This window comes from Medicago truncatula, chromosome 6 (assembly GCF_003473485.1).
Source record: "Medicago truncatula cultivar Jemalong A17 chromosome 6, MtrunA17r5.0-ANR, whole genome shotgun sequence".
In the NCBI taxonomy this organism is placed as follows: Eukaryota; Viridiplantae; Streptophyta; class Magnoliopsida; order Fabales; family Fabaceae; genus Medicago; species Medicago truncatula.
Window position 1 is genome coordinate 5342176 of NC_053047.1, and position 120530 is coordinate 5462705.

Consider the following 120530-nt stretch of genomic DNA (forward strand, 5'->3'; position numbering starts at 1 on the left):
GTTTTAAAAAAAATACGATGAGCGAGAGAGGGGTGAGTGTACGAGCGCGAACTGGCTGGGAATTCCGGCAGCCACCATGCCGGTTTCCTTCGTCGGCGAAGCGCTCTGGGGGGAAGGGCCAGTCGCCAGGGAGGCAGAAACGGGGAGGGATCAGGCAGAAACAGAAAGCGGAAAGCACTTGGACCGGTTCAGGACGGACGGAACGGACAGCGGCAGGGCAACGGACAGGGTGGACTGGTTTCGTCGGAACGCAGAGGGTTCCAGAAGGACAGGTTTGGTTATCGCAGCAGGGATGGCAGAATGGAAGGATCACGGTTCTTTCATCCTAGGGCTAGGGTTTTGCATGGGACTATTCGCGGAAGGTCGAGGTCGTTACGTTACGGTCGTCCATTCTCTTGTTCCAGAGAAGAGGTGCCTCGACATCGATTCCACAACGATTTTTCGGATTGGCAATGGTTTATTAGAGGTGGTGCTTTGCGTAACAATGGAAACAATGGCATTGTCTCTCTGGTAACGGCGGTGTTCTACATTACAAATTTCCCGAATCGTCTCTTGTTTGTTGATTTGAAGAAAGGTTTGGAGGTATGTGGCATTTTATCGGATGTTTATCTTTCTCGTTTCCGCAATTTTCAAGGCCAGCGATTTGGTTTTGCCAAATTTTTGAAGGTTCGTGATGTTAATAAATTGAAAAAGGCCCTTAACAATGTTTTCTTTGGGGACCTTAGATTGTTTGCGAATGAGGCAAAATATGATCGGTTTGTTGATGCTTGTGAGGGTTGTGTTGGAGGAGAGGAGCGAGATGGTGTTAAGAGGGTTGAGGGAGAAAAAAGTAAGGAGGCCAAGGGAGAAAAAAATAAAGGTGTTATGGTGGGAAAAAAATCGAGGGAGTTGGAGGGTGGTAAGGTTGAGTTAAGGGTTAGCCGGAAGTTGGCTCTAGAGAAGGTTAAGGTGGCAGCCATCCGTTGTGAGTTAGAGAGGGAGAAGGAGAGGGTGATTAAGGTTGGGGAGGTGGAGTGCGGGGGGAAGTTGCCGGAGTTGAGGAAGGAGGAAGGTGCGAAGGTGGAGTCCCTTCCGACGAAGGAGGTTGCTAAACCGAATTCTTGTGAGGTGGAGGGGAAGGATTCAGGTTGTGCTAATATTGGCTCCGAGGTAATTCGAGCTTTTTTTACCGTATCATGATGATGTTTTGTGGGCTAACAGATGTATTTTGGCCAAGATTAAGGATGGTACGTCATTCACCGTAATTAAACAATCCCTTTTAGATGCTGGTTTTTCTGATTTCAAATTAATCTCTTTGGGTGGTGATAATGTTGTGTTGCACCCGTGTGTCGAAGGAGATTGTATGACTTTATTTAAATCCGCGTCTGAGCTGATTAGGAATTTTTTGTGATTGTCGTCCTTGGTCGAAAGATGCAAGTGTAATTTATGAGTGTGGTGCCTGGGTGCGGTGTTATGGTGTTCCTTTACATGCTTGGAATGATAATTTCTTTTTAGAGCTAGACTCTTTTCGAGGAAGGCTTCTTAAAATTGATGATGATACTCTGAATAAAGACCGTTTGGATTTTGCACGTTTCTTGATAGCAACTACTGAATTGAAAGAGTTAAATTTTGTTGTTAATTTTCTGATTGATGGGCGGGAGTACCCAATTCGGTTTATTGAGGATTTGGAGTTTGGGTTTGCTGATGATGCTTGTTTAGCTGACTATGAAGATGATAACAACTCCCAATGTTCAGGGCCGGCTTGCTTGCAAGAAGAGGAGCCGATTGTCGATGCGTTAGTTCAACAAATGCATGATGATTGGTTACGCAAGTCTAATGAGGTTAAGGTAGGAAATAGCGACATGGAGATTTCTAAATCTGTTAATGTGAAGGATGATTGCTTTGTTGCTAAGAAGATGTTGTGTTCTCCTCTTACCTCTTTGATTAATGTCGAGAAAGATTCTGTGAAGGTCGATGATCATATTAGTAAGCCGAGTAAGAAGGGTAGGGTACCTAGAAGGCACAAAGTGGTACCATCATTGATTGGGTTGAAAAAGGTTGCTCGTCTAGCAGAAACTAATAGGTGTGCTTTGATTAGGTCCCTGAAAAAATATAAAGGTTCTAAAAGAAAATTGAGGAAGAATGTTTCTTCTAAATCTTCTTCCAGTACATCTTCTTGTAACAAAAATGGTGTATCTCTGTCAGCGGGTACAGGTTCTTCAGATGATTCCAAAGATTGGAAGAATTTGGTAGTACTTCATGGGGATGCAAAGGGGATGGAGGATGACGTGGTAGAAGTGGCAAAGTCGATCGGTGTACGGTGTAATAATAGTTTTCAGGCACTATCTAGAGGAAGTGTGCGTGGAGGGTGTGTTGTTGGTGGGGAGGCGAGGGGGTTGGAGGTAAGGAAGGAGACGGAGGTTTAGGGTGTGTGGGGTCGGTGTGGAGTATTTTGGTGTGGGAGTTTGTTATGAAGATTATTTCTTTTAATATTAGGGGTCTAGGGGCGGTTGAGAAGAGGAGGGAGATCCGGAGGTTGGTGTCAGAGAGAAAACCGGCGGTGTTATCTATTCAAGAGTCGAAGTTGGCGGTGGTGGATGAGTTTTTGTGTCGTTCCTTATGGGGGATCGATTTGATGGCTTACTCCTTTAAAGCTTCAGTCGGTGCTTCGGGAGGTATTATTACGATGTGGGATCCTTCTGTGTTGGATGTCTGGTTGTCAGTTAATATTGATAATTGTTTGATTGTTAAAGGTTCTTTTGTTGCAAATAATGAGGTGTTCTGTTTGGCGAATGTTTATGCTCCTTGTGACAGTAGGGGGCATCAGGTGTTGTGGGATTCTTTGTCTAATTTGTTTCCATTACATGGAGAAGCGGCTTGGTGTGTTCTTGGTGATTTTAATGATGTTCGTTCTAGTGCTGAAAGACGAGGTCGTGTAAAGAATTATGCTTATGCCGATTACATTCCTTTCAATCAGTTTATTGACGGTAATTGTCTTATTGATTCACCGTTAGTTGGTCGCAACTTTACTTGGTATCGGGGAGATGGTGTGACTATGAGTCGTCTTGACCGTTTTCTTTTATCGGAGGCTTGGATTTCATTGTTTCCTAATTGTATCCAAGTTGCCCTTCCTAGAAGTTTATCAGATCATTGTCCTATTATTCTAACCATGGATGAGGAAAATTGGGGGCCTAAACCCCTTCGCATGTTAAAGTGTTGGGCAGATATTCCTGGCTATGGTGACTTTGTTAAAGAAAAATGGCAGTCTTATCAAGTGCAAGGGTGGAGTGGTTTCATTCTGAAAGAGAAACTTAAATATTTGAAAGCTAGTTTATGGAGTTGGCACTTGAATCACACTTGTAACATTGATAGTAAGATTAAGGGTGCTAAGGATCGGTTGGCGGTTTTGGATGCTATGGGGGAGACTAGCACGTTGGGGGCTCAAAGGTGGAAGAGATACACTTGTTAGCGGTTGACATTATGGCTTTTTCTAATATCCAGGCTAGTATGCATTGGCAAAAATCAAGAGTTAATTGGTTGAAGGAAGGTGATGCTAATTCTAAGTTTTTCCATGGTATTATGTCTTCACGGAGGAGATCTAATTCTTTGATTTCTTTGTCTCGTGATGGTGTCACTATTGAAGGTGTGGAACCTGTGCGCCAAACGGTATTTCATCATTTTCAAAATCATTTTAAGAGGTCTCAACATGAGCGTCCGGACATTGGAGGTTTGTTATTCAACTCTTTATCATCAGTGGAGGGGGCTGATCTTATTAAGCCCTTTTTATTAGAAGAAATTAAGGCAGCAGTGTGGGATTGTGATAGCTTTAAATGTCCCGGACCAGATGGTGTTAACTTGGGTTTTTTCAAAGACTTTTGGGAGGTTTTGAAGATTGATGTGCTGATTTTTTTTGCGGAGTTTCATCGCAATGGACCAAAGGCCTTAATTCCACTTTTATTGCTTTAATTCCTAAGGTGGAATCCCCACAGCGTGTGGCTGACTTTAGGCCAATATCTTTGGTGAGTAGTGTGTACAAAATTTTATCAAAGGTATTGGCTAATCGTTTGAGAAGGGTGATAGGTAATGTGGTGTCTGATACTCAGTCTGCGTTTATTAAGGGTAGACAAATTCTTGATGGTATTTTGATTGCAAATGAATTAGTCGATGATGCTAAGGTTAAAAAAAAATAGTTACTCATGTTTAAGGTGGATTTTGAAAAAGCTTATGATTCTGTTGATTGGGGTTATATTGATGAGGTTATGATTAAGATGAATTTTTTGTGTGTTTAGCGGTCTTGGATTATGGAGTGTATAACAACGGCAACGGCATCTGTGTTAGTTAATGGGTGCCCGACTAATGAGTTTATCCTTGAAAGGGGCCTCCGTCAAGGGGATCCGCTTTCTCCGTTTTTGTTCCTATTAGCTGCAGAAGGTTTAAATGTGATGATGTCTGCATTGGTATCTAGTGGGTTGTTCACTCCTTATGCTGTCGGGGAGCCAGCTAATGTGCTGGTGTCTCACTTGCAGTTTGCAGATGATACTTTATTAGTCGGAGTTAAGTCTTGGGCAAATGTCCGTGCTTTGAAGGCTGTTCTGGTGTTATTTGAATCTATATCCGGGTTGAAGGTTAATTTCCATAAGAGTATGCTTTTTGGCGTGAATGTAAATGAGTCTTGGCTTCATGAGGCGGTCGTGGTTATGCAATGTAAACACAGACGGATTCCGTTTCTTTATTTAGGTTTGTCTATTGGTGGGGACCCTCGTAAACTTCAATTTTGGCAGCCCCTCGTAGGGAGGATCCGTAATCGGTTATCTGCGTGGAAATGTAAAAATTTATCAATGGGTGGTCGGTTGATTTTGCTTAAGTCTGTTCTGTCGTCCATTCCGGTTTATTTTCTTTCCTTTTTCAAAGCTCCCTCAGGTATCATTTCTACTCTTGATTCTTTATTTATTAATTTCTTTTGGGGTGGTAGTGAGGATGTGAGGAAATTGTCTTGGATCAAATGGGATACTGTGTGCTTGAAAAGGGAGAATGGCGGTTTGGGGGTGAAGCGGTTGAAGGAATTTAATATTTCGTTATTGGGAAAATGGGTGTGGAGAGTGTTGGAGGATGGGGAGAGTCTGTGGAAGGCGGTGTTAAGTGCGAAGTATGGTGAGGTTGGTGGGAAGGTGCGGTTTTGTGAGGGGGTGGGATCGATTTGGTGACGTCATATAAACCAAATTCGATCAGGTGTGAGGTTGATGGATTCTAGGTGGTTGGTGGACAATATTGTGCGGAAGGTGGGAGATGGGAGTCACACTCTTTTTTGGGAGGATGCGTGGTTGGAAGAGGTCCCGTTAGCTGTGTCTTTTCCTAGGCTTTTTGAGTTGTCTATTTATAAATTATCTACGGTGAGGGAGATGTTTATGTTAGGTTGGGGGGCTGAAGGGGGTGCGTGGCGGTGGAGGCGAAGATTATTTGCGTGGGAGGAAGGTTTGGTGGGGGAGTGTGTGGGGCGGTTGGCTAATGTTGCTTTGCAGGTTGATGTCTCTGATAGGTGGGTGTGGAAACTTCACTCATCAAAATGCTATTCGGTGCAATCGGCCTACTCGTTTTTGACGGAGGTGGATTCTAACATTGTTGAAGATTTCAATCAATTTTTATGGTTGAAAGCGGCTCCGTTGAAGGTTAACATTTTTGTTTGGCGCTTATTTCTGAATAGACTTGCAACAAAAGATAATTTGCGTAAAAGAAATGTAATAGATCCCACTCTTATGGCTTGCGTGACTTTGTGTGGTAAGGAAGAGGAAAGGAATCACTTGTTTTTTAATTGTGATCATTATGGGCGTCTTTGGCTTTTAATTTCTCAGTGGCTTGGTATAGTTACAACTCTGAATGGTAATTTATACTCTCATGCTACTCAATTTTGTGCTCTTGGAGGTTTCTCAAAAAAGTCTAGGACAGGATTTACAGTTATATGGATTTCTGTTTTATTCGTCATTTGGAAAGATAGAAACAGGAGAATTTTTCAGAATCACTCTGATCATCTTGAAGCTCTTCTTGAAAGGATTAAACTTCAAACGTTTTGGTGGCTGAAAGCGAATTACATTTTGTTCGATTTTGACTACCCATTTTGGAGGAACAATCCTTTACTTTGTATTCAGGCTATGATGTAATGTCTGTTTCTGTTTCTGTTTCTTTGGCTGTCTAACGCCTGCTGATTTGTAATTAACATTTTCCAGCTCTCTTAGGCATACCTTGTGCTTGAGGAGCCAGTTGTTTCTTTAATATAATTTTCTTAGTTTCTTCAAAAAAAAACTCTTTTTGTATTTCCAAAGGGTATGATCCACTGTACCAAGTGATAGTATTTCTTTAGTGGAAATTATGATATCCACCAACTACCAACAAACAATACGACGACTTTAAGTTCACGTGTAGGACGACTGAGTCACTACTTTTTTAGTGGAGCACATGGATTAAGGTGTCCCTCAGCTAGCCAATGTTGAAACTAAAGAATACAACCTTTAATTAAAGACACATCTGCTTGCTTCTCGATCTACATTATTATTTTCAATAATTGTTCTGAAATCGATCTCTGAATTGGTTTCCTAAAATCGTTGAATAATGATCATTATATGTTTTGCTCTCACCATTTCATTCATTCTTTACTGCCATTTTCTCATCCAACAAATGGTGAAGGAAAACGACTCCAAAACCATTGGAGATAGTCTATCACCCAACAATCCTACCTCAGATCATTATTTTTCCTCCGGTATGTTTCTCTCCAGTTTCCTACAATGTTGACATCTACATCATTATTTTTAACATTCAATTCTCACTCATTTTTTGTTTTTTTAAGTTTTGAAAAAATCTCTATTTTTTACTTATGTCATATGAGTTTGAAATAATTTCTATTTTTGAGTAAATTTCTAAAAACATCTATTTTTAGAAATATATTGAAAAATCCTTTTTTATTAATCTATAACAAACAGGAATATTGAATATTGATTCTCTCTTTTCTTTTATTTTTATTATAGTGTTTGAGCTGATTCCTGATCTGGAATTAGAATCAGAACCAAAACGGCTGTTCCTAAACTTCAGCGAGGAAGATGCTCTTTCTTCCTTCACTTCACATCTCCTTGCTGCTCTTCAAAAGTTTCGAATTACAGTTTTTACATACGATAATGTGCTTCAAAGAGGAGATCACATTTCAACATCATTATCAAGTGCAATCGGAGAGTCTAAAATTTTTATAATTGTTTTCTCAAAAAATTATGCCAATTCGAGACGGTGTTTGGATGAATTGGAAATAATAGTGAACTGTGGTAGAACCATAGGAGAAGTGGTTGTTCCGGTGTTCTACCATGTAGCCCCTACTGAAGTGCGTTATCAGAAAGGAGAGTTTGGAATATCTTTTCAAAGTTTTTTGAACAAAACTTCAAACAAGGTGGAATTAGAGCTAAGTTGGAGAGCAGCTCTTCGTCGGGCAGCTAGCATAGCAGGGTTTTTAATACTGAATTCCAGGTAATTTCGTTCAACAATTACTATTGTTCAAAAATCTATTCACACCCTCCATGTAGGAGGGGAGGATTCATCACTAAATTTTTGGAGTGACTAAGATAATAAAGTCAAACAATTCTCCCAATGAAATCAACTATAATTTTGATACGCATTCAACTAAAAATTTCTTACTCAAGATTCCTCTCAATTTTGACATATACAAACACGTACGGGTGTATATACATATACATTCTATTCGTGTAGGAATGAAAGTGAGGATATCAAACGCATTGTTGACAGAGTTGTACACTTGTTTAGTTTGAAGCCTTCCTCGTCCACGCCTATGCCTTCCATTTCAACAGGAGAACAATCAATTGAACAAGAAGGTGAATAGATAATTTTATTTTAAGTTTAGTTTGAAGCCACAAATTTATTTTAGACTTATATGCATTTTTGCTTATTTTAAATTTTCATTCATGGTCTGTAGAGTTTACATACATTGATGGACCAATTTTTTAAATAGTGAAAATAAGTACTTTTAAACCTTTATTTTGTTTTTTGAGGGAAAACCTTTATTTTGTTGATTCTCTATTTTTCTTAGTCTTTTTTATTATAGCGTTTAGGCGGTCGAGGCATGGACGGAAACCGATTCTCAGATTGGATCCAACTTCGAATTCCGTGGTTTTGGACCCAAACCCTAATCCAGTTTCGAATCCAGAATCTGATCCAGTTTTAGATCCGGTGGTTTCAGACCCAAAATCAGACCCGGATCCAGAATCAAAACTAAAACCGGAACGAGTAAGGATTCACGACGTGTTCTTAAGTTTCAGAGGGGAGGACACTCGTTCTTCATTCACTTCACATCTCTATGCGGCTCTTAAAAATTTTGGAATTAAGGTTTTTAGAGATGATAATGAGCTTCAAAGAGGAGATTGCATTTCAACATCATTATCACACGCAATTGAACAGTCTCGAATTTCTATAATTGTTTTCTCAAAGAATTATGCTGATTCGCGATGGTGTCTGAATGAATTGGAAAAAATAATGAAGTGTCAAAGAACCATTGGGCAAGTGGTTGTTCCAGTGTTCTACCATGTAGATCCCTCTGAAGTGCGCAATCAGAAAGGTGAGTTTGGAAGGGCGTTTGAAAGTCTTTTGAACAGAATTTTAAACGAGGTGGAATTGGCGCTAAATTGGAAAGAGGCTCTTCGTGTGGCAGCAGGCCTTGCAGGATTTGTAGTTTTAAATTTCAGGTGATTTAAGTCAATCATAACACTGCTAATTGTGCAAACTAAGACACCTTTGTTCCTTTTTAATTGTATTTTCTTTGGTCCAATTTTTTTTTTTTGTAGGAATGAAAGTGACGCAATCAATGACATTGTTGAAAATATTTCACGTTTGCTTGACAAAACAGACTTGTTTATTGCTAATTATCCAGTGGGCGTGGAATCTCGGGTACGAGATGTGATTCAGTTGCTAGACATACAGCGACCCAATGATGTTGTACTACTAGGGATATGGGGTATGGGAGGTATTGGTAAAACCACCTTAGCCAAAGCCATATACAACAGAATTGGTCGCAATTTTGAGGGTAGGAGCTTCCTTGCAAATATTAGGGAAGTGTGGGAGCAAAATGTTGGACCGGTTGACTTACAAAAACAACTTCTCTTTGATATTTGCAAAGAAACGAAGACTAAGATACAAAACATTGAGTCAGGGAAAAGTATACTAAAGGGTAGATTCTTCCATAAAAGAGTACTTCTAATACTTGATGATGTGAATACATTTGAACAACTAAATGCATTGTGTGGAAGTCGTAATTGGCTTGGTTCAGGGAGCAGAATAATCATCACAAGTAGAGATATGAACATACTTAGAGGTAATAGAGTTGACCAAATTTACAAAATGAAAGAAATGGACGGAAGCGAATCAATTGAGCTCTTTAGTTGGCATGCATTCAAGCAAGCGAGTCCAAGAGAAGATTTTGCAGAAATTTCAAGAAATGTAGTTGAGTATTCTGGGGGATTGCCACTAGCTCTGGAAGTCCTTGGATCACATTTGTTTGAATTGGGATTAGCAGAGTGGAAGTGTGTATTAGAAAAAATCAAAAGAATTCCTAATGATCAAGTTCAAAAGAAGTTAAAAATAAGCTATGATGCTTTAAATGATGACACTGAGAAAGAAATATTCCTTGACATAGCTTGTTTTTTTATTGGGATGGACAGGAATGATGTTATACATATATTAAATGGTAGCGAACTTTTTGCAGAAATTGGAGTAAGTGTCCTTGTTGAGCGAAGCCTTGTAACTGTTGATGATAGGAACAGACTTGCAATGCATGATTTGCTAAGAGATATGGGAAGAGAAATCGTTCGTGAGAAGTCACCAAAAGAGCCCGAGGAGCGTAGCAGGTTGTGGTTTAATAATGACGTGCTGGATGTATTATCAGAACAAACTGTAAGAATTCATATACTTATTTTTTGTTCCAGTTTTATAATAATCTAAAGTTTAGTGAAGTAAAACAAACATTTGTGTCGATTGTTAACATTTATATGTTGTGTTGATTATCACAAGAACTTCAAACATTACTGTGGTTGAGATTTGAAAATTAGTTTGGTTGTGAATCGTTTTGTGCTTCCTAGCCTCTAGTGACATAATCAATTTAATGACAAGTTTTTTCTTATCTGTTTTGTATCTTTAATATGTGCATATGTTTTACTTTTTTCCGATCATATTTCATAGGGAACAAAAGCTGTTGAGGGACTAGCTTTGAAATTGCCAACAACAGATGAAAAATGCTTTAGTACCAAAGCATTCAAGAAGATGAAAAAACTCAGACTGCTTCAACTTGCTGGTTTACAACTTGATGGTGATTTTGAATATCTTTCAAGAAATGTGAGATGGCTTTCTTGGAATGCATTTCCTTTAAAATGCATTCCTTCAAGCTTTTATCAGGGGAATTTAGTTTCCATTGAGTTAGTAAACAGCAATGTCAAACATGTGTGGGAAGATCCCCAGGTATTAATTACCACCTAAATCTTCATTATTGTGCAAAATCTTTGATGTAGTTAAAAGAAGTGAAATCATGGGTTCCAATCTTGTATATTTGGTTATATAGGTTTCAAATTTAAATTTCAAACTAATATATCAGGTCAAATGCTTCGACATGACTTTTATTCATTTAAATACAGAAATGATGCCTTGTTTCAATTTTTGCAAAAGTAAATATTTTAATTTTCATTCTCAAGGTTACTGATACATTGTAATTTTTTTATCCTCCATCCCTAAGTTTTCTTTATAATATTTATGTTCTTGCAGAGGCTGGAGAAGCTGAAAATTCTCAATCTTAGTCATTCTCATTATTTGACACAGACCCCAGACTTTTCAAACATGCCTAATCTTGAACAACTAGTAGTCACTGATTGTCCAAAGTTGTCAGAAGTTTCCCATAATATTGGAGATCTGAAAAAAATACTTCTAATAAATTTGGAGAATTGTATTAAGCTTCAAAGCCTTCCAAGAAGTATTTATAAGTTGAAATCACTACAAACTCTTCTTCTTTCTGGGTGTTTACTGATTGACAAATTGGAAGAAGATTTGGAACAGATGGAATCTTTAACCACCTTGGTTGCAAATAACACTGCAATAAAAAGAGTGCCGTTTTCAATTTTAAGGTTAAAAAGCATTGGATTTATCTCTTTGTGCGGATATGAAGGATTTTCATGTGAAGTGTTTCCAGCTATCATTTCGTCTTGGATGTCACCAACAATTAACCTCCCATTTCCATTTCAAACATCTGCTGCCATGTCATCTCTTATTTCTTTACACGTAACAAGTAGTAGTTCGCACGAACTATCATCTTTTTCGAAACAACTTCCAAGGCTTCGAAGTCTTTGCGTGGATTGCAATTCTGAAGATCAACTTTCTCTTGATGCAAAAATAATTTTGGATGCTCTATGTGCTACAAATTCTAAAGAATTGGAATCAACTAAAACTACATCACAAGAATCCAATATGACTACTTCTAAACTAATCCAATATGACAACCCAATGTCCGTTCCAGGATCAAAACATTCCCCGAAGTCTCTTTTAATTCAAATGGGAACGAATTGTCAAGTTGCCAATATTCTGAAAGAGATAATTTTACAGGTTTGGCATACTCTCACTGTCTCCCTCCTCATATATTTGAATTATTTTAGTGGAAGTATATAGCTATGCATGTGTGTATACAATTATTTTTACTATAGTGTAAAACAATTAAAAATCATAATAATAAAATTCTTAACATGTTTATTTTTAATCTGTCTTCCAAATTCCCACAAATTTTGCTATCAGTCATGATGACTGCTCTTTTTACCCTCCCCTATTTGCTCTTTAAGCCTATAAAACAATATTGGGAGACATCCCCTGAAGAGCTTATAAACCCAAAAAAAAAAAAACTTGTTCGGGAGTTTTGACTTTTGGGGACAAAAATGAAAAATTCATCCGTCATTGCTAGTTTACTGACACATGTGGAATAATTGATAACGTGATATTAATACACTTGACAATTAAATTTTGAGACTATCTTTACTTTTCTAGAATATCGATGGCAATGGGAATGGTGGTTGTTTCCTCCCCAGCGATAGTTATCCAAATTGGTTAACTTATAGTTCTGAGGGTTCTTCTTTAACTTTTGAAGTTCCTCATGTGGAAGGGCGTAACTTGAAGACAATGATGTGCATTGTGTATACTTCAACTCTGGATAATGTAACATCTAGTGGCCTTAAAAACATGTTAGTGATAAATTACACAAAGGCCACCATTCAGCTCTATAAGAGTGAGGCGTTATTCTCCTTTGAACATGAAGAGGGGCAAAGGGTAGTATCAAGTATAGAACCTGGTAACAAAGTTGAGGTTGTCTTTGTTTTCGAGAATGATTTCATTGTGAAGAAGACAACAGTTTATCTTGTATATGATTTGAATGCAATTGCTTGTAATGATGAAAATGAACGCCCTGTCAAGAGATTCTCTACTGAAGATGAGCCCACTGATGACTTCAATCAGAAAAGAAAGAAGAAAAGCCGAGTTGAATGAATCAATGAAAGATGGTAAAACAATGCCTGAGCAAATCATTTTTTCTGTCTATTTTGGCTTAAGTTTCTAGATTTTATCCATGGTGAATTTTTTATTCAGAGTGGTGAAAGATTCTAATTTGTTCTGTTACAATTCTTCCATGTCATGTACTATTTAAAAGTCTTTTAACTAAATGGACTCAATAGTTATAGCATTTCAATGTAAACCAAGCTTCTGTAGTCTTTTAGCTTATATGGCTGCAGAGAAGAAACTCTGATTTGAGCAATGAGCATCTTACCACAATCTCAGCATCTTAGTAATCTTGTTGATGAGTCAATAATGAGTCATTTATTAGTGCCTTTTATTTAATATTTGAGTTTATTTTAATTAAATTTAATATGTTTTTATTTCCTTTTAGAACTATTTTACTTCAATTGCAAGTTATTTTATTTTATGAACAAATATTTGAAAGATGGAGTCTTTGGAGCAAAAGAAAGGAGAAATGTTGCTTATTCATGCCAAAAATATGAAGATCTCATACAAAAATATCTTGTGCAATGATTCATGCCAAAAATATGAAGATCTCATGCAAAAATATCTTGTGCAAATAATTTGAAGATCTTGTACAAAAATATAACAAGTGGGTGCCCCTTTTGCCCTTTTGCTGCTTTTGCTTCTTGGACAAAGCTGCCTATTTTAGTATTTCTGACCTAGAGCCCATGGTTTCTTGTGCAACACTTTAGTGATTTAATTCTTGGGGCTCAAGCCAATGTTAGACTATAAATAGAGCAGCCATCTAGTTTGTAAAATCTTTTTTTGTTCTTGGAATAAAAGTTCACCTTTATTTTATTGTTATTTACTTTTATGTTCTTCTTCTCTTCTATGTCTACAATGAACGTGAGTGAGTAGACAATGAACGTGAGTGAGTAGACTCTTCTTGTCTTGGGATTGTTGGATAAGTCTAATGACGTAATCCTAATCAAACCAAGCCTTAAACCCTAATTTTATGTAAACCTATTTTCTAATCTATTTCACCGTTCTTATAATCAATAACAAATATTGATTGATGGATTGAAAGATGAAGTTTATTAGTTGTTATTGATTCATCACAAATATTAAGCGATGGATCGAAAGATGAAGTTTTAATATTGGAACAAGTGAATTTAGACAAGGGTTGCGAAACATGAAAATAGTCTAGCAAACCTTGAGACAATAAAGTTTCGAGCTTCAAGGATTTCAATAGCAATCAACCATGAAAATAGGCGTGATTGCTAGAGAAACACACTCACTGAGACTGAAAGGAGATGTGATAGGCTAAAGAGAAACTTGTCTTTAAAAAGTAGGTCTAACATAAAGTTCTAGGTTTAAAGGTTTGGTTTCTGAAGGATTTGTCACCATGATGAACCAATAATCCCAAGATACCTTTGTATTATTATTGTTATTTTCCGAACTTTTCAACTAAAACTCTTTTCTAATCATTGTTGAAAGTTAATTGAATTCATAACTCCCAGTCAAAATGATACTCATTTATTACTACTTCGTTAAAACTGTGCACTTGCGGTTTTATCTCATCACTTGCTCAAGCTCATTTCCTTTGCTTAAACATCCTGGCAAATTTCTCTCGACAAGATTTTATCATTTAAAGTGGATAGTCTCGGTTGTTGATTGAGTCTTACTTCACACAAAACGTGGTAAGCAGTTGTTTTTTATGACAAATGCTATCGTCGTTAGTATTATGTCGAGGGTAAGGATCAAACCACACTCAACTCTTTAAATCTCCAAATTAAACTACCGAACGAACTAACTTTATATTCCAAAATGTGTATTCCAAAAATATGTTCAGCAGTTAGACCGAAACATTTCTCTTTTATCCAATGACAAATAATTTTTTGAAGCCATGGGAGTATTGACCATTTTGAACCAAGACTATTTTTCCTCGCTCTTCCTACTAAAAGAAACCATGTGTTTGTTAGTACACTTTCGGAGAATATAAATTGTTGGGGAGTGCCCTATCAGACAACACAAAATTTTGTAACCAAAAAAAAAAAAAAAGACAACACAAAATTTGTGATTTCTTTTGGATGTGGGCATTTAAACTCAGGTAGGAGAATGGAAAAATTTGTTTCTATTTGAGCTGCATAGCAGTTGAAGGTAAATATCTTAATGGAAAAATTAATAGTAAAATATTAAAGCTAACTATTAAATTTATATATGCATGTAGTTTTCCCAAATTCCAAAATTAATAGTTAGTTTTAATATTTAACTATTAATTGTTTGTTTTTAAGAAAAAAATAATATAAATTTTTAAGTTTGGGGGGCATTTTGCACATATATAAGTACAAAACTTCAGGTGGGTATTTGCAAAACGTCATGTTCACTTACAGAAAAATTTGACGGAGGGGGTAAATTGACTAACGTTGTGAAATTTCAGGGGGGTAATTGAAATTTTGTTAATTTCAGGGGAGTAATTGATGAAACTTACAATTTTAAAGGGGAAATTGACTATTTACTCGTTGTTTTGAATGTGGATTGTAGTGTCTTTTTTAGCGTTGGTACAGAGGGTTTGGAATTCTCATTCCTGATCATCATGGTGACTTTGTGCGTGGTTAATATTGTAGTAGTGGCAGCTCGTCTATTATTCACACCAAGACTTTGTTTGGTCCTCTTTCATGGGCTCCAATTATGTTGAGACTTTGGTTATAGGAAGGTTGCTTGTTTCTTAGGCTTTGTTTGCGAGTTTTGAGGAGAAGGAAAGGAAAGGCTAAGGAGGGGAAGGGAAGGAAAGGGAGGGAAGGGAGTGAGGAGGGAAAACCTTCCCCTTGTTTGGGAGTTAAAAAGCCAGTAAGGAAAGGAGATGGAGGGCTTATGTTATAATTTTACTATTTTACCCTTTTTCCTCTTAAAATCAATACATTGTTATACTTCGTAACTTAACTTCTAATTTATTCGAAACAACTTATCTCATGAAAAACAAATTATTACGATCTATTTTTAAAAAACAACTTATTTATATATAAAAAAAATAATAAAAAAAAAAACTTATTGCAATCACTTTTTAAAAACAACTTATTTATACAAAACAACTTATTACGACCTCTTTCTAAAAACCTGCTTATCTTATGAAAAACAAATTATTACGATCTTTTTTTAAAAAACAACTTATTCAAAACAGCTTATTTATACAAAACAGCTTATTATGACCTCTTTTCAAAAAAACAACTTATTCAAAACAGCTTAATACGATCTCTTTTTCAAAAACAATTTATCCAAAACATCTTATGTATACAAAACAGCTTATTACGACCTCTTTTCAAAAAACAACTTATTCAAAACAGCTTATTTATACAAAATACCTTATTACAATCTCTTTTTCAAAAACAACTTATTCAAAACAGCTTATTTATGCAAAACAGCTTAATACGATCTCTTTTTCAAAACCAACTTATTCAAAATAGCTTATTACGACCTCATTTTCAAAAACCGTTTATTCAAAACAACTTATTTATACAAAACAGCTTATTACGACCTCATTTTCAAAAATCGCTTATTGAAAACAACTTATTTATACAAAACAGCTTAATATGACCTCATTTTCAAAAACAGCTTATTCAAAACAACTTGTTTATGCAAAACAGCTTATTACGACTTCATTTTCAAAAACAGCTAATTCAAAACACCTTATTTATGCAAAACAGCTTAATACAATCTCTTTTTCAAAAACAGCTTATTCAAAACAGCTTATTTATACAAAACAGCTTATTACGACTTCATTTTCAAAAACTGCTTATTCAAAACAACTTATTTATATAAAACAGCTTATTACGACCTCATTTTCAAAAACCGCTTATTCAAAACAACTTATTTATACAAAACAGCTTATTATGACGTCTTTTTCAAAAACAGCTTATTTATGCAAAACAGCTTAATACGAACTCTTTCAAAAACAGCTTATTCAAAACATCTTATTTATACAAAACAGCTTAATACGATCTCTTTTTCAAAAACAGCTTATTCAAAACAGCTTATTTATATAAAACAACTTATTACGACCTCATTTTCAAAAACCGCTTATTCAAAACAGTTTATTACGACCTCATTTTCAAAAATCGCTTATTCAAAACTGCTTATTACAACCTCATTTTCAAAAACCTATTATTCAAAACAACTTATTACGCTCTTTTCAAAAAATAACTTATTCAAAACAGCTTATTTATGCAAAACCGCTTATTACGATCTCTTTTTTAAAAACAACTTATTTATGCAAAACAACTTATTACGACCTCTTTTTCAAAAACAACTTATTCACAACAACTTATTTATCCGAAACTGTTTTGTATAAATAAGTTGTTTTTTGAAAAGAGGTGGTAATAAGTTGTTTTGCATAAATAAGCTGTTTTGAATAAGCTGTTTTTTGAAAAGAGGTGATAATAATTTGTTTTGGATAAATAAGCTGTTTTGAATAAGTTGTTTTTGAAAAATAGATTGTATTAAGCGATTTTTGACTAAGCGGTTTTTGAAAATGAGGGCGTAATAAGCAATTTTGAATAAATAAGTTGTTTAGAATAAGCAATTTTTTGAAAAAGAGGCAGTAATAAGCTGTTTTGTATAAATAAGTTGTTCTGAATAAGTGATTTTTGAAAATGAGGTTTTAATGAGTTGTTTTTTTATAAATAAGCGGTTTTTGAAAATGAGGTCGTATTAAGTTGTTTTGTATAAATAATCGGCTTTGAAAAAACTGTTTTGTATAAATAAGCTGTTTTTGAAAATGAGGTCATATTAAGCTGTTTTGTATAAATAAGTTGTTTTTCAAAAAGAGGTCGTAATAAGCTGTTTTGTATAAATAAGTTGTTTTGTATAAATAAACTCTAATGGTTTTTTAAATTAATTTTAGCCAATGATATCAGTTTTTTCATGTCAATATATTTAATACATGGTTATTAATAATAAAACACATTAACTTATTTCTATTTTGGTTAGTTTAGGTACATTAAACTTTTTTATTTAAAAGATTATTTGTCTTGATTTGTTTCTATTATTTCTGTTTGTTGACTTTCTTTCCAATATGACTTGATTGTTCTTAAAAAAAAAAATTACCAACGAAAAAGAAAAAAAAATATAGATTGATGAATTTGTTGACGCAAACTTTCGCAACGGATAGCACTTGTGTACCATAATGGTATATACCATTGTCCAATTAGAATGTGTCATGTGATACGCCCTTTAAAAAAATATATCAAATAAAACATCTATAAAGTAACATTGGTAGGTGGCAGACTCTAACTGACCAATAATATATACCATTAGTACCTTAATGGTACACAAGTGGTATCCCTTTCGCTACACTAAAATTTTGCTATAACTTGATATTTTCCACATTCACAACTTTTTGTTCATCATAACTCACTCTTATATTCATCATTGATAACTCACTCTTTTTTTTGTTGTTCCTAAAATCTCATCACATTATCATTATTGATTAATCCTCATCTTTATGCTAGGGTAAAGTCGCCACATGTTCTAAAAACACATACTGCTTTATATAATTATTATCACTTGATAAATGAAGCACAAATGTAAATGTTAAAAATAAGATATATAAAACAAATTTGTGTTTGCAAAAATTTACAAAGTAAAATAGTCCAACATAGTGTAATCATGATTCATGAGCACTCACATATGCCTCTGGTCATAGTGAGTACACCAAACACTATTGGAGTCAATATATTCGTTGTCTATATATATATATATATATATATATATATATATAAAACATTGTTGGACTTAAATTTTTGTAACATTAGCATCTCACTCCTAACCTCTCGCTCTCCTCGAGCTCAAACAAAAAAATAATAAAATAATTATTAATATTTAAATTAGGTTTAAATATGGAAATGGTCCCTGCAAATATCTGGCATTTTGATTTTAGTCCCTATAAAAATATTTTTTTGGTTTTGGTCCTTGGTATTTTGTTTTAATCCTTGTAAAATCATTTCATATTGAAATTAGTCCCTATAATATTCATTTTAGTCCTCATTTTGAGGGACTAAAATCAAATATTCTACATATTACAAGGACCGAATCCAATATGAATCAATTTTACAAGGACTAAAACAAAATACTAATGACCAAAACCAAATTTTTTATATTTGCAGGGACTAAAATCAAAAAAATATTTTTATAGAGACTAAAACCAAAATGTCAGATATTTGCAGGGACTATTTTCATATTTAAGCCTTTAAATTATAGAAAATGGTTAGGAGAAATACCGAGCAAAGTTACTAAAAACTTTGGTTTAATTGTTAAAAAAGACTACTCTTTCTCTATCATTTTAATTTTATTTATTACTTTTGGTTGCATATCTATAACCTTTACCCATCACTACACACTACCTTCGCTAACACATGAAAAAAAAATAGTGAACTCATATTTGTGAAATAAAATTTCACCAGATGAGAATTGGTTAATCGTACGAGAAAGAGACACTTTCAACATCTTACTTGTTGTCTTTTGAGGCAAATTTCAAATTTCAAAAGACCATTTATTTATGAAAAAGAATCTTGAAGAAGTCAAATATACATGAAGGAATTATCATTATTGAAGGGATTATCATATAGGATTATAAACCGGACACAACTTAACATTATCCGGTAAATACAACTTCTTTTGGACCAACTTACACCGAATAATTAGGAAATGCACAAAAAAAAATGGTGGGTTCAAAATCAAATCCATTAAGCTACTAATTTCAACTAAAAATACACTATTAAAAAAATTAAAAACAATATACCTAGAAATCATCATACACATGGAAGTTAATAGTCAACTGAGAAAAAGAAAAAAAATCAACCAATCCTAAAATGAAAAACAAAACAATTGACTGGAAGTGTAATTTCCGATTAAGAATATATGTTACTGAGTAATATTCTCCTTCCTCTAAGGTGTCGATTTTATTTAAATTGATAGTGTAAAAAAGGTATAGATAACGAAAAATAATCGAAAGAGATAAGAACACATGAGCACGAATACCTTTTTAAAAAATAAAAAATAAATCAACATAAAAAAAAGTAAATATGACAACTAAATATATATATAGAAAGTAAATATGAAAAGTTTTTTGAATTTTCACTTGAATACTTATTAATTCTTTTTAATAACATCGATGAGAGAAATTATTACGCGAACACAAAGATTTGGGTGCCTCGTTTTTTTAAATATCACACACAAATAAAGAAGAAAAATAATAGAAAAACAATAATTAAAGAATCATTAGTTTTTAAATGTGTTGTGAATTCCGGTCTTAAAGTCACACCAATACAAACTATGATGTGTGGAGTAAAGAAAAGTAGTAACCAATATTAAAGTGAGCACAAGCAATAATCAATAATAGCACCTAGATCTAATCTAGGAATCAAAGAGAAAAGCACAAACCACAAACAAAAGATAAAAGGAGAGAAGAGAGAAACAAACACACCAAAGATTGTTCACCCAGTTCGGTTCAAACTTGACCTACTCTGGAGGAGAGATTGATCTCTCCAATCCACTATCAATGAGTTCTTACAAAGAGATACAAAAGGGTTACAAGAAATTAGCTTTGACAAGTTCACAAAGAACAACCCTAATTTCTACCATTTTCCCAATCTCACCAATGAACAAGACACTCAATGATTTTCACTCACCAAGGTGTTTACAATGTTTCCCAACCCGAGAGAACTCTAATCAAAGACCCTAAACCCTAAAGTTGCCTCCTTTGATTTCCCAAGTTTCTCTCTCTTCAAGCTCACCTTCAAAATCTGCAAATAACACTTATATAGCAATCTTCAGCGTCGAAATCGTGTCACGTTTTTCCCCAATCGTGCCACGATTGATGCGTACGACCCAAGGTACGACCAACCTTATCCTAAAAATCTTGCCCAGCAAGCCAAAAATCGTGTCACGATTGGACGCCCTGAAAACCAGCTCTCGACATTACCAAAATCGTGTCACGATTTCTCTGCTTCCCAACTTTGCAATTTGAAGACATACACAACATTCTCCACCTTGACTTGAAATTGATGATGATGCCACTTTAACCATCAACCACCAATCTCCCTTTTCTTTTCGCTTGCATCCAACTACACCAAGTTGCTTCACAAGTCTACACCAAACCATCTTCAACCACGGAACGTCTCCCGCTTCCCCGAAGATCACCTTGCTTCTGATCACCATTGGTCTTTTAGGTAATCACACAAGCCACATCATGCATTCTTCAAACCCCGGAATGCCTTCTGTCTCATGAAGAGTTAACATGCTCACAACTGGAGCATAAATACCCAAGGCCTCCATAGTCGTACCATTCCCGGTGTCATCAACTCCACCTTCCAAATGAGTACACACACTATGCTTCCACCTTGTAACTCCACCTCAAAGGTTGATCACGAGTATTGTTCACACCGCCTCTCCAGACTAAAGTTGCCTCCTTTGATTTCCCAAGTTTCTCTCTCTTCAAGCTCACCTTCAAAATCTGCAAAGAACACTTATATAGCAATCTTCAGCGTCGAAATCGTGTCACATTTTTCCCCAATCGTGCCACGATTGATGCGTACGACCCAAGGTACGACCAACCTTATCTTGAAAATCTTGCCCAGCAAGCCAAAAAATGTGTCACGATTTTCCAAAATCGTGTCACGATTGGACACTCTGAAAACAGCTCTCGACATTACCAAAATCGTGTCACGATTGCAAAATGGTGTCACGATTGCCAAATCGTGTCACGATTTCTCTACTTCCCAACTTTGCAATTTGAAGACATACACAACATTCTCCACCTTGACTTCAAATTGATGATGATGCCACTTTAACCATCATCCACCAATATCCCTTTTCTTTTCCCTTGCATCCAACTACACCAAGTTACTCCACAAGTCTACACCAAACCATCTTCAACCACGGAACGTCTCCCGCTTCCCCGAAGATCACCTTGCATCCGATCACCCTTGGTCTTTTAGGTAATCACACAAGTCACACCATACATTCTTCAAACCTTGGAATGCCTTCCGTCCTCATGAAGAGTTTACATGCTCACAACTAGAGCATAAATACCCAAGGCCTCCATAGTTGTACCATTCCCGGTGTCATCAACTCCACCTTCCAAATGAGTACACACACTATGCTTCCACCTTATAACTCCACCTCTTCACACCGCCTCCCCAGACTAACCATGAGTATTCTTACCACCGCCTCTCCAGGCTGATGTTGAGTGTTTAACGTCTCTCCAGACGAACACCACTCTACAAGGCATCAATACCAAGGTGAGAACCCTCACCTTCATCTTCCTCCCAACAACTCACCACCAAAGCACCTGCATCCCCATACTCCTCGGACACAACTTGCGCGGAGCTCTCGTTGTCCTCCGGACAATCCCTCTTGAGGTGACCCAACTTGTGACACTTAAAGCACTTATACTTGTCCTTGTTACCGCTCTTTGAGCTTCCTCGGTTACCTCTACCTCCACCATTTCCTTTTGAAACACTAAGGCCTTTTCATCCGCTCTCAAGTCCTTAGACTTGGTCAACTCCTTGGTTCTTAAATCCGCTTGAACTTCTTCCAAGGTGATAGTGCCTTCTTTTCCATAGAGCATGGTATCCTTGAAGGATTCAAATGATATCAATAGAGTACACAACAATAGTATAGTCTTGTCTTCGTCCTCAAGTTGCACCTCAATGATCTCCAAATCATCAAGGATTTTGTTGAACTCCGCCAATTGCTCCATCACGGTCTTTGACTCCACCATCTTGAATGAGTAGAGTTGTTGCTTAAGGAATTGCCTATGAGCCAAAGACTTTGTCATATACAACGACTCCAACTTTGACCACATCGATGTCGCGGTTAGTTCCTTCGCGACATCCCTCAAAACTTTGTCCCCGAGGCACAAGACAATGGCACTCCTAGCCTTGTCCACCATCTCGGTCTTCTCCGCTTGTGACACGGTGATCAGTAACCCACCTTCACCCTTCAAAGCTTTCTCACACTTTTGTTGTATCAACACCGCTTGCATCTTCACCTTCCATAACCCAAAATCGTTAATCCCGGTGAACTTCTCAATATCCCACTTTGAACCCATGGTACTCACTAAACCAAATCACTCCTATGCCCCACGGTGGGCGCCATTTGTTGTGAATTCCAGTCTCAAAGTCACACCAATACAAACTATGATGTGTGGAGCAAAGGAAAGTAGTAACCAATATCAAAGTGAGCACAAGCAATAATCAACAATAACAACACCTAGATCTAATCTAGGAATCAAAGAGAAAAGCACAAACCACAAGCAAAAGATAAAAGGAGAGAAGAGAGAAACAAACACACCAAAGATTGTTCACCAGTTCGGTCCAAACTTGACCTACTCTGGAGGAGAGATTGATCTCTCCAATCCACTATCAATGAGTTCTTACAAAGAGATACAAAAGGGTTACAAGAAATTAGCTTTGACAAGTTCGCAAAGAACAACCCTAATTTCTACCTTTTTCCCAATCTCACCAATGAACAAGACACTCAATGATTTTCACTCACCAATGTGTTTACAATGTTTCCCAACCCGAGAGAACTCTAATCAAAGACCCTAAACCCTAAAGTTGCCTCCTTTGATTTCCCAAGTTTCTCTATCTTCAAGCTCACCTTCAAAATCTGCAAAGAACACTTATATAGCAATCTTCAGCGTCGAAATCGTGTAACGTTTTTCCCCAATCGTGCCACGGAAATCGTGACACGATTTTTGGCTTGCTGGGCACGTTTTTCCCCAATCGTGCCACGATTGATGCGTACGACCCAAGGTACGACCAACCTTATCCTGAAAATCTTGCCCAGCAAGCCAAAAATCGTGTCACGATTGGACGCTCTGAAAACAGCTCTCGACATTATGAAAATCGTGTCACGATTACCAAATCGTGTCACGATTTCTCTGCTTCCCATCTTTGCAATTTGAGGACATACACAACAAAATGATTATATGATATGCATCTTCTGTGTGCGACCAAACGAAATGTCTAAATCCTTGTGATCATCCAAGAACTATTTCATCAATGATATATTATAATGATTTGAAAAAAAAAAGGAAGTCTGAAAAGTAGAAGAACAAATACGAGAAAAAATAAATATTATTCATATCCTTTTAACTCATGTCTTAGGTAGAAATTTCAAATCAAAGTTTATTTTGTATTTGTTAAAGTATGAGCCTACTACATGGATCAATATATTATAAAAAGATAGTACAATAACAATGAAAAGAATTCTCTCAAAAAAAAAAAAACAATGAAAAGAATAATAAATTTACACGAAATTTGTAATAAAAAGAGATGTATATTGAAATATGATAGACATTTAAATCTTGCTTATGTTGTTGAAAAAAAATGTTAATTTCATTGTCACTCTAAGGTATTGTTTGGCCAGACTCTTTCTCGATGTAAAAGCTATTTTAAAACAAAGTTAAAATAAAACTCTTTAAGGAAAAAGCTAAAGTTGTTTGATTTCTTTATTTTTTTTTAGTTCTAAAGTTATTTTTAAGTTAAAAGTTGTTTGGCAAAATATTGTACAAAACTTTTAATTTATTAATTTTTTTTGTGGTGTCCAGGGTTCGAACCTGCAACCTTGCATATATTTATACATTGTCTATATCAACTGAGTTAAGCTAAATAATAGTTTGTTTTTTCTTTTCTAATTATATTGTATAACAAATTTTGTTATAAGAATATCATATTTTTGGTGTTATTTAAAAAGATAAGAATTTATATTATATGATAAGAATATCATATTTAGGCTTAAATGTATTTTTCACCCCATATATTTTAAAAGGTTGTGATTTTGACCCCCGTTAAAAAAAAGGATTTTAAGACCCCAAACTTTTGCCCCTCTTTTGAAAGTCTGATTTTGACAAAGTCAGCGCGTATGTGGCAGCTGACTTAGCTGAGTCAGATGCCACGTATGTATTTATTTAATTAAAAATTCAAAAAAAATCCACCTCATTATTTATTGAAATTATGCAATGTTTAAAAAAAAAAATTAAACAATATTAAACTAAAAAAAACACAAAAAAAAGCCTGTCTTCTTCCTCCGCATCATCTCTTCACCGACTTCTTCTTCACCATCCAACATTCAACCTTGAAAATCCTATTTCTCCATCAAAATCAACAATCACAAACGTCTTTAAACATGAAAACCATAACCCAAACACTAGTTAACCATTCTCCCAACACAGGAAACAACATAGAAAACAACACAGATAACAAAATGGATTGAGAAAGGCGAAGAAGAAATTACAAGAGGAACAACATGAAAAAAATTACAAGAAGCAGGAAAAATATTACAAGAAAGAAAGGGAGTTCCCTGTCAGCGAATGGGTGGAAGATGGATCAAAACCCTATCTTCCCTTTTATATAACAATACCAAGAACGCGTTCTTTTTCTGCTTTGCTATCCACACCTTACTTTCTCTTGAACTGTTTCCTCACTGTCGCCGCAACTCCTCTTGACCTTGATCCAATTCGTATTGACCCGAAAGATAATTCACATGTCAAAATCCCCAACAAAGCCTTCTTCCTCTCCAACAGATTTAAAATTTCTTCAAGTTTCCTGAATTTTTATGTTCTCTTTTATTGTCTTGTTCATTTCTCAAATGGGTTGTTCTTAGAATCTTGTTTCTATGTTATTGTTACTTGTTGTCAATTTTGTTACTGCTATGGATTGATTCGGTTAAGAGGGTTACGGATATGGATTCAAGGAAGAGGTGTTGTGCAATGTTTGTTTCAATTTCTGGGTTACGGATATGGATTTGTTTTGAATTTTTAATTAAATAAATACACACATAGCATCTGACTCAGCTAAGTCTAGCTGCCACATATGCGTTGACTTGGTTAAAATCAGACTTTCAAAAGAGGGGCAAAAGTTAGGGGTTTTAAAATTCATTTTTCTAAGGGATCAAAATCGCAACTTTTTAAAACACACTAGATCAAAAATGTATTTAAGCCTAATATTTATGAGCATGACAACAAAACTTTCATAAAAGTGAATTGACGATAAAAAAAAAAAAAAAAGGTATCTTTTTTTGTTTTTGAATACAAGAGCTATTCCAACCACCAACAAAAAGTATCTTTCTTTCATTATTTGTTCAATTGAATCCACACACTTCACCGTTAGTTCATTGATTCTCTTTCATCTAACCCACTCCCCCTTTTATTAATGTTATCATTTCTCACACACACTTATAGCGCAACATAAAATAGTCTTTAATTCATTCACTTTCTCTCATCATCATCTCATCTAATCATTCAGACTATTTCATTATTACTAAAAAAGAATACTAGCTTCCAACTATACATTACCATTGTTCTTCACGGTCGTTGAGATCGTCCATCTCTTGGTTAGTTTTTCATGTTAGTTATACAAAGTCGTTTGAAAAACAGAGAGCATGGAAAACAAAGTTATATGAAATATTAGAGTATGTTGTATGCATGAAATACAAATTTATGAAAATATGATTTTTTTTTAATTGTATTTTCAAACAAACAGTTCAATCGAATCAATCCAATATGAATCAAAATATGATTTTTTTTTTTTTTAAGGAGAAAACTTAGGTACAATTGCACCTAAGGAATTGTACCTAAGTTTTCTCCTTTTTTTAATTGTATTTTCAAACAAACTGTTTAATCGAATCAATCCAATCTGAATCAAACAAGTTAGGTTGGCTCGATTTCTTTTTTAAAAAACAGTAACAACCGAACCAAACCAACTAATTTTTCATTGGTTGTTTTATTAAAAATTTATCTAAACTGAACCGTTACACCCCTACAATATAGAATTCTCTGGTTATTTTTTTTTACAAAAATAAATGATATTCATTCATTCAAATTAATAGAGTACATGATACAACACAATTTTGCTAAAAACAAAAATGATGAATCTACGAACAAACTCACAACATCCATGTTAATAGCATAAAACGGCAAAGTACAAAAGCATACACATATGACTATATTCAAGTCTCCGAAATACCCATGTATCTGGATCTGCAACGTGGACGACACCAAAGTCTTTGATTGGATCTGCACTGCATCGAAGCTACTCTGACGAAACAAGAAAGAGAAACAACGCCGCACAAAGACGACGAACAAACCAACGTCGCACAAAGACGACGAAATCACAAAATGAAAATAAAACATAGTGATTTTGGTTCAAAAACTGACCATAAATCACCCCTCTTCAATAAATGAAGAGATAAAATTAGAGTTTTGACGACTCATAAGAAAAAGGGAAGAGAGAGAATCTAGAACTCTCTTGATTCCATTGGTTTGAAGATAAATATGCAAAGAAATTTGAAAAAGATTTTAATGATAATAAGCATGACCCACACTGCCCACTATCAAATTTTTGTGTCTATTTTTATTTGAGTAAATAGTTAATTTCCCCCCTGAAATTGTAAGTTTCATCAATTACCCTCCTGAAATTAACAAAACTTCAATTACCCCCCTGAAATTTCACAACGTTAGTCAATTTGCCCCCTCCGTCAAATTTTTCTGTTAGTGAACATGACATTTTGCAAATACCCCGCTGAAGTTTTGCACTTATGTGCAAAATGCCCCCCAAACTTAAAAATTTATATTATTTTTTTCTTAAAAACAAACAATTAATAGTTAAATATCAGGGGGTATAAATATCAGGGGGTACAAACAATTAATAGAAAAAAAATAATATAAATTTTTAAGTTTGGGGGGTATTTTGCACATAAGTGCAAAACTTCAGGGGGGTTATTTGCAAAACGTCATTGTTATACCCTGTTTTTGGACCTAAAAATACTGGGCCCAATTTCATTTCAAACTTTGTCAATTATCAAATTTCAACTGCACAGTTCAAATTGTCTCTGCCTCGCAGTATTTTCAATCACAATTTTACCTATGTTTTTCTTGCATAAAACCTTTTGAAATATCTTTACTTGTCTTATAAGTCATTCAAAAGTGTCTCTGGATCATTACATTGCTTTTACCACAGTTTATTTCAAAATTTGCAAGAAAGTCATACAGAAGGGTATTTTGGTCATTTCCTGCAGTGGGACCCATTTTCATCCTTGTGACTGTCTCTGAGTCTTTTCAAATTCATTTTTAACATTTCATCTCAAGTTTGCATCTAAGTCAGTGTCTGAGTCAGTTTAGGTCATTTTTAGCCCTAGGGGCATTTTGGTCATTTCACCCAAAATTTTGGCATAGAGAGGTTACTTTGAAGTACCTCATTTAGGCCATTGGTTCGTTTTAGTCCGTTTGTTGATTTTATTTCAGGTTCACTTTACGTTTGGTCAAAATTACAAATTTTAATTCATTTTATTTTTACTTTGCATTTTAGTCCCTTAATTTTGTTAAAATTGCATTTAAGTCCAAATTGTCCAATTTTTATATTTTTTAGTTCTGTTTTTAAAATTGCAGTCCAGTTCCATATTTTACAAAATTGCAGGGAGGTCCTCAAAGTCCAAAATTACAAGGCAGCGCCCAAATCACAAGTCCAGGATACGTGTCAGCTTTCCATTGGCCAGACAGTACACTTGTCAGCTATAAAAGCAACACAGTGGCAATGAATTTCACACGTTTTCCATTCACCAAGTGCCAACTCATAAACAAAGAGTCACACTCTCTCTCTTGTCAGTTACAAATCAAAACAGAAAAAGCTTCAACATTCATCAATGGCGTAAACCCTAACCGTTTTCCAGAAACCCTAATTTTCATCAGAATCAACATTTTTGCATCAATCCTCAGAGATTCGTGTGAATCTTCATCACCGGATTGAAGATTTTCCTGCAATTCCAAGTGCGAGCTCACATTGAAGCAAGCTCAAGCACTGATCACAGGGTTTCCTCACGTAAATCTAAGAAACATTGAAGCAAGCTCAAGCACGTAATCACAGAGAAGCAGAGAAAGAATCAGAGAAGATGAAGAAGATGAACCGGTAAACCGATTTATTTTCGGTTCAAAAAGCAAGCAGAAGGGTCAAAATCATCAAGAACATTCAAACTTCTTTCCGAAGATTTTCCTCCATTAAAGTTTCAACCAAAACTTCAGGTAAAACTCATTTCCTCTTTTTCAAAAGTAATATCACTGTTAAACCTAAAAATCACGCAAGCAGAATAGATCCAAAGGTTTCCAGAATTCAAAGAAAACCGTAACCGTAAGCACGAAACCTAGATCCATAAGGATCTAAGTTTTGAAAACAAGAACAAGCACCAGAGAAGCAGTAAACAACGAAACGATGTAGATCCGTGAAGATCTAAACCTTTTCTTTCAAAAAAGATCAAAGAAAATCAATTTTCAAAACCGTACGAAATTTTCAGATCTACATCGCATCAAGCTGTGTTTGGGAAAATGATTGCCGGATTCGTGTTTAGGGTTAAAGGACGAATCAAAAGACGTAAAAATCTTTAAGTTCTGGAAATTTTTCACCGGAAACTGCATGAACTCGCCGGAGAAGATGAAGTTTCCGGCGGACCTTCAAGGTCTCCGCCGTAGCTTCATCCTCGCCGGCGGCGAGGTTAGAGAGAGGTGGGAGAAGAGAGAAGAGAGAAGAACTTAGAGAGAGAAAGGAAAGTGGAAAATGATTTAAACCGGTCCCCCTTCACTTTTATAGCCAGTGAACCGGACCGGTCCAGAACCGGTCCATTTCCCCTTTGATTCCTGGCCGTTTGATCTAGGGTTTCAGGATCCTGGATCAATCGTGTGGCTCCTGTGCATCCGGATCTTTTAAGGATTGGGCTTTGGTTTGGGCTTAGTTTTTTTTTACGTTTTTTGTTATTTTCTTGCTATTTGCACTGCCTGTCTTTGCTATCTGCACCTGTTGCTTGCCTACCTTTTTATAGAAAATTCCTAAAAAAATCCTAGTTGCTTCTCAATGTATTTTTGGCATTTTTATGGTGTTTTCTTGCATGTAAAAAATATTAAAATGGCATGAACTAATTTCCATGTGTTTTTTACACTTTTGGTATACTTTTTGCTATGTTTTTGTTCTTGATACTTTGATATGTGTTATGAATAAATGATACCATATCTTATGATGAATATGCCTCTGGACATGTGCTTCTTTTTGCTATTTTGAATATGATTTTATGGATTTCTTGTTTTACAAGTAACAAGTGTTTGTTGTAAAGAATAAAGTGTCAAATTTCTCTATGAATTTGGTGTGATACCTTGCTTGCATGTGTTTCCATTAATTTCATGTCATGGCTTGAAACAAAATTTCTTTCAAAATTGCCATGATGTGATGATTATGGGTTACAAGCACCTTTAGGTATCACATCAAAATTTTTAGGTTTATTGCCACTTTATTACCTTTTCTTTGCCATTTTTATGCATTTCCTTTTGATTATTTCCTACTATTTAGTGCTTTATGATTACTAACCATTTCATCTCATGTGCCATACATTTCATAGCATTCCACCACCCTCTCCACTCTCCACTTTCTTTAGCTTAGCATTTATTTTTATTTTTTTTGCAAATTTTAATTCATTTGGTGATGTAATTTGTTATCATTGGTTTGTAGCTTGGCAAAGGGGCCATAGAATGTACTTAGGCAATTTTTGTAATATGGACTATGGACACTATGACGCACCGGCACGCACACACTCACCTTAGATGTATGCATAGGATTGTATGGTTAGATGAATGCTTAGGTTTAAACACTTAGATAAAAATCAACTTTTTTCCAAAACATGCAAATAATACTTGAAAACCTTTTTGAAAATAAAATGGAGTCAAAACTCCTTATTTCCCCCTTTATTTTCTTAAGTAAAATTTTCAATAAATCTTAATCCTCCTTGGACTTTATTTTTGCAAAATGACTAATTCTACCTCACACTTTCCAAATCTTATGCCCTTGAGGCCTCTCATCTCCTTTCTTCAAAATCTCTTTTCAAACTTAAAATCAACCAACAAAAACAAAAACCATTTTTGAGAATGAACTACGAACGGTTTTGATCCCTTAAAAGGGTACGTAGGCAATGAGTCAAAACTCATCCAAGCCGAAATAAAAATCAAATTCTACTTCTTCTCACCCCCCATTCTTAACTAATCACACCTTCTTTTTTACAAATAAGCAATAAAATTAAAGCGTAGAAATAAACTTAGGAGAGCGGTTCTTATGGAATACCATAATCGCTCCGGGTGCCTAACACCTTCCCGTAGCGAAAACGACCCCCGAATCTAGAACTTTTTAAGGGTTTTTCTCCTTTTACCCTTCCCAAGAAAAAAGAGAGATATCAACGGTCGAAAGGTTCAAGTCCAATTAATGGCTTGGCACCCAAAAACCATGATAACAGTCATGTTCACCAACAAAAAAATTTGACGGAGGGGATAAATTAACTAACGTTGTGAAATTTCAGAGGGGTAATTGAAGTTTTGTTAATTTCAGGAGGATAATTGATGAAACTTACAATTTTCAAAGGGAAAATTCACTATTTACTCATTTTTATTTAAATGACACCATCCATTTATCGAAACAAAAGAATAAACCCGGCTACTCCTTGAGAACATTACACTGACTTCATTTTTCTGCTCCCTTTCTTCGGGTTTTCTCTCTCTCTTTCTTTCTTTGTATCCACACACTTCAATCACTTCACTATTTAGTAATAATTTATCTGTTTCAACAATTAGTTAGTTCATTATTCTCTTTCATCTCAATTCATCCATTCATTCATGTCTTCCTCCAGTAAAGCAATTTCTAAATGGAGAAAAGCAAGTATAGTAATAAGAGCAGTGTTTCGCTTCAAATCTCTTAATTTTGGCAAAAGTCGAAACGAAACAAGGATCCATGATGTGTTCTTAAGTTTTAGAGGAGAGGATACTCGTGCATCATTCACTTCACATCTCTATGCTTCTCTTCAAAATTACGGAATTAAAGTTTTCAGGGACGATGATTCGCTTCAAAGAGGAGATCACATTTCAACATCACTCCTACGAGCAATTGAACAGTCTCGAATGTCTATCATAGTTTTCTCAACAAATTACGCGGATTCACAATGGTGTCTTGATGAGTTGTTGAAAATAATGGAGTGTCACAGAACCATTGGACAAATTGTTCTGCCGGTGTTCTTCGACGTAGATCCATCCGAAGTACGTCGTCAAACCGGTGAATTTGGAAAAGCATTTCAAAATCTTTTGAATAAGATTGAGAAGGAAGAAAATGAGTCCCTAGAATTCAACTTGGGGTTTACTGAGTATCTGGACAGAAAGTGGAGAGCAGCGCTTCGTCAGGCAGCCGGCTTTGCTGGGTTCGTCGTTCTAAACTCAAGGTAAAAAATTCCTTAACTATATATGTGTAGAAAGTAAAATCGCAATCAAAAGATTTTACCAAAACAAAAATAATGCTAAATATATGTTATAAATTATATATAGTCATAAATGACCAATTTAAAGTCCACAAAATATTTAGGCTTTAACGTACTATTCACCCCCTAAGTTTGTAAATGTAGCAATTTTGTGTGATTTTTGTATGAATTCCACAATTTTGTGCGATTTTGATGCGATTTTACTAGGAGTCTGCCTCTTTCGGAATTTTGCTATAGATTTGAGTCGTTGAAGGTGAATAAAGTTGCAAAATCATGAATTTTAGTATTTAAGTCGGGATTTTGACAACAATGGTCGGTCTAAGTAAATATTAATAATATTATTTATTACTAATATTATCATATTATATTTTATATACTGTGGATTAAATTATAAATTTGTTACCTTTTCACAGTAACTTGAGCTTTCAGTATACATTAATTTTTGCATATTTAAATGTATTATGAACTAGAACTGAAGTAATTCTCTAAAAATTCATTTTAGATAGCTAAAGGCGGATTATTGATCTATTAGTTTGCTCATCTATTTAAATTTATATCACAATATTTATTTAAAGATATTAATATGAAATAGACTTTTGCACAGACTATCGGGCCATATCATGCTTTCAAAAGGCTAGAGACTCTAACCTAAAAAATTAGTCTAAGACAGGCCGCATGCCAAACTTAGGCCTTGAAAAAAAATTCAGGCCAGATTTAGGTCTTGCAAAGCATATCTCGCCCTAGCCTATTCCCACCCCTACTTGAAATAAATCATTAAGTTAGTCTTAAACTTTTTTTTTTTTAAAGAAGTTAGAAAACCCTAAAACATAGGTATGTATTTATGTACCTTTTCTTTGGTTTATTTTTTGTAGGAATGAAAGTGAGGCTATTAAGGATATTGTTGAAAATGTTACGCGTAAGCTTGACAAGACAGATTTGTTTATTGCTAATAATCCTGTGGGAGTTGAATCTCGAGTGCAAGATATGATTCAACTGCTGGACCAAGATATAAAACAATCAGATAATGTTCTTCTACTAGGGATGTGGGGTATGGGGGGAGTTGGTAAAACAACCATTGCCAAAGCTATTTACAATAAAATTGGTCGCAATTTTGAAGGTAGAAGCTTCCTTGCAAATATTAGGGAAGTTTGGGAGGAAAATGCTGGAAAAGTGAATTTACAAGAACAACTTCTCTTTGATATATGCAAAGATATGACAACCAAAATACAAAGCATTGAATTCGGAAAACTTGTATTGAAGGATAGACTCTGCCACAAAAGAGTACTAATTTTACTTGATGACGTTAATACATTGGACCAACTGAATGCTTTGTGTGGAAGTCATAAATGGTTTGGTTCGGGGAGTAGAATAATTATCACAACAAGAGATAGACATATACTTTGTGGGAATAGGGTTCATAAAGTATTCAAAATGAAACACATGGATGAAAGTGAATCAATTGAGCTATTAAGTTGGCATGCCTTCAAGCAAGCGAGTCCTACAAAAGATTTTGCTGAAATTTCTAGAAATGTAGTTGATTATTCTGGTGGATTGCCACTAGCTTTGGAAGTCCTTGGGTCATATTTGTTCGACAGAGGGATTACAGAATGGAAAAGTGCATTGGAAAAACTCAAAAGAATTCCTAATAATCAAGTACAGGAGAAGTTAAGAATAAGCTATGATGCTTTAAATGATGATACTGAGAAAGAAATATTCCTTGACATAGCTTGTTTCTTTATTGGAATGGACAGAAATGATGTTACACTTATATTAAATGGATGTGGACTTTTTGCTGAAATTGGAATAAGTATCCTTGTTGAGCGGAGTCTTGTCACTGTTGATGATAATAACAAACTTGGAATGCATGATTTGTTGCGAGATATGGGAAGAGAAATCATTCGTGGGAAATCACCAGAAGAGCTCGAGGAGCGTTGCAGGTTGTGGTTTCATGAGGATGTGCTTCATGTATTATCAGATCAAACTGTAAGAACTTCATATGCTTTATTTGTTGATTTTCACAAGAACTTTGAAAAATTTGTCTGGTTATGAATCGTGTGTCGCTTCCTCATTTATCTGCCTTGTATCTTTATGCTTTGCATGTTTTTCTTTTTGTTTCAAAGGGAACAAAAACGATTAAGGGGCTGGCTTTGAAGTTGCCAAGAGCTAATGAAAAATGTTTTAGTACTAAAGCATTCAAGAAGATGACGAGACTCAGATTGCTTCAACTTGCTGGGGTAAAACTTAATGGAGATTTTAAATATCTTTCGAGAAATCTGAGATGGCTGTCTTGGAATGGATGTTCTTTACCACATATACCTACAAACTTTTATAGAGAACATTTAGTTTCCATCGAGTTAGAGAATAGCCATGTCCAACTTTTGTGGAAAGACGGCCAGGTATAACTTTTGATTTCTTTTTTGGCTCTTCATGAGTTGTGTTGACTTTTCAAATTGTAATGCTATTTTATTACGTTGTACTTTTAAACATTTTTTCGTCTTTATTTCTGCTAGCCTTTCAAATTTTATAAGTACTTCAGTGAGACTATTCGAAATATTCAAGTTGTGAAGCATATTGTTTTCTGTTGTGAAACATTAATTTGTCTAAATTTTGAAGTTAAAAAATGTTTACTTTTCCAAAAATACTCAAGGAATTTGGAGATGATTTTCACTTTGATTCTCTTTTAGATGTTAAATATAATTGTTTTACACTATGTTCCAATGATGTGTTAGCACTTTATTCAAAATCTCAGTTCGTCAATTTGGTGGTTGTGAGAATGAGACTTGTCTACGAATTTAGCAATAGATAATTGGTTGATAGTGTAAAGAGGTTTTACACCAAGTAGGAATTAAAATTAAATATCCAACAGATTATATAATCAAATGAGTGTTAAACTAGTTAGCAATATACCACCCAAATCATGATGTGAATAAACTTTGATATTGTAAAAACTAATTTTGGTATTTGAAAAAATGGCACTGCATTATTTCAAATATTTTACTTACCACATTCAAGGTAAGTGAGACATTGTTATTGCTTCCATTTATTTTTCAAAGAGTCGTCCTTAAGTTTCCTTTTGACATGACTGTTTTTGCAGTGGATGGAAAAGCTGAAAATTCTAAATCTTAGTCATTCTCATTGTCTGACGCGCACCCCTGACTTTACATTCATGCCTAATCTTGAAAAGCTGGTGCTCAAAGATTGTCCAATGTTGTCTGAGATTTCTCCTAGCATTGGAAATCTCAGAGAAATTCTTCTAATAAATTTAGAAGATTGTGTTCGCCTTCAAAGCCTTCCAAGAAACATCTATAAGTTGAAATCTCTGAAAACTCTCATTCTTTCTGGGTGTGTAATGATTGACAAGTTGGAAGAGGACATAGAACAAATGGAATCTTTAACCACTCTGATTGCACATAAAACTGCAATAAAAAGAGTACCCTTTTCAGTGGTAATGTCACAAAGCATTGGATACATCTCTTTGTGCGGCTATGAAGGATTTTCACGTGATGTGTTTCCAGCGATCATTTGGTCTTGGATGTCACCAACAAATAATCTCCCATCCCCATTTCAAACATCTGATATCATGTCATCTCTTGTTCCTTTAGATGTACCACATAGTAATTCCCAGGAACTATCATCGATTTCCCAGTACCTTCCAAATCTTCAAAGGCTTTGGGTGGAGTGCAGCTCAGAACTTCAACTTTCTCATGATGCAGCAATAATTTTAGATGCCTTGTATGCCACAAGTTATAAGGAGTTGGAACCAACTACTGCTACATCCCAAGTATCAAAACATTCCTTAAAATCTCTTTTAATTCAAATTGGAATGAATTGCCAAGCCTCTGATATTCTGAAAGAGATAATTTTACAGGTTTGAACATTCTCTCTCTCTGCCCTATTTTATATGTCTGTGTGTGTATATATCCACTCAAACATTTGAATTTTTTAGTTTATAAGTCTATAACAGCACATGTAATTGTATACAATTCTTTGACATAGGCATAAAATACTTAAAAATCAAAATAATGAAAATTGTCTTCCAAATTTTCACAAAGTTTGCTATTATTCATTGACAGCTTACTTGACACATGTGGAAGAATCATAGTCTTTACAATTTTTTTCAAGATACACTCTCTTATTTTGCTTGCTTTTACATAATAAGATCCTAAATCACTAATCTTTAATTGAAATGCTTGTTTCTTTATAAGCAATTTTTAACAGTGAAATAAATATACTTCCAATTAAATTTTGCAGAATATGGATCTCAATAGGAGTGGTAGTTTTTTGCTTCCTGGTGACAGTTATCCAAAGTGGTTAACCTATAGTTCTGAAGGTTCTTCTGTAACTTTTCAAGTTCCACAAGTGGAAGGGCGTAACCTGAAGACAATTATGTGCATAGTCTATACTTCAACCCCTGGTAATGTAATATCAAGTGGCCTTAAAATCATGTTATTGAAAAATTACACAAAGGCCATCATTCAGCTTTATAAGAGTGAGGTATTAGTGTCATTTGAAGATGAGGAGGGGGAAAGAGTAGTATCAAGTATAGAACCTGGTAACAAAATGGAGGTCGTTTTTGTTTTTGAGAACAGTTTCGTTGTGACGAAGACAGTAGTTTATCTCGTATATGATGAACCAATTGGCAAAAAAATGGAGTTATATCATGTACCAGATTTGAATGACATTACTTGTAGAGGAGCCTGCTGATGACTTCAATAGTTTGAGTAAAATTTGGACAGAACTGTTTTTAACCTTATTGTATCCTGAATGATAGGATATATGGCTGCCAAGAAGAAACTCTGATTTATCAATTTTACCACAACCTCATTCTCAGACTCAATGATTATCTTTCTCAAAGCTCATTTAATTTGCTTAAACATCCTGCAACAACATTTATTTTTAACCAACTTTGTGCGACGAGTTCTTGGCAAATTTCTCTCCATGAGTTTTTATCATTTAAAGTGGATGGTCTCTGTTGTTGGTTGTCTCTTAATTCACACAAGATGTGGTAAGCAGTTATTTTTAATGACAAATGTTATCATTTTTAGTATTATGTTGAGACTTGAAAGCGAGGATCAAACCTCGCTCAACTCTTTAAATCTCCAATTTCAACTACCGAACCAACTTTATATTCCAAATATGTTTTAAGCAGTTAGACCGAGTATTTCTCACTTTTCTCCCGGTGACAAATAAGCTTAATTTCTTTAAGCCTGAAAGAAATTTTGAGCAGACACTATAATTTCCTCGCCCTTGCTACTAAAAGAAACCATGTGTGTGTAGAAGTACACTTACGGGTAATATAAATTGTCAGAAAGGGCCTTTCAGACAACACAAAATTAGTGATTTTTTGGATGTGTACTGATGATGCACTGATTTGTGCCAACTATGGTGGTTTTCTTTGTATGCCAACTACAACAGTTCATAATGAAAAATGCATTTGATGACTTTCAAATAAAAAAATTGATTTGAGTTTAGTCTAAAAACTTTAAGAGATCAAATCAAAACAGAGTCTGGAAGTTGAAGTCAGTCTAAAATTTATATCTTGAGACAGTAAAATAGAACAAAAATAAATAAAAACATGTATGTACTATGAAACCACTTTATATTCTGATCTGAATTCTAGTTCTTAAAAAAAAATCCCATTTCTTCTTCTCAATATTTCCAGAACTAGATCAATCAGAAATTCCAGATGAATACATATAATTTAATCCAATCAAATATGTATGAAAAGCAAATATAAGAGATATATCATATATATTCCTTCAAACTAAAGAAACATGTGTTGAAACATATATTAATCAAATCAATTTTAATAGTTGAATAAGTTCTCATAATCTTTTCCATCTCACATGGAATTATTCACAGCAACAAAAATTCACGGGTAATAAATAATATAAAACTCTAAATAACTAATAGCAATTACATCTTCACATTAAAATTTCATTACACAATCAGTAATCACACACATATAGTTTCTTTACGCGGATATAAGCATTTAAAATCTTTAAAGGGAACAGTGCAAATATTGAACGATGTTTTGCATATAAAATAAAATGTTTTTACATATAAAATAAAAAGTTACTTCCATCAGCTCTTTAATATAAGATAAAATAAGAAATAATAAAAATAATGGTCCTAGTTATAAGAAAATGACAACTTTTAAATTGTAATTATTAATTATTTGAATGACTTTTGTTACCTCTCATTTAATGATTATCTTTTTAATATTAGTGAATGCATTCAATGTTTCATAACTTTCTACAAGAGTATATTTGTAAAAATATTTAAAAAATTACAACAATTAATGATTGCAATGGTTTTGATATTTTTTGGTTTTTCTTATTATAAAAAGGATTAAGTGAGTATTTAATAAAAACACTACGTCAGTTTTGATTTTGAAAGTAGTGATAAGTTTTCAAAATTTTATCGGCAAATAAAATTCACTACTAACGTGATTCAACTATTTAACTGATTTTGTATTTATAAGACATTATATCAATACTTATAATTTTTATTTAATATTTATAAATATTTTTTTATATAACTATCACAATATTACATGATCGTGCGAAAACACATGTCTTTTAATATATATATATATATTTTACAAAGTAGTAATAATAAAATAATATTAGGCTTTAATTATTTGTTTATTAAATTAAAGGAAAGCCCATGAGATCCACGGATACATATAAAAGTAATATTTTATGGCACGTGGAGTTGAACAGATGACTAAACCAATTGATTCGCGACGACCTTAGCTTGACTTCATCCCCTGCTCACTTGTTAGGCTTTTCTTTCTTTCTTTGTTGAATCCCTCGCTTCACTTCGCTTCATCCATTCATCCATTCATGTCTTCTGCAAGAACCGACACAAGGATCCATGACGTGTTCCTAAGTTTTAGAGGCGAAGATACTCGAGGATCGTTCACTTCACATCTCTATGCTTCTCTTCAAAATGCTGGAATTACTGTTTTTAGGGATGATGTTTCTCTTAAAGGAGGAGATCACATTTCAACAACATTATCACACGCAATTGAACAGTCTCGAATTTCTGTTATCATTTTTTCAACAAATTACGCGGAATCGCGATGGTGTCTTGAGGAGTTGGTGAAGATAATGGAGTGTCAGAGAACTATAGGTCAAATTGTTCTTCCATTGTTCTACGGTGTAGATCCATCTCAAGTACGACATCAAATCGGTGACTTTGGAAAAGCCTTTCAAAGTCTCTTGAATAAGATTTCAAAGGTGGAGAAGGACGAAGACGATTCATTGAAATGGAGAGACGCACTTCGTGAGGCAGCTGACCTTGCTGGATTTGTAGTTTTAAATTCCAGGTAATTAAACTTAGGGTTAAATATATTTTTTGTCCCTACAAACATACAAACTTTTTTTCATTTCAGTCCTTCTAAATTTTCCTTCAACTTTTTAGTTTACTTTTGGTCCTTATTTTTAATTTAATTTTTGTATTTTTTCAATAAAATAGTGCAGAAATGTGTAGAATATTGTAAAAACGGTTCTAAAATGAAAAATTATAATTTTTTAACAAAACCGGAATTAAATATGAATTATTAACCATCGAAAATATAAAAAATTAATATTAAATTCATGTTTTGTTAAAAAAATTGAGTAAATAGGCAATTACTCCCCTGAAATTGTAAGTTTCATCAATTACCCTCCTGAAATTAAAAAAACTTCAATTACCCCCCTGAATTTCACAACGTTAATCAATTTACCCCCTCCGTCAAATTTTTCTGTTACTGAACATGACGTTTTGCAAATACCCCTGAAGTCTTGCACTTATGTGCAAAATGCCCCCCAAACTTTAAAATTTATATTATTTTTTTCTTAAAGACAAACAATTAACGATTAAATATTAAAGCTAACTATTAATTTTGAAGTTTGAAAAAACTACATGCATATATACATCAAAATAGGGAAAAATGTGTATTTTTAAAGTGATAATAATGATTATTTCTAATAGACAAATTATTATTTTTAGGGGTTTATAGACAAATTAATAATCAGTATTTTAACTCCTCCAACTCCTTCAGGGGGTAATTGATGAAACTTACAATTTCAGGGGGGTAATTGCCTATTTACTCTTAAAAAATTCTAATTTTTTTGGGAGAGATTATTATAATATTATGAATTTTCTGCAAAATTTTATTCAAAAATATGAATTCTACATACGAGTTTACTCTAAATGAGGGGCCAAAAGTGAAGATGGATAATTTTTGATTGTGCATTATTATACTTTTGATTGTGCATGTAGAGAGAAGACTTGGGAATTTTGTAGTTAGGAGAGTAGATGAGATAAAGATCAGGTGAATTATTAGATCTAGAGATTAGTGAGTTGCATTAAAATATGGTTTTAGATAGAACACCATGACGTCTTTTGATTTCTGCACCCGACCACACTCAATGAGATCAATTTGTCACCCTAATGCATATACATGCATCATGTACCTATATACCTCTATGCATGCATGTTTGTCATATTTAAAAGCACATGTTCTTGGGTTTACTTTTGTAGGAATGAAACTAAAGACATCAAGGATATTACTGAAAAAATTACTCATTTGCTTGACAAGAAAGACATGTTCATTGCTGATAAGCCAGTGGGAATTGATTCTCGAATGCAAGATGTTATTCAACGGCTAGACATCCAACAATCAAATGGTGTAATACTACTTGGGATGTGGGGTATGGGGGGAATCGGAAAAACAACTATTGCAAAAGCAATTTATAATGAAATCGGCCGCAAGTTTGAAGGGAGGAGTTTCCTTGCAAATGTTAGGGAAGTTTGGGAGCAACCTACCAAACAAGTAGATTTACAAGAACAACTTCTATCTGATATCTTCAGAGGAACGACGACCAAGATACAAAGTATTGATTCTGGGAAAATTATATTAAAGGACAGGCTTTGTCATAAAAGAATACTTATTGTACTTGACGATGTGAATGAGTTGGAACAGTTGGATGCTTTGTGTGGAAGTCGTAATTGGTTTGGTTTAGGGAGTAGAATAATTATCACAACCAGAAATATGCATATACTCAGAGGGGATAGAGTTGACGAAATATACTCAAATAAAAAAATGGATGACAGTGAATCACTTGAGCTTTTTATATGGCATGCATTCAAGCAAGTGAGTCCCAAAGCAGAATTTGTTGAAATTTCTAGAAATGCCGTTATGTATTCCGCGGGATTGCCGCTAGCTCTAGAAGTTCTTGGGCGATATTTGTATGAGAGGGATGTAACAGAATGGAAATGTGTACTGGAGAAACTCAAAACAATTCCCAATAATAAAGTACAAAATAAGTTAAAAATAAGCTATGATGGTTTAGACGATAAATCCCAGAAAGCAATATTCCTTGACATAGCTTGTTTCTTTATTGGTAAGGAGCGAAATGATGTTATACATATACTAAATGGCTGTCGATTGTTTGCTGAAGATGGAATAAGAGTCCTTGTTGAGCGTAGCTTAGTATATATTGATGATGATAACAAGCTTGGAATGCATGATTTGTTGCGGGATATGGGAAGAGAAATCATTTGTAATAATCCACCAAAGGATCCTGAGGAGCATAGCAGGTTGTGGCTTCCTGAGGATGTTGATGGTGTATTAGCAAGACAAACTGTAAGAACTTCATATACCTTTATTTTATTCTTTATCTAAAATATGTAAATCTTAAAGAAGAAAAACTAACATATATTCATCTATGATTAAAATCCATTTCTTTTGTTGATTATCACTAGAACATCAATAATTTGGCTATGTACCATTTTGTGCTTCATGGTTTCTGGTTTCTCACAAGGAATCTTAAGATAGGTCTCATCGCAAGATTTTTTTAACTGCCTTGTATCTATTAGTTGTGCATGCTTCAATTTCTGGTCGTATCTATTGCATAGGGAACAAAAGCTATTGAGGGATTGACTTTGAAGTTGCCAAGAGATAGTGCAAAATGTTATAGTACTGTTGCATTTAAGAAGATGAAGAAACTCAGATTGCTTGAACTTGCTGGTGTGCAGCTTGATGGGAATTTTGAACATCTTTCAAGAAATCTGAGATGGCTTTCTTGGAATGGATTTCCGTTATCATGCATACCTACAAACTTTTATCAAGCAAATTTAGTTTCCATCGAGTTAGAAAACAGTAATGTCAAAGATTTGTGGAAAGAGACCCAGGTATTAGGTTTGATTTTATGTTTTTGCATGTCATGAGTTATTTTTACTTTTCAAATTTATGATGAGATTTAAATGAACAGTAGTATGAATTGTGATACTAATATATGAATAGTCCTTTTTTTTTTTCTTTAACAAGTCAAAATAATAAACGAGTAGTCTTGAATTGTAATTCTAATTTAAATAAATCTAATTGTGCAAGAAAGTTTATGTAGTTTTGTGCAAGAACTTTGAATGTAGTTGAAGAATTGGAAAGAAAATACCTCCAATATTGACTATTTGATTAAAGAAACTTAAAATTTAAATTTCAAAACTATGAACTAGTAGTACCTTTGTCCCTAATTATAAGCCTCATCATTTGAAAGGAAAAAAAATTAACGTTTCTTAATATATGTGAGAAATACTAAAGGAGCTTATAAATAGGAAAGGATGTAGTATCATTTTAAATCTTTGAACTACATCAGCAAAATTTTCAGACATGGCTTTCATAATTTTAATGACAATATTATACGAAAACGTCTCCTTGTTTTGAAGTTTTTTTCCGAAAGTAATACTACACACCAATGTATATTGTTGGTATACCCCCTCCGTTTTCAATTATAAGCAAATTGACTATTTAGGTTCATTCAATTAATGATGTATGTGGTCCACAATATGAACCGCATACATCATTAATTGAATGAACATAAAAAGTCAAATTTGCTTATAATTAAAAACGGAGGGAGTAAGAAATAATGATATGCTACATGTCCCAATAACTTTTCTCACGATAACGTAAGTGTAACTAACTGCAGCAGGGTTTTTTTCATTTCCATCTACTCATGTATTCCAACAATTCCAAGATCTATCGCTTATCCTTCATACGTGATACCTTCATGATGTGTTTTTTAGGGATAAATAGCACCACTGTAGAAATAAATAAATACAAATCTAATGTAAATGTCTTACTTTAAGGTTAGTGATACATAGTAGTTGCTTTCGTTTATTATTTAATGCTTATTCCCTATGTCTTCTCTTTTATTTTTGTGTTCTTGCAGAGAATGGAGAAGCTGAAAATTCTTAACCTTAGTCATTGTCATTATCTGACACAAACACCAGACTTTTCAAATTTGCCTAATCTTGAAAAGTTAGTACTCACAGATTGTCCAAGTCTTTCTGAGATTTCTCCTAGCATTGGCCATCTCAATGAAATTCTTCTGATAAATTTGGAAGATTGTATTGGCCTATGTAACCTCCCAAGAAGCATATATAAGTTGAAATCTTTGAAAACTCTCATCCTTACTGGCTGTTTAAAGATTGACAATTTGGAAGATGACTTGGAACATATGGAATCTTTAACCACTCTGCTTGCAAATAACACTGCAATAAAAAGAGTGCCTCTTTCAGTACTGAGATCAAAAAGCATTGGATATATCTCTTTGTGCGGTTATGAAGGATTCTCACACGATTTATTTCCATTTATCATTCAGTCTTGGATGTCACCAACAAATAATCTGATTTCCGCAGATCAAAGATCTTTTGATCCGATGCCATCTTTTGATTCGATGCCATCTTTTGATTGTTTATCTGAATCTTTTATGATTTCGGATGGACATGCGTTGTCATCTTATTTTTCTTTAGAAGAACCAAAGAGTTGTCCAGATGAACTGTCACCTCGTAATGAATATAGATCTTTTACACTTTTGGATAAACTTAGTTCAGATGAAGTTTGTAGTTCACATGAACTGTCTTATTTTTTAGAAGAACCAAAGAGTTGTCCAGATGAACTGTCACCTCGTAATGAATATAGATCTTTTACACTTTTGGATAAACTTAGTTCAGATGAAGTTTGTAGTTCACATGAACTGTCGTCTATTTCCAACCAGCTTTCAGGGCTTCAAAGTCTATGGATAGATTGTAGGTCGGAATTTCAACTTTCTGAAGATGCAAAGATAATTTTGGATGCCTTACATGCCACAAACTCTAAAGAATCCGTACCGACTACAACTACATCACAAGTATCAAATATGACTACTTCTACATTGGTTCAAAGCTGCAGTGAAGTGCACGTTTTAGGATCAAAACATTCCTTCAACTCTCTTTTAATTCAAATGAGAATGAATTGCAAACTCACCAACATTCTCGAAGAGATCATTTTACAGGTTTGAAATGCTCTCTCTATCCCCTTATTTTATGTTTGCTTTGTGTGTATCACATCATATATTTGAATTCTATAGCGTGTGCGTGTCTATATATATATATATATATATATATATATATATATATATATATATATATATATATACACATGCAAGTCTATACAATTATTTTTTATAGGTGACCAATACTTCAGCAATTAAAATAATGGCCAAATTCTAACAAATTTTGCTATCAGTCATTGACAAGCTTACATGACACACATACGAGCGTGTGGGAGAATCATTGCCTCTACATTTTGTCTCTCAAGATATACTCTCTTATTTTGCATTCTTTTACCTAATTGATACTATATCACAAACGTATAATTGAAATACTTGTTTTTTCATAACCAAATTTTTCTGTTAAACCTGATGCATAAGAAATGTGAGTGTTAAGAGCTGAACGAAGATTTATAATTGGAATACTTGTTGAGATGGGAGGGTACAAGGAAAGAATATCCATTTAAACGACATCTTGGTCATGATCATATCTCTATCACTATCTCACTAGTCTCACAGAATAAATGCTTGTGAGATATTTATTTTATTTATCTAAATTTTCTAAAAAGGGTAATTTTTATATTAATAATTTAAGTGATATTGATGAACATTTTCTTGAGATTACAAAGTTTTATCATTGAGTTGACACATTATGGAAAGATAAATTGAAATGGGCTAACTGAATATTTATACTAGTCAAAATTAAAATTTACAAAATGGCTACTGAATACTTTTAGTAGTCATAATTAAAATTTAAGAAATAACTCTTATATGATTGAACTCGCAAATTCAAGAGAATGAAATTGTATTTTATTTAATAAAAAGTGATGAACTTAAGAGCTTTACAATGGTGAAAACAGAAAAATGAAAGAGATAAACCACAGTCAAAGACTCCTAATTCAGAGCATAGGCACTGAATGCCGTCGACACTCTCTTATTCTCCCTGATAAATTAATGTGGTCTCCTTAAATTGTGGTTTAAGCCACTAATTAATTGATCTCCTGAAATTGTGGCTCAAATCACTAATTAATAATTATCCTAAAAGTGTGGGTCAAACCACTAATTTATTATTATTCCTAAGACTCTGGCTCAAGTTACCAAGCTTCCCTAAGCTTCTACCCCTTTCTAGAAATCATACTTGTGTGGGTTGCACTTGCGCCCAATGATTGGTTCATAATACTATTGGACTTTGGTGTCCTATCATTACCTCCTCCTTCAAAATTAACCCTGTCTTCAAGGCTACCATGAAGACCTTGATCCTTCAAAAAAACCAAGTTCTCCACTTATGTTTTCTTTATTTCCTTCTTTCCTTGTGACTTTAATTGGCTGTTGCAGTGCTTTCACGATAGCTCGTTTTTTCCGCCTCGTTTAATTTTCCAATCCTTGAGGATTTGACCTTGCAGCTTCACAACCTCACCCTTCCATTCAAAACAAATTGTCCTCTCATCCCAGTCAAATACCACCTAATTGCCAAGCTTTTCCAACCAAGCCACTCCCAGAAACATATCAAACTCTCCTAATTCCAATTCATATGCATCAACCCCTCAGCAGTGAAATCCTCTAACTGTACCTCTAGATTAGTATGCTTAGCCCACATTGATATTTTCTGACCATCACCCAACCTCACTCTCCTGGCTTAGTATGACCCGACCCTTACACCCAACATCGCTGACACTTGAGGCAAAATCGAAGTTGTGGTTTGCACCAATGTCGACCAAAATCACAATTGGTACTCCCTTCAAACACCCCACTAGTTGTAGTGTTGCAGGTTTGACAACCTTGAGTTTGTTGACCTCCGTCATTTCACACAGCCCCATTGAGTTATAGACAAGTATGTCTTCCTTCTCTCCATCCTTCAACTCAATTGTCATGGTTTCTCCCTCTTCATTAACAGTTCGTCATCACCCAGGATTACGACGCAGAGTTGTTTCTACGTGAATTGAGGGTGCGGGTGGTAGCGCTCCCCACATCGGAAACACAACCCTCGAGCTTTACGATCCATTAATTCTGAACAAGGGAGATGCTTGCACCCAGATTAAAAATTGACCCAGTTTGACCAGTTATGGGTTGATTACTCCCATTTGGCCCAAAAATCATATTTCTTTTACTTGGGCCTAAGTATTGACCCGACCCATTTCCTTCCCTAACGATAAACCCAAAGTTCAACCTGTTTCCTCTTTTCCCCTGTTTGGAGTACTTTCCTCCATCGCTTCGAGGAATCAGAGCCCCTCACAATTCTGTCTCAATGTCCCTTGCCAATTTCATTGTCTGAACCCGTGTGTGAAGATTGATCGTCCTCACCTACAATCGGATCACTGCTTGGAGTCCACTGATTAAATAACCTAGACACCGATCCTCTGGGAACTATCGTACTTGAGAAGAGATATTCTCAAATTTTGATATGTACTCATCCACCGTCTCAGTCTGTTTCAAATCTTTGAGTTCTTCAAAGGGATTGTCGCTTTGTCGTCCCCCATAACGTTCAATCAACGCCTTTTGAACTTCTCCCACATTAAGTCATTCTCTATTTCTCGAAGAATGTTGAACCAATGAATGGTAGCACCCTCCATGTGCAACTTTGTCAAACAAACCTTCACATCATCTTATGTCTCTTGTACTTCAAAGTATGTCTCTGCTAATGTGATCCATCCTACGGGATTGTCACCATCAAACGATGGCAGCTCCACCTTCTTTAGTGCCATAGGATATTCCATCATCATATTTTTTGTTTTGATGCCCAGAATTACTCGAGTGACCTTTTGATGACCGTATCAATTTGGTGAATTCTGTCATCATCGTCTCTCGAAATTCTCCAAAGTTCTCCATCGTGGTAAGTCGTTCTTCCAACACGTCCATTTGATTTGACATTTTTGGTGGCATGAGAAGTTCTTGACTTCACTGGCTCCTGTCTGTTAGTTTCAAATTCAAGTTTCACTTAGTTTTGATTAGTGTTAATCTAATTAAGTTTGTTTAGGTTAACACATGATTAGGAGTTTGTTACAGGTTAGTTAGAAAACTAGCTTGAGTTTGTTATGTTTGTTTAGATAGCTTACTAAGCAAGCAATGTGAATAAGCCTCTTATATAAGGCATGTTGTAATCATTTTTCACAACTAATGAAACTCAATAGATTACAACAATAATCTTCTCCTTCTCTCAATTCTCTCAATTTCTAAACCCTAATTTCATAACCAAAAATCATTGCTTGCATTAGAAGCAAGCATAGCTACGCTATCACTCTCGAGAATTGGGCAGGTCGGACAAATGAAAGAACCGCAAATTCAAGAGAACGAAATTGTATTTCATTTAATGAAAAGTGATGATTTAAGAGCTCTACAATGGTGAAAAGAGAAAAATGAAGGAGATAAACCAGAGTCAAAGACTCCTAATGCACAGTATAGCTCCTACACGAGAGTTGACTCTCCTTATAACTATTTGATAGAAAGGTATGGAATGCCTTCTACACTCTCTTATTCTCCCTTATAAACTAATGTGTAAATTGTGGCTTAAGCCACTAATTAATTGGTCTCCTATAATCGTGGCTCAAATCACTGATTAATTATTCTCCTAAAAGTGTGGGTCAAACCATTAATTAATTATTATTCCTAAGACTCTGGTTCAAGTCACCAAGCTTCCCTCAGCTTCTACCCCTCATGCTTGTGTGGGTTGCGCCCAATGATTGGGTCATAATCCTATTGGATCTTCGTGTCCTAAAATGTGTATGCATCTTCCATGTTAGTTATATATTTGATATACAAGTAATCCTTGGATAAGTTTTGATTTTGGTAGCATGTTGAGTTGCGGTATCCTTTGAATGGACTTTGTTTTTATGAAAAGAAACTATTACACACTTACAGTTTTCAAAATTTTAGAGAGTGGTACAATTTGTTATTACTCATTATCATTATCTCACCCTCACTATTATTTTGGTTAATATGGAATTTTTAAGTGAGACTAATAGTCTGTATAATGAATTGAAGCAAATATTTCTGTGTAACTTCTAAAAAATTGAAAACAAAATTATGATTAATTACTTTATGAGAAAATTTGTATCTTTAGTTGTTGAATAAATGACAGCGTGATATTAATATACCTGTCGATTAAATTTTGAGCTTATATCTGCTTTCACAGAATATGGATGTCAATGGGAGTGATGGTCGTTTTCTCCCCGGTGATAGTTATCCAAATTGGTTAACCTTTAATTCTGAAGGTTCTTCTGTAACTTTTCAAGTCCCTCAAGTGGAAGGGCGTAATTTGATGTCATTGATGTGCATTGTCTATTCTTCAACTCCGGATAACATAACATCAGATAGCCTTATAAATGTATTGGTGATAAATCACACAAAGGCCACCATTCAGCTCTATAAGAGTGAGGCTGTAGTCTCTTTTGAAGATGAGGAGGGGCAGAGGTTAAAATCAAGTATAGAACCTGGTAACAAAGTGGAGGTTGTTTTTGTTTTCAAGAATGATTTCATTGCCAAAAAGACAGCAGCTTATCTCGTATATGATGCACAAAATTTGAATGCCGTTGCTAGTAGATGTGATGAAAATGAACGCCCTGCTAAGAGATTCTCTACTGGAGAGGAGCCCACTGATGACTTCAATCGGAACAGAAAGAAGAAAAATCGAATGGAATGAAAAATGGTAAAACAATGGCTTGGTAAACATCAATTCTTATGGTGCTTTCTTGCAAACATTTGTATTGGCATCAAATGTTTTTCATTTTGGTTGAAGTTTTTTTATTTTATCCATTGTAATTTTTTGTAATCCTAAAGAGAGATAAAAGATTATAACTTATGTTACAATTCTCCATAAAGCTTGTGGAATTTGGGTTGGGACATTTCCCTCTAACCATACCATCAGCTATAGCATTGAAATGTTTTTTAACAATTTGGACAGAACTGTCTTCGACCTTGCTTAGCAAACTTCTGTAGTTTTGAATGATAGGATATAGCTGCTCAAAAGAAACTCTGATTATCTTGCTTGAGCTCATTTCCTTTGCACAAACATCTTGCAACAACATTTATTTTTAACCAACTTGCAGCCATGGGGATATGGTTCAGTTGCCTGATTTCTTAATTTTGGGGTAGACCTGATTGAATTCCTTGACATTGCCAAGGTTTCTGTAGCAGTATATCATGTTTCCAGAAGGATGACATAAATTGTCCGAAAATGCACTTCTAGACTGCAGAAAATTAGTGTTTTTTTTTCCCTTCCGAATTTTACATCCGAACTCATGTTAGGGGGTTGGGAAAGCTTTTCCCAGAGACATTGGATCAAAAACATGTTTGCTTAATACATCATTGTTTCTACCACCACATCAGATTTTTCAGTGGGTGGTGCAGAAACTTTGGCTTGCATATAAGCAAGCCACTCTAGCTGCCAAGTATTCAGATAAATATACTTCGGGGAATAACCCTACTCTCAGTTGTGAAGAGAACCAGGCCAGTTAAGTCATGTGCAATGCATATATATAAATATAATGGTGAAATTCTCTTTCAACAGCCTGCCAACAAAGAGCTTCAACATGACTCCCTTTAATTTCTTACTAGATTGAACCTAATATATTATAGTATGTTCTTGGCAAATTTCACTCCACATGTTTAATTCTGAAACGGGAACATGTGTTCTAGGGATGAACCGATAGAATCTAACTCTTAAACTAGGAATTCTAATGTTTTAAAATATAATCCGATGTATAGAAGAAATTGAGGAATGAGTTATAGATTGGTAGTTTAAGAGAGATAGGGATTTTTGTTAAAAATGTTGATTGCTTTCATAAGAAGCACAAAACCAAGCTTAAATACAAACATAAGGGATAAAAAAGTAAACTTACATACAATAAAAACTTACATACAAACATAGGAGATTTATTGCATACTAGTAACATGAGATTTTTTTCTATGCACATATATAGGGAAAGGAATGTTTGTGTAAATAGGTTGGCTAATTTTGGCGTGACACTTTCCTTTTCCTCTTTAGCTTAATGGTTAGATTTACCGGAATTTCTTAGGATAGAGTACACTAGGAATAGATTGGGTATGCTCAATTTCAGATTTATTACCTTTTCAAAAAGTCATTTGCCTAGTCCACTATTCTTTCTTTTACTATATGATTTTGATTTATATATACTATGTGGTGCTCCTTGCATCACTTTCGGTTAAAAAAAAATATTTAATTGATGAGCAAAACATTATTAAGACTTTTTTCGCCCCAAGAATCGATTATTTCGAGAAGTTCAATCTCACCGTCCATTTGTAAGGAAGTCCATTTAAAGTTTGAACTTAACCCATCAAAATTAACATCAAAGGAAAATCAAACTTGGGACTTTGAGAAGAGTACACTTCAAAGTCTAACATCACTAAGCCGATCCAAATGGGTTAAACATTATTAAGATTTAAGATATCAAATCAAAACAGAGGCTGGAAGTTGAAATTAGTCTAAAATTTATATCTTGAGACAGCAAAGTACAATAAAATTAAATAAAAACATGTATGAACTATGAAACCACTTCAGATACTGATCTGAATTTTAGTTGACAAACAAAAATCACATTTCTTCTTCTCAATATTTCCAGATGGTTACATATAATTTAATTTTGAGCAAAAAACATGATATGCAACAATTAATCAAACATGTATGAGAAAAAACATAAGAGATATTTCTTCAAACTAGAGAAGCATGTGCAGAAGCATATATTAATCCAATTAGCAAAAAGAGTTGAATTATGTTCTCACAATCTTTTCCATCTCACATGGAATTATTCTCATCAATAAAAATTCACAATAATAATATAACACTTTAAATAACTAATAACAATTACATCTTCACATTAAAATTTCATTACACAATCACACACACACACACACACACACACACATATATATATATATATAAACACAAATGGAAACATGTCCAATATTATTCCAATATCTTGAATTAATGAAAAGGAAATCAAGATATAACAATTTTCTTAGCAAACTCTATTATAAGTACCACACCTATTGTTAGGTCCACCTCCATTTTGAGAAGGCAAGCAAGTACGATAGCCTTTCTTTATAGGACACTTAACAGCAGCACCATTGTTGTTACCAGTTCTACCTGTTTGTGTTTGACTCAAATCCAAAAGCATTCTTGCTGCATGAGAACTCATAGAAAATTCTTCTGATTCCAAATCATTGTTGATGAGACAATCCTCTGAGGTACAACCCTTTATCTTCAATGATGTTGTTTTGCTTAGATGTAATAATCGGATCAATATGACAAGGAGCAATAGTGAAACACCTTGTTCATTTTCTTATTTGGAACTGAACTTTTTCTTCACAACTAGGAAAAAAGATTTTTGGTAGTTCAGATGGTAGTGATACCAACGCTCTTTTGTGTGTCTTTTAACGGTCATTCTTTTGTTCGGTTTAAATTAAGGAGGGTCTAAAAGCTTAGAAATGAATACACATGAAGTGGTATAGAATATAAATTGATTTTATCCAATAATAAAGATTGAACGTTGGAGAAAGTGTTGGTAACATTTATATATAGTCCCAACAAATTGTATTATATTTTGAAATAAATTATTGATAAAATAACGAAGGAGTCTTTTTTTATAAAAACTAGCGAAAAGACAAGCACTCGTGACTTGTCTTTCGCTCTTTTTATTGTGCTAACGTTTGAAAATTATAAACGATGTTTTTTTTATAAAATTTTGATTGTAACATTTATGAACGCTCTTTACCATTGTCTAGTACTCTAGTACAATTCTCTTGAAACTTCGTCTCAGTTTTCTTTTTTAAATTGGTTTTTTTTTGTCAACATATTATTCACCGTTGCAAAGTGAAAAGAGTGGTGTTATTTGAAGAATCATTTGTATGATAACTTAGGAGACAATCATAGAGAAAAAAAAGTTATTCACACAAAATCAAAACACCAGAGATATAAAATAATAACATAATATTTCTGAGCAAAAAATAATAACATAAATAAATATGAAGAAATTTTTTTTATCATAAAAGCTGTTGAAAAATAACACGTCACAATCCCTAACGGACCAATAATTTGCGTGGCAACGACGAAGTCCACCGCCAATGTTGACCGAAGACCAATAATTGGTACTTTAGCCAATGTTGATATAGCTGCTTCATTCCCTCCTTCGTCATTATTGCTCATTAAATCTATAAGAAAGGCTTCGCCCTCACCATTTTTTCTTGAGTAAATTTCACTCCCCTCCCCTCCCCTCAAAGATACTTGAATTACACTTCCCTCCCTTCTTAAGTTAAAATATACACTCCCCTCCCCTCTTATTCAAAACATATTAGAAAAAATTTCTCCCCCCTCCCCTAAGAGAAGTTTGAATTACATCCCCCTCCCCTCTTATGTTAAAATCTACATTTTACTCCCTCAATATTCTTTTTTATTATTTATAATAATCTAGCAAAAAATAATAATTTAACACACTTAAAAAATATATTATTGCCGGTCTATTTTAATATAATAAAAAATTGAATACATATTTTTCGCTATTTTTTATTCACAATTTCATTAACATGTAGTTTGAAACTCTATTATAAAACATGAAATAACCCAAAACAAAATTAAAATATGTGAAAAATTACTAAAATCATTAAAACATGATTATTTAAAAGTTAATTTTATACTCTAATTTATAAAATCAATAGCAATACATTTAAATTTAATTATCATGACATTTAAACTATAAAGAAAAGAATTAATTTTTCTTAAATAGTGATTCAAAATTAATATATATATTATAAGAATATTTATTTATGTTCAAATAGATTAAAGTGTAGTGCATATTTAATTATTAAGGGAGGGATTTGTAATTCAAGCATCTTATAAGAGAGGGGAGTATAAATTTTAACATAAAAAAATATTGAGGAAGTAAAGTGTATATTTTAACTTAAGAGGGAAGGGGAGTGTAATTCAAGCATCTTTGAGGGGAGGGGAGTATAATTTACTCTTTTTTCTTCAAACAAGTCCGTTACTTACATATCTCATCAATGTCTAAGTCTTCCTCATCAAATGGTGAATACATTGTGTTATTTTATACATTAATTTAATTTGATGCAACACATTTATTTATTGACTATTTTACTTACTATCACAGTGCTTTCACGTGAGCCAGAAATAGCAAGGATCCATGACGTGTTCTTAAGTTTTAGAGGGAAAGATACTCGTGCTTCCTTCACTTCACATCTGTATGCTGCTCTTCAAAAGGCTGGAATTAAGGTTTTTATAGACGATAATGAGCTTCAAAGAGGATATCACATTTCATCATCATTATCACGAGCAATTGAACAATCTCAAATTTCTATAATTGTTTTTTCAAAAAATTATGCTGATTCGCGATGGTGTTTGAATGAATTGGTGAAAATAATGAATTGTCGTAAAAACATAGGACAAGTGGTTGTGCCAGTGTTCTACCGTGTAGATCCCTCTGAAGTGCGTAATCCGAGAGGAAAGTTTGGAATAGCTTTTCAACGTCTTTTGAAGAAAGTTCCAAAAAAGGAGAAATTGGTGCTAAGTTGGAAAAAGGCTCTTCGTGAGGCAGCAAACATCGCAGGGTTTCCAATAGTGAAGTCCGGGTAATTTCATTCAACAACTACTTCTTTTCAGATTTTCAAGTAGGCCAAAAAGGCCCAGAGTTTCAATGACACCAAGCAACTTGCAGCTTGGTCTTTCTCTTAACTTGTATGGACTAATTTGCTAGTAAGCGATATAATTTAAGGACTAGTGTGACAGTAAATTAGATATCATGTTAACAGAATGGCCAAGTTGTTCAACTTAATTCAAAATTAGGGTCGTTTTTTGCATATTGACAATTGCTTTTGGTAAACATTCCAACTTACACACACTCATACAACTATAGTTTTCTTGTTGAAGCATCCCCTCTACTTGTGACATATATGAGCATGTATTTATATATGAATGTATGAATGTATACATATATACATTTTATTTTTGTAGGAATGAAAGTGAGGATGTCAAAGGTATTGTTGACAACATTTCACATTTGCTTAACAAAACAGACTTGTTTATTGCGAATAATCCAGTGGGAATTGAATCTCGAGTGAAAGATGTGATTCAACAGCTACACATCCAACCAAAGGGGGTTCTGCTAATAGGGATGTGGGGCATGGGGGGGATCGGAAAAACAACAATTGCAAAAGCCATTTACAATAAGACTGGCCGCAATTTTGAAGGCAGGAGCTTCCTCGCAAATATTAGGGAAAATGGAAAGAAAAATGCTGGACTCATGGGTTTACAAGAACAACTTTTATTTGATATCTGCAAAGAAAGAACAATCAAGATACCAAACATTGAGTTAGGAAAAAGCATGTTAAAAGATAAACTCAGCCATACAAGAGTACTTGTTGTACTTGATGATGTGAATACATTAGACCAACTTAATACTTTCTGTGCAAGTCGTGAATGGTTTGGCTCAGGGAGTATAATAATAATCACAACCAGAGATATGCATTTACTTAAAGGGAGAGTTGACAAAATATTCGAAATGCCAATAATGAATGAAAGTGAGTCAATCGAGCTTTTTAGTTGGAATGCATTCAAGCGAGCGTGTCCTACAAAAGATTTTGTTAGAATTTCCAAAAATGTAGTTGAATATTCTGAGGGATTGCCGCTAGCTCTTGAAGTCCTTGGGTCTTATTTGTTTAATAAGACGGAATCAGAGTGGGAACTTGTATTGGAGACACTCAAAAGAATTCCTTATGATCAAGTGCAGAAGAAGTTAAGGATGAGTTATGATGGTTTAAATCATGCTGAGAAAGAAATATTCCTTCACATTGCTTGTTTCTTTGTCGGGATGGACCAAAATGATGTTATACTTTTATTAAATGATTGCGGACTTTCTGCAGAAATTGGAATAAGTGTCCTTGTTGCTCGAAGCCTTGTGACTGTTGATGATAAGAACATGCTTGGAATGCATGGTCAGCTGCGAGATATGGGAAGAGGAATCGTTTGTGAGGAATCACCAAGGAGGCCTGAGAAACGTAGTAGGTTGTGGGATCAGGAGGATGTGATTGATGTATTATCAAGACAAACTGTAAGAACTTTGTATACTTGTTTTTTTAATTATGGAGTTAAAATATCTAAAGCTTAAGAAATGATTGGCAACATTTTTGGTTGTCAGCATCCAATATTTGTTTTGTTGATTATCATGAAATCATCGCAAATTAGTTTGGTTGTGAACTTTTTGTGCTTCATGACTTCTAGCTAGTAACAACTGATTGGTTTCATTAAAAGTTTTACATTCACCTTGTTGTTTTAATTTGCGGATGATTTTGCTTTTTGGTCCATTATATTTCACAGGGAAAAAAAGGTATTTTGGGACTGGCTTTGAAATTGCCTACAACTAATGCAAAATGTTTTAGTACTAAAGCATTTGAAAAGATGAAGAGACTCAGATTTCTTCAACTTGCTGAGGTAAAACTTGATGGAGATTTTGAATATGTTTCGAGAGATCTAACATGGCTGTCATGGAATGGATTAAGCGACATCCCTACAAACTTCTTTCGAGAAAATTTAGTTTCCATCGAGTTAGAGAATAGCAATTTGGAAGTTCTGTGGAAGAAGAGCATGGTATTACTTTTGATTTTAGTTTTTTACACTTCATAAGTTGGAAAAAATGTTTGCATTGTTGACTATTTGATTAAAGAAGCTTTAGAATTGCATTTTATATTTCAAATTTATGAATTCTCAGTAGAATTCTTAGACACAACTTAGTAATTTTCTGCAAGATATATACAGAAATTCATCTTCTTTCAAATATTTTACACTGATATTGGTATTTAAAATAAGGGAAATGTTAACGAGTGCCCCCGGACACTCTCGAGCACTTTAAATAGCAATTTTTTAATTAAAAGTGGTGCATTGAATGCATTGAAAATTGTAACAGTTGACTATTCAAAAGAATAATTACTAATTTTAGAATGCTTACAAAGTGTCCCTGGGACACTCGTTAACAAGACCCTTAAAATAATAATTATGCAAATGTAAATGTTTTACTCGCCGTTATTTCCATTTACTTTTTGAATCCACTTCCCTAAGTTCCTCAATAATATTTTTTTGTTCTTGCAGAGGATGGAGAAGCTAAAAATTCTCAATCTTAGCCATTCGCACTATCTCACACAAAGCCCTGACTTTTCAAACACGCCTAATCTTCAAAAACTAGTACTCAAAGATTGCCCACTGTTGTCTGAGGTTTCACCTAGCATCAGACATCTCAATAAAATTCTTCTGATAAACTTGGAAGACTGCATTAGCCTATGTAGCCTCCCAAAAAGCATCTATAAGTTGAAATCTTTGAAAACTCTCGTTCTTTCTGGTTGTTTAAAGATTGACAAGGTGGAAGAGGACTTCGAGAAAATGGAATCTTTAACCACTCTTCTTGCAAATAACACTTCAATAACAACAATACCCTTATCAATAGTGAGATATTGTAATTACTTCTAGTTATTTTCTTAAAGTTTCTTTGTTAGGTTTCCCTTTGACATTTTTGTTCTTGCAGAGGATGGAAAATCTGAAAAATCTCAATCTTAGTCATTCTCATCGTCTGACAAACATCCCGGACTTTTCATGCTTGCCTAATCTTGAAAAGCTAGTACTCAAAGATTGTCCAATGTTGTCTGAGGTTTCTCCTAGCATTGGACATCTCAATAAAATTCTTCTGATAAATTTGGAAGATTGTATTGGCCTAGGTAACCTCCCAAGAAGCATCTATAAGTTGAAATCTTTGAAAACTCTCATTCTTTCTGGTTGTTTAAAGATTGACAAGCTGGAAGAGGACTTGGAACAGATGGAATCTTTAACCACTCTGCTTGCAAATAATACTTCAATAACAACAGTGCCCTTTTCGGTAGTTAGGTCGAAGAGCATTGGATATATTTCTTTGTGCGGATTTGAAGGATCCTCGCATGATGTGTTTCCATCTATTATTCGGTCTTGGATGTCACCAAGAAATAATATCCATCTATTACCAACATCTATAATTCCCATGGCATTTCCTTCAGATGTACCACACAGTAGTTCTCAGGAACTATCATCGTTTTCCCAGTACCTACCAAGTCTTCGAAGTCTTTGGGTGCAGTTCAGCTCAGAACTTCAACTTTCTCATGAGGCAGCAATAATTTTGGATGCTTTGTATGCCACAAATTATAAGGAGTTGGAACTAACGGCAGTTACATCACAAATATCAAACCATTTCTTGAAGTCTCTTTTAATTCAAATTGGAATGAATTGCGAAGTCACTGATATTCTGAAAGAGATAATTTTACAGGTCTGACATTCTCTCTCTGTCTCCTCTTATATGTCTGTATGTGTATCCCCTCATGCATTTGAATTCTTTAGAGTTTAAGTCTATATCAAAACGTGTATAGGATTATTTGCTATAGGTATAAAATACTTAAAAATCAAAATAATGAAATCCTTAACATATTTATTTTTAAACTGTCGTCCAAATTCGCACAAATTTTGATATCAATCACTGACAGCTTACTTGACACATGGAAGAATTATAGTCTTTACAATTTCTTCAAGATAAACTACATTATTTGCGAGCTTTTATATAATTAATGCTAAATCACTAATCTATAATTGATATGCTTGTTCTGTTATAAGAAAATTTATATCTTTATTTGTCTAATGAATGACAAGGTGGTAATAATATATTTGTCAATCTAATTTTGAGCTTATCTCTACTTTTACAGAAAATAGATGTTGGTGGTTGTTTCCTTCCCGGTGATAGTTATCCAGATTGGTTAACCTTTAATTCTGAAGGTTCTTCTGTAACTTTTGAAGTCCCTCAAGTGGAAGAGCGTCAATTGACGTCATTGATGTGCATTGTCTATACTTCAACCCCAGATAATGTAACATCTAGTGGCCTTAAAAATGTGTTGGTGAAAAATTACACAAAGGCTACCATTCAAATCTATAAGAGTGAGACATTAGTTTCCTTTGAAGATAAGGAGGGGCAGAGGTTAGTATCAAGTATAGAACCCGGAAACAAAGTGGAGATCGTTTTTGTTTTCGAGAATGATTTCACTGTGGAGAAGACAGTAGTATATCTGGTATATGATGCACAAGATTTTAACGTCATTGCTTGTAGAGGTGATGAAAATGAATGCTCTCTAAAGAACTTCTCTACTGAAGACGATCCCGCAGATGACTTCAATCAGAACAGAAAGAAGAAAAATCAAGTAGAATGAATCAATGAAACCAATTCTTATGTTGAATGAAGTTCTAGCCATGCCTTGACCTACAGCATGTTGTAACAATTTGAACAGAACTGTTTTCAACCATGCTTAGCAAACTGATGTATTCCTAAATAATATACAATACATGGATGCCATGAAGAATTTTATCGAACATTTGGTTTTAATCATCTTGCTCGGAAGTGTACTACTATTTGACACAATTTAATGGTTTTTCCTAACGTGGTAAACGGCCATTTTTAATAACAAATGTTAATATTGTTAGTGTTATGTTCCAAAATCTCCAACTTCAACTACTAAACTAACTTTATATTCCTAAATGTGTATTTCAAAAATTTGTTAAGCAACGTATTTCCCATTTTTCTTCCAATGACAAATAAGCTTAATTTCTTGAAGCCTGACAGAAATGGGAGTATTGACAATTATGAGTGGACACTATTTTTTTGAAAATTGCTCTTCTCCAAACAAAAAAGCGTTCACTCCCATACAAACTGACCAAAATGCCCTTCCGCGTGAGTTAATTCACGCTCGGGAAATTGAAGTATAACTTGCGTGAGTTAACTCACGCTGGGTTATAACCTACATGAGTTAACTCACGCTCAGGTAGCAAGTGTGACTTAAGTCACGCTGCGTGTAACACCTGCGTGAATTAACTCATGCGGGGGTATTTTGGGTAGTTCAGTTTGAAAAGAGCGAAACTTGATGGGTGAAGAGCAATTTTCTATTTTTTTTCTTCACCCTCGTCACCAGGTCCGATCCTAACATTTTATTGATCTTAGGTCAAGTTTGCAAAAAGGGCCCTTTATATAGTAGATCATAATTTTTTGTTTGATAAATAGTAAATGAGATATACATTAATCATGGCGATCTCCGTAATACATGTTTTGAAATCTCAACTATATTGCACCTAAAAACATATCGTGTGTCAAACCCAAAAAAAATGGGCGGGACTAACCAAACCCAAGAAAGCTAAGTAAAACGATAGTAGACATACCAAGTTTTATATAAGTTTCATTATCTGATTTGATAATTCAATTGATTTACTATCTCTAAAGTTTCTCAAAGAACTTTATTATCATTCGTCACCATAAATCTATAATAATATGAAAACCTTTTATCATTTTTTTCAATATAATATGATATGTTGTTACTTATCAAAATTCACAATGGGACCAAAATTGATGTCCGAAACATGAAACTTTCATAATAAAAGTCATATTATATTATGAAATCTAAATACAAAATCAAGTTAGCTTCAATCTCAAACACAACAAATCTAAAATTTGAGAATTTAAGAGGATTACACTCCAAAATCTCAAACCTAACACCACTAAATCAATCCAAACGGGCTAACCATTATTAAGATTTAAGATATAAATCAAAACAGAGGCTGGAAGTTGAAGTCAGTTTAAAATTTATATCTTGAGACAGCAAATAGAATAAAATTAAATAAAAACATGAACAAACTACGAAACCACTTCAGAGGGGTACATGTAATTTAATTTTGAGCAAAAATCATGATATATAAAAATTAATCAAACTTCTATAAAATAAAAAAAAATAAAAAAAACATAAGAGATATTCCTTAAAATTAGACATACATGTGCTGAAGCATATATAAATCCAATTAACTTAAAGAGCTGAATAATGTTCTCACAATCTTTTCCATCTCAAATGGAATTATTCACATCAACAAAAATTCACAGATAATAATTAACATATAACTTTAAATAACTAATAACAATACATTTTCACATTAAAATTTGATTACACAATCACATATATATAATAAACACAAATGGAATTAATCATCTTGCTCGGAAGTGTTATGTTCCAAAATCTCCAACTTCAACTACTAAACTAACTTTATATTCCTAAATGTGTATTTCAAAAATTTGTTAAGCAAAGTATTTCCCATTTTTCTTCCAATGAGAAATAAGCTTAATTTCTTGAAGCCTGACAGAAATGGGAGTATTGACAATTATGAGTGGACACTATTTTTTTGAAAATTGCTCTTCTCAAAAAAAAAAAAACGTTCACTCCCATACAAACTGATCAAAATGCCCTTCCGCGTGAGTTAATTCACGCTCGGAAAGCTGAAGTATAACTTGCGTGAGTTAACTCACGCTGGGTTATAACCTACATGCGTTAACTCACGCTCAGGTAGCAAGTGTGACTTAAGTCACGCTACGTGTAACACCTGCGTGAATTAATTCACGCGGGGGTATTTTGGATAGTTCAGTTTGGAAAGAGCGAAACTTAATGGTGAAGAGCAATTTTCTATTTTTTTCTTCACCCTCGTCACCAGGTCCGATCCTAACATTTTATGGATCTTAGGTCAAGTTTGCAAAAAGGGCCCTTTATATAGTAGATCATAATTTTTTGTTTGATAAACAGTGAATGAGATATACATTAATCATTGCGATCTCCGTAATACATGTTTTGAAATCTCAACTATATTGCACCTGAAAACATACCGTGTGTCAAACCCAAAAAAATTGGGTGGGCCTAACCAAACCCAAGAAAGCTAAGTAAAACGAAAGTAGACATACCAAGTTTTATATAAGTTTCATTATCTGATTTGGTAATTCAATTGATTTACTATCTCTAAAATTTCTCAAAGAACTTCATTATCATTCGTCACCATAAATCTATAAATCTATAATAATATGAAATTTTTTTATCATTTTTCAATATAAGATGATATGTTACTTATCAAAATTCACAATGGGATCAAAATTGACGTCCCAAACATGAAACTTTTATGATGAAAGTCATATTATATTATGAAATTTAAATACAAAATCAAGTTAGCTTCAATCTGAAACACAAAAAATCTAAAACTTGAGAATTTAAGAGGATTACACTCCAAAATCTCAAACCTAACACCACTAAACCAATCCAAACGGGTTAACCATTATTAAGATTTAAGATATAAAATCAAAACAGAGGCCGGAAGTTGAAGTCAGTTTAAAATTTATATCTTGAGACAGCAAATAGAATAAAATTAAATAAAAACATGAACAAACTATGAAACCACTTCAGATACTGATCTCAATTCTAGTTGACAAAAAATCACATTTCTTCTTCTCAATATTTCCAGAGGGGTACATATAATTTAATTTTGAGCAAAAATCATGATATACAAAAATTAATCAAACTTCTATAAAAAATAAAAAATAAACATAAGAGATATTCCTTAAAATTAGACAATATGTGCTGAAGCATATATAAATCCAATTAACTTAAAGAGCTGAATAATGTTCTCACAATCTTTTCCATCTCAAATGGAATTATTCACATCAACAAAAATTCACAGATAATAATTTACATATAACTTTAAATAACTAATAACAATTACATATTTTCACATTAAAATTTGATTACACAATCACATATATATAATAAACACAAATGGAAACATGTCCAATATTATTCCAATATCTTGAATTAATGAAAAGGAAATCAAGATATAACAATTTTCTTAGCAAACTCTATTATAAGTACCACACCTATTGTTAGGTCCACCTCCATTTTGAGAAGGCAAGCAAGTACGATAGGCTTGATTTATAGGACACTTAACAGCAGCACCATTGCTGTTACCATTTCTACCTGTTTGTGTTTGACTCAAATCCAAAAGCATTCTTGCTGCATGAGAACTCATAGAAAATTCTTCTGATTCCAAATCATTGTTGATGAGACAATCCTCTGAGGTACAACCCTTTATCTTCAATGATGTTGTTTTGGATAGATGTAATTGGATCAATAAGATAAGGAACAATAGTGAAACACCCTTGTTCATCATTTCCTTCTTTGGAACTCAACTTTTTCTTCTCACCAAGAAAAAAGACTTTTGGTTGTTCACTTGAATAGCACCAACAAGTTGTATTGTATTTGTAATAAAATATTGATAAAATAATGAAAGAACCTTTTTTATATAATTAAAAATATAAATGAGTTGGGTCCGGGAGCTCATCATATCAATAAAGTTTTAAGACACATGGACCACTAACAAAGATACTCTTTCTGTTCTTGTTTATAAGAGATATTTGAGTCAGCAAAAATGAATGTATCTGATCCAATTTTTTAACTAAATATATTAACTTTTGTTAATCAATATTTCTCTTATAAATTAAACCGGAGGAAATACATATATATTCTCCATTAATGTGATTCTCACTTCGATTACAAAATTTTAAATCAAATTATTTGTGAGATTTTAGTTGAATTCTTATTAACCAGAATAATCTATATCGGCATAAGGAAGGAGTCTTCTATATAAATCCAACAATAAGAGTGTATGTTAGGCTGTTAACATTATAGATTTTTTTATGTTTGTATTATTGTGGGGAAAGCATATGCATTGACTTGTCCTATTATCATTAGTCTTCTTTAGAAAAACCTATACCTCATAAAATTTAGTTAAATTATTTTAAGCAATATGAATATAATATGATGAAAAGGAAATGGGTTAGGAAGATATTTTGTATAATGTTTATTTATTATTAATGAGTGGATTGTATGGTTCTTGTGCTCGTTTTGTATAGGAAGGGACTTGATTGGTAGTTGCTCTCACAATGGGATAAGGTTAAGGTGTGGTTCTTCTTGACAACCAATAACTCAATAATTTGGTAGTGTGGCATTTTCAAGGGCTCCTTCCTTTTATACTTTTGGTGGCTTTTGGATTTTCTACTTTTTGCAATTTTACCTGTGTTATCTAGCCTATATTTAAAAAAAATAAAAATATAATGAAAGTATTCTTGTGCACAACACAACAATTTAAATTATAAAACCCCTACAAAAACTAATTTCTAAAAGTATCTGTGACCTAAAAGAGGCGAATAAGTTTCTCATCATGAACTAATGTTTACTTCATAAAAAAATTAATCTTGCAGCGGTACACTGTTACATATATTATTATGTTCTTTTTTTTTCCTTTAGATAGATAGATAAAATGATAAGTTATTAGAAACTCACACGCATAAGTACAAGAGTCGAAGTTTGAACCTCAATCATAACATTAAACCTAACTATTTCGACTTTTTTTCAATTGAATTAATAATTGCGGACTATTGTCGTGATCTTTGAATTAGTATTTGTAGTAATAATAAATTAATAATAATAACATTTTTTAAGGCTTTCTAACAATAACATTATTTTGAATCAAAAAATAAAATAACATTGTACTAAAAAGAAAATAATTTTATTAAGTTGGTCATAAGATTTTTTGTTCTTCAATTGTAGATTCTTGTAAGATTTGAGTTGAATCTTTATCAATTAAATATTATCAACCAATAAAATTCTCAAATCGACAAATGTTAAACTCAAGTTCTTGTAAGATATGAGTTGAATCATTATGAACTAGACCAACTTACCTTAGCACTGACCTACAAACATCGTCGTATTGTATAATGTAAATAATACCATCTTCTCAATATGTATGAATATAAGATCATATATATATATATATATATATATATATATATATATATATATATATATCAACTTCACCAAAAAAAAAGAACATATATATCAATGGTCGACATTAACCATTTCATCATCAACCAATTCAATTCAACTTTTTGTTTATAACTTATGAAAGTAGGTAGTAAGTCACATGTAAGTGTTGCTTTAAAAAAAAAAAAAAAATTAAAGTGTTGCTTTAAACTTTGTCACGCGCTAGAATAAATTTGAAAAATATATACCTGTCTGAATTGTATGGTTATTACTCTTCTCTCATCTGTTTTTGTTCATTTTCGTCAAATAGCCACGCAGATTTATTTTTAGCGCGAGTTAATTCACACGAGTGTATTTTTCAGCTCACGTAAGACGGGAATGAGGAAAAACAGATAGGAGAAGAGCAATTCTCAAATTATATAGACCAGTTCTAGGATTATGGTGTAAGAACCTGATGGGCCTAAATTACTTTCAGTGCAAAACTTTAAGGAATAAAATATTATATACACCCCACACCTAATCATCCAACCCTTTTCTTTAAAAAATTAACAAAAAGAAATCTTATTTAACCCTTTTGAATTTTAACTTATTTCAGATAAACTTATAATTTGAACTTTCATTATGATTTTTTATTTAAAAAATTCGGATGTATTATTTTTCTTTAAAAATATTTTTGGGTCACTATCGGTATTGCGCAATTGTCATTTAATGTATTCATGACCAACTTAAGAATGTTATTTTTTTTAAAAGGAACAATCTTATTATTTCCCATTATGCAAAATATTGTTATTATTAGAGCAATGGTACTCGATTAAATTAATCAAGTGATTGGACTCAAATTGTTAATGAGTTTTCCAAGGATAAATCATTTAGATGAACTTCTTCTCAATTCTTGGATGAAACGATTCTTAACTTAAAAACGATACTAGATTAAATTGACAAGTAATTTTTTATTTTTTTTCATTTTAAATTTTAACAATTAGCCATGGTTGGTTAAATGTTTTGTTTAAATATCACATTCCCAATAATTTTTTCACAATTTTGAAATAACAACTTAGTCCAAATTTTTATTTAACCAAGTGATTGAGCTTAAGTGGTTAATGACTTCCCCCTAAAACTAAATCGTTCGGAAGAACCTCCGTTTGATTCTTGGCAGGTACAATTCATGGTCATATTTTATTTACCTCCCGGACGAACTCTTGATTACTAAGACCCCTTTCCCTAGGAACCAAAGGATTAACACAAAAAATTAAAATAAATTATTTTTCGATATTTCAGCAAACTCAGATATTGATTTTTCGAAACACATTTAGTTCTAGAAATAATGTTAGCAATGTCTTCTTCATTATTATGTGAGAGAATCCTCTCTTAAAAAATAACAAGTGTATCCTCGTAAAGTCATCCTGGTTTTGTGAAAAAGGATACATTTGTTATTATTTATATTTTATAAAACAGGTTTTCATTTATCGCTCTAGAGTCTAATTTAGCTGTTGAAGTTCATTTTTTATACAAATCATTTTTACCGTAGATATATCCAAACATAAATTATTTTACATTCAATTCACTTTTTATCAAAATTAATTTTATAAAATAAATTCTATCAAAATCGATTCTTATCACCGCACAATCAAACATAAACTAATACTACTAGAAGCAGAGAAGACATACAGCAGGTAAATATACCTAACAAAATCAACTAGATGCAAATGCAGATAGATACACACAACTATCATAAGAAAAACGGGCACATTAGGTAAGACTAATTTATTCTGAATAATTCCAATTTCAATTGATGTAATGCATAAAGAAAACTTCTACATTAACGTAAATAAGCGTGGAGACATTACATTTATATTGTTATATTTTATGAAAGAAATATGAGTTAGAAGTCTTATATCGGTTAAAATAGTAGGAGGTTGAATACTTTACAAAAAGAACTCGTAAATTAATTGTCTTTAACGAGGGTGGTCCCTCGAACTCCCCTCTTGAGTCAACACTATTCCAACAATCCATTTTTTCTAATAACTAATAGGGTCATGTTAACTTGTGTCATAAAGGCAAATGTTAAGCAACCAAAAAATAGAAATATTCTCTTGAATTTTGTGTATTCAATTAATCAAAAGTAAAAAAAATTAAATTCAAATGTATTAACTACAATAAATATTTTCCACTTTTGGTTCATTAACTTGTGTCTTAAGGGCACACGTTAATACTCCATTTTGATGACAGTTTTAATTTAAGTAATGATATTTTGACAACCAATTTCCAACAACTTTTAGTGATAACATTTTTTCGCTCTTTTTATTGGACAATAACAATAGAGAGAGAAAAAAGAAGAGAGAGAGAATAAAAGTATAATAAAAATATGAGAGAGAGTTGTCACAAAAGTTGTTAAAAAATGAATGTTCAAATATCATTATACAGCAATAAGGTCGATGCACAATTTGGTTAGATTTCCACCTTTGATTTGGCACTATTGTCTTCTCTTATTCAACGAATTAATTAATTTTGAATAGACAACATTATCAATTTATAGATAAAAGTGACCGTCCCCTCAAAAAGATAAAATTCAAAAAAAGTAGTCCTAATTTGTAAAGAATATTTCTTTTTTCTAGGTAATATTAGTTGTTGGTTTATACTATTAATTTACTCGCTCTGTTTAGTAATGTAGGTTCTTTTTGCTTTTTTCACATTTTTTTTTTTAAATTGTCACTGCAATTAATGTATCTGTTTTATACGTTAATATTATCAAATTGTTCTTTGTTTGTAAATGTATTAAATTTGATTTTTTAAATTTCAAAACAAGTTAGTAGTATTAATTAGAGGTATGTTTAGGGGAAAAAATAAATGCATCTAATAATTTGAAAATGGATTTATATTTAGAGATAAAAATAAAGTCAAGTGTTTAGATATACTCCCTCCGTCCCTAATTATAAGACCTTTTTGAGAATTTTTTTTGTTCCTTTTTATAAGACCCCTTTGTTATTTTCAACTACATTAATTATTTCTTTACATACATGTTTCTATTTATTATACATCTTTTTCTTCAATCAACAATAAATAACATGTTGAAAACATAAACTAACCTTCTTTCTTAAAGGATAAAATTATAAAAACAATAGTGATTACAAACAACTTTAATACAAATATCCACTATCTTAATTCTCATGATTTTGACAAAAGGGTCTTGTATGTAGGAACTGAGGGAGTATTAATTAGAGGAGATGTTACCACCTCAAAAGTCAAAATCGAATTTTGGATCTCCTTACTCTTCCAACGTGTGTCATTGAATCTCCTTCTTAAACTCCTTCAACGCATCCTTTAACCACTAGAGTACACTCTTATATTACGTTCAATGATTTACGAAGTTCAACGCATTCAACCTTAATCTGCAAAAGTTTCAACGCATCCTTTAACCACTCGAAGGTCACTTTTGCAGATTAAGTCCAGATTTAAAATGAAAAACACGAGTCTTGCAAAGAAAACGTTAATAAAGTTGTGCAACTTTTCAATCATTGAACTTTAGTAGCCTTAATTTCACAGGAGCTAGCTAGCTGATGCAAACTCACGCAATCTTGTCTTAACTTTGACCAAATCTCTCAAGGTGAACTCAATGTATCCCACAAAGTTAAGTATTAAGGGCAAATTCGTAACTCCAGATGTTTGAGTTCCAATCTTATCTTAATTTGACTTTCGTGCATTTGGGTGTTATGGAAAGAACGTAACAACATGATTTTTAATAATAAGACCGCTTCTATTTCTGAAATAGCGGATAAACTTAAGCTTCTTTACTTTTGGTGGCCGAAGACGAAACATCCAAATTTTGTCTATTGTTATCATTGTTGGTGGCTTAATCCTTGACCTTGTTTAGATATCGCTTGTAATTTCTGTTGTTTCAGAATTTAGCTCCTTATTTGTATTATTCTGTTCTTTGTGCTTGCATGTGTTTGCTAGGCTTGCTGCTGCAGTTGGCTCTCAGCTTTTGGTGTTCTTTTGTGTTTCTTTTGGTGCTTTTGATATTTTAGGGGTTTCCCTTCTTTGGGTGCGCCTATGGCCCGGGTCCGAGGTGTTCCTTTTGGTGGTGATTTGGTGGAGTGTCGCTTGTTGACTCTTCTTGTGTATATTGTTCTAACTTTTGTTTTTTCCTTTTATATATATATATTGCCATTAAAAAAAAAAGATAGAATAATGAATTGCTATTAAAAAAATTACCCTTCAGAATATAATTAAAAAACTATTTAAAATAATATATTATTTTTCACTCTTTACATTGTAATGTAATAACTTTTCACCAAAAAAATGTATGTAGTAACTTTCAAACATAATAAAATCTAAAATTCCTCCCCTAAAAAAAATCTAAAAGTCCTATAGTATAATTATATTTCATGTTATCCATAGAAAGGAAAAAAAAAATCACAACCAAGTGTGAAATTCCCTCTTAAATCAAAATACTTGATGACCCAATTTTTTTGCCACAACCATGAAAATTTCTTCAACTTGTAATACCTTGATCTACTTTGACAAAAACATTTGCAGTCACAGCCTCACTTGTTTCAATCACAACAAAATTATGTGACACATTTCTAAGAGCATGATTAGGAAATGTATTACCACTGGCACTTAAAGAATATTGAACATTTCTAATAAGGTTAGGAAAAATCAAAATTTTGTTAAAATCAGCAATCCATGAAGTTCCATTTCCATGCAAAGATATCATTGCTGAAGTAGCCTTTAAATTCATACCATTCACAACATTTCTAGCAACAAAAACTTGGTCAATTTGTTTAAAAGGACTAATTGATGTGTCTAGTTTCACAATTTCATCACCATGATTTGATCCAGAGAACATGTTGTCAACAATGTTGAGACCATTAACAATGCCTTTGATTGATTTTAGAACAATTTTTGCATCACCAAGGAAGAAACTACTTGAGATGTGAAGTTGAACTGGATCTTCAGCAACAATGTTTGTGTAATCCATGTAAGAATTTACAATCCTTGTTTGTGTTAAACCTATTGAACAAAAATTATAATAGAATAAATTTTTGTAGTAGTTTAAATGTAAATAATTAACTTTAGGTTTAAAAATGATTTTTGTTCCTGCATATATACCATGTTTTGCTTTTAGTCTCGATAAAAATATTTTTTATTTTTAGTCATTGCATATGCCTCTTTCTTATCTTTGGTCTTTGATGTTTTGTTCTAACCTCGGTAAAATTTTATCATTTTCAATTTGGCCCTTGTAATATCAATTTTAGTCCTTACTTTGAGGATTGAAACTAAATATTGTACATATTACAAGGACTAAGTTATGAATAAATTTTGTAGTAATTAAAACAATAGGTTAATAGTGTTTTACCCTCTATAATATAGGTAATTTCCGGTTTTCCCCCCTGTAATTTTTTTTGTTTTCGTCCTTGTATATATTTTTTTGTTTTGTTTTGAACCTTCATGGAAAATTTTGCCGCCTATAATTTGAGAAAATTTCAGTTTACCCCTTGTAATTTGAGCAAATTTTGGCTTACCCCCTAGTAATTTGAGCAAATTTCGGTTTATCCCCTACCATAACATCGATTTTGTACAGTCAGATGACCTAGGGGGAATTTTGAAACAAAAAGAAAATTACAAGGACCGAATCCAAAAATTCTTTTTTACAGGAACAAACCCGAAAATGGCCTATATTACAGGGGAATTAAGCACTATTAACCTAAAACAAAAAAGGACCAAAAAGAACAAAAAAAAATTGCATATCTATTAAAAAAGTTGGGGAAGAAGAAATTTTTATTAATTAAACATCACTAATGATCATTTTAAGTACAACCCTCTCCGATGAAATTCAAACATTCATTTTTGAGATTACAAGATCAAACTCTTAATGCTAAAACTCACACATCTTAGTAAAATTAAGAAGTGGTAAATTTGCAGGTAATTTTTTTTTACATGCAATAAAAGCAAAACATGTTATATTTGTAGTGGCACAAATATATGTAATCCTTAACTTTAATATATAAATAATCAAATAATTAAAAAAAATACCTGGTAGTTTCAAATAAATTCCTGTGCCACCAAATCCACTAGCTTTATTATAACAATGTACACCAGAAATTGTGTTAGCTTGACCAGTAATCATAATTCCAATATTAGCAGAAAAAATCACAACATCAGTAATTGCATTATCATTCCCTTGAAGACTAATTCCAATGCCTGAAAATTTTCTTTCATTTTTGTCACCTCCTGCAGTTATGTGTTGACCAATGAAAGTGTTTCTAATGTATGTTTCATGACCACTTTGGACTAAAATTCCATTTGTGATGAAATGTGTGATGTAACAATTGTCTATGTTGATTCTTAGTGAATTTGTGATTGAAATTCCTCCACCTTTGAAGTTTGAGTCTAGAAAGAGATCCTTGAGTGTTATGTACTCATAATTGTAAGAGGGTGAGGTTGAACCAAAATTTGACAAATCAATTAGATTTTTGTTTGATGGAAAATTGTTTGAGGCTTTTATTGTTCCTCCATGTATCTGTTAACATCAAATTCACAAAAATTAAATCAAAGTTAGATGTCAAATTTGATGTCTTTTGCATGACTTGACTTATATTGACTCAAGAAAAAAAAGAAAAGAAAAAACAGTGTATTTTACCTTTATTTGCTGCAACTTCTTAGTCTAAGAATGCATAAAAAGTCTTTTGTCTAGAAAAGGTTTGTTTCTCTCTTTATAATACTATCCGCACGTTTCGATTGAAAGTGAGATTGACAAAATCATGATATACCATAATAGTTTTTACAAGAAGTAAATTACGAAGCTCCAACAAAATTATAGTGTCGATAATTTTGTCAAACTTACTGCGATTTCAAACATATATTTTGGATTGAAAGTAAGTTTGACAAAATCACGATGATAAAAACTACACTTTAAAATTTTAACAAAATTACAGCGTTACCGTAAAAAAGTTATGAAGGTAGACTTGTTTTTTCATATTCGAGATCATTGACCTAATAATTTACTAAGAATGGTGTCTGCAAATATACCATGAGATTTCCAACACCAGCCATTGGAAAATGCAAAGGTTTGCTGATCAAGTAATTTCCACCTTGAAGATTAATTTGAGCACCTCCAAGGTCAATTATGCCATTCATCAAAAACCCTTTACTTGGACCTTTTGCAGCATCAGCTATGGCAGCAAGAAGTGCATCAGTGCTATCTGAATTTCCTGTTGGATCGGCACCATATAATGTCACAAGGTACTCATGTGATTTCTTCAGATCCTGCATTAACATCAAAGTTCTAAAATATAAATGATTTTGAAGTCGATTGCATTTTCGACCGTACCATCCATATTTTTTCTACAATATAAAGGTTTCTAGCATAATGGCAGCCATGGTTTTAAATCCCGGTACTCAACCACAATTGTTGCCACAATATAACAAATTTTGAGGTCTATGCAATATAAAGTTTCATAGCATAACTGCAACCATGGTTTTCAACTGTGGTTCGCAACCATAATTGCAGCCACAATACAATAGATTTTGAGGTCTCTTTTCAATGACATCACAACCATAAATTTGACCACAACGACCACATTTGGCCGCGATATGAAGGTTTGCAGCATAACCAAACCAGCGACCGCAATTTAATACCCTGACCGTGACCACAATTTAAAACCATGTTTAACTAATGACTTAGATGATAAGTTATTACCTGTGACGGCATAGGAGAAGGGCTAGGAGAGGGTGAGAATGAAGATGGTGGTGAAGCAATAGAATTATGTTCGGCAAAAGAGACTTTGAATGCAGTTAATTGAAGCATTGCATCATGATGAGTTCCACCAGAAATAGTCCTTAAAGGTAATTTAACTTTATAAGCATAAGTTACAAAGAAACAAGGCATGATCAGAAGCATGAGCCACAATGGACTTATTCTTGCCATTGTGGTTTTCATTTGGTGAACCTGTTTGAGAAAATCAGGTTATAGAAGAATCAGTTTTGAAAAAGACTTTTGTTGTGAAAGCATTTAAAGGAAAGAGAAGATGGAATGTCAATATATAGATTGTGGAATGGTTTACTAAGATTTGATTAAATTATTTATATGAAAAAGAATCTAAGATTTGATTATATATACACAAAACTAACATCATTTGGAACAATAAGGCACGGATAAGGACATAAACATCGGACACGACACTGACACCGTTAATAATTTGAGAAAATCACATAATTCATTGTAATTATATATGTTGATGTCATGCCGATATCAGAAACAACACATAACTGACACCAGAACATCCCTAATTCTAAAAGTGCTCATGCTTTAAATATTTTTTAAGGTTGCTCTTTAGAGTTATGTAGTAAATTTTTTGCCCCTTCACCAAACAGAAAAGTAAGCAGTGACATTTATTACAAGTTTGACATGATGGAAAATAAATTTTGGAAATTGAAGAGAAGAGGCACTTTTGTTGAACTAAAATTCTGTCATGGAATTATTGAAATAGGGAGGGACCACCATTCATGTCATACTACTATAGGACAATTGGTTTGGTTGGTTGATTAGAGAAAAAAAGGAAATTTATTTGAGAGGTTAAATATTTAATATTTTTTAATATTCTAATACATTCATTACTTTGGTAAATAATATGACATTCATTTCTTTGATATTCATGACAAATATTTCAACAAAATATACAGAGAAAAAAATAACAAACAATTTCATGTTTACGGAAATACATATTTCTAGAGAGAAACTAAATCTATCAAAAATTAATAGAGTAACATTTGTCATCTTATAAATTAGTTTTATAAGGATGAATTAGATCTAATATAACATATTAATACGATATTAAAGTGTATTCATTTATACCATCCGCACACTATACTCGATATTCTTGAGTGTAAGATATATATTGAGAAAACTCATCAGTTTACAAGGAGATATCTTAGATAATATTCCCTCCGATCGTATTTAGAAGAGAAAATTTGGTTAATAAAAATTGATATATTTGATTAAAAAATGGACAAGATATATCAACTTTTGTTAACTCAAACATCTTATAGATAGGATTGGAGGAGCAATATTAGAACATTTTTTTGGGAAATTATTATTACAACATAAACAGGTTAGAAGATGGATTATGTAACTATATAAAGAGTCGTTAAATGTATTGCCTTTAGATACTTGTTAGCATGACTCTTTCCTTAATTTTGTTCACATAAACATCAATATAGTTACACACTTGTTAGTATGAGTCTTTCTTTAATTATGTTCACATAACATCAATAGTTGTTACGAGTATTTTATCAATTTAGCAATTTGATCATTTATTTTTACGTTGAGTTTATACAATATTTTTAAATAGACGAAATGATAAAGTCATTAAAAACTCACACATGTAAATGGAGGAGTCAGGTGTAAATCCCGATTATGGCAAATTATTAATCACTTATTTTACAAAAGCTTCTATTGTCATTTGTAAGGGAAATTCTAATAAGCATCATTTTGTAAGTAGTCCATTGTGGACTAGTACTTAATAATGTCTAAAACTCCAACGATGATAATGTCGTCTCTTAATAATAGATGTTAATGGTTCTTATTATTTTTCACGGTTAAAACAATGAAAACTAGTTTGATTAAAGCAACAAAAAATAAATATGCAACTCATATTAAGTCCACATCAATCAAGTCATCATCTTTACCGTAAGCAAGAAATATCAGAAGTTTTATTTTTTGAATAGCATCATCGATTGTACTTGAAATTAATCTAATAATTTTAAATATTATTCTACGGTAATAATTTATAAAGTTGATTCACCTTAGAACTCATCCGTATATAAATATTTAAAAAAAATTACATTTTCTAAACTCTATATTTATTTATTTTATAAGAAACTCTTCAAAGGGATTTTCTTTATTTGGTGAAACTCTTCAAAGAGATGATGAAACCTATCGTAGAAGTTTTGGTGAATGGGGTTAGTCCATAATTTACCTCGCAATTCCGCAATCTACGGAATCTTTGTCAATAGGGTGACTAGACACACACAAAAGCAAACAAAGTTATGCATGAATATGACTCATTTTTCTAAGTATGTGGATGGAAACACTAAAATCATATAGTAAAAATTCTTATTAAACCAGTAAATTCAAAAAGTTACGGCAGAAATATTCAAAACACACACTAAGGTTCACATTTCAATTTCACAAATTGACCTTTATACGTTCACTCAGAATTGTAGGTACACCAAAACTGAATATTAACCAACTACTTTTATCACATTATTTCTATTATATTTCACAATTGTAACAAAAAAAAAAATAAACTCACCCTCATAGTTATTCAAATTCCCACCAGATTCATATTTGTTTACTTTTCAATTTCAAATGAAATAAACAATATATAATAATTAAAATACACAAAACTGTTTTAGAAATTCTTTCAACGATAAATTATTGTCATGAAATTTCCAAATTCATATGGTCAAATTACGTACAAGCACAAACCATATTTAGTTAAGGACCAATGATTTTTTTTTTTTTTTGACGTTAAGGACCAATGATATATGGAGTGAAATAAAGGAATCACAAACATCACGAAACATGTGTCAAAATTTAATAAAGAGGAATGCTAAATATCGCGACTAGTTTTTCCATGATGGCATCACGATTTTGCAATCAACCGATTAAAAGCATGCATCAGCCGCCAATCCCGGTGGGCAGCTGCGGGATGTTTGTTCCTATACTAGTTAGTTTTTTAGCTTCGTGATGCATTCAAGATCACATTTTCGCGATAATATCATTTCCGTTTTAAAAAAAGGGGAAAATTTGTAATCCATTATGGTCGAAAAACACTTGTCAAAGGCCAATGATATCATTTCGTGATGCATCCTAAGGGAAGCTTTCATGAGATAAGCATATCCGTTAATTAATTAAAATAAACTCCATTTTCATATTTTCAATTATTGTTTAAAACAGCAGATTAGTTGTCGTCGTGAGCTTAGCTTTGGTATGAACAGTGTATAATATATGCAAAGTCTTGTGATTCAAACTCGACCAAAAAAAAACTACAGATTAGCTAGGTAATTGAATTGGAGGCCACTTCAACTGCCAAATTATGATGGCTAGAAGGAACAAATAATGCACTACATGAGAAGTTAAGATATTATGATTGTGCTTAGCTTCCCTTCAATGATGCTATTGAATTTAGTACTTCATTTTGCTGCGTCATCTTGAAGGGAAAGTAAAGACAAACCTCATTTGCTTATACTTGACTCTAACACTACATGGACATGACATGGCTTTTTGAATAAGTCCATTAAATACGGGTTAGGTTAAGCTTAGGTTGGGTGGGGTCAGTAATAATACATAAGATGAGGACTTTTATGCACTTTACCACCAAACATTGTACGTGCATTGTCCTTCTCTTTAGGGTATTAATGCTTTTTACGCTATTCATTTTTACTAAACACTTTGTTTCAAAAATACCTCTAATATTAACAAGAATCTACCATTCATTGCATTTGAATAGTTGTTGACACTTAATTTTAATCGGATTTTTCTAAAATAAACAAAACTAATATAATTGTCATTCATTCTAAATTTTCATCCTTATCATATAGTTGTATTATGTTGTTTTATTTTGATAAATAAAAATCTAAAATATATTCAAATAAGTAGGGACGGATCCAGTGTTAAGCATAGTATGACATTTGCCACACCAGATTATATATATATATATATATATATATATATATATATATATATATATATATAAAATTCATTATATATAAAGTAATATATCATGTTTGTTCACATAGTCTAGCGGTAGATTCCCCCTTGCTGAATAGTGTGTTAGCTGTTTAACTCCCAGCTCGTGGGTTAATGAGGATCGAACCTTTAACCATTTAGAGAAAATGAACTTGCCTAATCAATTTGCCAAAGGGCTTAACATGTCAATATTCCATCTTTCATAGTAAATATTTGTCACCCTAATATCAAATGTTTGAGCCCGCCCCTTCAAATAAGGCATGTTTATGAAGTTAGCCTATTGTTTCCCCTTAAAAATAATGTGAAAGCAACTATTTTCACTTTCATTTTTGTTCTTCACACAAAACAAAATTACCAATATACCCCAGCACCAGTTAATTGTTGCTCGCTCCACAACATCATTTGCCAAGGAGAAAGAAACTCTTCTCATTTTTATTTTTGTTTTTTTAATAGAGATAGTCAGATATTAGTAAAAACTAAAAACAGAGATAATACGATATAGTCTATGCTTCTTACAAAAAACAGAGATATTTTTTTAATTAGACACGTTAATATTTCAAGATCACTCTATTTTAGCCACATTAATAGGGAACGACATTAGAGAATGACAAAAAAAATCTGCATATAGAAATATAAAAATGGTTGTTAGGTGTTCCACATCGACTAGATTAAAGTGATTGATGTGGTAATTAAGTCATGAGACTCTTCCATCGAATACTGATAGGTGAATGAAGTCGCCAAAAAGGAAAGGGCTACCATCAGGTCAGTGATGATATAGCTACCTACAGTCTTTTGAGTTGGGCTCTCCTCGTGGACTTAAATCCTAACAATTGATGTTTTTTTCATTGAGAGTTGAACCACGAACAAAGCTACCTATAGGCTAGATAAAGGTGTTCCATCGAACTGATAGGTGAATGAAGTTTCCAAAAAGGAAAGGGCTACCATCGGGTCAGTGTCGATAGAGTGAAAGTCGTTGTAGACGTCCATTTAAAGTGATTGATGTGATGGTCTAGTATTTTGGGTTGGACTCTCCTCATGGGCTCTCCTGAGTTGGTGCTAATAAGGTCAAGTGGTTTTGGTGGTGGTAGCCTTCAAAGCAGGAATGGTGACGGCGTCCGATGGTCTAAGGGGTGGTGCCAACGGCTGAACTGGAACTAAGGCCAGTGGATCTGATGGATGGTTTGAAGCCTTAAAAACCCCTTGGTTGGTTACAACTGGAGAGACTTTTTGCTTTCTATCCATATTGAGTGATGTCACCTTTGTCTATAACAATCATGTTCAACAACGGAATTGACGACCAGACGCTCAAAAATTAATGAGTCTGCAAAAGTAGTTTTGACATCGGTTTTGCTACCAACACATGATTCCAACGTCTTGCTTAGCTTTTGTGTGTTTCCCCTAGTAGATCTACCATTCCCCCCATTGAAATCATTTGTCGAATTTTCCGTCGATGTTGTTAAATTAGGCTCAAGCAATGGACTCGCCTCTTGCAACAGCTCGAGAATTCTTGCATACGACTCTCGAATTTCCACTGCATAATCAGCCGTACTAAAATTGTGTTGTCCTTTCGATTCAGCCATGTAAGATATAAACGGAGGTGAACATGGTTGGGTTGGAGTTTTCTCGATTGAGTTCTGAACACCATGGGAAAAGCTTCCGGAGAAGTATTTGCGTCGCAGATTCAATTTGGTCCCATGCGGTATATCCTGAACCGTCAAGATACACCAATTTCGCCCATTCAACATTATACTCGGCTTTTTTTTTTCTTTTTCCAATGAGCTCCTACGGATGTAGCCCATGACATGGTGACAATGAAAGCACCAATGTAAAGGTTGTCAATATTATTGACAATGTAATAATTGGATGATTGCAAATTGATTATCAATTCAAAGAAAAATTGATAGATGAGAACCCAATTATAGCTGGTGTTCTTAGTACATAAAAGAAGAGAAAAGGAAAGATACAAGAAGACCGAGTCCTATGATTAAGTCATTACTCTACTAGAGAATATCAAATGGATAGAGGAGTGACTTCATCACTATTCTTCATGTTCATTATTGATCATTTCCCTATTTATGCACCATCAAACTTTCTTGATCTTAAGATCAGTAGTCACATTTCCATTTGTCTCAACCAATTATATTATGTCAACTGTATATGCCATTTTAAATCATAACATTGGTCTCTGAAGGAATACCAGGTGACAAAATATTATGAATGCTTTAGTGGAGTGCCATTTGTTTTTGTTTACAAAAATTATCCAAGTAAAAGATTCCTCAATATTTAATATATAGAATATAGATTACAATTATTTCTATTATTGTAGTGGTATGCATTTTGAGTATAATTTTTGTCGTTCCAGCAATATTCCTTGATCTTGCTGGATTCGGTCCAGCAAGATTCTTGAAACCAACATCACTGATTTTAAAAATTTCTAATCCGTTTAAAAACGGGTCACTAAATTTGGAGCCTCTACCATCAAGAGGATGCATTTCAATTTTGAGGTTAACTTTTTTGTTACTATTACTTTCACTCTTTGGAATCAAAACTGCGTAGTTTCGTTGCACTGCAAGACCTTTCTGATTTTGGGTCCATTTCATAACATCAGCTAGTTCTTCAGCCACATTTCCTTGTAAATAAACGATGAAGACTCGGTCACCTGCACTGGTTATGTTGGGGTCGAGTTCACAGAAATGGAGCCTGATGAAGTAAGTGAAGCCGGAATCAACGGGGAATTCCCATGTTAGGTTTAAGAGTCTGTTAAGAGTGGCACTGGCTCCTAAGTCACGTGATGATTTGAAGAGGTCTTTTGGTGCTATGTAATCAGGTGTTACAGTTATGTTCATCGTACCTGTTATGTCTGCTGGGACGAAGTCACGTGCCGTTGGTGATTTTAAATAGGTTGTGTCATTGATGTTCCAGTTTCTCAGCATGCCTATGTCTTGAATGTTTGGTGAGTTATCTTGCACTCCAGCTTTGATTCTGTAATCTGCAATGGAGTGTATTAAATGCTCAAGAAAAAAAATGCAACAAATTTATAGGATGGCATTAGGTATATATTTATAGGATTTAAAGGAAGAGAATTGCTACATCGAGCAAAAGAAATTGCTACTTCTGTATTCTTTAACATATCTCCTTAGGTTAGTTATCATGAACCAACAAACAATAACAATATATAGTATAGCATAATTCTGATTCAAATCTTGTTTAAAATTCTTTGAAGTGTGAAACATTAATAATTATTCTTTCAAGTGAATAAATTAAAGCATCCATAATCATTAATCTAGCTAATTGAATTTCACACCGAAATTCAATTAAGCGTGAAATTCTAAGAATTAATCCTGGATTTTTATTATTGGATCAAAATTCAATTGAAAAATTTGAAAGATACACACATTAATCTAGTAGGATGTTTGTTTGTAAGGAGTTGACTTAAAAATTTAGTCATGAGTTATCGGACAATATTTTTTGGGTCATGAAGCGTACATGTTAAAAATTACACAAATAATAAATATTTATTAAAAAAATAATAATTTTTTAAATTTTAAAAAATAAATTAGAACAATTTTCAATATATAATTTCAATCTTTGGTGTCTTAACATATACCCTAAGGTATGTAAAGACACGTATTAGCATTTTTTTTTTCTTCCTTTCTAGATACAAATTACATATACTTGATAAATAAATGCAAGTGAGAAGAGAATGCTAAGTTAAATTAATAGTTTTACCTGTCTCTAGTGCAACGTTGGATGGAATAGTATATGCTGGTATGACGGTGGACCCCACAAGTGAAAATCCAGGATCATCAGGTGGTGTATAATAGAGATAATCAGGCATGGATAAGACTTCAATTCCATTAACAAAACCATAGTTATTAGAATTTCCACTACTTGGAATAAAACTCAAATCAAGCCTTTGATCATCACCAACGTTAATAACATATTCTTTCAATATAGTAACAACACCTTCAACATCAGCGTTTAATGAAGCATTAAAATCCTTAAGAAGTGTGAAACCATTAGAAATAACGGTAAAAGAAGCATCATAACGGTTAAAACCGTTGGTATAAGTAGTAGGGTAGAAAAAAAGACGGAGGAATTTAGGACCTTTACTGACGGGTAAAGAATAGTTGAATATTGAGTGTGATAAACGAGCTGTTGAATATGGAATTTTGTTGCTAGAAGGATTTTGTGTTGTTTTTGGAACAGAAATTGTTGTTGGATTGTTTTGTGATGATGACAAAAGTTTTGAGTTTATGTCTCCTGTCCATGTTCTTTGTCCGTCGGTAGAGTTTCCTGTTGTGCCACAATTGAGGTTAAAACGGTCAATTGGGTCGTAGGCATGAAGGTGTAAGAGGGAGATGGAAAAGTATAAGAGGGTGATGATTATGGTTTTAAAGTTTATCATTGATTTCATGTTTTTTGTTTGTTCTTGTTGATGAGTGTGTGGTGGAGAGTATGTGAGTTTGTGAAGAGTGAAGAATGGTTTGTATGTGATGAAGATGATGATAAGGTTTCTTTGGCTTGAGAATGTAGAGAAAGGGGGGGAGCTCTTGGGTCTTATTAAAAACTTGAAGATGATGATAAGCTTAATGTGCTTTTTATTCAGTGTGCCAAATTAGGTCATACCCTAAAAAATAACAACAACCCATCAAAAAGAAAGATCTAACTTCAGTTAATAACAAAAATGTGTCAAATAAAAACACAAATATGAGATGATTTTGATGAGTTTTAGTGAAAATGGGTATGCACTAAATTGGACAGGGAAATCAAATAAACAAACATTGAGAGAAATATGAGAGATAATTAATGATTCTGGATTCTCTCAATGGGACTGAATCATGATTCTCGTTAAATAAGAGAGAAACATAAAAACACAAGAATTAACAAGTTTTTGGTATCGAAAAACATGTCATTTATTTTCAATTCAGAAAAACATGATGGCGCGCTGAATGAATGTGGTTTTTGAAAAGGTTCAAATTAGTATTTATTTATTTTTATTTATGATTTATAGGGCTGTGAGTGTATAACTGTTGGGGTGTCAAGTAAAATTTCCTGGAAAAGTTCATAAAGTTAGCCTATTGTTTCCCCTAAAAAAATGAAGCCCGTTGTTTAGGCCCATCATTCATGATGGATCAATTTCCTTCTTAAAACAAAAGGATAAAAATATGAGGATTTATTTTTCCACCCTACACGCACCTCTCATGCGAACTTTGATTTACTATTTTACTCATATTCGGATTATATAATCTGAAACAGTTTTGAAGGATTTCGGATTATATAATCCAAACGCATTCAGAATACCGAAAAAGAGAAAAATTTGTCAATAAATCACAGCATAATAATGGCAGCAATCCTATGGAAAAGGTTAGACCCTTTGAATCAAATCTCTAATTTTTTTTCTTTTGATTGCATGAATAGATCTTCAAGAATATCAATCCTCGATTGTCGGGTATTCAAAATAAATAATGGAGAATAATTTTCACAGTGGCATGCTAGCAGATATGGATGTGGAGAAACAAAACAATTTTTTAGTAGAAAAGTTAAAATCGTAATTTCAAGGGGCTTAAAGAGATTTAGGGGGCTAAAAAAAATCTTCTTAGCATATAGTCTATATTTTGGAATTGAGCCTTGAAACTTAAGTTTCCTTTCTGCTCCAAGCCCACGTAACTATTTGGCAAATTCTTTTACAAAATTATTGAAAATCGTAATTTCAAGGGGCTTAAAGAGATTTAGGGGGGCTAACAAGAAATCTACCTAACATATAGTCTATATTTTGGAATTGAGCCTTGAAACTTAAGTTTCCTTTCTGTCCAAGCCTACATAACTATTTCGCAAATTCTTTTACAAAATTATTGAAATCATATAAAGAACAACAAAGCCGAGAACAGTTAGAAGAATTGCTCATGAGCCCCCTACAACTAGGCATGGCAACAGAGCCCGTTCCATCCTGAATTTAACGGAAAAAAGCTGATTTAACTGGAAGTGGATGTGGGAACGAGGAAAACCCAATTTTTTAGTACAAGTGCGGGGTGGGTGCAGGGGAGACTTATACCTACCCCACTTATTTGAATTTACTTTGTTGCCCTTATGTTTAATAATCTTATTACTCATTTACCCTTCTTAACATAGCAATTATATAAAGAGAAAGAAATTGAAATAATTTTATCCTGCTCTTTAGAAAGAGGTTTATTAGATTTTTTTTTATTATTAATTTAATTTAATTTTTTTGCTGTGAAAAAACTGAAGAAAAAAATATGTAGTTTTTATTTCTTTTTTAAAATATAGTTTTTGCAGGTGGGGGCGGAGAAATCTATCCCCATTAAAGACAGGGTTGGGTGTTAAATTAAAACTTCGACATTGTTTAGATTTGAGGTTAGGACCGGTAATACTTAACCCCATCTTGTTGTCATGCCTACCTTCAACTACTCACGATCTCTCAAAAATAAGCATTGATAGCTAACTATTGATACACGTTTAAACAACAAAATATTACATCTCAAGTTATGACCTAATAGGTTGAACAATTTGAGGGCTATTGAGTAATCACCTCACCCTAGAACTACTCATGCAACTGTTGTACTAAAAAAAATATAAAAATTAAAATTAAAAAAGTTGTAGAAATGTTCTTCCCACGAAATGGTGTGAGTATGCTGAGAAATAATAAGACAGTAAAGTCCACTTTTCAATAAAATATTCAAATATTATTATTATTGCAAGTTCTTTTGAGCAAGTAGTAATGATTTGCGTACCAAGAATACAAGATGAAGGAAAAGAGATGCAGCCTTCTCTTAGTCATAATAAGAAGATAAATATTACAAGACAAAAGTATGACGTTGACGCATACACTTATTTATAAATTTAATTTATTTACATTTTTAGTAAAAAATGTTTATTGTAATTTTTATATATTGTTGTAATTTTTATATATTGTAATTTTTCAACTAATCCTTGTTTTGGTGGTAATCGGGATTTGAGCCCTTGACCTTGCATGCATTGTCCATAAGCTAAGCTTACGAGAACAATTGTAGTTTAATTCTAAAAAATATTTATCAAACAAACTTGTAATCAAAACTAGTCCCCTTTTTATCTAGAAGCCAAATCAATTATATTGGAAAAACTCCAATAAATATCATAATTTTTACGAGTATCACGTATGGTGGTCCAACCTGTTAATCAGTCTTAGCACTTTTCTTTTTTAATATTTCATTTTTACTCCTTTTTGACTATTTATATAGCTATACTTTTTTTTCCTTCAAAAAAAAAATTTAGCTATACTTTTTTTATAAACTCGTGTACTCCCTTTGAGGCAATCCTTGTGCGTCGGAAGAAAGTTTAATCTATTATGTCATTTGACTTTTTTAGAAAGAAGGAAAAAAAAAGATCTTGCGTGTAAGAGAGGATAGTACAAAAGTCTAAGATACAAATCTAGTTAACTTAGCTAAAAATGTTTAAATGAGATGACACAAGTCTTAGCTGGTTTTGAGAAAGGGCTGGGGTAGATGGTCGTTCACGACTCGTCTTGTTCCGGTTCTATAATTAATCTGAATGTGCTTCAATGTCTTGGACACATATTCACCTTGGATTGTTAACTCGAAAGATTATGGCCTTTCTTCTGGATGGTTAATTCAGGCGGCCGTTAAGACTTACTGTTGTCGAGGTTCGTCGCGGTGAGTGGTGGACTGATGGATCTACAACCGTGTTGGCGGGTCGATTCAATGTCCAGTTTCAAAGCTTGGGATCGGTTTTAATGAAGATATTTCTTGCTTGGTTTAGACTCGAAAGGGTCGGTAAAGCTGTTGCTTTTGTTGCAGGGGCTTTTGGTTCTTGAATCTCTCGGTGTTAACAGTCAATTCATACACCATTCTCGGGTTATCCCATTCATCATGTTCATTAACATGGAACTGTATGGACTCGAAAGAGTCATCAATGCTTATTGTCGTTGTTCCAGGGAGTTGATGGTACGTGATCCGATTTTGTGTTGACGATCGATTCATTCGCCAAACTTTAGACATGCGCTTAATTGTTATAATTGTTTAGGGTTGGATCCACTTTTTGGATCTCTTTTTTTGTTCTTTTTTTTTTTTTTTTCTGTTAGGGTTGTTGACTGGGTCAGGTTTTATGTCCCCCCAATATTTATATAATTTTTTCCTTTTTTTAATAATATATATGAGCAATTGGTAACATATAAGATTAGGGTTCCAACTTAGTTTGACACTATTCTTTTTTTATGTCATTTTTCTCTTGGCCTATATAAAAAAAAAAGGTTCTAAAACAAATTTAAACATGCAAAAAAGTTAAAATTTTGATGGAGAATTTGCCGGTCATTTGACTCTACAAGGCGGCTACTCTTTGCAGTTGTGCGTAAAAGATGTCCTATTTATTTAAAATAAAATAAAAAATAAAAGAAACTAATCAAAATCAAATATATTCTCTGCATCTATGCTGACGGATTTCTAAGTGGCAACATATTAGACTTGGAAATGATACCAAGACTTGTATTTTTGCATCCAAAACTCATTTAGATTAAAAACATGTTTGCTTTGTTACTCCTATTTTTATCACAAAAGGACACGGAGTAAAGTATAAATATTAGTGTTAAATTAGAAAATACATTAAAAAAGGGAGGAATTCATTTTTATATAAATATTAGTGTTAAATTAGAAAATTCTTTTTTAAAGGGAGTAATTCATTTTTAAAGAGAATTGAAAATTCAAATATTCTTAACAAGTATACTAACAACAGCTTGCAGTTTTCCCAATACGTCAAAGCCCAAATCACCATCAAACATTTTTTTATTCTGTTTTTCTCATTCACTCAATACATTATTGCAGCACTATCAAGTTGTTTATTCATCTCTTAATACATATGGAGCAAAAACATTGACCTTTTGCTTTCTTGTGTCTTAGTCAATAGCACCATGGTCCTTCTTTTCAAAGTTGAACAAGTCAAAAAAATTAACAAAAATATTTTTTTATATTAAGGTATCTCTCATGCACAAGGTTTCTTTATTAACAACTCAAATTGATAAGGAGAACTAAATTTGCTACTACTTGTAAGTTTTTTTTTTGGAAATACCCTAGAACTTTCCCCTCCTTACCCATAATCCTTATCAAAGTTACATACTTTTCTTCACTCTTCACAATGAAATCACACCCTTCAACTTTTTCAATAACATATGTCATAGTTCTCCTTTTCAAAGCTGTACAAATGAAGAAAATATAAGTAATTTTCAACTTCATCCTTAGTATTAGTATTGGTTAAAATTATAAATTATACACACTTTGAAAAGATATAATAATTACACTAATTTATATGATTAAATAAGTTTTATCGACTAAAATACTCATTAATTATCGGGTCTAGCACAAATGATTGATGCATAGGATGTGTGAGTTTATATACTACGGATTACCAAATTTAAAGTAATTGATGAAGTGGTTAGATAAATTCACATAGAATGAGATCGTTAATCAACTTCGAAACTATCATCACCATTTTTTGCAATTACGAGGTTAAACTCTTCCTCTTTTTGGTGGGGTTCGGGATTCGAATCTCAGACTTTGCATATAGTATACATTATTTCAATTAATTGAGTTAAGCTCACGAGAGAATGATGTTAAACTCTTACTAGATACGACTAAACCAACAATTTACAAAAAGTTCTTTTAATATTTAATAAGCAATTCTCAATCTATTCAAAGTTGAACAAGTCAAAGAAATCCAAGTATACTAATTTTCTAATTGCAATTTTCTTCAAGTTTTTAGTAAAGACCCAAGAACTTTCCCCTTTCTCTACGTTCTCAAGCACCACCTATCAACTCAACCCAAAAAAGACCTTATCATCATCACAAACAAACCATTCTTCACTCTTCACAAACTCACATACTCTCCACCACACACTCATCAACAAGAACAAACAAAACATGAAACCATTGATTAACTTCAAAACCATAATCATCACCCTCTTATACTTTTCCATCTCCCTCGTACACCTTCAAGCTTATGACCCAATTGAACACTTTACCGTCAGTTGTGGCGCAACAGGAAACTCTACCGACGGACAAAGAACATGGACAGGAGACATAAACTCAAAACTTTTGTCATCATTACAAAACAATCCAACAACAATTTCTGTTCCAAAAACAACACAAAATCCTTCTAGCAACAAAGTTCCATATTCAACAGCTCGTTTATCACACTCAATATTCAACTATTCTTTACCCGTCAGTAAAGGTCCTAAATTCCTCCGTCTTTTTTTCTACCCTACTACTTATACCAACGGTTTTAACCGTTATGATGCTTCTTTTACCGTTATTTCTAATGGTTTCACACTTCTTAAGGATTTTAATGCTTCATTAAACGCTGATGTTGAAGGTGTTGTTACTATATTGAAAGAATATGTTATTAACGTTGGTGATGATCAAAGGCTTGATTTGAGTTTTATTCCAAGTAATAATAATTATGGTTTTATTAATGGAATTGAAGTCTTATCCATGCCTGATGATCTATATTATACACCTGATCCTGAATTTTCACTTGTGGGGGCCACTAATACACAGTACAATGTTCCTACTAGTGCTGCACTTGAGACAGGTAACAATTAAATGTTACTAGTATTAATCAGAATTTATGTTCCAACCACATATACATTTGAACACCTATAATTTGTTCTTGATCAAGTTTGATTTTGTGGATTGCAAAATTCAATAAATAATTGGCTTATACAGTTTTGATCTCCTTATTTTCACTAACGAAATTGGTCATCACACAGCTATGGTACCTTTTTCAACATAATTGATGATGCCACATATTTTAAATTACATGTCATACTACCCGATTACTTGGAATTATCACCAACCATGAAATTTCCATAAAAATCCCTAAAACTTCAATCTAAATAGGATATAACACCATTTTTAAGTTCAAAATTGTAATTAGGCCTAAATAATTGATTTTTTTTTAGGGAAAATAGGTTATAGCTTTTCATTATTAATCAAAGTCAAGATACAAAGAGGTGCATCATTAAAGACATGGGGACCAGCTAAGAATATGGTAGTATGAGTGACCTCATTCGCTTGTCTCCGACTAAACTCCACCTTAGAGTTTTCAAAAAAAGCATTACGACATCTTTTGCATCCCTCCAAAATTGAACCAAACTCAGACACATCATTGCTACCTTTGTTGAAAAAGTCTACAACTTTCTCTGCATTCATCTCAAAATCTACATTTGAAAATTGTAGTTCTTGTACCCATTGAATAGCATAAAACAATCCCAACACTTCCCCAACCTCCGGCGTGCACATAGGATTAGTCCACATCATCTTGGCCCTTATGAAACTGCCGGCAGCATCCCATAAACACATACCAAATCCAACACGGTTTAGTGCTTCCGAAAACGCTGTGTCTATATTGCATTTGTTTATGCCTTGCTGCGGTTTAACCCATCGAATCTGTGCTGGCAGCAGGACTAAATAATTGATGAATTGGAACACTTAATACATTCATAGTCAATTAACAGGTCTAGGGTTGATCAGTCCATACAAAGCTCCGACTTCAATTTAATTCTTCAGCGATGGACAATAGAATTGGTCCCTCAAATTAATTGGTCTTTAAATTGGATATTTAGCTTCCAAAAAATAAAAAATATATTCATAGCCAAATGATACAAGAATATACTATGTGTGTAAACTAACTCCCGCTGCGAACGTGATGAGCTCTTGGTTGTGTGGTTTGCAAATACATTTGTTAACGTTCGTTGAATCTTAAGATTTGCTTTAACTTTGATGTGATCCAGAAGAGTCTAACTCACTTAAACTTTTTTTTACTGAAAAAACTCTGTGAAAGTGTAAGCGAACCATTTTAAAGTTGATTTAGTTAGAAATAGAAACCTATGTTATCATTATGCAAATTTGTGACACTTTCTTTCTTCGCATAATTAGCAAAAATCAATACTTATGTCTTAAAAACACATTCTTAATTTATGGTAACTCCATTGCAGATTACAGGATCAGAGTTGGAGTGCAAGATAACTCACCAAACATTCCAGACATAGGCATGTTCAGAAACTGGAACATCAATGACTCAACCTATTTAAGAACACCAACAGCAATTGACTTTGTCCCAGCAGACATATCAGGTACGAGGAATATCACTGTAACACCTGATTACATAGCACCAAAAGACCTCTTCAAATCATCACGTGACTTAGGAACCAATGCTACTCTCAACAGACTCTTGAACCTAACATGGGAATTCCCCGTTGATTCCGGCTTCACTTACTTCATCAGGCTCCATTTTTGTGAACTCGACCCCAACATAACTCGTGCAGGTGATAGAGTCTTCACTATTTATTTACAAGGAAATGTGGCTGTAGAACAAGCTGATGTTTTGAAATGGACACAAAATCAAAAAGGTCTTGCTGTGCAACGAAACTACGCAGTTTTGATTCCAAAGAGTGAAAGTAATAGTAACAAAAAAGTTAACCTAACAATTCAAATGCATCCTTTTGGTAATGGTGATAGTCGATACACAAAATTCAGTGACCCTTTTTTAAATGGCCTTGAAATTTTCAAAATCAGTGAGATCAGTTCGAAGAATCTAGCTGGACAGAATCCTGATCCGGTTCAGAATCCGGTTCAAGAGAAGAATAGCAAAAAAAGCATAAATGGAACGACAATAATTGGCGTTGCTTTAGGAGTTGTATTTGGTTTAGTTTTACTTTCCATTGTCGTTTTCTTCCTTTACAGAAGAAAACGACAAACAGAAGAGAAAAACTCTAAAACCACAAAAGATTCGAAGTCTTCGACGACTTCAAAGTGGGGTCCATTGTCATTTGCAACAACAACAAAATCAACAAATTCAAACACATCTCTACCATCGGATCTCTGCCGGAGCTTCTCCCTTCTAGAGATTCGTGCTGCCACAAACAACTTCGACGAACTCTTCATTGTCGGAGTTGGAGGATTCGGCCATGTGTACAAAGGCTACATTGACAATGGTTCAACACAGGTTGCAATAAAACGGCTTAAACCGGGTTCACAACAAGGTGAAAATGAGTTCATCAATGAAATCGACATGCTCTCGAAGCTTCGTCATATTCATCTTGTTTCTTTGATTGGTTACTGCAACGAAAACAACGAAATGATCATTGTCTACGATTTCATGGCGCATGGAACTTTACGTGATCATCTTTATAATACTGAGAATCCTGCTTTATCGTGGAAACAAAGGTTGCAAATTTCAATTGGAGCGGCACGTGGGTTACACTACCTTCATACTGGTGCAAAGAACATGATTATTCACCGTGACGTGAAAACGACAAATATTCTGTTAGATGATAAATGGATAGCAAAGGTTTCCGATTTTGGGCTTTCGAGGATTGGGCCTATGGGTATTTCAAAAGCCCATGTTAGTACGGTTGTTAAAGGGAGTGTTGGGTATTTAGACCCGGAGTATTATAAACGTCAGCGTTTGACCGAGAAATCTGATGTTTACTCTTTTGGTGTTGTTTTGTTCGAGATACTGTGCGCAAGACCACCACTGATTAGAACCGCTGAAAAGAGACAGGTGTCGCTCGCTGATTGGGGGAGATATTGTCATAAAAATGGGATGTTGGGGAGTATTGTGGACCCGTCGGTGAAGTGGAGTATAGCACCGGAGTGTTTGAGGAAATTCGGGGAGATTGCAGTTAGTTGTTTGTTGGATGATGGAACCATGAGACCGTCGATGAATGATGTTGTTTGGATGTTGGAGTTTGCCTTGCAGTTACAAGAGAGTGCGGAAAAGCGTGAGCCTCAGGCTGTTCCGCACACTCTTGGTCGTGGGAATGATGACGTGGAAGGTGATAGAATAGATGAAAATGATAATGACGTGTTTAGTAGTGGGTCCGATGTAGGAATTGTTTCCGATTTTAACAAGACTAGTGCAGTGAGTGTGAGTACTATAAGTACCGGAAGTACTAGTGGAGATCATAGCTATGGTTATAACAGAGAAAGTGTTTTTTCTGAAATTATGGATCCAAAAGCACGTTGAGAGGAATCAATTAATTGAATAAGCATGTAGGGTGGAAAGTTAGTCTATGGTATTTAAATCAAAGTTGTAAGAAATTTGAATGTTTTTTTTTTTCTTTCTTTTTATTGTTTTATAAGTTTGTGTTTGAGGTTGTAATGTAACTTGTACAGGAATTAAATTACTTCTGTCTCTGAGATTTATAAGAAATTGCTATGTTTTTTTTATCTTGGTAAGATATTTGTTAATCCATTTGATTAATTTGGTGCAAGAATAACTCGATAATACTAACATTTGATTAATACTATTTTGTTCATCTCGAATGCACTCATTACGAGCCTTGTTACTATGGTAAGGTTATTGCAACAAGTTCAAATTGTTAAAACAGCCTCCTTAAATGGCATTTGGTCAGAGCATCTTGCACCCTATGATTGTGAAATTTGTATGCACCAGTTCATGAGAATCGGTAAAAGTAAATCTCGGTAATCTGAAATTTACAACACTCACGCGCATTTGCGGAAAAACTTAAATTACACAAATAAATTAGAATCAATAAATAGAATGCATCTTCCAAAGAGTACTCTCTGGCTAAGTAGAGTCTCTAGATGCTTACATTATTATAATTATATTTGTGATGTTACAAATTTTGTAAGATAAAAAAATAAAATAAGCTAATGCTTGCAATTTCTCCCTAACACAAAATACCTGAATCATATTCAAACAATCATGCTTCCTTCAAAAAAGTAGTAAATCTTGAATCTTTAAATGGATTCAAGTCCTTGAACAAAGAGGGTAGAAAAAGCTTCCATTTCTTCCTTACCTAAAGCCAAACCAATCTCAATTCCACCATTGTTATTCCTACTTTCACTAATAGAAAATGCTCCTGTTTTATCAGTTGAAGTCATATCAACTTTTTTAGGCTTTCCAAATCCAAAATCAATACTATAAACCTCAAACCTTGGTGATCCAGCAATAGAGTAAATTTTAGCATCCTTTTTACCATTGAACATAGTAGCTAACCAATCTTTAGCTCCATTCAACACACCATCATTTTTTACCTTATTCAAAGCTTCATTCATCCCTTCTAAAGCACTTAAAAATCCATCTTTTCCAACTAATTTCTTTGTCTCAAGAACAACCTTTTGGCCTGTAACACAATTTCCAAAATACATAGGAGAAATTGAAGGCTCTAATCTAGCTCTAGAATCCACACTAAATATGAAAACCACTTCTTCAGCCTTAGGTTGCTCAGCTTTTGCTAAACATGCTAGCACATAAGCACATGTAACTGAAAAAGTAGACAAGTTTGTAACATTCATTTTCATTTCATTTTTTGCATAATCTTTAAGCTTTTGAATATTTGAAGGAGTCAATTCAAATAAGCTTTTAATTGCATCGTTTTTCGCGGCACCGAAAAAATCCCAAACCTTGAGACTTTTATTATTTGGTCCACCAAGTTTCATCAAAGCATCAACATATGCTTCACTAATTTCAATTCCACTATGATGATCTTCTATCAATGATCTATCAAAAAAAGGGGTTAGGTTTTCAGGTAAAGATAAAAAAGATGAATCAAGGTTAGAATTAGAGCATGCAATATAGGACCATGATTTCATAAAAGTGGTGGAAGATTTTCCATCTAAAGCAGCATGGTGTGATGATATTCCAATGCAAAAACCATTGTTTGGAAACAAAGTGATTTGTATTGAAATCAAAGAAGCTTTTTCATGTGAAGTGTTCAAAAGGGGTATCAAATGATGCCTTTTTAAAGCTTCACATTGATTAGAAGAAAGATTTTTGAAACTTTCTTTGGACTCAACAACATTGAAGGAAACAAAATCTCCCTTAACATAGTTTATGATTGGTTTGGATGAATCACTAGGCCAAATTATGTTACCAGCAAGAGGGAGAAAGTGTTGAAGTGTGAGTGAAAGTGAGTGTTTGAGATTTGGAAGAAGAGTTTCATAGAAAAAAGTGGGTGAGTTTGTGAATTCATAGAAGAAAAGACGTTCAACTGGTGGAAATCTTAACCATAGAAGATCAAAGAATGTGAGTGGAAGTGAGGTTGGTGATTGAGAAGGTTTTGTTGGTTCATGAAATGGTTCAATATTGAATACTTCAACAACTTTGGATGATGATTCTTGTTGTGCCATGGTTTATCTATTTCATCAAGAAGAAAGAAAGGTATGTGATAAAACAATAAAACCTTGTGATATATATAATGAGTTGATGAATTCAATAATAATAATATAATAAGAGATTTGGTCAAAGATATTAATGTGCATGATGCTTTTCTATATAAGCTTTTGGTGATGTTGGGAACTAATCAAAGGTATAACATGTTTCAAAGTTTAGAAAGGTTGACAAAGATTTTATAAATTTCACTTGGAGACTAATTTATTATATTCAATGCCAATATACTTTTTTTTATAAGCTAAAATTTTTCATAATAAAAAATAAAAATATCAGAGAATACTCCCACCAGTCTTTTTTATAAGAGAAAAAATGAGTCAATTAAAGTTTATTTATTTGGTCCATATCATGTATTAAACACGTCAACTTTTAATGATTTATTTATCATTTATATAAAAGATCATTTATTCTTGAATTTTTTTAATAATATTAATTCTTAAATTGTCTTCATCAATATCTATATATATATGGTGAAATTTTTTTGACGAAATTTATATATGGTGAGATATGGTTGAATAGAATGTGAAAAAGAATTATACCTTTTTTTTTAAATTAAAAAGAATTATACTAAAATGCATACAGATTAAATCTAATTTATTCATGCTCACCTCTACAATAGAAATTAAATGTAATATTTTTTTGGTCAAGAAAATTAAATGTAATTTAATAATATGAAATAATAGTTCCTAGCCGACAAAGTAAGGCATTATGACTTGTTGAAATATTTTTTTTTTCTTTTTTATTCTAGAATTTGCTCTTTGTAAGGCATTATGATTTGTTGACTAAATCCTTCTTTTGTTAATGTGTACAAATTAAATTTTTTTTGGTAATAATATTTGGAAAATGTTAACCAGTGCCTCCGAGACACTAGTTAAGGAGACTAATATAAAAAATTTGTATGAAAAATGATGAAAAGTGAAACGTTTCACTTTATGAAAGTAGAAAAGTTATTTTTATTGAAAAATTTATATTTTTAACATTCTTAACTAATGTTCTGGAACACTTGTTAACAAGATCCATAATATTTTATGAGATACAAATTAAATCCCTGTTATAATATATTTTTGCTAATATATAATTAATAAAATTTCTCTACAGCAATCCTAGCTTCCACCTAAGTGCTATATCCTATTGCGATGGCTGTAAAAACCTTTTTTGAATTTATTTATGTGGTCAACTTTTTTTTGACTAATTATGTGGTCAACATATGCGGTATACCTTTTTAGAAGAAAAAATTGGTACACCTCCTGTTTCAATTATAAGTAATTTTTTATTTTGCAAGTTCATTAGATAAATGTTGTATGTAATCTATATTATAGACAATAAACGTCGTTTATTGAATGAATTAAAAACTAAAAATGTGTATTCATTTCGGTCCTATTTACAATAAATATTTGACTTTTTAAATTTATTAAATAATTGATGTATTTTGTCTATATTTTAGACTAAATACATTAATTATTCAACGAATCTAAAAAGTCAATTGTTTCTTGCAAATAGGAGCAGAGGAAGTATATAATTAATGTTATTTTGATTGAATTTCTTTTTTCTTTTTTTTGAAAAGGAGATGACCTTTGACTCCAAACATGCCGCAACAATGCAACTTGTAACAGCCAAATTTATCGCTAGAATTATTCTAATTATTTATTATGCATGTTTATGTGTGTTTGTATGTGATTAGTTGTCTCTGTGTGTGTTTTATTCGGGATTAGTGAATTTTGGCTTAAGAAGGGTATTTTAGTCATTTTGGACTCAAGGGTATTTTGTTCATTTAATAAGAAAGGGTAAAATAGTATTTTAGTTACGAGAATTATTTTTAATGTTTTGGTGGCAATAATTATTTTTACTAAGTTACTAATGAGTTGGGATAATTAAATAAGAGACGATAACTATTCGTTATTTTTATTCGGTAAGTGAGTAGAAACTTGGTAATATAGTTAGTAAGAATATTGAGCTCATTAAGACAATTGAGAGTTGAGCCCATTAATGTAGAGTCTATATAAACTCTTGTCTTAAGAGAAACTAGGTTATTTTTACACTCATTCGCAGATTGCAAAACATTTTGGAGAAAGAGGTAGAAAGAGAAAGTGAGGCAACAAAAGTTAGAAGAAGATCTAGAGAGAGAAAGCTTGGATTGGGGCTTTGGAGCAAAGTAGAGGTAACGGGGATGGTCTCTTTTCACCAATTAAGCTATAATCAATTTTTCTACTTGTGGGTTTAAGTGCTTTTGTTATAATTGAGGCTTTTTGTGAATTTAAATGATAAAATTCGTGCTCCTTTTTCATGTGAATTTGTGGGTATGATAAACTACATGGATTTGTTGTATTAATAGTTCAAACTTCATAGTTATTGTTATTGTTGAGTTGTATTCATGATTTTTGACCATTTGGGGTTGAAGGGATCAAAATTGGGAATTTTTGGTGGAAAATGGTGCAAACCTGTACGAGTTCATTCAGAACAGGGGGCAACTCGCTTGAAGCGAGTTTCTCAGTGATAACATTCCTTGTTTTGAGTGTTCCAGGCATCCGGGGTCGATCCGAGTGGTTCTAAACTGATTCTTTTGATGTAATTAAATTTATTTGAAATTTCTAAACCTTTGGAAACATCAATTGAATTATATTGGACTTGGGTTTGTGAATCGTATTATAACTTTTTAAAAATAGTTCAAGAGCATGAATTTTTCGAAAACTCGATTTCTCAAGGAAAATGGGTAGGACTAGGGTTGTCTAGTATTGTTATGATTTGTAAAAATGTTTTGGATGGGATTCATGGACTTTAACTTGATTTTGCTTTAGGAACTTGAATTATTTGAAAAACGGTAAAATGATATGAATTTTTGAAACTTTGGAATTGGGGTGTATTGGCCTATGAGACATTTGTGTATATACTACTGCACTCATATGTGATTTGTGTATAGGCTTAGTTGAGGTATTCGAACTTGTTTGATTTGTTTTGTCGAATAACTTGGAAAATGATAAAACGATACGAACTTAAGGATTTTGAGTAATTGTTGTCGTTTGCCCATGAAACGTATGTGTACACACTACTACACTTATATGTGAAAGGTGACTTTGGAACTTGTTGTTCCTTAAGGTGTTGTTGTTGTTGATAATTATGATGATGGTTATGTTGATGTTTGTTGACAATTATGATGAAGATATGGTGATGTCTCTTATTTGAATTATGACTTGTTGATTGTGTGGACGTAAATACTTGATAATGCAATTGTTGGTGAACTAATCAATGTAAATGGATGTGTACTTTTACATTGTTGTTGGTGAATACATATGTTAGATGATTTTACAATATCGAGTTTTTGCTTGTATGTCCATGCATCATAGTCATATTGAGTCATATGAGAAATGTAAAAGGATGTGTACTTTTACATAGGTCAAATACATGAAAGGAGGTATACTTTTACGTTGGTGTGGATTCGTACGGTAAAATTATCTTAGGAATTCAATTGTACCACATGCACCTAGAAGAGACTAGAACATTGCATGCACTTATTATTTGGTGAGTCGTGTCATAATTGAATATATGACTTAGTGAATTTGTGCATTGGTGAAATTTGGTGAACGTTGTGATTATGTGAATTGGTGTATATGTGCTTTGGTGGATTTTGTTGATGGTTGTGGGTATTTGGACCAGGCTCTAATTGTATGTCTTACTTGCTTGTGTTTATTCACTTGGTGATTCTATTTGAGGATAATTATTTTGGTAATGGTAACGAGGTGAGAATTGCATATATATATATATATATATATATATATATATATATATATATATATATATATATGATTTGGTGATTCCTTGATAATGATGATTTCCTTGCTTATATCTTTGAAATGATGAATTATATTTGTTGAGTTAATTATGCTAAATGAGGAGTAAGGTGAATAATTCTTATATTGATTGATGTTGTTAATTGATGAATTTTGATGATGATTTAAGGTATGAATATGCTTGATGTGTTATGATAGAAGTATGATAACATGATTGATGATGAACTCGGGATAATATATATGTAATGGTAGTATTCGAGGAATGTTGAGTATGTGTATGTGTTATGCATGAAATCCTATGATTATGTTTAATTGTGAATTATGAAATAACCCCCAGTGGTCGTTTGGTTGACCGCCTTCCTTATCTGTATGGATGGATAGACGGTGTGCATGAATAGTTGATTTGCTTTGCTTTGGTGAGTTGCTTGAGGATAGCTTGGATGCTACCTCGTTTATCAATTTTGGTGTCTTAGACGTTAGGGCTCTGATTAGGGGTTGGTCTTCGTTGTTCATCTTTATTTTGTCTATTGAAGATTTTTGAGACTATGTATTGATGATGACATGAGTTGTATGATGACATGACTACTTGGTGACTTATTTTAATTATGGATGACTCTTGAGTTGATTATTTAAATGTTGATTGTGCTCGTGATTTTCGGATATCAAACCATTAATTGATTTGAATCGTCAATCTTTGAACTCTCGATTTTTATTCGTGGGAAGGGAAAAAATAAGTAAAAACCCTTATCGAGACTTTGGATTCGGGGGTTGGTTACGCGAAGGGAAGGTGCTAGCACCCTAAACGTCTACGGTATTCCGTAGGAACCTCTTACCTAATTTATCTTGTGCTAAAATCATTGCTTATTTGAAAATTATTACCTAAAAGTCTAAATGAAAGAATGGAGGGGGAAGAAGTATGTTTTTGGTTATTTTTATTTGATTTGGAAGGATAAAAATCCTATGCCTACATACCCTTAAAGAAAAGGGATCAAAACCACTGTAGTTCACCTCAAAAGTTTCTTTTTGGTGGGTTGGTTGATTTTAGATTTTAGAAAATGGTTTTAAGAAGGGATAAGAGGCCTCAAGGCATGAGATAAAATAAGGTGAGGTTGGTCAAATTTTAATTACAAGAAAATCAAGTCTACTATGAATATTAATTCAATTAAGCATTTGATTAAGAAAATAAAAGGAAAAAACACTTGGGTTACAAGCCAAGGTTTATTAAGAAAATATTTTTGGAGTTTTGCATATTTGATTTTTGGTAAAATGATTTTTCCTAAACTAAAGGGTATACTAGCGTAACGGCGTAAAACAATAAAAACAAGCATAAAACGGTAAATAAAGTGGGATAGTGTCGGTGCATGTGTCGGTGCTTGTGTTACCTACATTATTACATCAACTCCTAGATACATTCTATGGTCTCAAGAGAAATATAATAGCAAGAAATAAAAAGTGCACAAATTAAATTACATCCATTCCTAAATACACACTAAAAATAATACCCAAGAAATAAAATGACCAAAAAAATAAATATGCATGAGATGATTCAAATATACTACAATAATAATGACAAAACAGTAAATAAACAATTAACACAAAGCAAAACATATTTTTTGTAATTTTTAGAGAGATTTTCTAAAGTGAAAGAGGTGCAGAAAGTAAAACAGGGGTTTAATTAACGAAGTTGGGCTTAAGCAGACACACCGGACCGGTTCGGATTACTGGACCGGTTCGGGTAGACCCGCCCGGTTCGGATTGATATATATAGGGTGTAAGACCCATTTCTTTCATTTTCTCCAATCATTTCTCTCTCTTCACTTCTCTAAACTCACGGTCTCTCTTTCTTCTCTGTTCTTCTTTTTCATGAGTTTTCCGGCGAGCATGAATTTTCCGGCACGGTGGCCGGTGGTGGCACCACCGCGCCGGAGTGTGAAACTCCGCCGATTCAAAAACAAACTATCTTTTTAAAAATCCTTTTTTCTCCTCTTTTCAAATATCCACTTAGTTTTTACAAACAAACAACCAAAACTTGTAGATCTAAGTTCAAACTTCTGAAAATCTTTTTGAAACAAAACCTACAAAAAGTCCGGATCTAAACTACTAAGCAAAGAAGAACACGAAATAAATGAAAGGAAACTTTTACCTCTTTGGATCGGAGACAAATAAAAACGCGACGGAAAACTTCAATCTATCGAGTTTCCAGATTCGGAATACTTCAAACTTCTTCTACTCCTTTTCCTTTGTTACGGTTCCGATCTGTGTTGCTTAGATCCGGTCTGGCTTGAACTCGTGGTTGATTCACGACCGGTTGGGATTTGTTGTTATTTCCGTCGATTTTGAATCGGAAGAAAAAGGTTGTGTGATTATTGTGTAAAAGAAAGAAGCGAAAATAGTGTATGTTTTACTGGATTTTTTTGCTCATCACGTTCTTGAGATTCATGTGAATGTTCATGAGTTTTTTTTTTGATTGGGAAAGTAAAGGGGAAATTAGGGTTGTTGATTTGCGGCTGCCGATTTGTCTGGTTTTTCTTTGCGGTTGCCCCCCTTTTCTCCTCCTTTTGCAGGTTTGATTTTATAGCATTAGGGTTGAAGGGAAATAACTCTGCGAATCTGCCTAAATTTGAGGCGAATGAAAAAAAATATTTTTTTGGACCCTTGCTGGGATTTTTCGGACTCATTGACATTATTGGACAAAAATAGAAAATAAACTAAAGGAGTAACTAATTTTAAAACCAAAACTAAAATTAAAACTAATAAAAGATGGAAATTAAATACTGAAATAAAAAGAAAATAAAGAGGGAACAGGGTCCGACTTGGAATCAAAAATGAAGTACTTCAAAGTAATCTCCGACGAATAAAATGGGTAAGAATAGAGAAAAGTGGTCAAAATTTGGGGTATGACATTGATGTAATGACGTTTTATTCCACTATGATGTTTTGAGAAAATTATTTATGCATGTTTTGTGATTTATTGGTGAAGTAGCATCTAGATTCTTAATATGCTGAGCATAATTTATCGCTTTAAGAGTTTAGGATGTTACACAACTCAGCACCATATTTAGTTAATCAGTATGCACAATTGTTCATCTCCCTTAAAGAATGATGAAAAATGAAAATCCAAAGATAATCCTTAAATTTTGAATGTTATTGATGATAGGAGCATGTAGATGTGTTGACATATGGATGTTTTAGATGCATTCTATCAAAAATCAATCTCGTAGTAGATTTGAAGTTTGATTCACACATGTGTAAAAAAAAAAAGTTTGATTCACACATGACAAATTTAAAACTATTACTCCCTCCGTCCCAAATTGTATGTCGCTTTAGAAGAAAATATTTGTCTCAAATTATAATTATATGTCGTTTTACAATACCAATGCAACATTAATGTTACTTTTTCTATTATAACCTTAACTATTTATTACTTTATCTTCTTTCAATTATTTCATTTATCTTTCTCATATTATTTATTAAGGACAATTTTGTAAAACAACTCATAATATCTCTTTTCCACAAAATATTAATTGCATTTCTTAATATGTGTGAAATGTCCAAAACGTCGTACAATTTGTTTAAATTAAACTCTCTCAAGACCATAATAAATAGCATGTAATTCAACATTCATGTTGGTAGTGATGTCATAACTACGAGAGAATCTATATAGCCGATTACCAAGAGAATCATGAATTAAACCACCATAACCAGATGGATCACGATTTCTACATAAACATTGAGTTTCACTACCTCGGCTACATACAAGGGGAAACCAAGAGATCAATCACTCTTTATATATGCCGAGCTTTTACTAAACCAAAGCTCTTGATACTAGATACAAGGTGTGATTCAATGAGATTCATAATACATCAATCTGCATAAGGAGTGCAATATAAGAATTCTTTATTTCGAGTCTTTCTTTATTGTCAAGTAGCTTAATGGATACAGTTTACACATTTAAATGTGAAGAAGTGAGATGTCCGGTGTTCGAACTTCAACTTCAGTATTTAATATGCAATAAGTTTACGGATGTATTTATTTCGAGCTTTCTAAATAAACCAACAAGTAATCAAAAAGAGCTGGTTGTCTTTCTTTGAAGGAAGCTTTTTAATCCATTCGGAACAAATAGGATAAAAAAAATTATGAGTTGTTGAAAAAACCTAGAGCTTCCATATTCTGGTGGCTTTTGGACAATCTTAGAAAGTGTGGAGCTGCTCCACTCCACATTTAGGAACAGAAGAATCTCAACAGATTATTTGATAACATATCGTGCACAAAAGTCATAACAAAATCTCTTATATTCTGAACAACTTTAACTTTCCTACACGTTTGGTTCTTTCCATTCTTACTAGTTACGACAAAGTTGGGTGCGTTTTATCAATTTAGGCACCAAAACTATAGTATTAGTGTGCAGGTGACGTATGGGATGATATACCACTTGTGTTTTGGACTTTAGTCCATAAGGACAATTTTTATGGATTGACCATCTGATTTATTTATAACACAATACTAAGAAAGATATACACTAATGTGCTTGTTTATCATCTCTTATGAAGTACATTAAACTATAGTCAAAGAGATTGTGAAATCTCTATTCAACTATCACGATTAAAGTTAGCATGTGTAAGTTTGAGATTGTATTTGACAATGATTGGTTTACTAAAATGAAGTAAAAATATATTAAAGAACAATTAGGCCATGTTCGATTTCCTTCTCTTTTACTACTTAGTAATTTGGTTCAGAGTCTACAATTGTTTCCATAGTTGACGTTCTAACAAAAATAATTAAGTTTAATGTCTTGGAACTTAATCCGCTTCTTTGGTCACAATCCCCTAATGTATTTGATTGCGTGCGAAAACTCGTCATAAAGGTGGTAATAGAATATCATCTCTAAAGCTATTATAGATTGAATGGTTAAAATTAGGCCAAGCCCCAAAAACTATTGTTAATAGTCATTTAAAACCTATATCAATTTATGGATATTCGTCAACTCATAAAAAGCATTAATAATAAAAATCATCCAAATAAAACTAAGCAATTCAATTATATTCAAAGATAACTCAACATAGAACTTTTTAACAAAACATGAATTTAATATGATTTTTTTTTTTTACGGTTAAAAATTCATATTTAATTTATGTTTTATTAAAAAATTCTAATATTTTTTGGGAAATATTTTTACAATATTCTACACATTTCTGCATAATTTCATTAGAAAATACTAAAATTAACTTAAAAATAGGGACTGAAATTTTATAGGGACTAAAAGCTGAAGGAAAATTTTAGAGGGACTAAAACGAAAAGTTGGTATATTTATAGGGACCAAAAACATATTTAACCCTTCCTACTTTCACCGAAAGAAAATCTCTTACGGTGTGTTTGGTAGAGGAGAAAAAAGAGAGAGAGAAGTTGAAGAGAGAGAAATAGGAGAGAAGTCATACATTGCTCTTGTTTGGTTGTGGTGAGAAAGAGAGAAGAGAGTTAAAATCTGTGGAACCCACTGTTTTTTTAGTCTCTTAGAAGAAACAGGCGAGAGAGCTGCAATTTTTGCAATTTTCCTATTATGCCCTCCATTGCATCAAGAAAAAACAAAAACGTTAACATATATAAGTGAATGGTTGTGCTATATCACGTAGGTGAAGTTTATTGCACTTTTAATTTATGAAGTTTATTGCACTTTTAATTAATTTCATAGTAAAAAATTCTCGAAATAAATTAACTTAGCAACAAAAATAATATGAACACACTTTTGTATAAAAAAATTAACTTATTTTCTTACGTACTATACAAAAATTAACCACACTTCCGTACTATAAATTAATAAAAATTACTATTTTTTAATTAATTTATATAAAGATTTTAGTTAACGTTGATAAAAAATGTATTGCAGGTAATATAAATTATTATTTTTCACAACAGGGTACATAAATTATGTTTTTCAACTCCAAACAATTATTTAGTATTTTTCTTTTATTTTGTTTAAGGGTATTCTTGTCCTTTAAAAGCAATTACATTATTCTCTCTCTTCTATCTCTCTTATCTTTCTCTTCTACCAAACATTACATCAAATCTACTCAATCTCTCACATTTTTCTCTCTTCTCAAAGTCTCTCTTACCTACTTCTCTCTTCACAATTTCTCTTATCAACCAAACACACTTTAGTGAAAGTAGGAATAACAATGGTGGGAAGGAATGGAGGGTGAAGAATGGAGATTTATCACATGGGAGGGTGAAGAATATCAGTACCGACATAAATAATGGGAGGGTGAAGAATGGAGATTTATCACATGGAATCTATCTTATGAAGTACTGTCGTACACGTAGGCAAGACACAAAATTTAGACAGAGAAATAAGGTGTAGTTTGTTGGTTTATGATGATAATCTCCTCCACACGTATTATTATCAAGTAGAGAAAAAACGGACACTCATGTATCTATTTTTCTGTTTTTTGTTTGTCCAGTAAATCAATGGTTGGAGCTTCACACAATTAAATGTGAAGAAGTGGTATTTGGGGTTCGAACTCCAACCCTATGTATAATATACAATATCCTTTTCCAACTGAATTACGTTAAAAAATGTTAATTAAAAACGATATTTTATATAGAATTTTAATTTTGATTAAAATTATAATTCAGTAGTATAAATATTTATACCCTTGAAATTGTAACAAACCTAAAAAAAACATGTTTATCTTTTTTCATAATAACAGTAATTTAACAAATATGTATAGTTTTTTTCATACACTAACAACAATATAACATTATTATAGAAAAATTTGTTTAAGGGTATAATTATAATTATAAAAAATTCAGCCCAAAATCCCTATCTAATTCATGTATAATATTGATTTTTCTTTTTTAGGAAAAACATATAATATTGATAAAATTGTTCCTATTGTAGTGGAATATTTTTTATTTTAATGAGATTTAATTTTTTTAATTAAAATTTAAAATAATATTATCAAATGATAAAATAGTAAATAAAATAGTTTAAATAAAGGGTAAAATAAATATACTTGTGTATTTTAAACATAGATATACCTAACAAATTAACAGTATTATTAAAGTTGTTTATAATAGGATCTTTTTGTTGAAATCATAATAATAAGGTTAAGTTTCATTTATATTGGTGGTTGAAGGCTAATTATGCCGTTTTTGTTTATGGCTCTCAGCAATGGTGGTCGGACCTGTTAATTTATTTGGGTATCGGCTGACTACGAGATTGTGTAATTATTTGACTGGAACTCTGTTTCTTGAGCGTCCTCTTTAGCTAGAGAGGCTACTCTGATAGTGTGAATATATATATCATTTTTGCTTCCTAAAAAAAAGATGAAGTATATATATTGAAGAAGTGTTGAACGGCTGTTGGGATATTTGGGGTGCTCACAAATATCATTCCTCTATATATAATTGCTTTGGACAATGTTTCTTTGCTATAAACATTTCCTTCTCTTTCAACCATGGAAAAACATGAAGAATCATTCAAAGTTGTTCAGGTTTGCAATGTTGAACCCTATCTTGACACAACAAAACCTTTTTCATCACCAACTTCACTTCCACTCACTTTCTTTGATCTTTTATGGTTAAGATTTCCACCAGTTGAACTTCTCTTCTTCTATGAACTCACAAACTCAACAACTTTTTTCTATGACACTCTTCTTCCAAATCTTAAACACTCACTTTCACTCACACTTCAACACTTTCTCCCTCTTGCTGGTAACATAACTTGGCCTAGTGATTCATCCAAACCAATCATAAACTATGTCAAGGGAGATAATTCTATTTCTTTCAATGTTGTTGAGTCCAAAGAAAGTTTCAAAGATCTTTCTTCTCATCATTGTGAAGCTTCAAAAAGACATCATTTGATACCACATTTGAAAATTTCTCATGAAAAGGCTTCTTTGCTTGCAATACAAGTTACTTTGTTTCCAAACAATGGTTTTTGCATTGGAATAACAACACACCATGCTGCTTTAGATGGAAAATCTTTAAGTACTTTCATGAAATCATGGTCCTATGTTGCATGTTCTAATTCTAAACATGATTCATCTTTTTTATCATTACCTGAAACTCTAACACCTTTTTTTGATAGATCATTGATACAAGACCATAATAATGGAATTGGAATTAGTGATGCATATGTTGTTGATTTGATGAAACAAGGTGGACCAAATAATAGAAGTCTCAAGATTATGAATTTTTCTGGTCCAGTGAAACATGATGTAGTTAAAAGTTTGTTTGAATTGACACCTTCAAATATTCAAAAGCTTAAAGAACATGGAAAAAATGATATGAAAATGAAGGTTATAAATTTGTCAACTTTTTTAGTTACAAGTGCTTATATTTTGGCATGTTTAGCAAAAGCAGAACAACCTAAGGTTGAAAAAGTGGTTTTCATAATTTCTATGGATTGTAGATCAAGATTGGACCCTTCAATTTCTACTATGTATATTGGAAATTGTATTGCAGGACAAAAGATTGTGTTTGAGACAAAGAACTTAGTTGGAAAAAATGGATTTTTAAATGCTTTAGAAGGGATAAATAAAGCTTTGAATAGTGTGAAAGATGTTGGAGTGTTAAATGGAGCTGAAAATTGGGTTTCTAATATGTATAGTGGATTTGAAGGTAAAATTTACTCTATTGCTGGATCACCAAGGTTTGAGTTTTATAGTATTGATTTTGGATTTGGAAAGCCAAAAAAAGTTGACATGACTTCAACTGATAAAACAGGAGCATTTTCTCTTGGTGAAAGTAGGAATAACAATGGTGGAATTGAGATTGGTTTGGCTTTAAATAAGGAAGAGTTGGAAGCTTTTTCTACCATTTTTGTTGAAGGACTTGAATCTATTTAAAGTTCAAAGTTGTCGACTAGTTTGAATATGCTATAGTAATCTTTTATCTTGTAATTGAATAAATGAAAATTTGCAAGCTTTATTTATTTTGATAATTACTGCTCCATCCGTTTTAAAATACTATTCCATCCGTTTTAAAATATATGTCGCAATTTTACGATGTGCATTATTTACATAGTTTATTTTGATCATGTTTTTTAACTAATATATAAATACAAATGTTAGCATGTAAGATTTTGTTTGATTTTGTCTCGATGAATATTATATTATCAAAATACCAAATTTTTATAATTTTTTGTTATATATATAATTAAGATATTAATGATCAAAGTTGTATATTGACATATGTGCAGTGGTTGACTGCGACATGACATATATTTTGGAATAGAGGGAGTATTAATAATGCAAGCTTCTAAAGACTCTACATAGCCAAAATACTCATTGGAAGATCCAATTATTGTAGTGGTTTAGTTCACAAAGGTTGTTCAATAAATCTGAAAAATTGAATATTTCTTTATATTTGAGATGAAAGAATATAAGAGCATCGACAATGTCTTTGCCAATGTTTGCCTTTGCCAACGTTTGCCTGTTTGAACAATAGTCAATATTAGTTAATATTATTCTTTGTTGTCGAAAATATTATAGTCAATATTAGTTAATATTATTCTTTGTTGTCGAAAATATTATTAGGTTGAGTCGCGAATTAGGTTGCCATCTTTAAGATGTTTCCTGACACTATCCGTAATTGTGCAAAAAGACTATCAACCGCGACACCCCCAGGATAAAACAGAGTCTTATTGCACTATAGAATCTGTTATAGAAATATACCTTTAAATATGGTGTTAAGACAACTCCAATATGGTATTTCTACCACTCTATTATGGTAATGAGACCACTCTAATATGGTGTTCCACCATTGTAACCTTTTACTTCTCCAAGGGCATAAAATATAAAAAGAGACTATATTCTTAAGATCATTCTTATTTCTGAAGGGACAATATGTCTCGAAAGAGACTATGATCTTATGAATATTGTTATGAATTGAAAGGGACTGTATTATTAAGATCATTCTTATTTTCAAAAGAACAATATATATCGAAAGGGACTATGATCTTAATAATACTCTAATTTTCGAAGGGATAAAATTTACCGAAGGAACTATGCTCTTAAGACCATTTTTAATTCCAAAGGGACATTTTTTTCTCGAATGGACTATGGTCTTAAGAACAATCTTGTAGCTAGGTACTCCACTCCACATAGAGTATATATCTCATTAAGAGTTTCTATTATCTCAACCTCTTATTGCTTCAGGAATCATGCCTCTTATGATTTATTATAGCATGTTCCCCTCATATCACTTCACAACTTGTTATTACCCATTCAACTCTTTTTTGGGATCTCTAGTCATTTAGGTCGGGTTACCATCATGAGTGATTCCATGACAGTTATCTCATCAGAATCGATGTGTTATGAATTTTCTCTCTAGCTAATCCTTTCACAAAAGGATCGGCTAAATTTTCATCAGTGTGTTCATGACCCACTCTTAAAGCCCCTGTGGAGAGTAACTCTTTAACAGTTATGTTTTTATGACATATTTGTCACCTCTTACCGTTATAGTAATGATTCTCGATTTTTGCGATAGCCGCGGTACTATCGTTATGAATTAACACAATTGGTAATTGTTTTCCCATAAGGGAATTTTTGCTAGCAAGCATGTTTACTAAACTGCTTCTTCACTAGCTGTTGCTTGTGCTATCTTCTTAGACTTCAAAGTAGACTGAGCCAATATATTTTGTTTCTTAGATTTTCTAAGAAACAACTCCTCCAACAATATTAAATATATATTCACTAGTCGCTTTGAAATCCTCTAATAAGGTGTTACAATATGCATATGTGTATCCTTCGGGGGCAACAAAAATATTTGATAATGTAATTCAAGGTTCATGGTTCTATTTAGGAGTCTTATAAGGCCCTATCAATAACTTGCTAATGCTCATTACTAGGTCAACTAACAAACATGCACAACTATCTCATGACATAGGTTATGTCGGGTCTAGTGCAATCAATGGCACACTAGACGCTACCAATGATGCTTTCACACTTTCACCAGTATTCTTAAATAGTTTTTTTCCACCTGGATAATATGATGTGCAAGTAGGTTTGCAGTCAAATTAATTATATTTTCCTCAAGATCTTCTCAACATAGTGATATTGATTCTATTAAGTTTTCTTTTCTTTTTTTTATCTAGTAATTTTGATACCAATAAATTGTTGGAACAAAATGTGTTTCACAATGAACCTTATTAAGTTTTGATGATAACAAGATATTAAAAATTGTCAATTGGTTATTACTAATAATTGTTCAAGTGTACAGGACCAAAGGCTACTCAAGTTATTTCAATAGGTCTTGGAAGAACAATAGAAAGAAAAAGAAATTATGAGCATCTGAAGAAAACTGCTCCTGAAGCTGAAGTGCTTCTGAAGTGATGACGTCATCAGAAGCAAAAGTTTTCATCAGAAGCAATATCTTCACCAGAAGCTACGTTTGATCCTTTAATCAAACTGAAGATTCAAAGTAGCCGATTCTCAATTCAGTCTTATCAAAGAAGAACGAAGAATTGAAAGGGAGGTATCAACGGATATATGGATAGTACTGAGCACTTGTCTCTCGTTAATAGAGTTGACAAAGTACAAGTGTACAACCACTACCTCTACTACTCTGTTTTCTGTCTACGCTACAAGACAAAACAACAGCCATGCCTGCAGATTTTGTACACTCAAGATGGGAATGAATTTGAAGCTTATTCTTCAAAGGACTACACCCAAATCAGGCAAAGGATCATTGGTGGATAATCAAAGGATTTCAAACGACTCTTTAGACGTGCTGATTATCTCAACGTCTCTTTCACGCCTCTATATAAAGGATGAAGACTTGAAGATTAAAAAGAGAGATACATAAGTTCAAAAGCGCCAAAACTCTGTCAATTTGATTCTACAAAGCACACTGAATTTCTGCACTGATTTGATACATCTTAGAAATTCAAAGTCTAGAGTCTTTTCTGTATTGTATTGTGAACACCACTGATTGTATATCAAGTGTTCAATTCAAACTCAATTCTCTGTATTTTTGTTTGATTAGAAGTCTCTTGCCTGCGTGCTTGAGCATTAGAAGTCTCTTGCTTAGTGCTTGAGCATTGGAAGACTCTTGCGTGTGTGCTTGAGCATTTTTGTGAAGTCTCATACTTAGAAAGTATTGAGCAGTTGTAATCTTTGTGATTATAGTGAAATCTCCTTGGAAGTGCAAGGGGGACTGGACTACTTCCGTGTTGTGGAAGGAACCAGGATAACTGCTTGTGTCTTTGTCTTTCTTTTCTCTGCTCTGTTCTTTTCCGCTGCAATCTGACTCTGATCATTTCATCAGAAGCAATCAAACTGCTTCTGAAGTTTTATCAGAAGAAGTATTTTTAAGAGAAAAAGAAAACACAATTCAACCTCCCCTTCTTGTGTTTTTCACCTTCAATTGGTATCAGAGCTTGCTCTGTTATCACAGCACTTAACCGTGTTACAGTTCAAGATCTATTAGAAAAACATGTCTGGAGATGAGGAATCAGTTACTACAAAATACACAAGTGTCAAGCATGACTATGATATTGCTGACAAGAAAACAGACTCTGGAAAAGCTCCAAAGTTTAATGGAGATCCAGAAGAGTTTTCATGGTGGAAAACTAATATGTACAGCTTTATCATGGGATTGGATGAAGAGTTATGGGACATACTGGAAGATGGAGTTGATGATCTGGATTTGGATGAAGAAGGAGCTGCTATAGACAGAAGAATACATACTCCTGCTCAGAAGAAGCTTTATAAGAAACACCACAAGATAAGAGGAATCATTGTGGCTTCTATACCTCGCACCGAATACATGAAAATGAGTGACAAATCTATTGCGAAGGCTATGTTTGCTTCTCTATGTGCAAACTTTGAAGGCAGCAAGAAAGTAAAAGAAGCTAAAGCTTTGATGCTAGTTCATCAGTATGAACTTTTCAGAATGAAGGATGATGAGAGTATAGAATAAATGTACTCAAGATTTCAAACTTTAGTTTCTGGATTGCAAATACTGAAGAAAAGCTATGTTGCTTCTGATCATGTTAGTAAGATTTTGAGAAGCTTACCTTCAAGATGGAGACCCAAAGTAACTGCTATTGAGGAAGCTAAGGATCTAAATACTTTAAGTGTTGAAGATCTTGTTAGCTCACTCAAAGTGCATGAAATGAGTTTAAATGAGCATGAAACCTCTAAGAAGAGTAAATCCATTGCTTTACCATCTAAAGGAAAGACCTCAAAATCTTCCAAAGCCTACAAAGCCAGTGAATCTGAAGAAGAATCACCTGATGGAGATTCTGATGAAGATCAATCTGTAAAGATGGCTATGCTGTCCAACAAGCTTGAGTATCTGGCAAGGAAGCAGAAGAAATTTTTGAGCAAGAAAGGTAGCTACAAGAACTCCAAGAAAGAAGATCAGAAGGGATGCTTCAATTGTAAGAAGCCTGGTCATTTCATTGCTGATTGCCCTGATCTTCAGAAGGAGAAGTTTAAAGGCAAATCCAAGAAATCAAGCTTCAACTCCAGTAAATTCAGAAAGCAAATCAAAAAGAGCTTGATGGCGACCTGGGAAGATTTGGATAGTGAATCTGGTTCTGATAAAGAAGAAGCTGATGATGATGCTAAGGTAGCCGTGGGGTTAGTGGCAACAGTATCATCAGAAGCAGTATCAGAAGCTGAATCAGATTCAGAAGATGAAAATGAGGTATATTCCAAAATCCCTAGACAAGAACTTGTTGATTCTCTAAAAGAACTTTTATCACTGTTTGAACACAGAACCAATGAGTTGACAGACTTAAAAGAAAAATATGTTGATTTGATGAAACAACAAAAGTCAACTCTATTGGAACTGAAAGCTTCTGAAGAAGAACTCAAAGGGTTTAACCTCATATCAACAACATATGAAGATAGACTCAAGAGTCTTTGTCAGAAGCTACAAGAAAAATGTGATAAAGGTTCAGGCAATAAACATGAGATTGCCTTGGATGATTTTATTATGGCTGGAATAGACAGAAGCAAAGTTGCTTCTATGATCTACAGCACATACAAGAACAAAGGCAAAGGGATTGGATATTCTGAGGAGAAATCCAAAGAATACAGTCTCAAGAGCTACTGTGATTGTATCAAGGATGGATTGAAATCCACCTTTGTGCCTGAAGGGACAAATGCTGTAACTGCTGTTCAGTCAAAACCTGAAGCTTCTGGTTCACAGGCTAAGATCACATCAAAGCCAGAAAACCTTAAGATCAAGGTAATGACAAAATCTGATCCTAAGAGTCAAAAGATTAAAATTCTGAAAAGATCAGAACCTGTTCATCAGAATCTGATTAAACCAGAATCTAAAATCCCAAAACAAAAGGATCAGAAGAACAAAGCAGCTACTGCTTCTGAGAAAACAATACCAAAAGGTGTCAAACCTAAAGTATTGAATGATCAGAAGCCACTCAGCATTCACCCTAAGGTACAAGGGAGGAAAAGTAAAACCTCCAAAACTAACCCAAAAGGACCCATGAAGATATGGGTACCTAAATCTGAATTGGCCAAAAATGCAGGTGTGCTTAAGGGCAAGAGAGAAACAAAGGTCATGGTACCTAGACAGCGGATGTTCAAGGCACATGACTGGAGAGAAAGCTTTGTTCCTTACCCTTACAATGAAAGATGGAGGAGAAGTGAAGTTTGGTGGCAACCAAACTGGAAAGATCATTGGTACAGGTACTATTGGTAATTCCTCCATCTCAATTAATAATGTGTGGCTAGTAGATGGTCTGAAGCATAACCTATTGAGCATTAGTCAATTTTGTGACAATGGGTATGATGTAACGTTCAGTAAGACCAACTGCACACTAGTCAACAAGGATGACAAATCCATTACATTCAAGGGAAAGAGAGTTGAGAATGTCTATAAAATAAATTTCTCTGATCTGGCTGATCAGAAGGTAGTTTGCCTTCTGTCAATGAATGATAAAAAATGGGTATGGCATAAAAGGTTGGGACATGCTAATTGGAGATTAATTTCTAAAATTAGCAAGTTACAACTGGTCAAAGGATTGCCTAACATTTATTATCATTCAGATGCACTTTGTGGTGCATGTCAGAAAGGGAAAATTGTGAAAAGTTCTTTCAAATCTAAAGACATTGTATCAACCTCCAGACCCTTAGAATTACTCCATATTGATCTTTTTGGTCCAGTTAACACTGCATCTTTATATGGAAGTAAATATGGATTAGTCATTGTTGATGATTACAACAGATGGACTTGGGTAAAATTCATTAAAAGTAAAGACTATGCATGTGAAGTGTTTAGCAGCTTCTGCACTCAAATACAATCTGAAAAAGAATTGAAAATTTTGAAAGTCAGAAGTGATCATGGTGGAGAATTTGAAAATGAGCCATTTGAACTTTTTTGTGAAAAACATGGGATTCTCCATGAGTTTTCTTCTCCTAGAACTCCACAACAAAATGGGGTTGTAGAGAGAAAGAACAGAACCTTACAAGAAATGGCCAGAACCATGAAAACAACTTAGCTAAACATTTTTGGGCAGAAGCAGTCAATACTTCATGTTATATTCAAAATAGGATCTATATCAGACCTATGTTGGAGAAAACAGCATATGAACTCTTTAAAGGAAGAAGACCCAATATCTCTTACTTTCATCAGTTTGGATGTACTTGTTACATCTTAAACACTAAAGACTATCTGAAGAAATTTGATGCCAAGGCTCAAAGAGGAATCTTTTTAGGTTACTCTGAAAGGTCAAAGGCATACAGAGTGTATAATTCAGAAACACAATGTGTTGAAGAATCTATGCATGTAAAATTTGATGATAGAGAGCCTGGAAGTAAAACTTCAGAGCAAAGTGAAAGTAATGCAGGTACAACTGATTCTGAATATGCATCAGAATCTGATCAACCTTCTGATTCTGAAAAGTATACAGAAGTTGAATCTAGTCCAGAAGCTGAAATCACTCCAGAAGCTGAGTCTAATTCAGAAGCAGAACCTAGCCCAAAAGTACAGAATGAAAGTGCTTCTGAGGACTTTCAAGATAACACTCAGCAGGTTATTCAACCTAAATTCAAGCACAAATCTTCACATCCTGAGGAGCTAATCATTGGAAGCAAAGATAGTCCTAGAAGAACAAGATCACATTTTAGACAAGAAGAGTCATTAATAGGACTGCTTTCAATAATTGAGCCTAAAACTGTTGAAGAAGCTCTCTCAGATGATGGATGGATATTAGCTATGCAAGAAGAGCTAAATCAATTTCAAAGGAATGATGTGTGGGATCTGGTACCCAAACCCTTTCAGAAGAACATTATTGGAACAAAATGGGTATTCAGAAACAAGCTGAATGAACAAGGAGAAGTAACCAGAAACAAAGCCAGACTTGTTGCTCAAGGCTACAGTCAACAAGAAGGCATTGATTACACTGAAACATTTGCTCCAGTTGCAAGATTGGAAGCAATCAGGTTACTTCTATCCTACGCAATTAATCATGGCATAATATTATATCAAATGGATGTCAAAAGTGCCTTTCTTAATGGTGTCATTGAAGAAGAAGTGTATGTTAAACAACCTCCTGGGTTTGAGGATCTTAAGCATCCTGACCATGTTTATAAACTTAAGAAATCACTATATGGCTTTAAACAAGCTCCCAGAGCTTGGTATGATAGACTAAGTAATTTCTTAATTAAAAATGATTTGAAAGAGGACAAGTTGACACAACACTCTTCAGAAAGACTCTTAAGAAAGATATTTTGATTGTGCAAATATATGTTGATGATATAATATTTGGTTCTACTAATGCATCTCTTTGCAAAGAATTTTCTAAGTTAATGCAGGATGAATTTGAAATGAGTATGATGGGAGAATTGAAATTCTTTCTTGGAATTCAAATCAACCAAAGTAAAGAAGGAGTATATGTTCATCAAACAAAATATACAAAGGAGCTTCTGAAGAAGTTCAAGCTAGAAGATTGTAAAGTGATGAACACTCCAATGCATCCAACCTGCACCTTAAGCAAAGAAGATACTGGAACAGTAGTAGACCAGAAGCTATACAGAGGTATGATTGGTTCTCTGTTATACCTCACTGCATCTAGACCTGATATTTTATTCAGTGTATGCTTGTGTGCAAGATTTCAATCAGATCCTAGAGAATCTCATTTAACTGCAGTTAAGAGAATCTTCAGGTATCTGAAAAGAACAACTAATCTTGGACTCCTGTATAGGAAATCCCTAGATTATAAGTTGATTGGATTCTGTGATGCTGATTATGCTGGTGATAGGATTGAAAGAAAATCAACCAGTGGAAATTGTCAATTCCTGGAAGAGAATCTGATATCCTGGGCAAGCAAAAGACAAGCAACTATTGCTATGTCTACAGCAGAAGCAGAATACATTTCAGCTGCAAGTTGTTGCACACAACTACTTTGGATGAAACATCAGTTGGAAGACTATCAGATTAATGCTAACAGTATTCCCATTTATTGTGATAATACTGCTGCTATTTGTTTGTCAAAGAATCCAATTCTACATTCAAGAGCCAAGCATATTGAAATCAAACACCATTTCATCAGAGACTATGTTCAAAAAGGGATTTTAGATATACAATTCATTGATACTGAACATCAATGGCTGATATATTTACAAAACCTTTATCTGTTGAAAGATTTGATTTTATTAAGAAAAATTTGAACATGCATTTTGTGTCTGATTGAAAAATTGCTTGCCTCTGAATAAGAAGTTTGGTTCTGAAGTTTATTCAGAAGCATTTGGTTCATCAGAAGCTCTTAACTGAGGTTCTGAGGAAAATGTGCTTCTGAAGATGACGTCAGCACTAAAACTGCAGAATTGTTATTCTTTGCTTCTGAATAGCATGGTTAGTGGGAACGTTGGTAGTTACTTTATGTAACAGCTGTCCCATTACCCAAAAGGTAGTTTTCTGAAGAGTCTCTGACGTGGTCTATTTGTATTGGAGTATAACAAAAAGGGCAATGATGTTTTATTTGCTTTTTAACATACTTACACGCGCCCCCAATTTGTCATTAATGTTGTGTTTGTTTGTCCCTTCTGAATTGCAAACGTTTTAATAAAAACACTAAGTCAATTCACACACTTCTCACTTCACAACAAACACTTTCTATTTTCTTCTCAACCCTCTGCGAAAGTAAGCGCATTCACTCATCCTCTCAAAACACCTTAGAACCCTAAAACTACTTCAAATCAATGGCATCTTCAAGTTCTGCTGGTGGTTCGTCATCAAATATGGATATAGATACTCCAGCATATGAGATCAAAGGAAGAACTATGTCGATTGAAGAATGGGAGTTAATCATTCAAGCGGAAAATCCAGTGGATTTCGCTTCTCTAACTCACCATGGGTGCGACTTGGTAAAGTTCTACAAGAAGCAGAAGCTGATGAGTTACTTCAGTCTTCTCAATGGTCCTACTTACGAAGTGCTGGTCAGACAATTCTGGGTAAGAGCTTCAGTTTTTGACAAAGTTGCTGCTAAACAGGAAGAAGCTCAGATGATTCTGATTGATCCTTCTTTGGAGGGGAAAAACCAGAGAAGAAATGGGTCTACTCGCCTTCACTGGGACTGAGATTAGATCAAACGTCATGGGCATTCCTGTAACAATCAATGAGCATGTGATTGCTCAAGCGATGAGAAGGGATGCTGCTGGGACATACGATGGAGAAGAGATTCCTAACCCCAGAACAAGCCCTTGGAAGGAAATTGTAAACAACACTATTTACGGATCAAAGGATGCTAAGCCTTACAGCACCTTAAGCATGGAAAAGAAAATGCTGCTGAAGATCCAGAATGAGAACATCTTTCCCAAAGGTGGAGGAAATGATCAACCTTCACTTGGTCACAAAGTCTTTCTGCATCACACCATCTCTCAGGAAACAACAATGAACGTTCCCAAGTATATGTTTAAATACATGATCAAGGAACTCAAGAAGAGTCAGATGGAGAACAGGAAGTACGTTCCCTATGGAAGGCTGCTCTCCATAATCTTTCAAGAAGGAGGACTCCTAAGTGCCCTGAAAGACGTGGGCATTTATGATAATCAGAAGCTGGGAGCAGTCACAGGAAAAATAATCAATGGGGCAACTCTGGTCAAGATGAGGCTGATTTCAACTTGCAAGAAACTAGATACAGATATGCATGAATCTGATGTCATATCTGATCTAGTCACTCATCACATCCCCATCTGCAAGAAAGATCCCCTGGATGTACAAAGGGCCTACATCTTGGACTTCTACAAAACCTACAACAAGAAGATCAGCTTGAAAGATGTCCCTGAAGAAATGTATGGTGGTGATCTGCCTGTGGTCAAAGGCAGAAAATCTAAGAAGAAGCAGATCACCAAGGAAGAATACCTTGCTGAAGATGCTACTGAGGAGGGTGCTCAGAAGCATCAGAAAGCCAAGAAGGAAAAATCTGCTATGTCCACCATTCTTGAGGAAGTGGAGGATTTGGATGATGTCCCTCTTATCACAAAAAGGACAAGGAATGCTCAAGAAACAGCAAAACAGTCTGCTTCTGAACAAACAGGTTCTGAGCAAGCTGCTTCTGAAGAGCCTCTAAGTCCCAAGAAGAAAAGAGAAGCTGCTCTTAAGACCATCAAAAGGAAGAGATCTTCAAGGAATCTGAAGACAGCTGAAGGACGAAGGGCAGAAATGTTGGAAGAATTGGAAGAAAACTGGGATAAAGACTCAAGCCCCAAGAAGGCAAAAAGGACTATAACTTCAGAGCCTATAGTCATGCCCAGTTTTGAAATGACTGAAGAATTAAAGCAGTATGCTAAGGAGTATTTTGCATCCAAGATAGCAGAAAAGAAAAGAATGAAGGAAGTGTTTGAGAAAGAAAGGCATGAGCGTCTCAAGGCTGCAGGGTATGTGCCTACTCCTGTCGTTGCTGCTTTAGCTTCTGAGTTAGAGCAAGAAACTATTCAGCATGGAGTAACTCTGCTTTCTCAAGCCCTGAAGAATAAGCAAGCTTCAGGAGCCACATCATTAGATCCTTCTACAAATGCTCCAGAAGCACCTCAGTCAGAACCTCTTTCTTCAGGTAATCCATCCAAAGCTTCAACTAATACTCAGTTTCCTTCTCTACCCTCTTCACCCTCTTCATCATCCACAGAATCAGATGACCAACCCCTTAGCCAACACATAGACAAACTTCTAAAAACCAAACTAACAAAATTTGGAACACTTGACTATGAGAGCACTCAAATAGAATTTTCCAAAAATAGGATTAAACTGTGTGAGAAATTCAATTTGCCTACTACTCATCCACTATATCCAGATATTCCAGAACCTGTTAGTATACAACAACCTGAACCTACCCAAACAAACTCACCAAATAACCAAACTCCACAAAAAGCCTCTGAAGTAGTTTCAGAAGCAACTACTTTAGAAACCCCCCAACAACAAGAAAACTCAACCCTTCACAACTTAGAAAAACATCTAGGTGGTGAAATGCAACCAACACCCAAAAAGGCCTCTAAGACAGTCCCTAGAAAGACTGTGTTAGAAAACCAACAAACATAAACTGTTCCTGAGCAAACTGTTCCTGAACAAACTGTTCCTGAACAAGATGCTTCTGAACAAGTTGCTCCTGACCTACACACAACTTCTGACCAAACAACAGAACCAGAACAACAACCAGAACCACCAATAATAGATTTAGCCTCTGACCAACCTTCCACATCAAATTCAAATCAAACTCAAACCTCACCCATCCCTGACAGTATCCTTGAGACTGAGTATATAGAGGAACAGCTGATCAGACTTAGTGATGAGATTCAGGCACTGATTCTTCACAGAACAGTTCCTGTACCTCCTATTCACTATTATGATCAGTGGATGGATCTGGAGAAGAGCTTTGTTGATCTGATGAGTCAGCTCAGAACTAAATGTGTGTCATCTCACTCTGCTATGCTAAAGAAGCTATTGGATGATATGCATGAAGCAGCTAAGGAGAAAGAGCTGAATTTTGTGCCTCTGCTGGACATCACTCCTTACTATCCAGAAGAAGAGTACATCACAAGAGCTGCAAGAATTCATGCTGGGCATAAAAGGAAATTAAGGGAAAAAGATGAGCTACTTCAGAAGAAAGATGATCAGATCAAGTATCTCTTAGAACAGTTGTATAAGCAAGCCCAACCTTAGTTGCACACCCAACACTAGCTTGTTTTTTACTTTTGTTCTTAGTAGCTTTGTCTTTGTATCTTAACCTTTCTTTATATATATTATCATTGTTTCTGGATCTTGTGCTTTTTCACCTTCAATATGTTTTACTCTGAAATTTTTTTTAAGGTTTATATGTTTATATGCTCTGCTACTCTTTCTTTTGTTTTTATTCTTTTTGTTGATGACAAAAGGGGGAGTAAATGTATAGTATTTTTAAGGCATTGAGCCCCACTATAACCTCTTCTAAATTTCTTTTAAATACTTCTGATTTGATTTTTATGAGTATTTTATTGAAATTTAATTAATAAGAATAGAACTTAGGGGGAGCTTACAAACCTCACCTTAAAGATCTATTAGACTCAGGGGGAGCTTACAAACCTCTATCCCAGTGGTCAACTTATTAATTAGATCAACAACAATTAAACATTTTTAAATACTATTGTTTGTCATCATCAAAAAGGGGGAGATTGTTGGAACAAAATGTGTTTCACAATGAACCTTATTAAGTTTTGATGATAACAAGGTATTAAAAATTGTCAATTGGTTATTACTAATAATTGTTCAAGTGTACAGGACCAAAGACTACTCAAGTTATTTCAATAGGTCTTGGAAGAACAATAGAAAGAAAAAGAAATTCTGAGCATCTGAAGAAAACTGCTCCTGAAGCTGAAGTGCTTCTGAAGTGATGACGTCATCAGAAGCAAAAGTTTTCATCAGAAGCAATATCTTCACCAGAAGCTACGTTTGATCCTTTAATCAAACTGAAGATTCAAAGTAGCCGATTCTCAATTCAGTCTTATCAAAGAAGAACGAAGAATTGAAAGGGAGGTATCAACGGATATATGGATAGCACTGAGCACTTGTCTCTCGTTAATAGAGTTGACAAAGTACAAGTGTACAACCACTACCTCCACTACTCTGTTTTCTGTCTACGCTACAAGACAAAACAACAGCCATGCCTGCAGATTTTGTACACTCAAGATGGGAATGAATTTGAAGCTTATTCTTCAAAGGACTACACCCAAATCAGGCAAAGGATCACTGGTGGATAATCAAAGGATTTCAAACGACTCTTTAGACGTGCTGATTATCTCAACGTCTCTTTCACGCCTCTATATAAAGGATGAAGACTTGAAGATTAAAAAGAGAGATACATAAGTTCAAAAGCGCCAAAACTCTGTCAATTTGATTCTACAAAGCACACTGAATTTCTGCACTGATTTGATACATCTTAGAAATTCAAAGTCTAGAGTCTTTTCTGTATTGTATTGTGAACACCACTGATTGTATATCAAGTGTTCAATTCAAACTCAATTTTCTGTATTTTTGTTTGATTAGAAGTCTCTTGCTTGCGTGCTTGAGTATTAGAAGTCTCTTGCTTAGTGCTTGAGCATTGGAAGACTCTTGCGTGTGTGCTTGAGCATTTTTGTGAAGTCTCATACTTAGAAAGTATTGAGCAGTTGTAATCTTTGTGATTATAGTGAAATCTCCTTGGAAGTGCAAGGGGGACTGGACTACTTCCGTGTTGTGGAAGGAACCAGGATAACTGCTTGTGTCTTTGTCTTTCTTTTCTCTGCTCTGTTCTTTTCCGCTGCAATCTGACTCTGATCATTTCATCAGAAGCAATCAAACTGCTTCTGAAGTTTTATCAGAAGAAGTATTTTTAAGAGAAAAAGAAAACACAATTCAACCCCCCCTTCTTGTGTTTTTCACCTTCATAAATACATTAGCTTCTTCAAGGTCTTTCATATCAAAGTTGTTAGACAACAATGATTTCATAACGTTTACAACATGAATATTTCAACAAAATATTAGTAAGTCGTCTACGTAGAGACATATGTATTTGCAAATGTTATTATCATATTTATTTGTCACTTTCATTCACTTTGAACTCATTTGTTATCATTACGTTGTCAAACATTTCATGTCATTTGGAGCTTATTTCATACCAGTAAGAGACTTATCTAACATACAAACATTAGTTTCTTTCCCATGGATAATAAATCCTTCAGGTTGTTTCATATAGATTTCTTCTTCAAGTTCACCATTTAAAAAGTGGTTTTAACATCCATTTGGTGTACATCTAAATTGAGAAAGTTGATATGAGAATTTTTTTAATTCACACTATAATATTCCATATGTTTCCACACTACCATAGTGCGTCAGTTTAGACATCAATAATTGACATGATGGTAGTGGTATTTGTTGGATACTAGAAATATTTGGGTGTCTTTGGCTTTGGTGTCTTTGAATGTCTTTAGTTTATTTTAGATGAAAGAGAATGTTGAATGAATGATTAAAATAAATGAGACGTGTTATTTGAACAACAATTTTGGTGACAACTTTTGGAACAACCATAAATTTATAAAGGAAAGTAGGTATTAGCACAAAAACCAAAGCAATAGAGAGAAAGTAAAAGTATAATGTGAATATGAGAGATAAAGTTGTCACAAAAATTATCAAAAGATGAATGTTCAAATATCATTTTTCAAAATAAATTATTTAGATGAAAGAGAATAAATTATTAAGAGAGATATGGACGCAGACACCAAAGACAGAGACACGAAATGCAACCCGTTGGATACGTCGCCAAGAATGGAATTGAGGTTTGTCGCATGGGAGTGTAAAAATATCATCACTGAAATAATAATGATAAAGTTAGTGTACGTGTCATCTATGTCACCAAAAAGAAAAGGTGTACGTGTGTCTTTTTTCATCAGAACTGATTTATATTTTTGAATCTTGGCGATGTAACGTATGAAGTATTTTCTTTTTTCACTTTTTCTCATTATTGTATAAGTGTTTAAAATTGATGTATTGCCATTTGATATGTGTCCAAGTAAGTATAAGTCATTATCTATATACCTAACAAATTAGCGGTATTATTAAAATTGTTTATAAGGTTTAATATTTTTTTATCTCTATAAATATATAAACTTTTCGTTTTAGTTTTTGTAAAATTTTTTTTCAACTTTTAGTCTGTGTGTGTTCACATGGGAAAGGTTAATCCTTTTCCACCATAGGAAAGTTGGATTCAATGATTAGATTAAGTGAAGAACATATTCTTAACATGCTCTCTCAACACTAGATTTTTCTTCACACTATCTTCCAACAATTTAAAAATTCTGAAAATTAATTTTCAGAAATTAAAAAAATCGAAAAAATATAAAAAAATTCAAATAATTTTTTTTAAAAAAATTCTGTAATTCATTTATTGAATGTTAGAATTTTTATTTTTTATTTTTTTTATTTCAATAAAAATAAAATTTTGGAAACTAAGATAAGTTTTTATTTTTCTAAAAAGAATATATTTTTTAATTTCATAATAAAATAAGATATTCTGAAAAATAAAATAAAAATCCTAAAAAAAAAAATTGAAATTAAAGTTTTTTATTTTTTTAAGAAAATAAAATTCTGAAAAATAAGGTTTTTGAAATATTTTGAAATGAAATTCTGAACATTTTTTTTTCATTTTTTCAAAAAAAATAAAATTCTAACATTCAATAAATGAAAAAAAAAACTATCTGAATTTTTCATATTTTTTAAATTTCTGAAAATTAATTTTCAGAATTTTTAAATTGTTGGAAGATAGTGTGAAGAAAAATCTAGTCTTGAGAGAGCATGTTAAGAATATGTTCTTCACTTAATCTAATCATTGAATCAAACTTTCCAATGGTGGGAAAAGATTAACCTTTCCCATGTGAAATGCCACCCTTTTAGTCCATTTAAAATATCAATCATTACTTT

The 120530-nt window shown here is 33.3% G+C and overlaps 9 protein-coding genes across 12 annotated transcripts; 6 read left to right on the plus strand and 3 right to left on the minus strand.

The window, feature by feature from the left end:
* Nucleotides 1-6419: 6419 nt before the first annotated feature.
* LOC25495400 (TMV resistance protein N) lies at nt 6420-12850 on the plus strand. 2 transcript variants are annotated; one of them, XM_024786173.2, is made up of 8 exons: nt 6420-6730; nt 6996-7482; nt 7723-7844; nt 8060-8711; nt 8811-9915; nt 10201-10476; nt 10777-11607; nt 12040-12850. In XM_024786173.2, the coding sequence occupies exons 1-8, from the start codon at nt 6583-6585 to the stop codon at nt 12532-12534; spliced, it is 4116 nt and encodes a 1371-aa protein (XP_024641941.1). In that variant the 5' UTR covers nt 6420-6582; the 3' UTR covers nt 12535-12850. The 2 variants fall into 2 exon arrangements, with proteins under 2 accessions (XP_024641941.1, XP_013451075.1); XM_013595621.3 differs by having other exon boundaries at nt 8075-8711.
* Nucleotides 12851-31019: 18169 nt separating this feature from the next.
* Nucleotides 31020-36880, plus strand: LOC25495401 (disease resistance protein RUN1). The gene is made up of 5 exons (XM_013595622.3): nt 31020-31800; nt 32709-33819; nt 33957-34232; nt 34931-35704; nt 36088-36880. Exons 1-5 carry the CDS (start codon nt 31205-31207, stop codon nt 36538-36540), a joined length of 3210 nt encoding a protein of 1069 aa, XP_013451076.1. The 5' UTR covers nt 31020-31204; the 3' UTR covers nt 36541-36880.
* Nucleotides 36881-38547: 1667 nt separating this feature from the next.
* Nucleotides 38548-49989, plus strand: LOC25495402 (disease resistance protein RPV1). Of its 3 annotated transcripts, none has more exons than XM_039826700.1 (6): nt 38548-39169; nt 40369-41473; nt 41746-42021; nt 43056-44159; nt 48325-48555; nt 49891-49989. In XM_039826700.1, the coding sequence occupies exons 1-6, from the start codon at nt 38685-38687 to the stop codon at nt 49903-49905; spliced, it is 3216 nt and encodes a 1071-aa protein (XP_039682634.1). In that variant the 5' UTR covers nt 38548-38684; the 3' UTR covers nt 49906-49989. The 3 variants fall into 3 exon arrangements, with proteins under 3 accessions (XP_039682634.1, XP_039682633.1, XP_013451077.3); XM_039826699.1 differs by lacking the exon at nt 49891-49989 and having other exon boundaries at nt 43056-43737; nt 43858-44159; nt 48325-49094; XM_013595623.3 differs by lacking the exon at nt 49891-49989 and having other exon boundaries at nt 48325-49094.
* Nucleotides 49990-53204: 3215 nt separating this feature from the next.
* LOC25495407 (disease resistance protein RUN1) lies at nt 53205-58603 on the plus strand. Its single transcript, XM_013595628.3, has 7 exons — nt 53205-53229; nt 53312-53789; nt 54172-55267; nt 55534-55803; nt 56302-56652; nt 56732-57499; nt 57930-58603. The coding sequence occupies exons 1-7, from the start codon at nt 53205-53207 to the stop codon at nt 58425-58427; spliced, it is 3486 nt and encodes a 1161-aa protein (XP_013451082.1). The 3' UTR covers nt 58428-58603.
* Nucleotides 58604-68113: 9510 nt separating this feature from the next.
* On the minus strand, nt 68114-71947 carry LOC25495409 (polygalacturonase QRT3). Its single transcript, XM_013595630.3, has 4 exons — nt 71593-71947; nt 70923-71159; nt 69927-70413; nt 68114-68903 (listed from the first exon to the last, which is right to left on the minus strand). Exons 1-4 carry the CDS (start codon nt 71830-71832, stop codon nt 68383-68385), a joined length of 1485 nt encoding a protein of 494 aa, XP_013451084.1. The 5' UTR covers nt 71833-71947; the 3' UTR covers nt 68114-68382.
* A 5954-nt stretch (nt 71948-77901) lies between these two features.
* Nucleotides 77902-80221, minus strand: LOC25495410 (receptor-like protein kinase FERONIA). The gene is made up of 2 exons (XM_024785505.2): nt 79375-80221; nt 77902-78634 (listed from the first exon to the last, which is right to left on the minus strand). The coding sequence occupies exons 1-2, from the start codon at nt 80060-80062 to the stop codon at nt 77922-77924; spliced, it is 1401 nt and encodes a 466-aa protein (XP_024641273.1). The 5' UTR covers nt 80063-80221; the 3' UTR covers nt 77902-77921.
* Nucleotides 80222-85409: 5188 nt separating this feature from the next.
* LOC25495411 (receptor-like protein kinase FERONIA) lies at nt 85410-89882 on the plus strand. The gene is made up of 2 exons (XM_013595632.3): nt 85410-86241; nt 87647-89882. Exons 1-2 carry the CDS (start codon nt 85572-85574, stop codon nt 89677-89679), a joined length of 2703 nt encoding a protein of 900 aa, XP_013451086.1. The 5' UTR covers nt 85410-85571; the 3' UTR covers nt 89680-89882.
* A 285-nt stretch (nt 89883-90167) lies between these two features.
* Nucleotides 90168-91851, minus strand: LOC25495412 (phenolic glucoside malonyltransferase 1). Its single transcript, XM_013595633.3, has one exon. The coding sequence runs from the start codon at nt 91806-91808 to the stop codon at nt 90417-90419; it is 1392 nt and encodes a 463-aa protein (XP_013451087.1). The 5' UTR covers nt 91809-91851; the 3' UTR covers nt 90168-90416.
* An 11109-nt stretch (nt 91852-102960) lies between these two features.
* LOC25495413 (phenolic glucoside malonyltransferase 1) lies at nt 102961-104574 on the plus strand. The gene is made up of 2 exons (XM_024785787.2): nt 102961-104252; nt 104358-104574. Exons 1-2 carry the CDS (start codon nt 103088-103090, stop codon nt 104477-104479), a joined length of 1287 nt encoding a protein of 428 aa, XP_024641555.1. The 5' UTR covers nt 102961-103087; the 3' UTR covers nt 104480-104574.
* Nucleotides 104575-120530: the final 15956 nt, after the last annotated feature.

Excerpts from the sequence above, each read along its gene's own strand:
- LOC25495400 (XM_024786173.2), top strand. The coding sequence starts at position 6,583 with ATGATCATTATATGTTTTGCTCTCACCATTTCATTCATTCTTTACTGC. Across the intron at positions 7,483-7,722 it reads TTTTTAATACTGAATTCCAG|GAATGAAAGTGAGGATATCA; the intron begins GTAATTTCGTTC and ends CTATTCGTGTAG. Across the intron at positions 7,845-8,059 it reads ACAATCAATTGAACAAGAAG|TCTTTTTTATTATAGCGTTT; the intron begins GTGAATAGATAA and ends TATTTTTCTTAG.
- LOC25495401 (XM_013595622.3), top strand. The coding sequence starts at position 31,205 with ATGTCTTCCTCCAGTAAAGCAATTTCTAAATGGAGAAAAGCAAGTATA. Across the intron at positions 31,801-32,708 it reads TTCGTCGTTCTAAACTCAAG|GAATGAAAGTGAGGCTATTA; the intron begins GTAAAAAATTCC and ends TATTTTTTGTAG. Across the intron at positions 34,233-34,930 it reads TTTTGTGGAAAGACGGCCAG|TGGATGGAAAAGCTGAAAAT; the intron begins GTATAACTTTTG and ends CTGTTTTTGCAG.
- LOC25495410 (XM_024785505.2), bottom strand. The coding sequence starts at position 80,062 with ATGAAATCAATGATAAACTTTAAAACCATAATCATCACCCTCTTATAC. Across the intron at positions 78,635-79,374 it reads CAACGTTGCACTAGAGACAG|ATTACAGAATCAAAGCTGGA; the intron begins GTAAAACTATTA and ends ACTCCATTGCAG.
- LOC25495402 (XM_013595623.3), top strand. The coding sequence starts at position 38,685 with ATGTCTTCTGCAAGAACCGACACAAGGATCCATGACGTGTTCCTAAGT. Across the intron at positions 39,170-40,368 it reads TTTGTAGTTTTAAATTCCAG|GAATGAAACTAAAGACATCA; the intron begins GTAATTAAACTT and ends TTACTTTTGTAG. Across the intron at positions 44,160-48,324 it reads TCGAAGAGATCATTTTACAG|AATATGGATGTCAATGGGAG; the intron begins GTTTGAAATGCT and ends CTGCTTTCACAG.
- LOC25495413 (XM_024785787.2), top strand. The coding sequence starts at position 103,088 with ATGGAAAAACATGAAGAATCATTCAAAGTTGTTCAGGTTTGCAATGTT. Across the intron at positions 104,253-104,357 it reads TATGTATAGTGGATTTGAAG|GAGCATTTTCTCTTGGTGAA; the intron begins GTAAAATTTACT and ends CTGATAAAACAG.
- LOC25495412 (XM_013595633.3), bottom strand. The coding sequence starts at position 91,808 with ATGGCACAACAAGAATCATCATCCAAAGTTGTTGAAGTATTCAATATT.
- LOC25495411 (XM_013595632.3), top strand. The coding sequence starts at position 85,572 with ATGAAACCATTGATTAACTTCAAAACCATAATCATCACCCTCTTATAC. Across the intron at positions 86,242-87,646 it reads TAGTGCTGCACTTGAGACAG|ATTACAGGATCAGAGTTGGA; the intron begins GTAACAATTAAA and ends ACTCCATTGCAG.
- LOC25495407 (XM_013595628.3), top strand. The coding sequence starts at position 53,205 with ATGTCTAAGTCTTCCTCATCAAATG. Across the intron at positions 55,268-55,533 it reads ATGTATTATCAAGACAAACT|GGAAAAAAAGGTATTTTGGG; the intron begins GTAAGAACTTTG and ends TATATTTCACAG. Across the intron at positions 56,653-56,731 it reads CAACAATACCCTTATCAATA|AGGATGGAAAATCTGAAAAA; the intron begins GTGAGATATTGT and ends TTGTTCTTGCAG.
- LOC25495409 (XM_013595630.3), bottom strand. The coding sequence starts at position 71,832 with ATGAAAACCACAATGGCAAGAATAAGTCCATTGTGGCTCATGCTTCTG. Across the intron at positions 71,160-71,592 it reads CTTCTCCTATGCCGTCACAG|GATCTGAAGAAATCACATGA; the intron begins GTAATAACTTAT and ends ATGTTAATGCAG. Across the intron at positions 68,904-69,926 it reads AATTTATTTGAAACTACCAG|GTTTAACACAAACAAGGATT; the intron begins GTATTTTTTTTA and ends TTTGTTCAATAG.